The sequence below is a fragment of the Odocoileus virginianus genome, chromosome Y (assembly GCF_023699985.2).
Source record: "Odocoileus virginianus isolate 20LAN1187 ecotype Illinois chromosome Y, Ovbor_1.2, whole genome shotgun sequence".
NCBI classification, from domain to species: Eukaryota; Metazoa; Chordata; class Mammalia; order Artiodactyla; family Cervidae; genus Odocoileus; species Odocoileus virginianus.
Genome location: NC_069709.1, coordinates 257,788 through 401,966, shown reverse-complemented (window position 1 = coordinate 401,966; position 144,179 = coordinate 257,788). Strand labels below are relative to the sequence as shown.

The 144,179-nt window shown below is 38.5% G+C and overlaps 1 protein-coding gene across 4 annotated transcripts; it reads right to left on the bottom strand.

The window, feature by feature from the left end:
• Positions 1-34,607: 34,607 nt before the first annotated feature.
• On the bottom strand, positions 34,608-143,426 carry TXLNG (taxilin gamma). Of its 4 annotated transcripts, XM_070462128.1 has the most exons (10): positions 143,308-143,425; positions 131,101-131,405; positions 129,580-129,671; positions 49,514-49,684; positions 45,425-45,619; positions 42,814-42,933; positions 41,213-41,287; positions 38,543-38,635; positions 35,788-35,883; positions 34,608-35,281 (listed from the first exon to the last, which is right to left on the bottom strand). In XM_070462128.1, exons 2-10 carry the CDS (start codon positions 131,387-131,389, stop codon positions 34,961-34,963), a joined length of 1,452 nt encoding a protein of 483 aa, XP_070318229.1. In that variant the 5' UTR covers positions 131,390-131,405; positions 143,308-143,425; the 3' UTR covers positions 34,608-34,960. The 4 variants fall into 4 exon arrangements, with proteins under 4 accessions (XP_070318229.1, XP_070318230.1, XP_070318231.1 ...); XM_070462129.1 differs by lacking the exon at positions 41,213-41,287 and having other exon boundaries at positions 143,308-143,426; XM_070462130.1 differs by lacking the exon at positions 45,425-45,619.
• Positions 143,427-144,179: the final 753 nt, after the last annotated feature.

Genomic DNA, 144,179 nt, shown 5'->3' with positions numbered 1-144,179 from the left:
ATTAAAAAGATCATACATCTTGACCAAGAGGGCTTTATCCCAGGAATGCAAGGATTCTTCAATATTCACAAATCAATCAATGTGATACACCACATTAACAAATTTAAACCATATGATTATTTCAATAGATGCAGAGAAAGCCTTTGATAAAATTCAACATTCATTTATGATTAAAAAAAAAAACCTCCAGAAAGCAGGCATAGACAGAATACACCTCAATATAATAAAAGCCATATATAATAAACCCACAGAAAACTTTATCCTCAGAAGTGAAAAATTGAAAGCATTTCCCCTAAAGTCAGGAACAAGACAAGGTTGCTCACTCTCATCACTACTATTCAAAATAGTTTTGGAAGTTTTGGCCACAGCAATAAGAGCAGAAAAATAAATAAAAAGAATCCAGATTGGAAAAGAAGAAGTAAAAATCTCACTGTTTGCAAATGACATGATCCTCTACATAGAAAACCCTAAAGACGTCACCAGAAAATTACTAGCGTGAACTAATGAATACAGTAAGATTGCATCATATAAAATTAACACACAGAAATCCCTTGCATTCCTATACACTAACAATGAGAAAACAAAAGAGAAATTAAGGGAACAATTCCATTCCCCATTTCAATGAAAAGAATAAAATACTTAAGAATAAATCTACCTAAAGAAACAAAAGATCTATAAAACACTGATGAAAAAAATCAAAGATGACACAAATAAATGGAGAAATATACCATGTTCATGGATCAGAAACATCAATATAGTGAAAATGAGTATACCATCGAAAGCAATCTATAGATTCAATGCAATCCCTATCAAGCTCCCAGAGATATTTTTCAGAGAATTAGAACAAATAATTTCACAATTTGGATGGAATTACAAAAAACCTCAAATAGCCAAATCAACCTTGAGAAGGAAGAATAGAACTGGAGGAATCAACATGCCTGACTTCAGGCCGTACTGCATAGCAACAGTCATCCAGACAGTATGGTACTGCCACAGAGATAAAAACATAGATCAATGGAACAAATAGAAAGCCCAGAGATAAACACACACACCTATGACACCTTATCTTTGACAAAGGAGGCAAGAATATACAGTGAAGAATAGACAATATCTTTAACAGTGGTGCTGGGAAAACTGGTCAACCATTTATAAAAGAACGAAATTAGAATACTTTCTAACACCATACAAAAAAATAAACTTAAAATGGATTAAAGATCTAATTGTAAGACCAGAAACCATAAAACTCCTAGAGGAAAACATAGGCAAAACACTCTCTGACATAAACAACAGCAGGATCCTCTATGACCCACCGCCCAGAATAATGGGAAAATAAGCAAAAATAAGCAAATGGGATCTACTTAAACTTAAAAGCTTTTGTACAATGAAGGAAACTATAAGCAAGATGAAAAAGACAGCCTTCAGAATGGGAGAAAATAATAGCAAATGAAGCAACTGACAAAGGATTAATCTTAAAAATATTCAAGTAGCTTTTGCAGCTCAATTCCAGAAAAATAAGTGACCCAATTAAAAAATAATAATGGGCCAAAGAACTGAACAACTAATTCTCCAAAGAAGATATACAAATGGCTAACAAACACATGAAAAGATACTCAACATCACTCATTATCAGAGAAATGTAACCCAAAACTACAATGAGGTACCATCTCTCAGCAGTCTGAATGGCTGCTATTAAAAAGTCTACAAGTAACAAATGCTGGAGGGGGTGTGGAGGGAAAGGAACAATCTTACACTATTGGTGGGAATGCAAACTATACAGCCACTATGGAGAACAGTAAAGAGTTTCCTTTAAAAACTTGAAAAAGAACTGCTGTACTATCTAGCAATCTCACTGCTGGGCATACACAGCAAGGAAACCAGAATTGAAAAAGAGATGTGTATCTCAGTGTTCATCACAGCACTGTTTATGATATCCAGGCCAAGGAAACAACCTAGATGTCCATCAGCAGACGAATGAATAAGGAAACTGTGGTACAGATACAGAATGGAATATTACTTAGCTATTAAAAAGAGTACATTTGAGTCAGTTCTAATGAGGTGGATGAAACTGGAGTCTATTATACAGAGCAATGTAAGTCAGAAAGAAAAACACCAATACTGTATACTAACGCATATATATGGAATTTAAAATGATGGTAATGATGACCCTATATGCGAGACAGCAAAAGAGACACAGATGTAAAGAACAGACTGTTGGACTCTGTGGGAGAAGGCGAGGGTCGGATGATTTGAGAGAATAGTATTGAAATATGCATATTATCATATGTGAAATAGATCGCCCATCAGGTTTGATGCATGAGGCAGGGTCCTCAGAGCTGGTGCACTGGGATGACCCTGAGAGATGGGATGGAAAGGGAGGTGAAAAGGAGGGTCTGGATGGGGAACACATGTACACCCACTGCTAATTCACGTGAATGGACGGCAAAATCCACCACAATATTGTAAAGTAATTAGCCTCCAGTTAAAGTAAAATAAATAAAAATAAGTCATTTGAAAAAGCACTTCTAGAATTTTGGCATCGTAAGAAGCTCTTTTGGTCCCTTCTATCGACAAAACAATGGTAATTGGTATAATAAAAACAAACAAACATTTAGAATTTATAGAAATTGCTCTAGAGTCTACAGAAAATAGAGAGACATTTTAAAAACAATTAATTTATTTTTATTTAATTCCTTAATTTGGTTGCACTCTGTCTTCATTGCTACATCAGGGCTTTCTGTAGTTGTAACGAGAAGGGGCTACTCTTTGTTGAGATGCTTGTGCTTCTCACTGCAGTGGCTTCTCTTGTTCTGCAGCACTGGCTCTATAACTGCAGTCTCCAGTATCTGCTGTATGTGGACTCTAAAGCAGGGGCTCAGTAATTATGGTACATCATCTTAGTTGTTCTGTGGCATGTGGGTTCTTCCTAGACCAGAACGAGAGATCAAATATGTGTGCCATGCTTCAGTGGAAAGATTCCTATTCATGGCACCACCTGTGAAGGCCCTCAGGAAACATTTATTTAAAATATCTGATAAACTTTGGTAAGATCAACCAGAGTTTATGTCATTTGAATCATGACTTATTCCCCACCTCCCAGCTCAGTGCAATGAAAACGGTATTCAACGTGGGTATAGCTAGTTATATATATTTCCCCCCCACCCAGATTCTAAGACATTCATTATTCAAGGCAAAGATTTGTTTCCAGAAGGGTTTGGCTCCAGCAAGCTTTATTCTTCCCAGTTCTATTGCAGAAGTTCTAAATTTTTTAAAATTCATCTTTTTGTCACTTTTTAAAAATTTGTTTTATATTATGGTAGATATTGGCTATTTCCCAAAACTTTGGTACATACACAGTATCTTAAGCTACTGTCCCTTTCTTGGCCATCTCTTTTTTGCCATGTAAGTCTTCCCTAGCCTCTTAGTTTCAATTCCTTCTTTTGGACTCTCAGAGAAACTAAGGAGTGACAAAAAGAGTTCCCTTGGATCATACTATGGGCAAAAGTAAATGAGGATGGGCTTCAAGGGTATGTGTGTTGCACAATTACACAGGGTCCTGTTTGAGGATGCTTGGATGGATCTCAACCACAGTTTAATGATCTACTGTCATCATTTTAAAATTTTGAACCATTTTTGAAGCAGGGGACCCATATGTATCTTACTGTATTCTGTTTATTTTATAGCTATTCCTGAGATGTGGCATCAATTCCAATTATTCTACTCAGAATGTACTATTAAAATATTCTGAACATATTGAACATAACCCCTTGTTTTTAACGTTGGTAAATCAATAATTAGAACCTTAGAAATCACTCACCATCCATCCGTACATGCAGTCACCTACCCATCCTTCAATCCAATTCAACATTTTTTACACATAGGAACCATACTTTAGACACTGTGATAGTCACCAAAATAACTACCTGGTCTGAGACATTAATTTTGTTTGTTTGTTTTTGTTTTTTCTGTTTGTTTGTTTTTTGGGTTTTTTTTTTTGGTGGTATTTGTTTTATTTATTTTTTTTCCATTTATTTTTATTAGTTGGAGGCTAATTACTTTACAACATTGCAGTGGTTTTTGTCATACATTGAAATGAATTTGAAGGGGAGAATACTTACATTTATTAAGTGTTTACCATCAGATAACTTCTATGCTATGGTCTTTATACAGTACAATTTCAATAGTCTCAATTCTTACCAGAATCTGAGAGAAAGGTATAAAATGTGCCCATGTTATAAAGGAGGAAAGAAAACCTAAGGTTAAAACATGCATTTGAAGTGCCAAAACTAGAATTGGAACTCATTATTATTTTCATACTCAGAACAGTCCTAGGTTCCTTCACTCTAAAAATTATTTGAGAAAGCACTTCTAGATTGTGGCATCATGAGAAACTCCATTTTCACCTCTATCAACAAAAGAGACATAATTAGGGAAAGTGTTTAAAAAACAAATACTTAATATATCTAGAAATTGCTCTAAATTCTACAGAAAATGGAGAGACTTTAAGAAAATAATTTAGTTTTATTAAAATTTTTATTTTGACTGTGCTGGATCTTCTTTTATACACTGGGGCTTTGTGTAGTTGCAGAGGGTAGGGATACTATTTAAGTGCTTGGGTTTCACATTGTGGTAGCTTCTCTTGTTATGGAGCACAGACTCTAGGCCTGCAGGCTTCAGTAGTTGCAGTACAGAGGCTCTAGAGGAGGCCCTCAGTAGTGTTATCACACACTTAATTGCTTTGCAGCATTTGGGAATCTTCCTTGACAAATACCAGTAATAGAAACTCTGTCCCCTCCATTAGAAGGCAGATTCCTATCTGTGGCACCACCAGGGAAGTCCCTGCGGAAAATTTTCTTCAAGAAAATTCTAGTAAATCATGGTAAGATCAGCTTCAGCCTATGACACTTGAATCATGAGCTCTTCTCCACTTCCCACTAGTCTGAGTTTACTGCACCAGAGACTATTCAAGGTAGGCATAGTGAATTACACAGGATTTGCCTTTTCTTTTTTCTTTTCTTTTTTTTTTTTTTCAAATTTCAATTCAAGAAAACAGTTTATTCCAGGAGGGATTGGCTCAAGCATTTTCTATCTCTCCCAGATCTCTTGCAGAAGCTCCTTCCAGACAAGAGATATCCAAGACCCCTTTCCTACACCAGTTCACATCCATAGGGCAGAATCTCTAACCCAGGCATAATAGCCTGAGAATACTAGGCATCAATAACCTTAATGTCAGGATCACTGTAGGGCGGAGACTCAATACTCAGAAAGACACACCAGACCACCAGTGATGACCCATCCCCTCCTGCCATCCCAGCATAGATTCTTGGATATTTGAGAGTGGCACACCAAGAATAAAATTTCCTTACCCATCTCTGGAGCAGTAGCACAGAGATTCTACAAAGAGTAAGATTCAGACATTAAGAACAGAGCTGGTGTAGCTCTTCCAGAAGAGCCTAACTTTACTTGGAATAGAGACTGAGGAAGTTCAAGGTTAAGGGTGCTGTGAAGAAGAGCAGGTTGTGCTGGTGAGCAAAAGTATCATCAACAAGCAGGAGAGGTGATAGAGCTGTATAGGAATAGCCTTTCTATACAACACTGTCACTGCTGTTGTTTGGTTAGCCAGTTGTGTCCAATTCATTTGATCCCATGGACTGCAGCATACTGGTCTTCCATGTCCCTCACCATCTCCTGGAGTTTTCCCAAGTTCATGTCCATTGCACTGATTATATCATCCAGCCATTTCATGCTCTGATGCCCTAATCTCCTTCTCTCCTCTATCATTCCCAGTATCGGGGACTTTTCCAATGAATTTGCTGTTCATATCAGATAACCAGAATACTGGAACTTCAACTTTAGTATCAGTCCTTCTAATGAGTATTCACTGTTCTTCTCCTTTAAGACTGACTGGTTGGAACTTGCAACCCAGTGGACTTTCAAGGATCTTGTCCAGCATCACAATCCAAGAAATCAATTCTTTGGAGCTGTGTCTTTTTATGGCCCAGGTTTCACAATCATATGGGCATACTGGGAAGTCTATAGCCTTGAATATACAGACATTTGTCGACAGAATAATGTCTCTGCTTTTCAACACACTGTCTTGATTTATCATAGCTTACCTGTCAAGGAGCAAGCATCTTCTGATTTCATGGCTGCCGTCATTATCCGCAGTGATCTTAGAGCCCAGGAAGAGGAAATCTGTGACTGCTTCCACGTTTCCCACCTCTATTTTCCAAGAAGTAATGGAGACATGTGCCACAATCTTGTTTTTATATTTTTTAATATTTAGTTTAAACCAGCTCTTTCATTCTCCTCCTTGACTCTCATCAAGAGGTCCTTTAGTTCCTCTTTGCTTTCTGCCATTAGAATGGTATCATCTGCATATGTGAGGTTGTTGAGGTTCTACTGCCTATCTTGACTCCAGCTTAGAGTTGACTTCTAGCTGCCTATCTTGACTCCAGCTAGGAGCTGACTTGCGAAATGAAGGCAATTATAAGCAAGGTAAAAATACAGCCTTCAGAATGGGAGAGAATTATAGCAAATGAAGTAACTGACAAAGGATTAATCTCAAAAATATACAAGCAACTCCTGCAGCTCAATTCCAGGAAAATAAACGACCGAATAAAAAAATGGGCCAAAGAACTAAACAGACATTTCTCCAAAGACAACATACAGGTGGCTAGTAAACACATGAAAAGATGCTCAACATCACTCATTGTCAGAGAAATGTAAATCAAAACCACAATGAGGTACCATCTCACACTGGTCAGAATGGCTGCTATTCAAAAGTCTACAAACAATGCTGGAGATTAAAACTAGTACAGCCACTATGGAGAACAGTGTGGAGATTCCTTTAAAAACTTGAAATAGAACTGCCATGTGACCCAGCAATACCACTGCTGGGCATACATATAGAGGAAACCAGAATTGAAAAAGACACGTGTATCTCAGTGTTTATCACGGCACTGTTTATAATAGCCAGGCCAAGGAAACAACCTAGATGTTCACCAGCAGATGAATGGATAAGAAAGCTGTGGTACATATACACAATGGAATATTGCTCAGCAATTAAAAAGAGTACATTTGAGTCAGTTCTAATGAGATGGATGAAACTGGAGTCTATTACACAGAGTGAAGTAAGTGAGAAAGAAAAACACCAATATAGTATACTAATGCATATAAATGGAATTTAGAAAGATGGTAATGATAAACCTATATGGCGAGACAGCAAAAGAGAAATAGATGTATATAACAGTCTTTTGGGCTCTGTGGGAGAAGGTAAGGGTGGGATGATCTGAGAGAATAGCACTGAAACATGTATATTATCATATGTGAAAAAGATCACCAGTCCAGGCTTGATGCATGAGACAGTGTGCTCAGGGCTGGTGCACTAGGATGACCCAGAGTGATGGGATGGGGAAGGATGTAGGAGGGGGATTCAGGATGGGGAACACATGTACACCCATGGCTGATTCATGTCAATGTATGGCAAAAGCCACTACAATATTGTAAAGTAATTAGCCTCCAATTAAAATAAATTAAAAAATAAAATCATACAGCAAGTCATCTCTCATGAAGTGTTCAGCATACAGGTTAAACAAACTGGGTGGCAGCAAACAACCCTTTTTGTACACCTTTCTAAATCTTAAACCAATCAGTTTTTCCATTCAGGGTTCTTTCTACCTATTGCTTCTTGAGCCACATAGAGGTTTCTCACATGAAAATTAAGACAGTCAAGTATTCCCACTTCTTGAAAACCTTTCAACAGTTTGTCATGATCCACACAGTCAAAGGCTTTATCATAGTCTATGAAACAAAGAAAGATACATTTTTGGAATGCCTTTCCTTCCTCTATGATCCAGAAAATGTTGTCAATTTGATCTTTGGTGCCTCTTCCTTTTCTAAACACAGACTGGACATCTGGAAGTTCTTGGTTCACATAATTCTGAAGCATGAAATATAAGTTTTTCTGCATGAGCTTACTAGCATGGGAGATGAGTGCAACTCTTTACTGGTTAACACCTACTGTAGTACTATTCTTTCCTATGGTTAGCACATAGTTTAGTACTACCCTTCTTGTGAATTCATATTGTGTGGATCACAATAAACCGGGAAGTTCTGAAGGAAATGGGAATATCAAGCCACCTGACCTGCATCTTGAGAAATTTACATGCAGGTCAGGAAGCAATAGTTAGAAGTGGACAAGGAACAAGAGACTTCCAAATAGGAAAAGGAGTATCTCAAGGCTGTATATTGTCATCCTGCTTGTTTTAACATCATGAGAAATGCTGGGCTGGAGGAAACACAAGCTCAAATCAAGATTGCTGGGAGAAATATCAACAACCTTAGATATTCAGATTACAACATCTTATGGCAGAAAGTGAAGAACTAAAGAGCCTCTTGATGAAAGTGAAGGAGAGTGAAAAAGTGGCTTAAAGCTAAACATTCAGAAAACTAAGATCATGGCATCCGGTCCCATCACTTCATGGGCAATAGGTGGGGAAACTGTGGAAACAGTGCCTGACTTTATTTTGGGGTCTCTAAAATCACTGCAGATGGTGACTGCAGCCATGAAATTAAAAGTTGCTTACTCCTTGGAAGGAAAGTTGTGACCAACCTAGACAGCATATTAAAAAGCAGAGACATTACTTTGTCAACAAAGGTCTGTCTAATCAAGGCTATGGTTTTTCCAGAGGTCATGTATGGATGTGAGAGTTGGAGTATAAAGAAAGCCAAGCACAGAAGAATTGATGCTTTTAAACTGTGATGTTGGAGAAGACTCTTGAGAGTCCATTGGACTGCAAGGAGATCCAATCAGTCCATCCTGAAGATCAGTTCTGGGTGTTCATTGGAAGGACTGATATTGAAGCTGAAGCTCCAATATTTTGGCCAACTGATGTGAAGAGTTGACTCATTGGAAAAGACCCTGATGCTGGGAAAGATTGAAGGCAGAAGGAGAGGGGGACGGCAGAGGATAAGATAGTTGGATGACATCACCGACTCAATGGACATGGGTTTGGGTAGATTCCAGCAGTTGGTGATGGATAGGGAGGCTTGGTGTGCTGCGGTTCATGGGGGCACAAAGAGTCAGACATGACTGAGGAACTGAACTGAACTTCTTGGGAACTGGAATGAAGATTGACATTTTCCAGACCTGTGGCCACTGCTGTGTCTTCCAGATGTGCTGACATCTAGAAAAGAACACCAAAGAACACATCATCATCTAGTGTTTTACCATGAAGCAATCATCTTCTGATTTCATGACTACAGTCACCATTCACATTGATCTTGATAGCTTATGGTGAATGATGTCAAATTTGTGATTTCCAATAAGAAGATTTTTAGCTTCCAGGCCAGAGATCAGGCTTGATCGATTACTCAAGGGCTTTTGTGTAGCAGAGGTTTGTTAACATATTAATTGGCACAGAGAAAACTTCTGACATAAGACTTCAGATGTGGGACAGAGAGTGCCCCCTGGCTAGTCAAAGAGAGCTATATCCTTCTTCAATTGCTTATTACAATAACTCCGAAGAATGTCTGAAGTTTGTAAATTTCTTACCAGTGCTACTCCCACAATTTACATTCTATGATAACCGATTTAGAACTAACAATAGAAGTTTTCAGTTCAGTTGTTCTGTCTTTTCTGACTCTTTCTGACCCCATGGACTGCAGCATGCAAGGCTTCCCTGCCCATCACCAATTCCTGAAGATTGCTCAGACTCATATCCATCCAGTTGGTGATTCCATCCAACCATCTCTTCTTCTGTCATCCCATTCTTCTCCTACAATCTTTACCAGCATCAGGGTCTTTTCCAGTGAATAAGTTCTTTGCATCGGGTGGCCAAAGTATTGGAGATTAAGCTTCAACAACAGTCTTTTCAATGAAAAGTCAGGACTGACTTCCTTTAGGGTTGGTTGGATCTTCTTGCAGTTCAAGGGACTCTCAAGAGTCTTCTCCAACACCACAGTTTAAAAAAGCATCAATTCTTCAGTGCTTGGCTTTCTTCATGGTCTAACTCTCACATCCATACATGAGTAGTGGAAAAGTCTTAGCTTTAACTAGACAGAGCTTTGTCATCAAAATCATGTCTCTGCCTTTCAATATGCTGTTTAGTTTTGTCATAGCTTTTCTTCCAAGGACAAGCATCTTTTAATTTCATGGCTGTAGTCACCATCTGCAGTGATTTTTGGAGCCCAAGAAAATAAAGTCTGTCATGTTTTCCATTGTTTCTCCATTTATTTGCCATGAAATGATAGGACTGGATACCATGATCTTTGCCTTTTGCATTCAAAGTTTTAAGCTTTTTCACTCTCCTCTTTCACTTTCATCAAGGGGCTATTTAGTTCCTCTTCATTTTCTGCCATAAGGGTGATATTATCTGCATATCTGAGGTTACTGATACTTCTCCCAGCAATAGAAAGATCTTACCAGACCCACCCTCACAATACAATTCTAAGATAACAGGATTAGTCAGAAAGTTCTTAAGGAGGAGAAACAAGTGCTCAAGTAGGATAGATTGTTGTTATATGATACTTAGTACAAAGTTAAAGATGAATTGTTCTGTTGTGTAGTTATCAGCTCTGGGCTTAAAGGGGGAAAAAAGCATGTGACTAAGGCTAAGGAATGTGTAAAAAACATTTCTCTTTCTCCTCCTTGAAAACCTCAGATCCCTATCTCCTCCTTGTGGACCTCTTATCAATCTATCTAAGAATTAACTCTCTCACCCACCCCAGCCCACCCCACCTCCACCTTCTCTTTTAGGAGAATTATGTCAACAAGGGAATGGGCCTAGATTTCCATTCTGTAACTACTTTCTGCTGGGATGGAGCACTCTCCCTAAATTGTTGAGGCAACATATTCTCCTAACACTCATATTTAGGGTCTCTGATTCAGGTGACCCACGTAATAGTTGAAGGAGCTATGGGAATCATAGGAACATGGACAACCACTTGAAAATTAAAAACTTTCAGACACCTGGAAACAAGTCCAGATACACTGTTACAGGTGCAGTGTGTTAACAGTAAAAACAAAACAATTAGAATTATTACAATTAAGATAGTTTTCCACCATGGGGGGATAGTGGACAGTTCCCAAACTTAGGTGACTGAGGCTTCAGTAGTACCCATAGACTGAATCATCTTCATGTGCTTAGTAAAATGAGTAACAGTGCTCATATTTGGTATATATGTACCACATTAAGTATGAATAATAGCACAAGTTCCTCCTTTTGCAGCCATTAGAATATGTAAGGCTAATCTGTTTTGTAAAACCATCTTTCTAATTTGTACCTGTTCGCATTAAGGGCTGAAACAGCTTTTTGAGGATCCTGTAAAACCTGTTGAGTAAGGTTACTTAGAGAGCACATCTGTTGTTCCTGTAGAGAGAAGGAATGTTGCAGTCATATAATCATACCAGTGAAATACAAATCTTGCCCAACCTGTTTTAAGATGTAGCAGCTTAAGCAGGTTTCTCTAACCTCTGAAAATATGAAACCTTGAGTAAAAGCTAGGCCTAGGTGTATCTTCCTACCCAGCAAGGGGGAAGCCACACCCATAGATAAGAGCTACATGTTTAGTAGGTACAGTTTGGAGCAAGTCAGCATGACTGAGGGACCCAGTCCCAATCACTTCCTGGCCCAACTAAAGGAGGACATGAAAAAGTATTGGAAAACACAGGAATGATCACATTGCCTATTTCTTGAGGCAAAAATCACAACTGTTTCCAGTCATTATAATTAAGTTGTTGGCTACCTTGTGGGGATGGCTTTATTTACTCCCAGCATATGGACTCCCAGCATATGGTGATGTTAGACAGTAGGTGTCCCTTTTCAGTAGTTAGCCATATGACCTCATCCCATATTTGATAAAATCAGGTAAAAAACCATCAGACGTAGACTCATTTGTCTTATGTGTAGCAAAATATTTGTTAAACCAAGATAATGCATAATCAAAGGGAAAAATAACATTGTGTTTAAAGTTAAGATATAACCATCTTAGATGTCATCAGATTCACAGAGTTTAAGAAAGTGCTTTCCCTGGAGCAGAGAAACCCACCATGCTAAATCTTTCATTGATAAGGAGAGTAGTACTCTGCTTACCTAGCAATTAGACTGATTGTGGAATGCAGCACAAGAAGGATCCCTGGACAGAAAGGGGTTGTCTTGAGGGTCAAATGGCAGACAAAGGACTTTTGGATTCAGCAGAAGCAAGCTCATATAGGTTACCAGACCCATCTGAAAACTAAAAGGTGAAAGCATAGAGGAAAAAGACATAAAACGACATTGCTTAGTTAGTCAGGGTGTCACTTTTTAACTCTCGTGGTGCTCCCACGAATCAACTCCTGGCACCTTGACAGATGTGAGAGAGGAAATTATAACCTGTTAAGGGTTATACTTCCCAAATGGGCTCAAAGTAGTAGTGCCCCCCAGATCCCAATCTTTTTATCAGAACCTCGGTTCCTATTTGACTCAGAGGCTGGGTCAGGAATCACTTCCCAGAGTTTTTGTAATGTATGTCAAAAAGCTGAAAGTTGAGCCATGTAGCTAGTGAATTCTAAGGCTTCAGGATCTATGGCAGTATCTGTGCACAAATATGGTCTGCCAAAGAGACAGTCCCTGCTTCTTAGGGCAGGTTTGAGCACTCATTAAAACTATGGGTAAAACTAAGCCAAATGTTCTGTATTTCCTGAGTTAACTTACACAGCTATCCCTTAATGTCATTATCTTCTTCAGCTTTTCCTGAAGATTAGAATGCCCAGGAATACCTTAAGTGATAGTCTATTCCTAGAGTTTTTGACACTCCTTAAATCATACCCACTTTAAGGTTTGAACCATTGTCGCTCTAAACTTCATAGTTTAACATTACACCAGTATCAAGAGAGTACTGTGAGATTTCACCCATTAATAAACTTAGCAATAGAAGCTACAGGTCATTGGTGAAGTCCTCTCAGTAACAAACAGAATAAACTCTGATCCTATGGGCAGGCTTAAAGCAGGAGGCTGCAGGAGAGCAGTTTGAAGAGCCCTAAAAAATTTTGAGTCTCTGGGGACCAAACCGTCTTGTTGGTTTAGGCTTACTGAGCCTCACTTATAAGTTATAAAGGCCCTGTAAGTTCTTCACAACCTGGGATCTTGTGATGCCTAAGAATCCTCTCATTTGTCCTAAAGTCATAGGCAGGGGATGATTTAATAGATGTTTAACTCTAGAAAGCATCCTTCAAATCAAATGATTGAAATATTTGGGTCATTCAAGAATTTCACACAATAGAGCATAATTCAGCACCATGGGATGTAAAGAGCTGTAGTCTCATTTATAACTTGTAAACTCTGAACTAGTCTCCATTTATCATTTGACTTTCTTACACACAAAAGTGAATGTTCCATGGATTGTTACAGGCAATTAATAGCCCTTATTTCTTTAAATTTTCAATGATGAGTTTTAACACTTCTTTAAACTTGTGCTTTAGTGGGTACTGTTTTTTATATGGAAATAGGTGCGGGTCTTTGAACTTGATTAACAATCAAAACAGCATTTTGTGCTTGACCCACAATTTTTCCATCAACCCACATTCTAGAATGTACATTTTCGTTGACTTAATGGGTGAGAAAGAGAGGGCTTCAAATTCATGAAAACAGAAGTCTGGATCTTGCTCAATACATCCCTCCCCAAAGGGGTGAGAGAGACTCTGGTACAATCAGAAACTCGTGAGTAAACAGCAAAGACGCCATTGCGATTTAAACGATGACTGAAATAACAGGGCTATCTCATCCAGACAGCCCCATTAGAGTAGTGGGTCAGGAGGAAAGTGGGCCAGGGGCTTCAGTGAGCACAGAGAAAAATGCCCAGTGTCCAAAAGTAAATTGACAGATTGACTCCCTACAGTTATTAATACTCAGTGTTCCTCAGGTGTATTTAGGATGGGGGACTGTAAAGGGACCCCGGGAACCTACAGTTCTGATTGCCCAGGGAGTACAATCCCTGGGGCCTACAACTTGAAGGGCAGTCTATTCTCCAGTGTGGTCCTTTGCAGACAGACATGGAGTCAGGATGGCTTAGCTGCCTGAGGGCAATCAATCTTGAGGTGCCCCTCATTTCCACAGTAACAACAAGTCCACCCTTTCCACCTTGGGCCCACTGGGCATTTTTCCTCAGGCTGTTTCAGAGTGGATCTAACAGCCATTGTTGGGGCAACAGTCTTTTTCCTGGACCTTTTTTGCCTCCTACTTTCCTTCTTATATTCTCTGCCATAACAAACTCTCTGAGCTAGCTACAACAGTTCTTCCATAGACTGATTTGGACCGAAAGCCTCTTTTTGTAACTTACAGCAGATACCTGGCGCCTACTGATTGAGCAATCTAACTTTTAAATCCCTCCCTCTGTATTTTCAGCATCAATGTCAATAAATTTGCAGAGAGCTTCCCATATTCTACGTAGGAATTCCCTTCTCTCCCTGTTCTATATCAGCCAACTTATTGTTTAAAGTCTTAGCACATGCTTGCTTGAGTCCTTCAAGACTATCTCTGACAAGGTGACTTTGATCCTACCTCCCTTTAACTGAATTATAGCCCCAGTCTGGTTCTGTTTGGGGAATTGCTTGGCTCCCAGTAGGGAGGAGGGCTATTTTGTGTTTCCTCTTTCCCATTGTCTCACATTCAAACCATTCATCTCCAAAAGTAGTAACTTCCCCCAAAACTCGAGCTCTTGATCAGGAGTCAGTGTCTGTCCCAAGACCCACATTACATCTTTCCAGGCAAGGTCATAAAGCAAACTTAGTTGGTAAAGCCTTCTGTGTATTTTCTGGATCCTCTAGATGGTCTAAACTACAATTGGGAGTGTTTGAATTTCTACTGAGACTGAAGCAATCCCTCCTGGAAGGATGTCTTGACCCTTAGCTTGCTCAGTTGGGAATTCCATGTATAGGGGCAGAGTATGAGGATAGGATGGAGGTGAAAGCATTACACATAATCTGTACCTTTAGGGCATAAGTCTGGCATATCTAACAAAGAGATAAGCAGCAAGACCTATAGCATTTCTACCCATTTCTCTAGTTTTCTACAAAACTAATCTAATTGTAAAACAGCATAATTAAGAGACCCTCCAACTGGCCAGCATTCCCCATCTTCCAATGATTCTGTGGCCATTCTTTATCACAGAAGACAATCAGACATGTCTTTTTTAAACTCCTGGGTCAAACTTGTCTCAGTTTTTAAAAAGTAAAACAAAGGAGTGGTTTTGGAACCATTGGGTCTGTAAGACAGAAAAATAGGCATCTACAGCTGTGGCTTTTTTCTACAGGGGGCATCCATACCTGCACTAGATCAGGGTGGAGACAGACTTCTCTGAAGCTTTCCTTCTGTAGTGGAGACTTAATCTGTCCCTTAACAAGCAGGCAGCTTACTCATTCCCTTCAGCTCACTTGTTCTACCATGAGGCAGCATAGAGATGCACTGAGGTAGGCCTAATGACATCCAAAGTTGATTTATATTTCCTTACCACAAAGGCCTTTGTTTGATTTGATCTTTTTCTCCAATGCGACCCAGGGTGGTGCAGAGTAGTTTTTCAGAATGTTTCCCAATTGAGAACTAATAGGGAAATCATCCATCTTCCATTTTACCATACACATCCCTGAGTACATTCCTGACTGCAGTAGAAGCAGTCATCACCACATCAATAAGCTACTAGAGAGTTTTATCTGGCCTGCTAAGAGCTAACAGTACCAAAGGAAGACTAATACTTCCAATTTGCGGTTCCTGAGCTATTTATTAGAAACCTCATGCTCACTAGCAGCACTTCCCCCTATATGGTTTGGAGGCACAGCCATGGTAAGGGCTCACTTTTAGTACACTAGTCCCATATGGAAGCAACTGAGAGAGATGCTGCTGAAGCTAGTGTTCCACCTATTTCCCAAATGTGCTGCTGGAGCAAAATTTCCACCTAGTCCTTGGATGTGCTCCTAGAAAGTTTGGGTTCCCCATGACAACCAAGCTTGCAGTCTAAGTGAAAATACACAGTAACGACTTGAATCACAAGTCCTACAGAGTCTATGATCCAACAGACCAGGTTAGATATTCTAATTCCCCATGCAGTTACCAAATGGTCAAGGAGACCATGAAAAGTTAACAGAGAAAGGAAAATTCGGTCCATATGCTTCACCCATGTCTGGCTGCTCCCCTCAAAGAGACATTGGGTCCCTCTTGGCCTTGACAGGTCAGTATAAGCCCCCGACAAGGCTCCCCTTTTGAGGACTGCCTTCAGTCCTTATAAGGAAACTTCAAACCACAGAACAAGGGCACATCACTTGATTCAAGCAGGGCGTGTCTCAAACTTGCAACATTAATTCACACGAGCACAGTGTAGTGAGTAGAGTAAATGGAGAAATGTGTGTAGACTAAAAGAACAGGCAAGTTAGAGCTCTGTGCGTCCTTACCTTATGACAATACTGAACGAGCCCCCAAGGTGATAAGTTATGGTGAACAATCTTGGATTCGTGATCTCTGAAGAAGATTTAGCTGGGACCAGGGACCAGACTTGATAACTCAAGAACTATTGTATAGCAGAGTTTTATTAAACTATAAAAGAGACAAAGAATGCTTTTGACATAGACATCAGAACAGGGATGGAGAATGTCCACCCTGCTAGTCTTAGCAGGGGAACTGTGTATTTTCCAATTGATTATCACAATAAATTTTAAGTGTCAAGGTTTAAAAGGTCCTACCAGACCCACTCCCACAATACACATTTTAAGATAAAAGGATTGGTCAGAAGGTTCTTAAGAAGGAGAAATATCTCAAGCAGCATATGTTGTTTTTGTATAATCCATAGTAAAGTGTTCAAGATAAGCTGTTGTATGGTGTAATCACCAGCTCTGGGCTTAAAGAAAAAGAAAAAGGAAAAGAAAAAAATCTTAATGTGACAAAGACTAAGGAATGAAGGAAAAAAATGTTTGTCCTTTTCTGCTACTTGAGAACCCCAGACCTCTTTCTCCTCTTTTTGAACCCCAGACTTCTCATCAACCTACCTAAGAATTAACTCTCTCAATCTTAGAGCCCAAGAAGGGGAAGTCTGGAACTATTTCCAATTCCCCTCTATTTGCAAAGAAGTAATGAAACAAGATACCATAACTTTTTTTTCCCAATATTTAGTTTTAAGTTGATTCTTTCATTCTCCTTAGTCACCGTCTTCAAAAGGCTCTAGTTTCTTCTTCCCTTCTGGTGGCCATTAAAACAGAAACATCTGTATATCTGAGGTTGTTATAGTTTCTCTTGCCTAACTTGATTCCAGCTTGGAAATTATCCATCCCAGCATATCTCATGATGTGTTCAACATAGAGGTTAAGCACACAGTGTGACTGTACACAGCCCTGTCATATACCTTAATCTTGAACCAATCAGTTGCTCCATACAGGGTACTAATAGTTGCTTCTCGAGCCACAGAAAGATTTATCAGGGAACATGTAACATGGTCAGCTTTTTATATCTCCTGAAGAGCTTTCCACAGTTTGTTATGATGCACGCAGTCAAAGGTTTTAGTATAGTCATTGAAACAGGTACATTTCCTCTTGAATGCCCTTGCTTTATCTATGATGCAACAAAGGTTGTCAATTTTATCTCTGGTACCTCTTCCTTTTCTAAATTCAGCTTTGTCATATGGAAGTTCTCGGTTCAAATAATGCTGAGGCTTAGTATGTGAGTTTTTCCAGCATGGCCTTACTAGAATGAGAGATTAAAGCAATTGTCCAATGGTTAGCACATATTTTAGTACTACCCTTCATGGGAACTGGAGTAAGGATGGCTCTTTTCCAGTTCTGTGGCCACTGCTTTGACTTCCAGGTTTGCTGACATATTGAATGCAATGCCATGATGGCATCCTCCTCTCAGATTTTAAATAGCTTTACTGGAATTGCATCATATCCACTAGCTTTATTAAAAGCATGGCATCATCCTCTACTGTTTTGAATAGTGTAATTGAATTGCTTTGCATCCACTAGCTATGCTAACAACACTGCTTCCTAAAGCCCTCTTGACCTCACACTCCAGCTTGTCTGGCTCTGGGTGGCTGACCACATTATCATAATAATCTGGTTCATTAGGATCTTTTCATACAGTTCTTCCATATAGTCTTTCCTTCTCTTCTTTATTTCTTCAGCATCTACAGGATCTCTACTGTTGCTGTACTTTATTGTGCTTCTCTTTGGATGAAATGTTCCCCTGATATTTATGAAGAGATCTGTAGTCTTTTTCATTGTTGTTGTTGTTTTAAATGCCCTGATCTTTGAAGAAGGACTTCTTCTTTCTTCATGCTCTTCCTTGGAACTCTGCATTTAGTTTGATGTACCTTTCTCTTTTCCCCTTGCTTTCCACCTCTCCTTTCTTCAGCTACTTGTAAAGCCTCCTGACTTTTCTTTTCCTTTGGGATGGCTTTGTTCACTGCTCCCCCCCCTCCCAACCCCGCCCCGAGGAAGTATTACATACCTCTGCCCATAGTGCTTCAGGCACACTGTTAACTAAATCTTACCTCTTGAATCTGCTACCTCCACCTTATATTCTTATCAGATTTTATTTCAGCCTTACTCAGCTAGCCTAGGAATTTTCCCTGTTTTCTTTAGCTTAAACATGACTTTTCCTATGAGAAACTGATGATTTGAATCACAGTCATCTCCAGGTCTTTTTGTTGACTGTATCTTCAGCCAGAATACTGTTTCTTCTTTTTGCTCTCTCCATCTTCAGTTATAAAGAAGGTAATCAATTTGATTTTGGTATTAACTATTATGTGACATCCATGTGTAAGGTCATCTCTAGTGTTGTTGTAAAAGGGTATTTACTCTGAACAATATATTCTCTTGGCAAAATTCATGGCCATTGCTCTCTTTTTTGTTCTTGAAGGCCAACCATGCCTGCTACTCCAGTTATCTCTTTGCTTCCTACTTTTGGAAACCAATCCTAATAATGTGTATAACATCGGAATTTGATATAAGTTATAGGGGGTATTTTAGCTCTTCATAAAGCTGATCAACTTCAGCTTTTACAGCATTTGTAGCAGGGGTATAGATGGAATTACTATAATGTTGAATGGCTTGCATTGGCAATTAACTGAGATCATTTTGTCAATTTGGCAGTTGCAACGAAGTACTGCATTTCAGAATCCTTGTTGATTAGGAGGGATACTTCATTTATTTTCTTGGATTCTTTCATTCAGTAGTCGATGTAATGGTCATTTAAATTAAATTCACTCATTGCCATCACTTTAGTCCAGTGACTGCCAGGATCCCATTGCTTATTCTCACTGTCATTAAGTTAATATAAATCTGAATTAGAGCTAATAAGTTAAAATGTATACAGAATATCCTAGCATAGTCACTAAGAAAATAAAATTGAAAACATATCATTGAAGCAAACCAAATGGGACACCAAATACATTAATTTACAAGTGAAATCATTTAAGATAAAAAAAAATATTTAGGAAAAAAATACAAAAACTGGCAGGCAGCAATGTGATCATATTAATAATGATATAAAATATGAGTGAATTTTACAATCTAAGCAAAAGGAGACATTTTCAGATGAGGTAGGAAAAAAAAAATAAAGCTCCAAGTATATGTTATCAAAGGGAGATATAATTTAGTCAAAGATGGAGATTTTAGGTGAAGTGTCTAAAACCTCTATATAATGCAAACATAAACCAAAGACAGAAATGTCTATATTGTATTGAAATCAACCAAAAGAGATTTTTCTTAAGAACTGTTACTAGGAAGGATACTTACAATGATAAAAAGGGAACTCTATTAGGAAGACACAAAGAAATAGAGGAAAACAACAGAAGGGGAAAGACTAGAGATCTCTTCAAGAAAATTAGAGATACCAAAGGAACATTTCACGCAAAGATGGGTTCGATAATGGACAGAAATGGTATGGACCAAAGATGGGTTCGATAATGGACAGAAATGGTATGGACCTAACAGAAGCAGAAGATATTAAGAGGTGGCAAGAATACACAGAACTGTAAAAAAAAAGATCTTCATGGCCCAGATAATCACGATGGTGTGATCACTCACCTAGAGCCACACATCCTGGAATGTGAGGTCAAGTGGGCCTTAGAAAGCATCACTACGAACAAAGCTAGTGGAGGTGATGGAATTCCAGTTGAGCTATTTCAAATCCTGAAAGATGATGCTGTAAAAGTGCTGCACTCAATATGTCAGCAAATTTGGAAAACTCAGCAGTGGCTACAGGACTGGAAAAGGTCAATTTTTATTCCAACCCTAAAGAAAGGCAACCCCGAAGAATGCTCAAACTACCACACAATTGCACTCATTTCACATGCTAGCAAAGTAATGCTCAGAATTCTCCAAGCTAAGCTTCAGCAATACGTGAACCATGAATGTCCAGATGTTCAAGCTGGTTTTAGAAAAGGCAGGGAAACCAGAGATCAAATTGCCAACATCCACTAAATCATCGAAAAAGCAAGTGAGTTCCAGAAAAACATCTATTTATGCTTTTTGACTATGCCAAAGCCTTTGACTGTGTGGATCACAATAAAGTGTGGAAAACTGTGGAAAAGATGAGAATACCAGACCACCTGACCTTCCTCTTGAGAAACCTATATGCATGTCAGGAAACAACAGTTAGAAGTGGACATGGAACAACAGACTATTCCAAATAGGAAAAGGAGTACCTCAAGGTTGTACTTGTCACCCTACTTATTTAATGTGTATACAGAGTACATCATGAGAAACGCTGGGCTGGAAGAAGCACAAGCTGGAATCAAGATTCTGGGATAAATATAAATAATCTCAGATATGCAGATGATACCACCCTTATGGGAGAAAGGGAAGAGGAACTAAAAGGCCTTTTGATGAAAGTGAAGGAGGAGAGTGATAAAGTTGGCTTAAAGCTCAACATTCAGAAAACTAAGATCATGGCATCCGGTCCAATCACTTCATGGGAAATAGATGAGGAAACAGTGGAAACAGTGTCAGACTTTATTTTGTGGGGCTCCAAAATCACTGCAGATGGTGATTGCAGTAATGAAATTAAAAGATGCTCACTCCTTTCAAGGGAAGTTATGACCAAACTAGATAGCATATTAAAAAGCAGAGACATTACTTTGCGAACAAAGGTCCGTCTAGTCAAGGCTATGGTGTTTCCAGTGGTCATGTATGGATGTGAGCATTGGACTATGAAGAAGGCTGAGTGCTGAAGAATTGACGCTTTTGAACTGTGGTGTTGGAGAAGACTCTTGAGAGTCCCTTGAGCTTCAAGGAGATCCAACTAGTCCATCCTAAAAGACATCAGTCCTGGATGTTCATTGGAAGGATTGATGCTGAAGCTTAAACTCCAAAACTTTGGCCACCTGATGCGAAGAGTTGACTCACTGGAAAAGACCCTGATGCTGGGAGGGATTGGGGGCAGGAGTGGGGGACATCAGAGAATGAGATGGCTGGATTGCATCACTGACTCGATGGACATGAGTTTTAGTAAACTCCGGGAGTAGGTGATAGACAGGGAGGTCTGATGTGCTGTGATTCATGGGGTCGCAAAGAGTCGGACATGACTGACCGACTGGACTGAACTGAATCGGGCCAGACGCCATAAGCATATTTGTTTAATTTTTAATTTTAAGGCGACCCTTTCACTTTCACCCTTCACACTCATTAAGAGGCCCTAAGTTCCTCTTTAGTTTCTACCATTAGAATGTATTATCTGTATAGAGGAGGTTGCTGAAGTTTCTTCTGCCTATCTTGATTACAGGTTGTAAATCAGCCAGCTTGGCATTTCTCATGATGTGCTCAACATACAGGTTAAACAAATAGGGTTACTGCTGATGGCCCTGTCGTACATCTTCTAAAATCTTGAACCAAACAGTTGTTCCTTACAGGGTTCTTATTGTTGTTTCTTGAACCACATACAAGTTTCTTAGGGAAAGGTAAGATGGTCTGGTACTCCCGCCTCCTCAAGATTTTTTATAGTTTGTGATGATCCACACGGTCAAAGGATTTAATGCAGTTTATGTAACAGAGTTTAGGTATTATTTTGGAATGCATTTGCTTTCTTTGTAAAGCAGCAAAGGTGGTCAATTTGATCTCTGGCGCCTCTTCCTTTTCTAAACCCAGCCTGGACATCTTGAAGTTCTTAGTTTGCATAATGCTAAAGCCTAGCATGCAAGCTTTTTAGCACGACCTTACTATTATGGGAGAAAAGTCCAGTAGTCTGCAGTGTTTAGCAGATATATTTTACTGCCCTTCTTGTATGTCCAGTCCAGTCCTGTAGTCACTGCTGAGTCTTCCATATTTGCAGACATATTGAAGCAACACCATCTGATATCATCTTCTAGGGTTTTGAATAGTTCTACTGGAATTACATCACACCCACTAGCTTTATTAACAGCAGTGCTTCCTAAAGTACTCTTTCTTTTCACTCCAGAATGCCTGGTTCTGGGTGACTGACAACACCATCATAGCAACCTGGTTCATTTGGGTCTTTTGATGCAGTTGTTCATTTGGATCTTTTCGTACAGTTCTTCCATGTATTCATTCTATCTCTTCTTGATATCTTCAGGGTCTACTAGGTCTCCACCATTTCTTTCCTTTATTGTGTGTCTTTTATCTTGAGTGAAATGTTCCCTTGATAGTTCCAGTTTTTCTAAAGAGGTCTCCAGTTTTCCCCCAGTTTGTTTTATTTTAGTCTTATGCAATGCTCCTTGAAGACCCTCTACAAGACCTTCAAGAAGATCTTTTTGCCTCTGTGTGATCTTCTTTGGAACTTGGCATTTAGTTAGATGTACCTTGAACTTCCTAACTTTCTTTTGCTCTCCTCTTTCTTCAGCTATTTGTAAAGCTTCCCAAGATAACCAGTTTGCCTTCTTCTTCTTTGGGATGGCTTTGTTCACTGCCTCTTGTACATAGTATGGACCTTTATCCATCGTTCATCAGATACACTGTAAGCTAGATCCAATTACTGGAATCTGTTACCTTGACTGTTACCTATATTCATACAGATGTGATTTCAGTGGTATCTGTCTGGCCTGGTGGCTTTCCCTACTTTCTTTAGTTCAAGATTGAAATTTCCTGTGAAAACCTGATGATTTGAACCACAATCAGCTCAGGGTCTTATTTTTGCTGACTGTATACAACTGTATACAACTTTTATATTTGATTACAAAGAATAAAAGCCACTAAAGTAATTAGCCTCCAACTAACAAAATTAAATGGAAAAAAAAAATCAACGTAACTTCATGATGTTTATTTGGTGATGTTCCTGTATAAAGCTGTCTACTGAGCTGAGGAAAAAAGGTATTTGTTATGACCAGTGCATTCTCTTGGCAGAATTCCCTTAAGCTTTGCTCTGCTTCATTTGGTTCTCCAAGGCCAAACTTGCCTATCTCTTATCAACTGACTGCCTAATTTTGTATACCAATCCCCAATGATGAATAAAACATCTGCTTTTAGTGTTAATTCTAGGAGTTTTCTAGCTCTTCATAGAATTGATCAGCTTCACCTTCTTTGGCATCTGACAGAGGCATAGACTTGAATTACTGTGAGGCTGAATGGCTTGCCTTGGAAATGAACTGAGATCACTCTGTCATTTTGGAAGCTGCACCCAAGTACTGCATTTCAGAGTCTTTGTTGATTATGAGTGCTACTCCATTTCTTCTGTGACATTCTTACCTATGGTAGTTGATATAATCGCCACTGGCATTCAATTCACCAATTCACATCCATTTTAGCTCAGTGATTCCTAGGATCTTGCTGTTTTCTCACTGTCATTAAATTTGTATAAACTTAGAGCTAATAAGTTAACAGGTATACAGGAAGTCCTAGTGGAGTAACTAAAAAAATACAATTTAAAATATATCATGAAAGCAAAACAATTGCTACACTGAAATCAATCATTTATATATGAAGGCAATTAAAATGGCAAAACCATGAATTTTACAAAACAACAACAAGAATAACAACAAGGTACAAGTTTGATCATATTTACAATACAAAATGTGAATGCATTGAATAATCTAATCGAATAGTGGTCACTTGGAGACTAAATTAAAAAAAATCCAACTTTATGCTATTTGTGTAAGACAAAATTTAGAGTCAAAGATGTAGATTTTGAATGAAGTGACTAAAAATTTTATATCATGCAAATATCAACCAATGAAATAATTGGCCATACTATACTAATGTCAACTAAAAAAAGATTTTCATTAATAAATATTAGGAATAAAGAAGGACATTTTAGAATAAAAATGGGACCCTAATAGGAACACATAACAATTATATATGCACCTAACAAAACAACTCAAAACTGCATGGAGGAAAAAAAATATGATAGAATTGTGAAGGGAAATAGACCATTAAATAATAATTGTTAGATTTTCTAATCCAATTTCAATAAGAGATAGAAGACTAGGAAGAATGTCAACTATTAAATAAAGAAGTGAATAATAATATAAGCCAGCTGGTTCGAACAGACATCTGTAGAACAATCTATCTAATGCAGGCTATGCATTCTTCTTAAGAGTGCAAGAAACATTCTCAGGATAACCTACATGCTAGGACATAAGACAAACCTAAACAAATATGAAAGGATTGGAATCATATATATCTTGTGAATAAAATGAATTTAGAAAACTAAAAAAAAAGGGGGGGGGGAAACAGACCCATATTTGGAAATTATGAACATACTCTTAAATGATTAAAGGATGAAAGAAAGAATCACACGAAACAGAAGACAATACATTTGACCCTTAAGCAATGTGGGGTTTAAGACATCAACTATTTCTGAAGTCAACAATTTGTGTATAAATCATTGTGAGCACTCCATCTATGTGTTTCTTCCACATCCATGATTTCACCTTTGCTGATTCAACCAGCTGCAGATAGTGTACCACTCTACTATTAGAATCGTGGGGAAAAAAAAAAAAAAAAGGAAAGAAAAACACCTTTATATGTGGACCTGCACAGTTCACATTCCTATTGTTCAATAGTCAAATGCACTTTGAGAATAATGAAGACAAAAACACAGCACACCTAAGTTAGTGTATATAGCAAAGTAACTCAAGTGAAGCAGGCATAGTAAACAATAAATATAGGAGCAAAATAAATTAAATAAGAGAAAAGCCACAGACAGAATCAGCAAATCAAAAGCTGGTTATTTAGAAAGATGAATAAATCAACACAACTTAACATTATCAATCAAAGGGAGGAGTCAAATTACTAAGTTTAGGAATAAAATAGGAAAAATTACTGCCAACTTTAGGAAAATAAATATAATTTTAAGGTAATACCACGGCACAGATCACAAAAAATTAGATGAAACAGACAAATTTCTAGAAATACACAAATAACTGAAATTGACTGGAGAATAAAAATCTGAAAAGTAAAGACACAGACTTAAGTAATTTTAAAACTTCCCCCAATGAATTTCCAAATGCCCCCTTCCCTCCATACCTAGACCCAGAGAGACTAGGTAAATTCTACCAAATATTTAATTCAAAAGTCATACCAGTTCTCCATAAACACATTCGAAATGTATCAATGTAAATGGAAAGGAACATTTCCCAACTCATTCTATGAGGCCAGTATTACTTGGATGCCAAAAATTCGAGGCCAGTTATTTTGTAGAACTCTCTTCAGTTTTGGCTTATCCAGATTTTTCTCATGACAAAATTCATGTTTTGCATCTCTGACAGGAAAATAACAGAAATGGAACTGTCCTAGTATCATTCCATTCTATGGAGCAAGAGAATTTAGAGTAGGTCCTCAATGGGGTTGAGTGCAGAATGTAGTGGTACTGGGAAGCTGGCCAGAGTTCAGAGCAGATTCAGTCTGGTTCTTCTGCCTTGTTTCAAAACTTTTTCAGAGTTTGTCTCAGAACTTATATCAGCATTAGCTATGTCCCTTCTATGCCTACTTTCTGGAGAGCTATTTTTTTTTTTTTTTTTTTAAACCATAAATGCATAGTGAGTTTTGTCAAAGGTTTTCTCAGCATCTTTTGAGATAATCATATGTATGGCTTTTCTCTTCCAATTTGTTAATCTGGTGTATCATATTGATTGACTTCTGAATACTGAAAAATCAGAAATATACCATGTTCATGTACTAGAAAAATCAATGTAGTAAAAATGAGTATACTATCCAAAGCAATCTATAGATTCAACACAATGACTATGAAGCTACCAACGATATTTTGCATGGAAGCAGAACCAATAATTTCACCATTTTTATGGAAATACAACCTCAAATAGAAAGTCAATCTTGAGGAAGAAGGGAACTGGAGGAATCAACCTGCCTGACTTCGACCTATATTACAAAGATACATCCATCATCAAGACAGTATGGTACTGGCACAAAGAGAGAAATATAAATCAATGGAATAGAATAGAAAGCCCAGAGATAAACCCACGCACCCATGTACACCTTATCTTTGACAAAGGAGGCAAAAATATACGATGGAGAAAAGGTAACTTCTTTTAACAAACCATGAACTTCCAGATATTCAAGCTGGTTTTAAAAAAGGCAGAGGAACCAGAGATCAAATTGCCAACATCCGCTGGATCATTGAAAAAGCAAGAGAGTTCCAGGAGAACATCTATTTCTGCTTTATTGACTAAGTCAAAGCCTCCGACTGTGTGGATCACAATAAACGGTGGAAAATTCTGAAAGAGATGGGAATACCAGATCACCTGATCTGCCTCTTGAGAAGCCTGTATGCAGGTCAGGAAGCAAGAGATAGAACTGGACATGGAAAAACAGACTGGTTCCAAATAGGAAAAGGAGTACCTCAAGGCTGTCTAATGTCACCCTGCTTATTTAATTTATATGAATAATACATCATGAGAAACACTGGGCTGGAGGAAGCACAAGCTGGAATCAAGATACTGGGAGAAATATCAATAACCTCAGATATGCAGATGGCACCACCCTTATGGTAGAAAGTGAAGAAGACCTAAAGAGTTTCTTGATGAAAGTGAAGGAGGAGAGTGAAAAAGTTGGCATAAAGCCTCAACATTCACAAAACTAAGATCATGGCATCCGGTCCCATCACTCCATGGTAAATAGATGGGGAAACAGTGGCTGGTTTTATTTTTCTGGGCTCCAAAACCACTGCAGATGGTGACTGCAGCCATGAAATTAAGATACTCCTTGGAAGGAAAGTTATGACCAACCTTGGCAGCATATTAAAAAGCAGAGACATTATTTTGCCAACAAAGGTCGGTCTAGTCAAGGCTATGGTTCTTCCAGTGGTTATGTATGGATGTGAGAGGGGGACTATTAAGAAAGCTGAGCACTGGAGAATTGATGATTTTGAACTGTGATGTTGAAGAAGACTCTTGAGAGTCCTTGGACTACAAGGAGATCCAACCAATCCATCCTAAAGGGGATTAGTCCTGGGTGTTCATTGGAGGGATATTGATGTTGAAGCTGAAACTCCAATACTTTGCCCACCTAATGCAAAGAGCTGATTTATTTGAAAAGACCCTGATGCTGGGAAAGATTGGGGGCAGGAGGAAAAGGGGACAACAGAGGCTGAGATAGTTGGATGGCATCACCAACTCGATGGATGTGGGTTTGGGTGGACTCCGAGAGTTGCTGATGGACAGGGAGGTCTGGCGTGCTGGGATTGGGTTCTTGGGGTCACAGAGTCAGACATGACTGAGCAACTGAACAGAACTGAACTGAATATCTTTAACAAGTGGTGCTGGGAAAACTGGTCAGCCACCTGTAAAAGAATGAATCAAGAACATTTTCTAACACCATACACAAAAATAAAATAAAAATGGAGTACAGATTTAAATGTAAGACCAGAAACTATAAAACTCTTGGAGGAGAACAAAGGCAGAACATTCTCTTACATAAATCACAGAAGATACTTTATGATCCAACTCCCAAAGTAATAGAAACAAAAACAAAAATAAACAGACAGGACCTAGTTAAAGCTTTTGTACAATGAAGGAAACTATAAGCAAGGCGAAAAAGGAGCCTCCAGATTGGGAGAAAATAATAGCAAGTGAAGCAACTGATGAAGAATTAATCTCAAAAATATACAAGCAGCTCATACAACTCATACCAGAAAAATAAGCCACCCAATCAAAAAATGGGCCAAAGAACTAAACAAACATTTCTCCAAAGAAGAAACACAAATGGCTAACAAACATGAAAAGATGCTCAATATCACTCATTATCAGAGAAATGCAAATCGAAACCACAATGAGGTACCATCTCACACTGGTCAGAATGGCTGCCATCAAAAGTCTACAAACAATAAATCCTGGAGATGGTGTAGGGGAAAGGGGACCCTCCTGCACTGATAGTGGGCATGCAAACTAGTACAGCCTCTATTGAGAATAATGTGGAGATTCCTTAAAAAACTGGAAATAGAACTGCCATACAACCCACCCAATCCCACTGCTGAGCATACACACCAAGGAAGCCAGAACTGAAACACGTGTATCCCCATGTTCACTGCAGTGCTGTTTACAACTGCTAGGACATGGAAGAAACCTAGATGTTCATCAACAGACGAATGCAAAAGGAAATTGTGGTACATATATACAATGGGATATCACTCAAATATATAAAAAAGAACACATTTGAGTCCGTTTTAATGAGGTGAATGAAATTGTAGCCTATTATATAGAACGGAGTTAAGCCAGAAAGAGAAATATCAATACAGTAAATTAACAAATATATATGGAATTTAGAAAGATGGTAACGAGACCCTATATGCTCCCTATATGCAAGATAGCGCATAGGGTTCATAAAACCGTTATCTCCATAGCTAGGAAAGCACTAAGCACTAAACCCTTTCATGATGACATTGGTTACTCACTAGCAGAAAATCTTTGTAAAATAAGCTCCTGATTGCATCAAACTCCTCCTTCCCCAAAACCTTTATATTGGCCTTACCCTTGCCTCTTTGGAGCAGTCTCTATGATTGATTTAAGGTGCTGTCTCCTGGACTGCAGTCCTCATTTTATCCCAAATAAAACTTAACTCACAGCTCTCAAGTTATGCATCTTTTTAGTCAACAGAGGTAACTGCCCTATTTTTAAATCAGTTTTAATTCATAACGCTTCTGCTTTCCTCTAAGGCCAGTTTTATCATTTTCTGTCCTTTAAAAATAAAACTTTGGAAAAAAAATAAATAAATAAATAAAACTTTGAGATTTTCAAAGATCAAAGAGGCCTCCACACTGATATTAATTAATGTCTCACCCGTTATATGTGGGCCATTTTTCTAAAAAAATGTTTACTTTACCATGAGGCTGCATCTCTCTTTTAGCCCAAGAATCTACCAGGGCCTGGCTCACAAGTAATTTCTTTTCAGTCTTTCTCACCTCTTTCACAGATTTGAATACTTGAGTATTTATTTACAAATTATTTAAGACTTACCTTCAACTTTATCATCACAAAGTGGATTATTTCCTTTTGGTTCTCTTTCCTCATTCTCATTTTCCTTAACCTATAAATGTATTCTGAATTTTCCTGACATCTAATATTTATTTATTTATTATTATAAACAGCCCATAACTCTGTAGTAAGTGTTTCATCAACTTTCTATTTAGGGATTTTCTCTTTAATAAGAGATATGGACACATCCTTTCTAGATACTCTGTTATGACTTTTGTTCCATTTTCTGTCTTCCTTGCTTTCAAAACCCTATTATCTCAAATCTCCTAGTTGCTGGTCTTTATGAACAATTTCATTAATTCTGTTTTGTCTTATTTAACAAGAGTTAATATAACATATTTCCAACTTAGAGGAGTCATTTTTTAAAGCCTTGTTTTTCATCTGTACTTTGAAAGGCATCTTGCAACATCTCATCTGTATGTCCCACAAAAATGGCACTTTCCATGGCCTCCTCCTTCAATGTCTGAACATAGTCTTCTAAAGTACACCAAGACTGTTCCAGGACAGGTCAATTCTAAAGGATATTCTTTTTTTTTTTTTTTTAATTAGTTGGAGGCTAATTACTTTACAACATTGTAGTTGTTTTTGCCATACATTGACATGAATCAGCCATGTATTTACATGTGTTCCTCATTCCAATCCCCCCTCACACCTCCCTCCCCCATCCCATCCCTCTGGGTCTTCCCAGTGCATCAGCCCTGAGCACTTGTCTCATGCATCAAACCTGGGCTGGTGGCTGTTTCACCCTTGATAGTATGCTTGTTTCAATGCTATTCTCTCAAAACACCCCACCCTCGCCTTCTCCCACAGAGTCCAAAAGTCTGTTCTGTACCTCTGTCTCTTTTTCTGTTTTGCATATTGGGTTATCATTGCCATCTTTTTAAATTCCATATATATGTGTTAGTATACTGTATTGGTCTTTATCTTTCTGGATTACTTCACTCTGTATAGGGGGCTCCAGTTTCATCCATCTCATTAGAACTGATTCAAATGAACTCTTTTTAGTGGCTGAGTAATATTCCATTGTGTATATGAACCATGGGTTCCTTATCCATTCATCTGCTGATGGGCATCTAGGTTGTTCCATGTTCTCACAATTATAAACAATGCTGCGATGAGCATTGGGGCGCACGTGTCTCTTTCAGATCTAGTTTTCTTGGTGTGTATGCCCAGGAGTGGTATTGCTGGGTCATATGGCAGTTCTATTTCTAGTTTTTTTTTTTAAGGAATCTCCACACTGTTCTCCATAGTGGCTGTACTAGCTTGCATTCCCACCAACGGTGTAAGAGGGTTCCCTTTTCTCCACACCCTCTCCAGCATTTATTGCTTGTAGACTTTTGGATAGCAGCCATCCTGACTGGTGTGTAATGGTACCTCACTGAGGTTTTGATTTGCATTTCTCTGATAATGAGTGATGTTGAGCATCTTTTCACGTGTTTGTTAGCCATCTGTATGTCTTCTTTGGAGAAATGTCTGTTTAGTTCCTTGGCCCATTTTTTGATTGGGTCATTTATTTTACTGGAATTGAGCTGCAGGAGCTGCTTTTGTATTTTTGAGATTAGTCCTTTGTTGCTTCATTTGCTATTATTTTCTCCCATTCTGAGGGTAGTTGTCTTTTCACCTTGCTTACAGTTTCCTTTGTTGTGCAAAAGCTTTTAAGTTTAATAGGTCTCATTTGTTTATTTTTGCTTTTATTTCCAATATTCTGGGAGGTGGGTCATAGAGGATCCTGCTGTGATTTATGTCAGAGAGTGTTTTGCCTATGTTCTCCTCTAGGAGTTTTATAGTTTCTGGTCTTACATTTAGATCTTTAATCCATATTGAGTTTATTTTTGTGTATGGTGTTAGAAGGTGTTCCAGTTTCATTCTTTTATAAGTGGTTGACCAGTTTTCCCAGCACCACTTGTTAAAGAGGTTGTCTTCTTTCTTTTGTATATCCTTGCCTTCTTTGTTGAAGATAAGCTGTCCATAGGTATACCTCTGGGCTTTCAATTCTGTTCCATTGATCTATATTTCTGTCTTTTGCCAGTACCATACTGTCTTGATGACTGTGGCTTTGTAGTAGAGTCTGAAGTCAGACAAGTTGATTCCTCCAGTTCCATCCTTCTTTCTCAAGATAGCTTTGGCTATTTGAGGTTTTTCATATTTCTATACAAATTGTGAAATTTGTTCTAGTTCTGTGAAAAAAACCGTTGGTAGCTTGATAGGGATTGCATTGCATCTATAGATTGCTTTGGGTAGTACAGCCATTTTGACAATATTGATTCTTCCAATCCATGAACACGGTATATTTCTCCATCTATTTGTGTCCTCTTTGACTAAAGGATATTCTTAAGACACTCTTCAGTCACCACTCTGACAGATCTGAGCTTCAGATGGACCCTGGCTTTTGTATCTGAAAGCCTGTTACACAAAAGAATCACTGCTCAAAATGCCAAATTTATTTGAATCTGCCTCATCTAGGAGCATTCCAGCAGTTCCAGGGTCATATATGCACTATACCCAGGAAATAAGGTGTCCTCCAGGCCTCTGAGTAAATCTACTTAAAAATATAACTATTAATAATCCTCAAAAGTATCCTTCCTTATGGTATGCCCCCAGACATCAGTTTCCATTTTCCAATGCCATGCCAGCTGAGCACAAAAATTAAGAGGGTTTAGGTTTCTCCTTGGCGTGCAGAGCTGCATCATGCTCTCATTTTATAATTATTTTCATTTTCTAGAAAATGTCCTTTGTACAAATGTTTTACATAAACCATTTACAATTTTGGCTGTTTCCATAAAGTGGCATTTTCCAACACCATTTGCACAATAGTTGTCTTGATCTCTATTGCTTAATCAAGTGACTTATCTGGACACCCAAGGTTGTTCAAACAAAAACTAAAAATTTGCTTTCTTATATAAAAATTGGATAAGCTTAATTTTTGATTATCAAAAATACAATTCTATCAATAGAAGTCTCTAAAATTCCATATACAGACATTCCTTAATAAGGTCATCTAAACCTAGAGAAAATCAAAGTGTTGGCAGATGTCACACTATAGATACTTTCTAAATATCTACTCAAAAGATGTTTCCCTTTCTTTGATTTTTTTTAAAGTCTTTACTGAATTTGTTACAATATTGTTTCCCTAACGAGGGATTGAACTGGCACCAGCTGCACTGGAAGGCAAAGCCTTAACCACTAGTACAAGGGAAGTCCCCTAAAACACAAACTTTACAAGAAAAGAAACTAAGGTGCTAACAGAAGTTGGCTAAATAAACTGACTTCTGCTGGTCAATCAGGAAGTAGTCTCCTTCACCCCAACTTACTTAAAAGATGTAGTAATTACCTATGTTTCCAAGGGCAGAAAAATCATTTTACAGTTAGCTTTGCAGCTGATCACTGTCACGTGAAGTCACATCAAGTGTAAAGAATACACAGAGGCTGTTACATTAGTCATCACAGATTTACTCTACCTTTAACAGAGCAGGTAAAATTCACATTTGTGAAACAGCTACAAAATGTCTTTGAAAAGCAAAGTGACAGCCTCATTAATCTTTTATCCTCAGAAAAATGTATGTTATAAAAATAGGAGTGTATTTAGCATTTTCAGTAATTTTCTATTTATAGCTTGAAAGAGGTAGATATTTCTGCAGCACCTGAGAAATGTGACAGTCAAAAGAAAAAAAAAAAAATACTGGGCTCCTAACAAAATTTCATCCTACACAACTAAAAATATAATTTTCAATTAAGTTATTCTACACCCTCGTTTTTTGTGTACTTTGGTATCCACTGCCACTATAGATTTTACACTCTAGAAGATTCCCTAAAATGGTAAAGCAAGCACAATTTAATCATATGGCAACTTTTCATCAGCCAGTTGAAGTATTTACAAACAAGGGTTGAAGAATCAAAGGTGGTACAGTGACAGTCAGAGGCAAAACTGTGAAGAGAAACCAAATGCATCCCATAGAATTTACATATTTTTAATATCTATATTATTTCACACATTACCCAATATACCTAGTATCCCCAAAACTGAATTAACTCCTGTCAACCACACTGAATTCAGCCCAAGATTTACCTTACATAGAAATAAGTGCTACAAAGAAGTGTGGCAGGCAACACAGCTACCTCAACCTTAAATGTCAATATCTTATAAGCAGCAGGGTGCTACTGAAATACCATCAATCATATTATTTTTAAAAAAAATCTTAATTTCTAGCACATATCTATTTTCTCTCTCACAGAAGTGGGTCCAATATTTTCAGTTAGTAACCTAAGTGGTAATCATTCAGTTGTGTCCAGCTTTTTCAGATCCCGTGGACTGTAGGCCACCAGGCTCCTCTGTCCATGGAATTCTCCAGGCAAGAATACTGGAGTGGGTTGCCATGCCCTTCCCCAGGGAATCTTTCTGAACCAGGGACTAAACCTGCATCTCTTGCATCTCCTGCAATGGGAAGCAGGTTTTTTTTTTAACATCTAAGCCACCAGGGATACCCTGGAGAAGGAGAAGCCCTTTAGTAACTAAAGGAGGTACTATAAAAAAATCCGTTAAACTACTGTATTTGGCTTTGTTAATTTTTGCAGATTAATTAGTCAGTTTTCATATATGTTCTTTGCTTTACTGTCCATACCCTTGATCATCAAGGTCAGTGATGGAAATTTTTAACTATTTCACATTACGGGCTCTTTCCTATGAGACAATTCAATTTTTAAGCCCTTTTACATCACAATGTAACAGAAACATACAAGTAAGGTTATTTAGCTTTTCTATATCAAACTAATGAAGAACAAAATTCGAACTTCAGAAATTTTCCCACTGTAAATGCGAACACCTAAATACTGATTTTTTTTTCTTCAAGCATATGTTCCAATTTAAAACTGAAACAAATATTTTTAAGTCTCATAAACTTTCAGCCTTTGTCCAGTGACTTGCCAGAATATAATGCTTTCCAAACAAATGGTATTTCATACACATATTCTGCCACAATTTTGTAGGACTGAAAATTTGCAGTTATCTCAGTTTGTCAAGTGATGAAAATATTATCAAAAACTAATATGAATCAAACATGCTTTGCTTGTTTCATATCCCACACTGCACTTTTATTTTATTTTCACCTGACTTTTAAATGAGTTACTGGTCAAAAGTAATCAACTTTATTATTTTTTCTTTTATATTAATGAACTAGAGTTAAATTGGTATTAATTTCTACATAGAGGAGCCATTATCAGAATAATTCTCACTTTAATTGTGATAATTATATTCAAGAGGCAGGGATAAGGCAATGAGCAAATAAACAGAAGTAATTAAAAGGACAAGGTAATGAGTACATGCATTCCAATATAGGAAAAATAAGGCAAATGTATACAATAAAGGAGTAGAAAATGTATACATCAAACAATGAAGACAGTTAAGCAGTCTCCTGTATCATATAGTCCAACAGCTAAGAAAATAATATATGGTAAAAAAAAAACTTAGAAAATTTTCATCACAAAAGGAATAAGAGCTACTACATAAAAGTTATACTCAAAATATATCTCTTAATACTGTGATCATACTTCATCTTAGTCAACAGAATCAATGCCCAGAAGAGATCACATAAAAAGGGTCATTTAAACTGCATTTTGTTTCATTTGTTCCTTTGGATTCAACCCCCAGTTTGCCTCCTGGAGATCTTTTAGAGTGGGTGATCACTTCTTTCTGAGAATCAAGAGCACTGCAGGGCTGTATTATAGGCGTTGCTAAATCTACATCTGATGTTTTTACAGAGAGCTGCTCTCTCAGGACTTGCACCTTTTCAGTGAGCTCATTTCTTTCCATCTGAAGAGCTCTGTACAGCTTCTCTAGCCGTTCCAACTTTATCTGAAATAGCTTGTACTTTTTATCACAGACAGTTTTCTGGGAAAGAAACAGAAAATTTATGAAACCTTTATATGAAACACAAATTAGGTTAGGTTACTGTGCACAAAACTAAGTAATCTGAATCAACCTGTAAACTAATTTTTATCATGTCCTAAATGTCACTACATAGCACTATTTATTTATTTATTTTTCCATTTATTTTTATTAGTTGGAGGCTAATTACTTTAAACTATTGTAGTGGTTTTTGTCATACGTTGACATGAATCAGCCATGGATAGCACTATGTTAAATAGTTATACTTATTCTCAAATATACTACGGAACAAAGCAAGACTTAGATACTTTACAGCTGTCTACAACACAAAGTTGAGTTAACCAGTTAAGGCAAAAGTTTAAACACCTCTGTAAGACAACCTAAATTACTGCAAGAAAGAGAATGTATAAATCAAAACTGCTGTAACTTACCAAACTTACACAAGTTTTAACCTGCCTCAATACTGAAATAAGTGAGCATTTGCTATTCAGTCATGTAAACCTCCTCACCTCTTCAGCCATTTCCAGAAGTATTTTATTATTATTTTCCCATTTGGTACGCCACATTATCACTTCTTTTTCGAGTTTTTTCATTTTCTTTGTCATCTGTGAACCAACACAATTGCAAATTTAAATTCTAAACTGCCAGATTCACTACAAAACCATTTTATAATGTTCTTCTCATCATGCAACAGGGTACTTCCATCAAGTAATTGATAACTATTTATATCTTGATAAAAGTCACTTGTCTCATGCACCTAACCTGGGCTGGTGATCTGTTTCACCCTAGATAATATACATGTTTCAATGCTGTTCTCTTGAAACATTCCACCCTCGCCTTCTCCCACAGAGTCCACAAGTCTGTTCTATACATCTGAGTCTCTTTTTCTGTTTTGCATATAGGGTTATCGTTACCATCTTTCTAAAGTCCATATATATATGTTAGTATACTGTAATGGTCTTTATCTTTCTGACTTACTTCGCTCTGTATAATGGGCTCCAGTTTGTACTGGGAAGACCCAGAGGGATCGGGTGGAGAGGGAGGTGGGAGGGGGGACTGGGATGGGGAATACATGTAAATCCATGGCTAATTCATTTCAATGTATGACAAAAACTACTGTAATGATGTAAAGTAATTAGCCTCCAACTAATAAAAATAAATGGAAAAAAAAAAAAAAGTCACTGCAATAGTTTGTCACCAGCAGAACTAACAGAAGCCCCTTTGGTGGAACAATAAGAAACAAAGTTGAGAGTTGCACATTACAGGAAAAAGAAATTTGATTTTCTCAGTTTCGGAGAAGCAGCAGAATATGGAATCTTTTGATACAACACTCTCAACTCTCTCAGTTAGGATTGGAATGCAACTCATTCCTGTTGGAGGCAGCAAGAGATTCTCTCAAAGTTGTACAGGACTCTTAGAAGAACAGAGATTCTTTTTGTTGTGGTTGAGCCACTAAGTCGTGTCTGACTCTTTGTGATTCCAATATTTAAATTATTGATTCCTTAGCTGGAATCTCCTCACAAACTCACAAGACTTTTAAATTTTTTTAAAGATACAATGTTTCAAAACAATACTACAAAATCTTAGTTTTCAGGAGTTCAGAATAAAATTTACATATGCTAGTCATTCACCTTTGTTTCTAATATTATTTTACTATATCAGCTCTGTTCTAGATAGAGATACTGAGTCTGGCATTGTTGAGGGAAACAAGGGGTAAGATAGAGCTAATGCCCTTTGTCAAGTCATTTTAATTATCCACAAAATGAGAGAAAGATTATGTACATGGTTTGAATGTTGACCTCTACAGCCATTAGCAGATGAGGAATGTGTTCCAGTCCAGAGGATTCTTGAGAAGTTAACAAAATTACAGTCTCCGTCTTAAAATTGTCCTTCATGATGAGCACACACATGCTGAAGTTCACATAACACTTACACTGTGTCCCTTGATTACAGTCTTAACTGAGAGGTGTGTCAGGCACAACCAATCTACCACTCATTTAATTCTCCATATTACTCAGATTAAAACCACCTCAAGGTGGTAAACATAAAACTTAACATGGCCAAGTACTGTATAATATACAGCAGTCAAAAATTTTTGTTTTTAAGAATAAAAGAATAAAAACACATAGAAAGGTTAAATAACTTTTCTATGGTCTACCATAAATGACATGAGTTACTGATACAAGCAATCTGATTAACAGGCACGTGCTCCAAACCACCATGCCTATAAGATTTAGTAATAATCTTAGTAATAATAATCTTTAGTAATAGTCATGACTAATATATATCAAAAGTTTACAAAATGTCATGCCCTACTATTACTTATTCTCTATTTAAAAAAAAAAATCTCAATTTTTTTTCCATTTATTTTTATTAGTTGGAGGCTAATTACTTTACATCATTACAGTAGTTTTTGTCATACATTGAAATGAATTAGCCATGGATTTACATGTATTCCTCATCCCAGTCCCCCCTCCCACCTCCTTCTCCACCCGATCCCTCTGTGGACTCTGGGAGAAGGCGAGGGTGGGATGTTTCAAGAGAACAGCATTGAAACATGTATATTATCTAGGGTGAAACAGATCACCAGCCCAGGTTGGGTGCATGAGACAAGTGCTTGGGCCTGGTGCACTGGGAAAAAAATCTCAATTTTAAGAGGAAGTGGAAGACAGCTTGCTGCAATGAATTTTATACAATGCATCTAACAGATACCAGTAATTTGAGAAAAAGGCAGATATCTTATACATTTTAAGACTAGTCTTTAGCCATATCTTCAATTAGAATGACCCAAAACTTCTCTACATGACATTTTAATTATTTTCTAAATTTTGCAGAGATGTCCTTCTATATTATACATATAGTGATAAAATTTAAAAGACTAACAGCACTCTAGGTATTAGCTAGATCCTCATAAATAATCTGTTGCAAACACAATATATTACTGCTTTCCTTGGCTTAGATTTTAGAAAATAAGTTACAAACATTTTGTGAAAGAATTGGGTGATCATCTGAAGCAACTCTTTTTTAAAAATCTAGTTTTAATAACAATTTGTCCTTAGGATAAAAATTTAATTTTCAGATTATCAAGATCAGTAGCAATTTGAGGTAATTTCTGAGCAAAATTTCTAAGTAAGTCAGCAAAGGAACTAAAAAGATAAAATTAAAATCATAACCAGACCAATGTAAACTGTGACCAAACAGTAATTGCTTAAAATCATCTCTTAAAAATTCAGTAGTGATATTCTACAGAAAATAGGTAAATACCTTTTCCATTTCTTGCCTGAAGGTTGTAAACAGCTCATTGCTTTTTGCCATTGTAGTCTGGAATTCTTCAAACTTATCCATATAAAGAGAAAGCTACAGAAAAAAGTATCAAATATTCTTAGTTTCAGATATGTGATATAAAATCCCAATGACTATCAAAAGAATATAATGTGGATGAATATTAGTTACTTAATATAAGCAATAAAATGTGAGGACAAATGCACAATAAATTTTTGGGCAGACACAAAAGGCTAAAATTCTTGCAACTTACTGAAATGCATTGAGATGAAATTTTGTTGATTTAATCTAACTGTACATATTTAAAATGTACAAACATGTGGTAGCTCCATTCCATCAGTTATAAAATAAACTACAATGTTATCTCTATATACTTCATGTGACCATAACACATCATGCATTAGCCTTCTACTTGTTTTTGAAAAACTGTCCTTGGAAAAAGATGACTCTTTTAGAGGGCAACCTGTATAATTATTAGCTTGCTATCAACCTATGTCTTTGCTTATATTATGCAAGAAAATAAAACAGAAGTCAACGAATAGTCTGGATGAAACAAAAAAAAAATTAACGTGAGTATGGCTGAGAAAAATATAATTCAGAGGAGGCAGAGACATCAATTTCAAAAATCACCCTCAGCTAATTAAATCTAGCTGAGAAAATAATGGCTAAAGCATGTGTTTAATTATTTTCTGTGAATGAAGAGAAAACACTTCAGAGACCATGTAAATATATGTGTATTATATTCAGGAAGAGCAAACAGAAGTCCAGAAAATTGAATGTTCTGCTAAAGGAAAGTAGAAAATAGTAATAGACTGAGCCTAAGGATAGCATTAGTGATGCTTTTCAAATATAACAGGAAGGAGTCATGCAATGACACTTGACAGAGATTAGAAGTTATAGCAGTCTTAGCCATGATCCATTCTTATCAAAAATGGAACATCCAAGTACTTTGTCCTACTTGAGTTCAATGCCGGCCAGTTGTAAGTAGCTAGCAACTGCTAATTATCACACAGTTGAAATTATGTGCCTTGATTACAAAACAGTAAGGACAATGAAATCATCAACAACGGCTAAAAACTGACATAGTAAGAGCACACAGTGAACCCAACATTTGGGAAACAAAGCCACACTTAGGAAGAAGGTGACAATAAACAAAACAAACTAATGATTAGCTAAGACTAGCCAAAGGATATAAGTCTCAGATAATAGAAACTGCACTGATAATATTATACAAGAACCAGAGATGCCCTGGGAGGTTGGTAAACAGTTCCTCTTGGTGATTTAACCTGCAGAAATTATCAATAACATCCACATTCAAGATCATGTATTATACAGAGCGAAGTAAGCCAGAAAGATAAAGACCATTACAGTATACTAACACATATATATGGACTTTAGAAAGATGGTAACGATAACCCTATATGCAAAACAGAAAAAGAGACTCAGATGTATAGAACAAACTTGTGGACTCTGGGAGAAGGCGAGGGTGGGATGTTTCAAGAGAACAGCATTGAAACATGTATATTATCTAGGGTGAAACAGATAACCAGCCCAGGTTGGGTACATGAGACAAGTGCTCAGGCCTGGTGCACTGGGAAGACCCAGAGGGATTGGGTGGAGAGGGAGGTGGGAGGGGGGACTGGGATGGGGAATACATGTAAATCCATGGCTAATTTATTTCAATGTATAACAAAAACTACTGTAATGATGTAAAGTAATTAGCCTCCAACTAATAAAAATAAATGGAAAAAATAAATAAAGATCATGTATTAAAGTAAATACAAACTCTCCATACATTCTTTACATCTACTCTCTTCTCCATTTATGTGAACCATTGAGTATATATGGCTAATAAATAAGGCACTTAAATCTGACAATGGGAAATTCAACAGACCTCTAACATTTGAATTCTCTTCAATTTTCACTTTTTCATAACACCATTATAAAAATTCCCAGAGACTGCCCATGAAAATGTATACTATTCTTAATATATTAGCATATTTTAAAAGAGAGTGCTTAAACAGTACATAATGAAGTCTTAACAGGTAATGCATTTTTTCAATAGAATGTAAACAGTTTAACTTAAAAGAAAGTAAGTCATGCATATATCAAATAAATACCTAACTGCACCTCTCTATCAAAACTAGATAGGCACTGCTAAAACTCTCAGGGATGGAAGGCACAATATTTCCTGTATCTTTCCTTTAGCAAGATGCAGCATCTGCTCTCTTTATTCCATGAAAAGCAACCACCTTAAAGACACTAGAGGACAATAAAAAATAAGGAGAATCCCAATTCTTTTTTAAAAAGAATAAATGCACAACATCACCTGGATGTGAAATTAACTCTACATATTAAAAAAAAAAAGAAAAAAAATGTACACTCTGCCTGTGTTGAGGCAAGCTAAAAAGATACTGGTGAAAAATCTAGATAATAGATGGGGGACAATGAAAACAGTCTGATCGGACATACCAATTTGCCTAACTACAGGACTTACAGAGAAAAATTCTATTCAAAACATGATACGTTAGACACCTTAAGTGAAGAGGAAAATTTCAAGAGGACAAAAGACGTTTCTCAGTTCAGTTCTAGCTCTGGCTCTGGCTGGGAACCAGGAGACTCAAAAATTTTGCTAACCTCTATTGTCATTACCTGTTGTTTTAATTGTACTTCTTGCTGATTCATTTCTTCGTATTTGTGCCTTGATTCTGTGGCTTCTTTTAACAACTAGAAAAAAGAAACATTCTAGCAAAATACTAATCCTAGAAACACTAATGCTAGAAACATTCTAGCAAAATAGTAATTATACATATGCCTAAAATGTCAGAACATCAATACTGTAGCTTTTCCTTTCATTATTCTACCAAGAATCGTAGGTCAATCAGTCAAACATCCTAATATATTAATTGTCAATTACCTCTATCCCAGATCTGTTAAACCCTTACAGAAATTATCTATAAACCTCTTAAGGACAAAAAGCACCTGAGAGGCACACAAAGGTTTATAAAACTCTGGGTTAAATTGTTCTATTATAGGTGAAAATAATGAGATATCTACACCTTGAAGTGGGAAACAGAGTGAGAAATCTTGATCTTATCAAGTTCAGAAAGCTCATCTACAGCTTGATAGGTAAGAAGAGGCAGGTAGACAGGGTATCAGTGAAGCAATGCAAACAGACTGGGTTTCTTATCATCTTTTTTAAAAAGTGGGACAGAGGAGGACATAGTTAGTGCACTATTGTTTTTAAGTAAATTTGCATATTGGGCAATGTGAAATTCAATCCTTGAATTTCTGAATTAATGTCACACAAAATGCAAATAAACCTTAATAGAGCCTTAAACCAACCAGAGACCCAATTCACATATGTACACATGTTGTTTATGTGTGTGCAGACTTCTAATTTATACTCCAAACTGGAAAGAGCAACTGTTTTTTCAGCTGTGTAATAGATATTGTCTATGGATTTTATGGAAGGTCCATGGTGTAAAAAATACATCTCTGTAAACCCTACTCCCACTAAACATGCACTGTTCACATAAGGAGGAACACACAGGAATGTTCATATACATATGTCACACCATGTTTACTTTTAGGGCTCAGCCTACTTGAACAAAGTGCTAGATGAAACAGTTCACATTATTATAATTATTTCTCACTTTATTAATTGAACTTAAACTACATAATTTATGTATGATAAATATTAGACCTTCACTATGTTCACAATTAATGACAAGCAAAATCCAAACAGATTCAGGGAATAGTAGGTTATGATTAGGAAATAGACAATTCTGTTAAATTTCATCAGAAAGTTATATCAGAGTAATTAAACAAATATTTACCTATTTAGAAAAAATGGAACAGAATGTAGGAGAACCATTTTTGGTAAGGTTGATGTGAAATTTAATTGCTCCTAGCTTTCAGGCCCAAATTTGCTGATAACTTGCACAAATCTTGAACCTGTTTATCACTACTTAAAAACTGATATAATATTCTAGACAGAAAAATCAAATATGTTCAGTTCAGTCTATTCCCTGAACTTGGAACAATGGTTCATTTTTTTAAATATGAAAATTTCATCAGAAATAAAAAACAAAAATGTGTTCTAACATGTCTCAATATAAGGTGTAAAAAAGACAAATTACTTTTTTAGTAATTATCCCAGCATCAATGTAAAATGCTGAATGAGTTTCAGAGTTTTAAATGGCTTTGTTAACAGTTTTGAAGAGACAATTGTTTTAAGAAGTACAACTTACAAACTCTCTTTCTCTCTGATGTTTTTCATCAGCTTTCTTTATAAGTTGTGTTGTTTGCTGAAGTTTGGCATCCACAAGGTGCTGCTGCAATTCTTTGTGTTTGAACACTTTACCAACATGCTACAGAAAAAACAGAATTTCTTCTATCACTTAAGGAAAGGGAAAAACTAGTGAGGATATGCTAACACAAGATATGGTAACCTAGCTCTCTGTTGCTTCTACCAACATTATGATACATAGTAACACTGGGTCTTTCTGTGTATGCTTGAAGAAACATCTATTTACATCTCCTTGCAAATCATCCTAAGCTTCTAGGAAAGATCCCCTGTGACTACTTCTGCATGCTTATGTCTTTATTCAAGGTGAACTATTCACTAAATAGTCTGTATTTCATATTTCTGCTCTATATTGAAACCTGGCTCAAACTATCAAGAAAAAGACTGAAAAACACACGATTCGTAAACATTTTTCTTATTAAATTTTCCCAAGTTTCACAGTGTAGGTATTAGTATGCAGTAGCTTATCATAGTGGTAGGAATTCAAATGCTCAGTGGAAGATCTTTGGCAAATTTTTTCCCATTGATTAATCAGTTTTCTTACGTAAAAAGGTAGGTAACCACATCTACCTTGCAGAATTGCTGTAAAAATCAATGTAATGATTAAAGTGAAGGACTTGGTAACAGGCACATGAGTGGACACTGGTAAAAGGTCATTATCATTTTCAACTTAAACTGTTTAGTGGTATTTATGTACACAATCAGAACACCCTTCTCAGATAGAGAAATAGTAACTATCTTCATTATAAGATCCCAAGAAAGAAGAAAGTCAGATTTATAAAAGATAATTTAAAAAAAACTTTTCTTAAAGTTAAAAAAATCTGAGGACTGTACAAAATCTGTCTTGAATTGTAAATAGCTTACTTATTAAAAATTAAATCCTTCTTTATGCAAAGGAAAAGGAAATTCAGTGATATCTCAAATAAGACTTACAAGTAATATGACTTGAACACATATTTTTCAAATGGCAAACCACTCCAGTATTTTTGCCTGGAAAATCCCATGGACAGAGGAGCCTGATAGGCTACAGTCCATGGAGTTGCAAAGAGCTGGACACGACTGAGCGACTTCATATTCGCTCATTATTAGGAATGAAATTTAGAAAGACTCCTGCTAAAAATCTGACTTGATAAAAATAAATATTAAAAATAAAAAATGTATTGCATACACTTAAAAACTGCATCTCCAATAAACAATGACAAGAGGGGAAAAAAGAGAAGAAAACCTATCAATTATAAAGGTGTGAGATATCACAATCAATGAAATGTACAAACCTTATCTGGATCTGACTCAAACAATCTTATATTATAGTGGGAGATGGGAAAATGTGAAGCTTAAAATTTGATTAAGTTGTTACAAAATTTTTAGGTATGAAATGGCACTGCCTTTTGCTTAAAAAAAAATCTTGCCATTTCAAAATGTGTTTTTAAATAGTGGAGTAGAATAATATGACATCTTGGATTTGCTTCAAAGTAGATCTTAAAAGTTATTACATGCAATGTGAATAACTTGGTGAAGTTAACTGATCTATTCCACTTTTAATTTTCAAATTATGGACGTAAGAAAACTATTAAAAGAAAAAATGGTTGAAAGATATAAAAATCTTAAAAATGTTTCCAAGTTTTATACATAAAACTATAAACTGAGACAATCTGAAATTTGATTGAAAACCAGACAAATCTCTTTTTGGTAGTAAAATAAAATTACCATTTTAACTGGACATATTTGTTTTTAGTTATCAGTTTTAAGATGAAGCTTTTATAAGGTTCATAACACATAAAGAAGCAGGATTTTACTAGCTTAAAGCTCATTAAAGTCAGGGCATGCAGCCTTTGGAAAACTCAAAGCCTCTCATGATGCACATCTAACCTGTGAAAGTAACATAAGCAGGTTATCAGCAATTTGCTCTTTAATCTAGATAACACCCCACTTCCAGATTAGTTTGTAAAGTAATTAGAATGACCAGGTTCTACACATCATTTCTATGATTCCAAAGATCATTCCTATGAAGTTTATATTTCATTAGATGTGCCAACAACACTGGGTGATAGTTCTATTTTCTTCTCCTAAGTACAACATAGAAAGGGGAAAGTAATGGTATTGCACATGGTACAGATGACCACAGAAGTCTGAGCTATTAGGCATTTGGCTGACAAATGTTTGTGTGTGTGTGTGTGTGTGTGTGTGTGTGTGTGTGTGTGTGTACACACAAATGTTTATTTGTATATTTTGTATATACAAGTAAATATAACCTATATCATTAGGTTAGATATAGGAAAAACAACCTCTAATCACATTCTTCCAGTATCACATGAGAACAATTACTACTTAATATTGTCTCCTAGCAATTACCTCACATATCCAATCCATTACTTCTAGGATATCAGGGGATGATAATTCAGTTCACATGGTGCATTTTCCTAAGATATAACCCTGCCTTCCACTACACATGTGAAGAAGTTCTAAAATTGTCCTGTGACAGTTTTAGACTTGTATGAAGGGGGCAAAAACCTTTTGGTACTAACAAGGTATCTAAATACGAGAAACACCTTTACCTCTTCCCTCAGTGCATACTGTTCAATAAGCTTCTTAAGTTTCTCTCCCAGTTCAGTGTTTTCCTGGCGGAGTTTTACACTGTGTATGTCATGTTGTTTTAGTTGTGTCTGGATTTCATTCAAAGTAAACTCGAAATGTGCAGTTGCTTCTTTACGTCTTTCTTCGTCTTCTCTTGCATGCTGCATATTTTCTTCCTTATTGTCCAAAATAATTTTTGTTAATAGTGTAAAACTATACCTAAATTGCTAAAAATAAACAAATAAACAAAAAGAAGCTGCTGCTATGGACCTTCATATTATGCTGCCCCAAGTGATGCTTATGAACTAAAATTTCTTCTCCCTTTTGGTCTATAAGGACAAAGCTCTCGCTGGAAATCAAGCAAATTTCCCAAAGTAGAGAGAGTAATCAGAGAGATAGTTTTCAAACCAGACAGAGTAATCAGAGACACACAAACTGCCCTGTGATGAAAAGTGCCATCTGACCATCTAGATATTTATTAAACTATAAAAGTACAAGGAAAGTACAAGGACTCCCCTCATAGCTTAGTTGGTAAAGGATCTGCCTGCAATGCAGGACACCCAGGTTCAACTCCTGGGTCGGGAAGATCCCCTGGTGGAGGAAATGGCAATACATTCCAATATTCTTGCCTGGAAAATCCCACAGAGAAGCCTGGCGGGCTACAGTCCATGGGGTGGCAAGAGTCGGAAACAACTTAGCAACTAAACCACCACCAGCGTACAAGTAAGGAGCCTGTCCACACAGTCTACCTCTGTTTCATCAACTATGCTAAAGCCTCTGACTGTGTGAATCATAACAAACTGTGGAAATCTCTTAAAGAGACGGGAATACCAGGCCATCTAACCTGACTTCTGAGAAACCTGGTTGTGGGCCAAGAAGTAAACATTAGAACCCTGTATGGAACAACTGACTGCCTCAACACTGACACAAGAATGATAGGGCTGTCTACTATAACCCTATTTAATCTATACACTGAGCAAAACCTGAGAAACACTGAGCTGGATGAATTACCAGTTGGAATCAAGATAAGTGGGAAAAAATCAAGAACCTCAGGTATGCCAATGATATCACTGTAATGGCTGACAGGGAAGAGGAACTAGTCTCTTGACAAAAGCGAAGAGAAGAATGAAAGTGTCAGCTTAAAATTAAATACTAAAACAAACAAACAAACAAAAAAAAAAAAACCCTAAGATCATAGCATCCAGCACCATTACTTCATGCAAAAAGAAGGTGTAAAGGTGGAAGTAGTGACAGATTTCCTCTTCTTTGGCTCTAAAATCACTGTGGATGGTGACTGCAGCCATGAAATCAGAAGATGATTGCTTCTTGGAACATAAGCTATGACAAGCCTAGACATGTGATGAAAAGTATCAGACATTACTCTGCCAACAAAGGTCCCTACAGTGAAGGATATGGTCGCCCCAGAAGTCACGTTTGGTTGTGAAAGCCATGTGGACTGTGAAGAAGGCAGAAAGCCAAAGAATTGATGCTGTTGAACTGTAGTGCTGGAGAAGACTCCTGAGAGTCCTTTGGACGGCTAGGAGATGACATCAGTCAATCTTAAGTGAAGTCAACACTGCTATTTGTTGGAAGAACTGACAATTAAGCTGAAGCTCCAGTATTCTGGTCATCTGATGCAAATAGCTGACTAACTGGAAAAGTCCCTAATGCTGGGAAAGATTGAGGACAGAAGAAGAGGGAGTCAGAAGATGAGATGGCTGATAGCGTCACCAATGCAATGCATGTGAACATGGGCAAACTTCAGGAGATGGTGAGGGACAGGGAAGCCCAGTGTGCTGCAGTCCATAGGGTCATAGAATCGGACACGACTGGGCAACTAAAGAAGAAAACAAAAATTTTCATTTTATATTAAAAAAAAAAAGCAAAGCGGATTAAAAACACAGACACCACCACTTGATGATGATCACTTTAAAAGTTGTCCTATATTCTTCAGTTCAGTTCAGTTGCTCAGCCATGTCAAATTCTTTGCAAACCCATGGACTGCAGCATGCCAGGCCTCCCTGTCCATCACCAACTCCCATAGTTTACTCTAACTCATGTCCATTGAGTCAGTGATGCCATCCAAACATCTCTTCCTCTGTCGTCTCTTTTCCTCCCACCTTTAATCTCTCCTAACAATAGAGTCTTTTCAAATGAGTCAGTTCTTTGCATGAGGTGGCCAAAGTATTGGAGTTTCACCTTCAGCAAGTCTGTCCAGTGAATATTAAGGATATTCCAAATTTTTTCAGGATATCCCAATGAATATTCAATGATATTCAGAATATCTATATTCTAGATACTTGGAATTTTCAGAAACAGCAGTAATCATATGTCAATCATGCTTGATCAAAATAATACTCCAATTCTTTAATGACTGCTAAAGACAGACATGTTCCCATTATAGAGATAGATTCTTTCTAGAGCCTCTCTACTCTTTTTCCTTCCCCTGCTGACAAAAGTTTCGATACCTGGTTCCTCTTCCTTTACTACTTTCCTTAAATCAGCTAAGAGATAAGTACTGTTCTAAAGTATCTGGCAACTAAATAGTTGAAGATGTGGAGAGAATAGTAAAGGGGACTACCCAATTAACATCCACAGAAGATCTCTGCAACTGCTTTCCCTTTAAGCTCATTTTGACTGAAGTTTATAATTTACTTCATCCAAAATTTCACTCGTTATCCAAGGAGGATAATGATTAAAAGAATATATGGCAAACTTAAGCTTTCTAAACAGGGAAATTATTGACATAAGTATCAATACAGTCTAATTTCCCTATGATCAATTATGAATTATTATTAAGGAGCTCTTCTTTACATCTGAAAACAATGCTGGCTAGAAAGAATGAATCTTTGATATACAATGACAACACACAAAGCACTACCCTGAAGCAAAGTAAAAGGCAAGGCTAACTTGTCATTTAGAACTGGACATGGAAAAATGGACTAGTTCAAAACTGGGAAAGTACATTAAGGCTGTATATTGTCACCCTGCTTATTAAACTTATATTCAGAGTACATCATGTAAAATGCTAGACTACATGACTCACAGCTGGAATCAAGATCACCAGGAGAAATATCAACAGCTTCAGATATGCAGATGACACCACCTTTATGGCATAAAGCAAAGAGGAACTAAAGAGCTTCTTAATGTAGGTGTAAGAGGAGAATGGAAAAACTGGCTTCAAACTCAGCATTCAAAAAACTAAGATCATGGCATCCCATCCCATCACTTTGCAGCAAACAGACTGGGAAAAAATGGACACAGTGGCAGACTATTTTCTTGGGCTCCAAAGTCATTGCTGATGATGACTGCAGCCATGAAATTAAGATGCTCGTTCCTTGAAAGAAAAACTGATACACCTATATAGTGTATTAAAAAGCAAAGACATTACTTTACCATCAGAGGTCCATTTAGTCAAAGCTAAGGTTTTTCCAGTAGTCACATACAGATGTAAGAGTTGGACTACAAAGAAGGCTGAGTGCCAAAGAATTCATGCTTTCAAACCATGGTGTTGGAGAAGACTCTTGAGAGTCCCTTGGACTGTAAGGAGATCAAACCAGTCAATCCTAAAGACCAACCCTGAATATTCATTGCAAAGACTGATGCTGAAACTGAAACTCCAATTCTTTGGCTACCTGATATGAAGAGTCGAACCATAAGAAAAGACATTCATGCTGGGAACAACTGAGGCAGAAGGAGCTTTCTGCCACAGTTTTCTGCAACAGAGGATAAGATGGTTGGATGGCATCACCGACTCAATGGACATGAATTTGGGCAAACTACAGGAGACAGTGAAGGACAGGGAAGCCTGACATGCTGTAGTCTATGGTGTTTCAGAGTCAGACACAAGTGAGCAACTGAACAACTTGTCTTTGAGAACTGCCCAGACTACTCTGCTCAGGAACCTAATGTACCAGAGCAACTGAACCCAGAAGTTATCAACCAGCAGCCATTATTATAACTAACTCCCACTAAAGCAAATGATGCAAGGATTTACCTCAGATAGATTATAAAATCAATATAAGTATCTCCAAAAAAAAAAAAAAAACCAGTAAAAGGAACCAACTCACCTTTAATGTCTTACTGTGACGCTGGAGTTCCCTGCAAAGAGATTCAAGTTTGCTTCTTGCCAAGATAGCTTTGCTGTGCTCACGCTGCAAATGGACTTTCTCTTTCACAATCTGGGCTTGCTTCTTCTGCAAAATCTTCATTTGCTTCTGAACATTCCTGCTTTCTTCCAGCTAAAATTAATAAGCACTTTGGGTTTATAAAGCAGTAAGAATTTTTAAAACTGGAAAAGTACCAATTACAATCGTGGAACTTTCTCTACTTCTTTTAATTAGCAGTCATAAGAAAGTACACAAGTTACTTAATACTAGAAGAAACCCAATTTCATTGTTTAATATTTTATTAAAAAGAAAAGTAAATCTCTCAGGTAAACTTGTTACAAATCAACACCTGCCAGTTTTACTTTTCTATAAGAACATGGGAAGGATATTTTGTTGAAAAAAATAAGCAGCACTCAGAGGAGGCTTTTGTGAGTAAAGAAGGCAATTTTAGAGTAAGAGCAATTTCTTTTATTTACTATTAACAGATAAAAAGGTAGCCATGCTGACATTTGTTCAACCATCAAGTATTCCAAGTGCAAAAATGATATATACAGGAAAACTATGAAGTGTCCTTACAAGCAAAATATTTACAGCTATTACAAAGAGCTTCATTAAAATTCCAGAGGGGGGAGGAAAAAAAGCTTTTACTTTTATATCTTACTTTCTTTTATAACTTAAGCAAGAGAGTTCCACAAAAACATCTATCTCTGCTTTACTGACTATGCCAAACCCTTTGACTGGATCACAACAAACTGGAAAATTCTGAAAGAGATGGGAATACCATATCACCTGACCTGCCTTTTGAGAAACCTGTGTGCAGGTCAGGAAGCAACAGTTAGAACTGGACATGGAACAACAGACTGGTTCCAAATAGGAAAAGGAGTGCATCAAGGGTGTATATTGTCACCCTGCTTAACTTAAATGTAGAGTGCATCATGAGAAACACTGGGCTGGAGGAAGCACAAGCTGGAATCAAGACTGCTGGGAGAAATAACAATAACCTCAGATATGTAGATGACACACCACCCTTATGGCAAAAAAGTGAAGAAGACCTAAAGAGCCTCTTCATGAAAGTGAAAGAGGAGTGAAAAAGTTGGCTTAAAGCTCAACATTCAGAAAACTAAGATCATGGCATCCAGTCCCATCACTTCATGGCAAATAGACAGGGAAACAGTGGAAACAGTGGCTGACTTTATTTTTCTGGGCTCCAAAATCACTGCAGATGGTGATTGCAGCCATGAAATTAAAAGACACTTACACGTTGAAAGGAAAATTATGAACAACCTAGACAGCATATTAAAAAGCAAAGACATTACTTGGTCAATAAAGGTCCGTCTAGTCAAGGCTACGGTTTTTCCAGTGGTCATGTATGGATGTGAGAGTTGGACTATAAAGAAATCTGAGCACTGAAGAATTGAACTGTGGTGTTGGAGAAGACTCTTGAGAGTCCGTTGGACTGCAAGGAGATCCAACTAGTCCATCCTAAAGGAGATCTGTCCTGAATGTTCATTGGAAAGACTGATGTTGAAGCTGAAACTCTAATACTGTAGCCACCTGATGCGACGAGCTAACTCATTGGAAAAGACCCTGATGCTGGGAAAGATTGAGAGCAGGAGGAGAAGGGGACGGCAGAGGATGAGATGGCTGGATGGCATCACTCACTCAATGGACATGGGTTTGGGTGGACTTCAGGAGTTGGTGATAGACGAGGAGGCCTGGCGTGCTGTGGTTCATGGGGTCGCAAAGAATCGGACATGACTCAGCAACTGAACTGAACTGACAGACTATGAGAAGAGCTTTCTCAATTACGTCCAACTCTCTGTGACCCCATGGACTGTAGTCGTCCAGGTTCCTCTGTCCATGGAACTATCCAGGCAAGAATACTGGAATGGTTTGCCATTCCCTTCTCCAGGGGATCTTCTGATCTCCTGGGCCTTCTGCATTGCAGGAAGATTCTTTACTGCTGAAAAACCAGAGAAGCCCAATGAGAAGAGCACACAAATTAGTATAGACTATGCCCAAATTATCTGTAACTAAAACTCTTTCTCCGGTACTCCAGAGTGCTCATACACCACCAGATGATTAATAAATCATGCAGATTTTAATTTAATTTTCAATGGTAACAGTAATAGCAAAAATAATGGTATAGCAGATCAGAAGACTGACATTCCACTAATGGAGATATATACCACTGAAGAGACATTGAAACAAACATTAATGGTTAAAAAAACTAAATGACAGACTCTAGAAAAGAGATGTAAATGCAGTTAATCTGACATATCTGACATGGAGAGACTGACAAACTGACGGTTTCTGTGTGCTCTAAGGAATAAAAGGCACAGTCATATGCTGCAGAGGTAGAGAACAGTTGAGGGTTAATATTTAACAAAAATTGGTATCTCACTGTGGTATTTTTATAACTGGATAGTGACTTTTGAGAAAGAAGTATTAAAAAGACCACAGGATAATGAAGACTCAATTACATTATCATCTGCCTAGTTATATTTTTAGATACACAGGCAGAATGAATAAACAGGATATTTCCAAAGACAGTGATTTTTATAATGTATGAAACTTATGGGCAAAAACAAAGACAGTGATATTGGCAAAGAGAAAGTAGAGAGTGAATGTAGAAGTGGCTGCAGCAGTCACAGAAAACAAAGGCAGTGAGAATCCTTCGAAAAGCATGCTGAATCAATGGTGACAGTCTGAAGAGAGTATCTGTACTTGCCTTACAGTCCCTATGATACATGAGGTGACCAGAGCAAAGGATGGCCAGAAGGGCACAGTCAAGGATCAAGAAGCTGAAATGTCATCATGGAAGATAGCACAGTAAATAGGTCTATCTCCATACCCAGATAATTGCACTGACACAAACTGATATAATTATTTTCGACCTGTGAAGCCTAGACAAAGGCCTACAATTTCCAGAGAAATAAATGGTCAGTAAACTGTGATTAATTTTGGTTCATTTAACCAGTAGCTGTGTAGCAGCTTCTTATTTTTCCATTCCACAGCTCCACTGCAGGTGGTCATGTTAAGATCCCTGGAGTGGCTTACATAAGCCAAGATAAGCTGTAAAGACTCAGGCCTCCAAAATGTAAGAGAACTGTGTTCTGATTGTGGATTTATAACATTTGATCATAACAAGTCAGACGCAGACAAGGGTCACCACTACTGCAAACACCTCCATGTGAAGAGGCATGTGGGGGACTGAAGGAAATAGGATCCATTGTATCATTTTCCCCTTCATTTAACCTTTTTATTCCCTCTGAAGAGCCAGATATTTAAGCACTAAAACATTCAAAACCAATCCCACTTGGGAAATTTAGAAACTTACCAAACAAGCTCAGGATCAAAGATGATCTAAGACACCTTAGATTAGATTTTCATCTCAGACTGACTTCTAGCAAAGAGACATTTTAAAACAAACAAAACAACAAACATAACAAACCTTGGTAAAGGCAATCTCATATCTAGAAATACCACCCTGTAAGATTCAAATGTACAGTTAATAACAAAAATCATAAGGCATACAAAGAAATAAAGTATGGACCATTCAAAGACACAAGACCAATCAACCAAACTGTCCAAGAGGAAGACTAGATAGTAGACTCACAAAAGACTTTGAAATAACTGTAGCTAAAATGCATTAGAGGTTAAGGAATCAGATAAAGTCAAGAAACAATGCATGAGTAAAACAGAAAAACTCAACAACAGAAACCACAGAAAGGAAACAAAAGGAAAAAAAAAAAATCTAGAGCAGAAGAGTATAATAATTAAAACAAGAAATTCACTAGAGGGATTAAAAATCTGATTTGATCAAAGATAACAAAGAATCACTGTACTTGCAGAACAACAGAAATTATCAACTCCAGGGAAATGGAATTACTATAGACTGAGGAGCAAACTAAGAGCCAAGGAATCTGTGGGATACCATCAAATGGACCAATACATGCAGTGTGGACCAATACACAGAGAAAACAGACAGAAGTGGGCAGAAAGGTTATTTGAAGAAATAATGGTGAAAAATTTCTCAAATATCATTCCAAGATACAAACGTGCAAGCCTAACAAACTCCAAGGATGATGAATTCCTAGAGTCACACTGAAACAGTTGTAAAACTGTCCAATAACAAATCTACCAAATATAAAAGATCCTCATTAACATAATCAGAAAAGTCCTCAGCATGAATCTTAGGAGGCCAGAAGTCAGCAGCTTTTAAAAATGCTGGAAGGGGGAGATCCTCAACTGAGAACTCTACATCTAGCCAAAGTGTCCTTCAAAAATGAAATATTAATACACTCCATAGGGCTCCCATGGTGGCTCAGTGGTAAATAATCTGCCTGCTGATGCTGAAGATATGGCTTCAATCTCTGATCTGGGAAGATCCAACATACCATGAAACAACTAAGACAGAGCATCACAATTAAGCCTGTGCTCTACAGCCCAAGAGTTGCAATCACCGAATCCACACTGAAGTCTGAGTGCACTAGAGATGGTATTCCACAAGAAAAGCCACTGCAATAAGAACTCCACACACAACTCCACCGAACTTGCTACAACCAGAGAAAAGCTCACAGAGCAACAAAGATCCAGCAAACCAAAAGTAAAATAAATAAACAATAAATGAATTTTTTAAAAAGATAATAAAGAGATAATATATCTTAAAAAAATAATTAGGCTCTATTGGGCACATAATAAATAAACATTAAATTTCTGTGACATTAATAAGTGAAAGTTGCTAACAGAGCTACATACAAGAGGTTCTGTATACTTTTGAAATAAATGCTAAATAAACAGTGTTAGTAACTTCAGAATGTCATATGCAATCCTCATTATAACCACAAAAAATGGATACAGAACAGACTAAAAATGAATTAACTAAGGAACTTAAAATGATTTACTACAAAAAATTCAATTAACTACAAAAGAGCAGTGTAGAAAACAAAAAGTAAAATAGTAAAAGTCAATTTTTAGGAATAATTTCTTTAAATGTACAAGAATGAAACTTCAATGAAAAACAGAAATTGGCAGAATGGGTAAAAACTTGATTCAGTTGCATCTCAAGTTAAAAGCTGGTGGAAAACCCTCATTAGAATGAAGGCCTTATGGATGATGGTGTCAAGACTCCTGGTTCAAAGTGAAGGCAAAGAAGGATCCTACCTCTTCCTCCCAGGGACACAGTAAATCTACAATTACATACTGGAATCTTACATCAGGCACCTGAATAAAGACCTGTGTCTGAAAGACAAGATCTCAAAATATGTAGATGGGGAAGTAAACGGGGCTTGGATCCTGGAAAAACTCACAAAGCTATATGGAACTGAAAAACAGTTGTTACACACATATGGACTAACCAAGCCCGGATCCACCTAGCAGAGGGACAGCATAGAGAAAGGCCCAATCTGTGTTTGAAAGAGGCTTTTAAGATACTCATGGCTTTGGAGTGAGGGGCAGGCTTCTGGTTTAGCACACATGTAGAGACCTACTGAGGCGGCCTTGGGGAAGGAAGCTTGCACAAGGAACCTCTACCATGCACAAGATCACCAGTATCTCATCTCCCAGAAGAGAGTCTGTCTGGCCCTCTAATTTTTGTCACTATCACCCAGGGGATGCTCCTTAACTGCCTAGTTCTTATGACCACTGGGGTTTGCACTTGTGGGTCCTGTGGGTTTGTTACAAACCAAGAAATACTATCTGTTGGTTAACCTCTAACCTAAGCCACAACAAAGACACAGACACCTATATGTAACCCATCTACACATGAAACAAGATCTGGCTTGAAGGGGCAGATTTCTAAACACAATTAAGGATCAAACATAATCGCCCTTAAGAGACCGTAGAGAACCACCGGCACTACTTTTATGATCTTCCTCTACTACAGCCCAGAAAATGTCTCCGAGAGCTTGACTTCATGTCTGATGCACCAGCTTTTGTGGCTACCATGCTATATAGCATGGCCCTAGTGGCCAGCAGAATGTGTTCATAGGATGGTAGTAAAAAATAAACAGTTCCGATTTGCCTTTCTTTGATAATGAGTGATGTTGAGCATCTTTTCATGTGTTTGTTAGCCATCTGTATGTCTTCTTTGGAGAAATGTCTGTTTAGTTCTTTGGCCCATTTTTTGATTGGGTCATTTATTTTTCTGGAATTGAGCTGCAGGAGCTGCTTGTATATTTTTGAGATTAATCCTTTGTTTCTTCGTTTGCTATTATTTTCTCCCATTCTGAGGGTTGTCTTTTCACCTTACTTATAGTTTCCTTTGTTGTGCAAAAGCTTTTAAGTTTAATTAGGTCCCATTTGTTTATTTTTGCTTTTATTTCCAATATTCTGGGAGGTGGGTCATAGAGGATCCTGCTGTGATTTATGTGTTTTGCCTATATTCTGCTCTAGGAGTTTTATAGTTTCTGGTCTTACATTTAGATCTTTAATCCATTTTGAGTTTATTTTTGTGTATGGTGTTAGAAAGTGTTCTAGTTTCATTCTTTCACAAGTGGTTGACCACTTTTCCCAGAACCACTTGTTAAAGAGGTTGTCTTTTTTCTATTGTATATTCTTGCTTCCTTTGTCGAAGATAAGGTCCCAGGTTCGTGGACTTATCTCTGGGCTTTCTATTCTGTTCCATTGATCTATATTTCTGTCCTTCTGCCAGGACCATACTGTCTTGACGACTGTGGCTTTGTAGTAGCGTCTGAAGTCAGGCAGGTTGATTCCTCCAGTTGCATTCTTCTTTCTCAAGATTACTTGGGCTATTCGAGGTTTTCTGTATTTCCATACAAATTGTGAAATTGTTTGTTTTAGTTCTGTGAAAAATAGCTTTGGTAGCTTGATAGGAATTGCATTGAATCTATAGATTGCTTTGGGTAGTATAGCCATTTTGACAATATTGATTCTTCCTATCCATGAACATGGTATATTTCTCCATCTGTTTGTGTCCTCTTTGATTTCTTTCCTCAGTGTTTTACAGTTTTCTATGTATAGGTCTTTTGTTTCTTTAGGTAGATATACTCCTAAGTATTTTATTCGTTTTGTTGTAATGGTGAATGGTATTGTTTTCTTAATTTCTGTTTCTGTTTTCTCGTTGTTAGTGTATAGGAATGCAAGGAATTTCTGTGTGTTAATTTTATATCCTGCAACTTTACTCTATTCATTAATTAGCTTTAGTAATTTTCTGGTAGAGTCGAGTTTTCTATGTAGAGGATCATATCATCTGCAAACAGAGAGTTTCACTTCTTCTTTTTCTATCTGAATTCCTTTTACTTCTTTTTCTGCTCTGATTGCTGTGGCCAAAACTTCCAAAACTATGTTGAATAGTAATGGTGAGAGTGGGCACCCTTGTCTTGTTCCTGATTTTAGAGGAAATACTTTCAATTTTTCACCATTGAGGGTAATGCTTGCTGTGGGTTTGTCATATATAGCTTTTATTATGTTGAGGTATGTCCCTTCTATTCCTGCTTTCTGGAGAGTACCATTACACACCAGTCAGGATGGCTGCTATCCAAAAGTCTACAAGCAATAAATGCTGGAGAGTGTGTGGAAAAAAGGGAATCGTCTTACACTGTTGGTGGGAATGCAAATTAGTAGAGCCTCTATGGAGAACAGTGTGGAGATTTCTTAAAAAACTGGAAATAGAACTGCCATATGACCCAGCAATCCCACTTCTGGGCATACACACCAAGGAAACCAGATCTGAAAGAGAGACATGTACCCCAGTGATCATCACAGCACTGTTTGTAATAGCCAGGACATGGAAGTAACCTAGATGCCCATCAGCATATGTATGGATAAGGAAGCTGTGGTACATATACACCATGGAATACTACTCAGCCATTAAAAAGAATTTATTTGAATCAGTTCTAATGAGGTGGATGAAACTGGAGCCCACTATACAGAGTGAATTAAGCCAGAAAGATAAAGACCATTACAGTATACTAACACATATATATGGAATTTAGAAAGATGGTAATGATAACCCTATATTCAAAACAGAAAAAAAGACACAGATGTACAGAACAGACTTTTGGACTCTGCGGGAGAAGGTGGGGGTGGGATGTTTTGAGAGAACAGCATCAAAACATGTATATTATCAAGGGTGAAATAGATCACCAGCCCAGGTTGGATGCATGAGACAAGTGCTCAGGGCTGGTGCACTGGGAAGACCCAGAGGGATCAGGTGGAGAGAGATGTAGGAGGGGGGATTGGGACGGGGAATACATGTAAATCCATGGCTGATTCATGTCAATGTATGGCAAAAACCACTACAATATTGTAAAGTCATTAGCCTCCAACTAATAAAAATAAATGGGAAAATAATTTAAAAAATAAATGAAGTAAACAGTTCTGAGCTGGCATTCATCAAGCACTCAGTGTTCAAAAAGCAAAACCCATCTCCTATTCTTCCCATTAAAGAGGTATATTTGTATGTTTCCAAAGATGCTGCCCCAAGTGCCTGTCTATCAATCACGCTGAATCTAGCTGTAAATGAAATCTGCCATTTTCTGACACTGGCAGGTCTAGGCACACTTAAAATGACTTGAGACCCACTAAGAAGAAACTAGGCTACTTGGAAAATAAGAAACATTTGAGAGTCAAACAAGAATTGATGCAAAGTTCAATCTCAAGTTTTATCTCTGTGAAATGAAAAGTCTTACTCGCCATATCAGTAAACAAAGGGTGCTGTAGCCATCAAGCCATCAGTCACCACAGTCACCCAACAGAAAGCCCTGAGGGAACTATGGATGGAGACAAACAAGCCAAGCCCTCCATCAATGCCACCAACACTCAGGGTGAACCCTGAATAGATTCAGGATGGAGAAAAGTAGGACACTAGCCTTAAGTAGCTAACATGGATACCACACGAATGATTTCAACAAGCCCAGACTCTTGCAACCTCCAATACAGAAAAAAGTACTACATTCATTAAAACTTGGTATACCTGATTTTTTCTAAATAACAGTAATCATTTGATTTCCAACTACCTGGTCTCTGTTGCAAAAACTCCTACATATCTTCTCTTTGCCCTTACCTCTTAAGAGCGATATCCAAGATCTCCAGTTTTGTCCACTTAATAAAATATAATTCTCGACTTTTAGCCTACTCACTTATTCGGCTAACATCTCGAACATGAAGTCATACCTTCCAAATGGGAAGAATGGGAGAGAAGGCTGATTTATTGAAGAAACCAACACAGAGTCAAAGAAAAGAAAGAAACAGAGGACTATATTACAAATAGAAGAAAAGATAAAACTTCAGAAAAAAAATTACTGAAATAGATAATTAATTTACATGATAAAAAGTTTAAAGTAACAACCCCAAAATAGTCACTGAGCTCTGAAGAATAGAAAATTGAAGTGAAAGTTTTTAATGGAATATACAAGTTATACAAGTAACAAACAGAAACAACATAACTGAAGAATCAAATAACTAAACTGCAAAAACACAACAGAAATATCAGCAACAGATTCATGTCAATGTATGGCAAAAACCACTACAATATTGTAATTAGCCTCCAATTAAATACATTTAAAAAATCAGCAATAAATTATAGGAGGCATGAAAAGGGCCAGTGAACTCAAACATATGGCACTGGAATTCACCCAATCATAGCAAAAAAGGAATAAAAACAAGTAGAGACTGATTATAGTACATTTGAGACAACATCAAGGACACCAACATTCGCATTATAAACAGGTCCAGAAGAAAAAATGGTCAAAACCTATGGAAGGAAATAAGGGATGCAAATCCAGGAGGCCAAAAGGGTTTTAAATAAGAGAGACCCATAGACCCACACCAAGACATAAAACAATTAAAATGTCAAAAGTTAAAACATGAAGACAGAACCTAGAAGGTGCAAGAGGAAAACAACTTGTTATTTATATATGAGGGAAGCTCTACAAAATTATCAGGTTTTCAGTAGAAACTTTTTAGGCAGACAGGGAAAGACATAATACATTCAGTGATTAAAAAAAAAAAAAAATTGACAACCGTGACTATTTAACCATTTGCCTTTCAGAACTGAAGGAGACACAAAGAATTTTCCAGAAAGGCAAAAACTAAGTCAGTTTATCACCACCAGACTGCCCTTTTTAAAGAAATGTTGAATGGGTTTCTTTAAGGTGAAATGCAAAGTATCAAGTAACAGAAATATATGAAGTACAAATATTACAGCTAAAAGTAACTACGGAATAAATTAAAAAAACAAAAAGCCTTGAAATAGGAGCGAAATCAAAGCCCCAATTCAAGTAACAAACTTTTGTTTTCTCATTTTCTTTCTCTTCCGTTATCTTGTTTGAACAGATGCAGCTCATCAATCAGCGCTTTTGCCTCTGTGATCTTGCTTACTCCTTACATCCTTGGCAACTTGGGGACACCTGGGGAGGGGAGGGATCTGAGCTGTTTGAGCATTGTAAGTTTACCGTGTATTAAAGATACTGAGGACAAAGTTGGGGCACTCAGCCTTTGCAGGTGACTCCGCTGGGCCAGCACCCCATGCTAAATAACTTTTGTTGTTCTGCATCTTTGAGTGTGGGTTGTCACACTAATACTAGCTCTCCTAACCAACTTTACACTAGCCTCACTACTTGTCATTATCGCATTCTGACTCCCCCCAACTAAACGTCTATTCAGAAAAAACAAGTTGATACGAATGCGGATTTGACCCTATAGGATCAGCTCGCCTACCTTTCTCTATAAAATTTTTCTTAGTGGCCATTACATTTCTTCTCTTTGATCTAGAAATTGCACTCCTCCTACCACTACCATGAGCCTGCCAAACAAACAATCTAAGTACTATACTTACCATGGCCCTTTTCTTAATTTTATTACTAGCCACAAGTCTAGCTTACGAATGAACCCAAAAAGGATTAGAATGAACTGAATATGGTATTTAGTTTAAAATAAAATAAATGATTTCAACTCATTAGACTGTGATTAAACTCACAACTACCAAGCGTCTCTAGTATATATAAATATTATAACAGTATTCATAGTATCCCTCGCAGGACTATTAATATACCGATCCCACCTCATGTCCTCCCTCCTATGCCTAGAAGGGATAATGCTATCCCTATTCGTAATAGCCACTCTAACAATTTTAAACTTACACTCCACCTTAGCAAGCATGATGCTCATTATTCTACTAGTCTTTGCAGCCTGCGAAGCAGCACTAGGACTATCACTACTAGTAATAGTATCAAACACATACGGCACCGATTATGTTCAGAACTTAAATTTACTTCAATGCTAAAATACATTATTCCTACAGTAATACTTATGCCTCTGACCTGATTATCAAAAGGCAATATAATCTGAATTAACTCCACAACTCACAGCCTATTAATTAGTCTTACAAGTCTTCTTCTTATAAACCAATTTAGTGATAACAGCCTTAACTTCTCCTTAGTATTTTTCTCTGATTCCCTGTCAACACCACTACTAATTTTAACTATATGGCTTCTTCCTCTAATATTAATAGCTAGCCAACACCACTTATCAAAAGAAAACTTAACTCGAGAAAAACTGTATATTACTATATTAATTCTTCTACAACTATTTCTAATTATAACCTTCACTGCTATAGAATTGATTTTCTTTTATATTTATTTGAAGCAACATTAGTCCCAACACTTATTATTATCACTCGATGAGGCAATCAAACAGAACGCCTAAACGCAGGCCTTTACTTCCTATTTTATACACTAGCAGGTTCTCTTCCACTACTTGTTGCACTAGTTTATCTTCAAAATATTACTGGATCCTTAAACTTTTTAATTCTTCAATACTGAGTACAACCTCTATCAAACTCTTGATCAAACGTCTTTATATGACTAGCATGTATAATAGCCTTTATGGTAAAAATACCACTGTATGGCCTTCACCTCTGACTACCGAAAGCCCATGTAGAAGCCCCCATTGCAGGATCTATAGTTCTTGCAGCAATCCTATTAAAACTAGGAGGGTATGGAATACTACGAGTTACAATATTCCTAAATCCACTCACCGAGTTCATAGCATACCCCTTCATTATATTATCACTATGAGGCATAATCATAACCAGCTCAATCTGCCTCCGCCAAACAGATCTCAAATCACTAATTGCATATTCTTCTGTTAGCCACATAGCACTTGTCATCGTAGCCATTCTCATTCAAATACCTTGAAGCTATATAGGGGCCACAGCCTTAATAATTGCCCACGGCCTTACCTCATCTATATTATTTTGCCTAGCAAACTCCAACTACGAACGAATTCACAGTCGAACAATAATTTTAGCCCGAGGTTTACAGACTTTTCTTCCACTAATAGCTACCTGATGACTTCTAGCAAGCTTGACCAACCTGGCCCTCCCTCCAACAATTAATTTGATCGGGGAACTATTTGTAGTAATATCCACCTTCTCGTGATCTAATATTACAATTATTTTAATAGAGCTAAACATAGTAATTACTGCCTTATACTCCCTTTACATACTAATCACAACGCAACGAGGTAAATACACTCATCATATTAACAACATTTCACCCTCCTTTACACGAGAAAATGCTCTCATATCATTACACATCCTACCCCTACTACTACTATCACTAAACCCAAAAATTATTCTAGGACGCTTGTACTGTAAATATAGTTTAAAAAAAACATTAGATTGTGAATCTGATAATAGGAGCTTGTATCTCCTTATTTGCCGAAAAAGCACGCAAGAACTGCTAATTCTATGCTCCCATGTATAATAACATGGCTTTTTCGAACTTTTAGAGGATGACAGTAATCCATTGGTCTTAGGAGCCAAAAAATTGGTGCAACTCCAAATAAAAGTAATAAACCTATTCTCCTCCTTTTCACTAATTACTTTACTTTTATTAATTATCCCCATTATAACTACAAGCTCTAACAACTATAAAACCTATAACTACCCATTACATGTAAAAAAAACTATTTCATGTGCCTTTATCACCAGCATAATTCCCACGATAATATTTATTCACACAGGCCAAGAAATAATTATCTCAAACTGACACTGACTTACAATCCAAACAGTTAAACTATCACTAGGCTTTAAAATAGATTATTTCTCAATAATATTTGTTTCAGTAGCATTATTTGTCACGTGATCCATCATAGAATTTTCTATATGGTATATGCACTCAGACCCTAATATTAACCAATTTTTCAAGTATCTCCTCCTTCTTATTACCATACTAATTCTCGTTACAGCAAACAACCTATTCCAATTGTTTATTGGATGAGAAGGCGTAGGAATCATATCCTTTCTACTCATCGGATGATGATATGGACGAGCAGATGCAAACACAGCAGCCTTACAAGCAATTCTATATAACCGTATTGGTGACATCGGCTTCATTCTAGCAATAGCATGATTCCTAACTAATCTCAACGCCTGAGACTTTCAACAAATTTTCATACTAAACCCAAATAATTCTAATATACCCCTAATAGGCCTCGCATTAGCTGCAACTGGAAAATCCGCCCAATTTGGCCTACACCCATGACTACCTTCTGCAATAGAAGGCCCTACTCCTGTCTCAGCATTACTTCACTCAAGCACAATAGTAGTAGCAGGCATTTTCCTGCTAATCCGTTTCCACCCACTAACAGAAAATAACAAATTCGCACAATCTATCATACTATGTTTAGGAGCTATCACCACTCTATTTACAGCAATATGCGCTCTCACCCAGAACGATATCAAAAAAATTATCGCTTTCTCTACATCTAGCCAATTAGGCCTCATAATAGTAACAATTGGCATTAACCAACCCTACCTGGCATTTCTCCACATTTGCACCCACGCCTTTTTCAAAGCCATGTTATTTATATGCTCCGGCTCTATTATCCATAGCCTAAATGATGAACAAGACATCCGAAAAATAGGTGGCTTATTCAAAGCCATACCATTCACTACAACAGCCTTAATTATTGGCAGCCTAGAACTAACAAGAATGCCTTTTCTCACTGGATTCTATTCCAAAGACCTAATTATCGAAACCGCTAACACGTTGTATACCAACGCCTGAGCCCTCTTAATAACATTAACTGCCACTTCCTTCACAGCCATCTACAGCACTCGCATCATCTTCTTTGCACTCCTAGGACAACCCCGATTTCCAACCTTAATAAACATTAATGAAAATAACCCCTTTTTAATGAATTCTATTAAGCGCCTAATAATTGGAAGCCTTTTCGCAGGATTCATTATCTCTAACAACATTCCTCCAACAACAATCACCCAAATAACAATACCCCATTACCTAAAAATAACAGCCTTAGCAGTGACAATTTTAGGCTTCATTCTAGCACTAGAAGTTAGCAATATAACTCAAAATCTAAAGTTTAACTACTCATCAAACGCCTTCAAATTCTCTAACATATTAGGATATTTTCCCACAATCATACACCGCCTGACCCCCTACATAAATCTGACAATTAGCCAAAAATCAGCCTCCTCTCTCCTAGACTTAATCTGACTTGAAAGTATCTTACCAAAAACAACTTCACTCATACAAATGAAAATATCAGTAATAGTAACAAATCAAAAAGGCTTAATTAAACTATATTTCCTCTCTTTCTTGGTTACAATCATTATCAGCACCATCCTACTTAATTTCCACGAGTAATTTCCATAATAACTACCACACCAATCAATAAAGACCAACCAGTCACAACAACTAACCAAGTCCCATAACTGTATAGAGCTGCAATTCCTATAGCCTCCTCACTAAAAAAACCAGAATCCCCTGTATCATAAATGACTCAATCTCCTAAACCATTAAACTGAAATACAATTTCCACTTCTTCATCTTTCAACACATAACAAACCATCATAATCTCCATTAGTAAACCAGTCACAAATGCCCCTAAAACAGTTTTATTAGACACCCATATCTCGGAGATACTGCTCTGTAGCTATAGCTGTTGTATAACCAAAAACTACTATTATCCCCCCCAAATAAATTAAAAAACCATTAAACCCAAGAAAGACCCACCAAAATTTAATACAATACCACAACCAACCCCACCACTTACAATTAAACCTAATCCCCCATAAATAGGCGAAGGTTTTGAAGAAAATCCTACAAAACCAAGCACAAAAATAATACTTAAAATAAATACAATGTATGTTATCATTATTCTCGCATGGAATCTAACCACGACTAATGATATGAAAAACCATCGTTGTCATTCAACTACAAGAACACCAATGACCAACATCCGAAAAACCCACCCACTAATAAAAATTGTAAACAACGCATTCATTGATCTCCCAGCCCCATCAAACATTTCATCATGATGAAACTTCGGCTCTCTGCTAGGAATTTGCTTAATCCTACAAATCATCACTGGCCTGTTCCTAGCAATATGCTACACATCCGACACAATAACAGCATTTTCCTCTGTCACTCACATCTGCCGAGACGTTAACTATGGCTGAATCATTCGATACATACATGCCAATGGAGCATCCATATTCTTTATCTGTCTATTCATACACGTGGGACGAGGACTATACTACGGATCATATACTTTCTTAGAAACATGAAACATTGGAGTAATTCTCCTATTCACAGTTATAGCCACAGCATTCGTAGGGTATGTCCTACCATGAGGACAGATGTCATTCTGAGGGGCAACAGTCATTACAAATCTCCTCTCAGCAATTCCATATATCGGCACAAACTTGGAAGAATGAATTTGAGGAGGCTTTTCCGTAGACAAAGCAACCCTAACCCGATTCTTCGCCTTCCACTTTATCCTCCCATTTATCATCGCAGCACTTGCTATAGTCCATTTACTCTTTCTCCACGAAACAGGATCTAACAACCCAACAGGAATTCCATCAGACGCAGACAAAATTCCATTCCACCCCTACTACACCATTAAAGATATCCTAGGAGTACTACTTCTAGTCCTCTTCCTAATGCTATTAGTACTATTCGCACCAGACCTACTCGGAGACCCAGACAATTATACCCCAGCAAATCCACTCAATACCCCTCCCCATATTAAACCTGAATGATATTTCCTGTTTGCATACGCAATCTTACGATCAATTCCAAACAAACTAGGAGGAGTATTAGCCCTAGTCTCATCTATCTTAATCCTAATTCTCATACCCCTACTTCATACATCTAAACAACGCAGCATAATATTCCGACCATTCAGCCAATGCCTATTCTGAATTTTAGTAGCAGACTTGCTAACACTCACATGAATCGGAGGACAACCAACTGAACACCCCTTTATCACCATCGGACAACTGGCATCAGTCCTATATTTTCTTATTATCCTAGTACTCATGCCAGTTACCAGCACAATCGAAAACAACCTCTTAAAGTGAAGATAAGTCTTTGTAGTACATTTAATACACTGGTCTTGTAAGCCAGAAAAGGAGAACAATCAATCTCCCTAAGACTCAAGGAAGAAGCCATAGCCCCACTATCAACACCCAAAGCAGAAGTTCTATTTAAACTATTCCCTGATGCACTATTAATATAGCTCCACAAAATTCAAGAGCCTTGTCAGTATTAAATTTCCAAAAACCTTTAATAATTTAATACAGTTTTGCATTCAATAGCCATATTATATCTTAAATACCATTAACTACACAAGCCATACAACAATATATGTACAATACAACCTTACGCGGGTATAGTACATAAAATTAATGTACTAAGACATACTATGTATAATAGTACATTACATTATATACCCCATGCTTATAAGCAAGTACATGATATTGCTTATAGTACATAGTACATATCATTATTGATCGTACATAGCACATTAAGTTAAATCTGTCCTTGTCAACGTGCGTATCCCGTCCCCTAGATCGCGAGCTTAATCACCATGTCACGTGAAACCAGCAACCCGCTTGGTAGGGATCCCTCTTCTCGCTCCGGGCCCATATACTGTGGGGGTAGCTATTTAATGAACTTTATCAGACATCTGGTTCTTTCTTCAGGGCCATCTCACCTAAAATCGCCCACTCTTTCCTCTTAAATAAGACATCTCGATGGACTAATGACTAATCAGCCCATGCTCACACATAACTGTGGTGTCATACATTTGGTATTTTTAATTTTGGGGGGGATGCTTGGACTCAGCTATGGCCGTCTGAGGCCCCGACCTAGAGCATAAATTGTAGCTGGACTTAACTGCATCTTGAGCATCCCCATAATGGTAGGCACGAGCATTGCAGTCAATGGTAGCAGGACATAACTATTATTTCATGATTCAACCCTACAACTTTTTTCCCCCCCCCCGAAATCTCCCCCTTATATGGTTACCACAATTTTTAACACACTTCTCCCTAGATAGTATTTTAAATTTATCGCATTTTCAATACTCAATTAGTACTCCAGGACGAGGTAAGTATATAAGCGCCATTTTTTCTTCCCCAAATCATAGTTAATGTAGCTTAAACAACAAAGCAAGGCACTGAAAATGCCTAGATGAGTATATTTATTCCATAAACACACAGGTTTGGTCCCAGCCTTCCTATTAATCCCTAGTAGACTTACACATGCAAGTATCCTCATCCCAGTGAAAATGCCCTCCAAGTCAATAAAACTAAGAGGAGCTGGTATCAAGCTCACACCCGTAGCTCATGACGCCTTGCTCAGCCACACCCCCACGGGAGACAGCAGTGATAAAAATTAAGCTATAAACGAAAGTTTGACTAAGTCATGCTAATTAGGGTTGGTAAATTTCGTGCCAGCCACCGCGGTCATACGATTAACCCAAGTTAATAGGCACACGGCGTAAAGCGTGTTTAAGCACCATACCAAAGTTAAACTCCAATTAAGCTGTAAAAAGCCATAATCAAGACGAAAATAAATAACGAAAGTAACTTTACAACCGCTGAAACACGATAGCTAAGATCCAAACTGGGATTAGATACCCCACTATGCTTAGCCCTAAACATAAATAGTTATATAAACAAAACTATTCGCCAGAGTACTACCGGCAATAGCTTAAAACTCAAAGGACTTGGTGGTGCTTTATACCCTGCCTATGTATTCACCCTCCTAGTAAGCCTCTACCTGCATGACAACACATAATGACACACCAAACTCATGCTTACCATATAGTAAACCCAAGCCCCTGACCTCTAACAGGGGCCCTATCAGCCCTCTTAATAACTTCTGGTTTAATTATATGATTTCACTTCAACTCAACAACCCTACTTATACTTGGCCTAACAACAAATATACTTACAATATATCAATGATGACGAGATATTATCCGAGAAAGCACTTTCCAAGGACATCATACTCCAACCGTCCAAAAAGGCCTCCGCTATGGAATAATCCTTTTCATTATCTCTGAAGTCTTATTCTTTACTGGATTCTTTTGAGCGTTTTATCACTCAAGCCTCGCCCCAACCCCCGAACTAGGCGGTTGCTGACCTCCAACAGGCATCCATCCACTTAATCCTCTAGAAGTCCCCCTACTTAATACCTCTGTCTTACTAGCCTCAGGAGTCTCTATCACTTGAGCTCATCATAGCCTGATAGAAGGGAACCGCAATCCCATGCTCCAAGCCCTATTTATCACCATTGCACTAGGCGTCTATTTCACACTTACAAGCCTCAGAATACTATGAAGCACCTTTTACCATCTCGGACAGAGTATATGGCTCAACTTTCTTCGTAGCTACAGGTTTCCACGGCTTACATGTTATTATTGGATCTACTTTCCTAATCGTCTGCTTTTTCCGCCAATTAAAATATCACTTTACTTCTAATCACCATTTTGGATTTGAGGCCGCTGCCTGATACTGACACTTCGTGGATGTAGTATGACTATTCCTCTACGTATCTATCTATTGATGAGGCTCATATTCTTTTAGTATTAATAAGTACAACTGACTTCCAATCAGTTAGTCTCGGTATAATCCGAGAAAGAATAATAAATCTTCTCTAAATAAGGACTTGTATGAATGGCCAAATGAGGGTTTTACTGTCTCTTACTTCCAATCAGTGAAATTGACTTTCCCGTGAAGAGGCGGGAATATTCCAACAAGACGAGAAGACCCTATGGAGCTTTAACTACGTAGCCCAAAGAAACAAATTTAATAACCAAGGAAACAACAATACTCTTTATGGGCTAACAGCTTTGGTTGGGGTGATCTCAGAGAACAGAAAATCTTCCAAGCGATTTTAAAGACTAGACCCACAAGTCAAATCACATAATCGCTTATTGATCCAAAAAATTGATCAATGGAACAAGTTACCCTAGGGATAACAGCGCAATCCTATTCAAGAGTCCATATCGACAATAGGGTTTACGACCTCGATGTTGGATCAGGACACCCCGATGGTGCAACCGCTATCAAAGGTTTGTTTGTTCAACGATTAAAGTCCTACGTGATCTGAGTTCAGACCAGAGTAATCCAGGTCGGTTTCTATCTATTGTGTATTTCTCCCAGTACGAAAGGACCAGAGAAATAGGGCCAACTTCAAACAAGCGCCTTAAACTAACTAATGATTTCATCTCAATTAGATTCACAAACAAATCTCGCCCTAGAAAAGGGCTTTGTTAAGGTGGCAGACCCCGGTAATTGCGTAAAACTTAAACCTTTATAATCAGAGATTCAAATCCTCTCCTTAACAAAATGTTCATAATTAATACCCTATCCTCCTAGCCGTAGCATTCCTCACACTGGTAGAACGGAAAGTCCTAGGATATATGCAATTTCGAAAATGCCCAAACATTGTAGGTCCCTATGGCCTACTCCAACCTATTGCAGATGCTATTAAACTTTTTATTAAAGAACCATTACGACCTGCCACATCCTCAGTCTCAATATTCATTTTAGCCCCCATTTTAGCCCTAAGCCTAGCCCTAACTATGTGAATCCCCCTGCCCATACCATACCCCCTTATCAATATAAACTTAGGGGTGTTATTCATATTAGCAATATCAAGCCTAGCCGTATACTCTATTCTTTGGTCAGGCTGAGCTTCCAACTCAAAATATGCACTAATTGGAGCTCTTCGAGCAGTAGCACAAACAATTTCATATGAAGTAACACTAGCAATTATTTTATTATCTGTTCTCATAATAAATGGATCCTACACACTTTCTACCCTAATTATTACACAAGAACAAGTATGACTAATCTTTCCAGCAGGACCCTTAGCAATAATATGATTCATCTCGACACTAGCAGAAACAAATCGAGCCCCATTTGACCTCACTGAAGGTGAATCAGAACTAGTCTCAGGCTTTAACGTAGAATATGCAGCAGGACCATTCGCCCTATTTTTTATAGCAGAATATGCAAACATTATCATAATAAATATCTTTACGACAATTCTATTTCTAGGAGCATTCCATAATCCAATTCTACCAGAACTCTATACAATCAACTTCACTATTAAATCCTTACTGCTAACAATCTCTTTCTTATGAATCCGAGCATCCTATCCTCGATTCTGTTATGACCAGCTAATACATCTACTATGAAAAAATTTTTTACCTCTGACACTGGCCCTATGCATGTGACACGTATCACTACCCATCTTCCTATCAAGCATCCCCCCACAAACATAAGAAATATGTCTGATAAAAGAGTTACTTTGATAGAGTAAATTATAGAGGTTTAAGCCCTCTTATTTCTAGAACTATAGGAATTGAACCTACTCCTAAGAATCCAAAACTCTTCGTGCTCCCAATTACACCAAACTCTAATAGTAAGGTCAGCTAATTAAGCTATCGGGCCCATACCCCGAAAATGTTGGTTCATATCCTTCCCGTACTAATAAACCCAATTATCTTTATTCTCATTTTATCAACAATGATATTAGGAACTATCATTGTCATAATTAGTTCCCACTGACTACTTGTTTGAATTGGATTCAAAATAAATATGCTCGCCATTATTCCCATTATAATAAAAAAGCATAACCCGCGAGCTACAGAAGCATCAACCAAATATTTTTTAACCCAGTCAACAGCCTCAATACTACTAATAATGGCTGTCATTATTAACTTGATATTCTCAGGCCAATGAACCATAATAAAACTATTTAACCCAGTAGCATCCATACTCATAACAATAGCCCTTGCCATAAAACTAGGAATAGCCCCATTTCACTTCTGAGTCCCAGAAGTAACGCAAGGCATCCCCCTATCATCAGGCCTAATCTTGCTAACATGACAAAAACTAGCACCCATATCCGTACTCTACCAAATTTACCCATCCATTAACCTAAATATAATCTTAACCATTTCCATTTTATCAATTATAATTGGAGGTTGAGGAGGACTAAATCAGACTCAACTACGAAAAATTATAGCTTACTCATCAATTGCCATATAGGTTGAATAACAGCAGTTTTACCATATAACCCCACAATAACACTACTAAATCTAATTATTTAAATAATTATAACCTCCACCATATTCACACTATTTATAGCCAATTCAACCACCACCACCCTGTCACTCTCTCACACATGAAATAAAATACCCGTAATAGCTATCCTGATTCTCGTAACCCTCCTATCAATAGGAGGACTTCCCCCACTATCAGGATTTATGCCAAAATGAATAATTATTCAAGAAATAACAAAAAATGATAGCCTTATCTTACCCACCTTTATAGCAATCACAGCCCTACTAAACTTATATTTCTACATACGACTTACCTACTCCACAGCACTAACAATATTTCCCTCTATAAACAACATAAAAATAAAATGACAATTCTCCACTACAAAACAAATAACCCTTCTACCCACAATAGTTGTTTTATCCACTATATTATTGCCACTGACACCAATCCTATCAGTACTAGAATAGGAGTTTAGGTTAACCCAGACCAAGAGCCTTCAAAGCCCTAAGCAAGTAAAATATACTTAAGTCCTGATAAGGATTGCAAGACCACACCTTACATTAATTGAATGCAAATCAACAACTTTAATTAAGCTAAATCCTCACTAGATTGGTGGGCTCTACCCCCACAAAACTTTAGTTAACAGCTAAAACACCCTAGCTAACTGGCTTCAATCTACTTCTCCCTCTGCGGAAAAAAAAAAAAGGCGGGAGAAGCCCTGGCAGAATTGAAGCTGCTTCTTTGAATTTGCAATTCAATATGTAATTTCACCACAGGGCTTGGTAAAAAGAGGAGTATAGACCTCTGTCTTTAGATTTACAGTCTAATGCTTTACTCAGCCATCTTACCTATGTTCATTAACCGCTGATTATTTTCAACTAACCATAAAGATATTGGCACCCTATATTTACTATTTGGTGCTTGAGCAGGTATAGTAGGAACTGCCTTAAGCCTACTAATCCGTGCTGAACTGGGTCAACCTGGGACTCTACTCGGAGATGATCAAATTTATAACGTAATTGTTACCGCACATGCATTCGTAATAATCTTCTTTATAGTTATACCAATTATAATTGGAGGATTCGGCAATTGACTTGTTCCATTAATAATTGGTGCTCCAGATATAGCATTTCCCCGAATAAATAACATAAGCTTTTGACTTCTCCCTCCCTCTTTTTTATTACTTCTAGCATCATCTATAGTTGAAGCCGGAGCAGGGACAGGCTGAACTGTTTATCCCCCTCTAGCTGGCAATCTAGCTCACGCAGGAGCTTCAGTAGACCTAACTATTTTTTCTCTACACTTGGCGGGTGTCTCCTCGATTTTAGGAGCTATTAACTTTATTACAACAATTATCAACATAAAACCCCCTGCTATATCACAATATCAAACTCCTTTATTTGTATGATCTGTATTAATTACTGCTGTACTACTGCTTTCTCACACCCTGTACTAGCTAGCAGCCGGAATTACAATGCTATTAACAGACCGAAATTTAAATACAACCTTCTTCGATCCGGCAGGAGGCGGAGACCCTATTCTATATCAACACTTATTCTGATTCTTCGGACACCCTGAAGTATATATTCTTATCTTACCTGGGTTTGGTATAATTTCTCATATTGTAACCTATTACTCAGGAAAAAAAGAACTCAACTCAATTATATATATAATTTTCTGGTGTGTTGGCTGGAAAACCAACAACCAAGCTGGCACCTTGTACCAGGGAAGAGATAGGCGCCTCCTGGCCATATGCTGGATCCCAACTCTCACTTAGGCCAGTCTGGCCTCCCCCCACACCACTTCCTGAACAACTCAGAAAACCAGAAGCGGGTTTCAGGGTCTGTTCCCTTGGGTGGTCTGTCAATTCTGGTGTGTGTGAGAGAGTGATAAAGTGAGAGGCCAGTGCTCTACCATCTTCCAACTACGGAGCCTGAGAGGGTCCTAATCCACGGTTCCCTTATGACCTCTCAGGGCAGCCTTTGTAGGATTTAATCTCTCCCTGAGAGGCTGGTCCCTGTTGGGGGTCTATACTGACCTGCCAATGCTTAGAGATGTCTAAATCTCCATAAAGGGGAAAGAAGGTGAGTGCTTCCCGTTGTTTGTTGTGCAATACCACCTCAGGGTGGGAACCTTCACATAATGGGCAATTTGACTTTTAAACTCACTGTCTTAGAGTGTATGGTTAAGAATGTTAAAAAAAGATTCTCTGGGGATTACAGTGTAAAATTGAGTCCTGAAAAACTGCACACTCTTCGTATCCTGGAATGGCCCTCCCTTGGGTTCGGAGGGCCTCCAGAAAGGATGTTACATGTGCCACTGCCCAAGCAGGGCACAGAGTCATAAGGGAAGATCCCAGCCACCCAGACTGATTCCCATATATTGATCAATAATTGAAAACTGCTAGTTAAGGACCCCTGGGTTCAATTCTATGCCACAGGTCAAAGGTAGGGTAAGATCCAAGTAACTCAACCAAAGAAAAGGACCTCATACCAAGAGAAAGAACCACCTATTCTCCAGGGTGAGGTTGAAGTGCCCCCATCTTACATCCCCAAAGCTCCCCACCAAGAGTAGCAGATCCCATTTGCCAGACAGTCCACTACCTTCCATTTCACCTCCTCCTCCTGATGCTCCTGAAGCTGTTGTGCCACCACGGCCAGCCACCCGGGAACTTAAGGGTAGGTGCCACATGTCAGCTCAGGGAGCAGCTGCCTCAGCATTACAAATGCCCTTATGAGAGACTCAAGAACCACAGGACTCTGCCTCCAATGGGTCCCTACAAGAGGGGGGGAACCCATTTTTTACTCCCAGCCTTTTTCCATAACTCATCTCAGCTGGAAACATCATTCCTTCTCATACTCTGAAAAGCACCAAGAGCACATTGTTCTCTTAGAATCCATCTTCCAGACCCACTGTCCCACCTGGGAAGACTGCTGGGAGCTTGTCACCCTACTCAATACAGAGGAGCTCTAATAAGTTATGACAAAGGCCCAAAAATGGCTCCAGGTCTATGAAAGAGGGGCCAATTAGAGAACTGGGCTCTGGAGAACTTCCAGAGGAAAAGCCCCTCTGGAACCCCAACACCGAGGGTTAAGAAATAAACCAGCTGGAGTGGTATCAACAGGCCCAGGGCGTAAAAGCCAGGGCAAAGAAGCCTACTAACATGGTTAAGACTACTGAGATGCTACAAAAAGCAGATGAAAGCCTAGCCGATTTCTATGAAAGGTTCTGTGAGGCCTTTTGGGTCTACACGCTTTTTGATCCTGAAGACCTTGAAAATCAACAGACGATAAATGCAGCCTTTGTGAGACAGGTCCAATTGGACATCCAAAAAAATTACAGAAGTTGGAACGGCTTGCAGGTAAAAATGCCACAGAATTGCTACAAATAGCCAACAAAGTCTTTGTCAATTGTGACCAAACAACATGCCAAGAAGTGGAAAAGATGATGAAGCTTTGACAGCTGCCCTGTCAAAGCCTGCATCTCTGGCAGGACCACCCCAAAAGGCAAGGGCCCCAGATCTGAAAAGGAGAGTTCCATTCAGCCACGATCAGTGTGTGCCTAATGGGAAGAAAGGGGACGCTGGAAAAATGAATGCTCCAGCTGCCCTAGGAAGAAAACCAAGGCAGCAGGCCCCCCAAGCCAATATCAACCTGAGCTACCCAGCACTAATCTGATCAGGTTGGCTGGAGTAAAATCTGACTAGACCGGACCAGGATCTCTCCAACTGGGCCCCTGAGAGTCTAGAGTCAGAATTCAAGTAGGGGACCATCCAATGCATTTTATGGTGGATACAGGCAGTAAGCATTTAGTGGACACCCAGCAGATAGCCTCCTTTCTTGGAAAAGGAAACTACCATCATTGGGACCACAGATGCCCAGGCCCACAGGCTGCTTTGAGGACCTCAACGAAGCTGACTGGGGGGCCATGAGGTAGTGTATGAATTCCTCTACCTCCCCAATTGCCCTGTTCCTCTGATGAGAAGAGACCTGCTTGCTAAGATGGGGCCCAGATTTCCTTTAATGCTGATGGATCAGCTCAGCTAAAACTAGCAGGAATGCCTTCCTCCTCCTTCATTATTACTCGCTCTGTAAGGAGAGAAGAATGGTTGCTGTATTCCTCCCCTCCAGCAAAAAGGACCATTTCTCCTGAATTAGAGACTAAGCACCCACTAGTTTGGGCTAAGAAAAATACTCCAGGTCTGGCAAAACACCATGCTCCCATCCTGACTGATCTGAAACCAGGGAGGGGCTCAGACTGTAAAACTATGACAGTAACCAATTCCCCAGGAGACCTGACTGGGAATGCAGATTCATTTACAAAGACTACGCCAACATGGACTTCTGATAAAATGCCAGTCACCTTGGAACAACCCATTAATACCCGTGAAGAAGCCAGGACACATGATTACCATCAGATGATGACTTAAGAGCTGTAAACAAGGCAACAAATACTCTGCACCTGGCGGTGCCTAATACATACACTCTACTAGGACTTCTACTGTCAAATGGTTTACTTGCTTGTGCTTGAAAGATGCCTTCTTCTGCCTCCTGTCAGCCAACTACTATTTGCCTTTGAATGTAAAAACCCACATACAGGAAACAAGGAACAGCTCACTTGGACAAGACTTCCTTAGGGGTTCAAGAACTTCCTACTCTCTTTCGTGAGGTTTGGTCAGCGACTTGGCTAAATTTCCTGGACAGGAGTTAGACTGTGTCCTGCTGCAATATGTCAATGATCTTGTGCTGGCCAGCACAACAGAAGCTCGATGCCTAGAAGACACAAAGTCCCCTCAGCCCTGCACCTTTCCTTGTTAATGGAAGCTGGGTACCAGGTATCAAAGAAAAAGGCACAAATCTGTAGAAGGCTAGTCAAATATGTAAGTTTTAACATCACATGGGGCCAGTTTAAAGCAAACAAGCAGTTTGTATTACCCCTACCCTACCACTTGCCAGAAGTTCCATAAATTCCTGGTAGCAGTAAGATTCTGCAGTATATGATTCCCTGGATTTTCAAACCCACCCAGACCCCTATATGAGGTTCTGAAAGGAGAAGAGTCTCCCCCTGAATGGGGACCAAGCCAAGGAGTGACCTTTCAAACAATTAAGAGCAAACTGTCTGAGGCCCCAGACCTAGAACTTCCCTATGTAACCAAAGAGTTCAACCTCTTCGTCCATGAAAACAGTGGAAAGGCTTTGGGAGTCTTGACCCAAGAATTCGGACCTTGACAGAGGCCAGTGGCCTACTTGACTAAACAGGATGACTGAGTTGCAGCTGGATGGCCACCCTGCCTCCAAGCACCAGCAACCACTACAATGCTGGTGAGAGAGGCTAACATTGGGGCAAAAGTTAAAAGTCCTACATTCAGTTGTAACCCTGATGGACAGTAGACAGTAGAGGCCACCACTGTCTCACACATGCACAGATGACTCACAAGGAGGGTTACTATGTGAAAATCTTCGGGTAAAACTGGAAGATATATGGACTTTAAACCCAGCTACCTTTTTTTCATACAAAGTAGGGCTCTTGGACCATGACTGCTTGGAAATACTAGATGAAGTGCTTTCTAGTAGACTAGACCTGACTGACAAGCCACTCTGCAACTGAGACCTGGTCCTATATACTGATGGCAGCAACTTCATAGAAAAATGGAAAGAGTATGGCTGGGTATGCTGTGGTGTCTGACTCTGAAGTGGGAGAAGTAGAGGCATTTCCTCAAAAATTGTCAGTGCAAGGAAGTGGAGTTATAAGCATTATTCAGGGCACTGGGACTCAGTAGAGACCAGTGAGTCAACATCTTTACTGACTCTTTTTCCCCCCCTTTTTTTTTTATTAGTTAGACGCTAATTACTTTATAATATTGTAGGGGGTTTTGCCATACATTGACATGAATCAGCCATGGATTTACATCCTGAACCTCCCTCCGCTTCTGCTACTCTACATGTCCACAGAGGCTCACACAAGGAAAGAGGACTTCTTAGAGCAGAAGGGAAAGGAATTAAAAACCAACTCAAAATCCTGAAACTCCTGTAAATATTAAGGGAACCAAAGGACATGGCAGTTGTCTACTTTAAAGGCCACCAGAAGGCAGGTAAACCAGTGGTCAAAGGGAACCACCACACTGATGCAGCAGCACAAAGAGACTGCCCAGGGGCGGCCGCCAGATAAACTAAAACTCCTGTTAGCCCTGCAGATATCAGTTGCCCCAGGTAGTCTCCTCAGAAGGAAAAATGGATAAAAAAAGGAAGAGGAAACCAAGGCCAAGATGGGACGGTGGATCACACAAGACCAATGAGTCTATGTTCCAGAACAGTTAGCCTTCAAGCTGGATAACCAGCAACATGAAACTGACCTATATTGATAGCAGTAGAGACCTTGCTAGGCTGGTACTATCTCATTGCTCGCCTCCCCTACTCTGTTCTGTTTCCCAGTGATGTGCACCCTATTTACAAAATAATGCTCTCTAGGGGCCTAGTAGTCTTGCCAGGGGCCTAGCAGGCTGGCAGGGACACATCCTCAAAGTGGACTACCTGCTTTAAGGATATGGAAGTAGACTTCAATGAAATTACCCCAAGCTGGGGATTTAGATACCTCGAGTTTTATCTGCACCTTTTCAGTCTGGGTGAAAGCCTTTCCTACCTGAACTGAAAAAAGAAGAGAAGTAACCAAGGCACTCCTGAAAGATATTGTTCCCAGATACAGAACACCTCTGACCACAGGGGTGGACATTGACCAGCCTTTGTAGCCAAGACACTACAACAAGTGGCAAGGGTTTTAAACACCCAGTGGAAATTGCATACTACCTACCACCTTAGAGCTCAGGTAAAGTGGACACATGAATAGAACCCTCAAACAAACCCTAATAAAACTATGCCAGGAGACCAGCTGTGGCTCTCTTAAAGATGAGGTGTTCACTGCAGGCAGGGATAGGGTTTTCGGCATTTGAAGTCTTGTATGGATGACCAATCTCTCTAGTCAACTTAAAGAGAGACTGGGGAATGTGGGCTTACATAGCCAGCTACCAGGGTTAGGACACACACTCTCACAAATATACACAAGGACAACTGACAGAATACCCATATCCTTAGGTGTAATAGTACTTCCTGCAGGGAACCCAATATGGGTAAAGGATTGGGAAAAAAAGAGCTAACCCTGTGGATCAGAGCCCCTGTTTGAGTTTGGAGATGGGAGGGAAACTCAAAATGGAGGGCATACAATGACTGATTCATGTTGAGTTTTCACAGAAAACAGCAAAATTCTGTAAAGCACTTATCCTTCAATTTAAAACAAAACAAAAACAGTATTTGGTATGGGCCCTATTTGGTAATCTTAAGTACTAGCAAACCTCTCAAGGCAGCAAGAATCGACACCTGGATCCATTATTTCAGAGCCAAACCTGAAAGTCTGACAGAGAGCCATGAGAAGTAAAGAATGGTCCTCAGTCCAGAGGAACCCAGGTACCTGACCTTGCGAAGAAGGAAACAACCACCCCAAAGCTCTGCCTTGCCCACACAGAAAGCTGTTCAGTCAACACACGGCTGAAATTGGAAGAACCAACAGGACCAACAAGAGGCAGGAGCACTAATTATTAATTGCGCTGAGCCTCCCTCTATTATTTTGTTAGGAATAGGGCTTTACTCTGTGTCTCCCCCGAAGTGGACTTGGCTTCAAAAACTCTCCCTCTGCTCTGCCTACTTCTTCATCAGTTCAGTTCTGATTAGTCTCTCAGTCATGTCCATACTGCAACCTATGGATTGCAGTATGCTAGGTCTCCCTGTCCATCATCAACTCCCAGAGTTTACTCAAACTCATGTCCATTGAGTTGGTGATATCATCCAACCATCTCATCCTCTGCCATCCCCTTCTCTTCCCATCTTCAATCTTTCCCAGATCAGTTTTTTCAAATAAGACAGTTCTTCGCATGAGGTGGCCAAAGTCTGGAGTTTTAGCTTTAGCACCAGTCATTCCAATGAACATCCAGGACTGAGTCCCTTTAGGAGAGACTGGTTGGATCTCCTTGCAGTCCAAGGGACCCTCAAGAATCTTCTCCAACACAACAGGTCAAAAGTATCCTTCAGTGCTCTGCTTTCTTTATAACCCTACTCTTACATCCATATATGTCTACCTGAAAAAAAAAAAAAAAAAAAAAAAAAAAACAACATTCCTTTGACTAGATGTCCCTTTCTTGGCAAAATAATGTCTCTGCTTTTTAATATGCTATTTAGGTTTGTCATAACTTTTCTTCCAAGGAGAAAGCATCTTTTAATTTCATGGCTGCAATCACCATCTGCAGTGATTTTGGAGTTCCCCAAAATAAAGGCTGTCATAGTTTTCAGTGTTTCCCCAACTATTTGCCATGAAGTGCTAGGACTGGATGCCATGACCTTAGTTTTCTGAATGTTGAGCTTTAAGCCAACTATTTCACTTTCATCTTTCACTTTCATCAAGAGGCTCTTTAATTCTTCACTTTCTGCCATAAGGGTGGTGTCATCTGCATATCTAAGGTTATTGATATTTCTCTTGGCAATCTTGATTCCACTTTGTACTTCATCTAGCCCAGCATTTCTCATGATGTACCCTGCGTATAAGGTAAATAAGTAGGGTGACAACAGACAGCCATGACATACTTCTTTTCCTATCTAGAACCAGTCTATTGTTCCACATCCAGTTCTGACTGCTGCTTCCTGACCTGCATACAGGTTTCTCAAAAGGCAGGTCAGGTGGTCTCCTATTCCCATTGCTTGAAGAATTTTCCACAGCTTGTTGTGATCCACACAGTCAAAGGCTGTGGCGTAGTTAATAAAGCAGTAGTAGATGTTTGTCTGGGGCTCTCTTGCTTTTTTGATGATTCAACCATTTGGTGATGCCCTGTGTAGAGTCTTCTCTCTTGTGTTATTGTAAAAGCTGTGCTATGAACAGTGCATTCTCTTGGCAAAACTCTTAGCTTTTGACCTGCTTCGTTTGGCCAAGGCCAAATTTGCCTGTTACTTCAGGCATCTCTTGTCATCCTACTTTTGCATTCCAGCACCCTATAATGAAAACAACATCTTTTGGGGTATTAGTTCTAGAAGGTCTTGTATGTCTTCTCAGAACCGTTCAACTTCAGCTTCTTTGGCATTACTATCAGGGCATAGATTGGATTATGGTGGCATTGAATAGTTTCCCTTGGAAATGAACAGAGATCATTATCTCATTTTTGAGATTGCATCCAAGTACTGTATTCTGGACTCTTTTGTTGACTATGGTGGCTATTGCATTTCTTCTAAGGAATTCTTGCCCACAGTAGCAGATATAATGGTCATCTGAGTTAAATTCACCCCTTCCAGTCCATTTTAGTTCACTAATCCCTACAATGTCAATATTCACTCTTGCTATCTCCTGTTTGAGCACTTCCAATTTGCCTTGATTCAAGGACCTAAAATTCCAAGTTCCTATACAATATTGCCGTTTACAGCATCGGACTTTTCTTTCATCACCAGTGCACAATTAGGTGTCGGTTTTGCTTTGGTGCCATCTCTTCATTTTTTCTGGAGTTATTTCTCCACTGATCTCTAGTAGTGTATTGGGCACCTACTGACCTGGGGAGTTCAACTTTCAGTGTACTATCTTTTTACCTTTTCATAATGTTCATGGGGTTCACAAGGCAAGAACACTAAGTGGTTTGCCATTCACCTCTCCAGTGGGCCACATTTTGTCAGAACTCTCCACTATGACCTGCCTACTTCTCCACTATGATTAGTTTTTCATAGTTCACACTTTTTGGAGTCTCCCTCTACTGCAATCAGCTTAAGTATGAAGACAGAGTACTTTTGCCCTTTCTTGGTAGTTCAGTCAATCCTCTCCTCATCTGAGACCCAGGATGATTGTTCTCATTGTACGGAATCTGTCTACCATAGTGGGAAAACAGATCCAAGGATTCACTTACTATACATACCAACCAGTCACATATTATAGTTCAGCTTCCCCATGCACTAGGGAAGGGAAATATTAGAGTATGCAGTGTGAATGGCCTAATGTGCTATGGCCACCTCAAGACAGATGGCCTGTTGGACCCAACATACTCATTTTGGGATGTCAGATTGGGGTGAGGGGGGCGGGGCAGGGAAACATGACCAGTCTAGGAAAGAAGCAGTCCCAGAGGTGGTCAAATGGTTAAAGCCCCAAGTATCCAAGTGAGACCCACTGGCATCAGATCCAAAGCCAATGTCCAGCGGACCATACAATCAGCTTCTAGCCTCAATGAAAAATAAGTTTAACATGTCATACTATTGGAAATAACCTTTTGATCCATCTAACCAAGGAGGTAGCTCAGAAATTAAATGTCACTAGCTGCTGGCCTTGTGGAGGGGCCCTGACTGAATGAAACATGGCCCTGGAAGGGTATGGGATTGGATCACTTCCTGCTATTCAAATGGAATCAAACAGTGATTAGATGGGCAGGGGACCACATTGGACCCTGTCCACGGACACATTAAGCCAAGAATGCCTAAGCCTGGAAGGGATAAATTATACCTCAGTCAGAGAGACAAAATGCAGAAGAACACTGGTCTATAATGATACCAGTAAGAGCCTTTCATGGTGGCCAGGGGCCCCAACCTGGTATTGGGCTCCCCAAAGAGAAGGGAACGGAAGTCACACTTGCATTCCCTTCAACTCTACCTCCAGAAATCTAGTGTAAAGCTGTACGAGAAATCAACTTGATAATCCCTTTCTTACAATCCCAAGCATCAGCCCATTTTGAAAATATCTTAACTCCACAACCCCAGATTTATTGCAGGCCCCAGAGGGACTTTTTTGAATTTGTGAGAGAAGGGCTACTCACAACTCCCATCCAGATGGGGAGGAACATGCACCATAGGAATAACTCAGTCAGGTTTCTTCCTCTTACCCGACTCACAAGGGGACACACTGGGTGTCCCAATCTATGACAACCTGAGACAAAGAGAAAAACAAACCCTTGAGTTGGGAGGGCAACAAAACTGGGGCAAAGATGAGTGGCCACTCAAAATATAATACAATATTATTGTCCGGACACATGGGCACAGGATGAGAATTGGGACATAGAACCCCCATTTACAAGCTCAACCGAATAACCTGATTGCAGATGGTACCTGAGATTGTAACTGATCAAATCACAACTGCATTGGAACTGTTGTCATGGTAACAATTCCACATAATGACTGCCATCAATCAAAGAATAGCATTAGACTACCTCCTAGTTGAGGAAGGAAGAGCTTGCAGGAAATTCAACTAAACTGACTGGTGTATCCAAATAGATGACAATGGAAAAGTTATAATAGACATAGCTAAAAATATCAGGAAGATTTCTCATGTTCCAGTTTATACCTGGAAGGGATGGGATATAGATGGCCTCTTTGGAGGATGAGGCTCTCTTGGCTAGGACAGTCTGAAACAATGATGGGGATGGTCGAGGTCATACTCACTGGACACCTGCTTATTCCCCCCTCACACCCCTCTTAATCAGAACTGTAACAGGGTTCACAGAGGCAGTTGTCCAACTGAGGTCGGGGAATGAGACAGGAGTGAAATCAAAGCCCCCAGTTAAAGTAACAATCTTTTACTTTCCCTTTATTTTAACAGCTGCAGCTCATCAACCACTGCTTTTGCTTCTATGATCTTGCTTGCTCCTTATATCCCTGGCAAGTTAGGCTACTGGGGGAGGAGAGGAATCTAAGCTGTTTGAGTGGGGAAAGATGTAACATTAAAGATATAAAAGGTATCAAGAAAAAAGTCAGGGTGCTCCGGCTTCGGAGGTAACTTCACTGAATAAAACCCTGATCTTACGCATCTTTGAGTGCCACTTGTCGTCTTCTGCTGCAATGGGTTCTATAACAGTCTAATATAAAATTGGTGGGTCAATCACTTACACAGCTAATATAACAAAGAGGAGTACAAAAATAACTACAACTAAGATAATTTACTAATGAATATACAAGATAAAAAATGTAAATTCTGACATCAAAAAACAGAATGTGAGGAAGAATTAAATGTAGAGTTTTAAAATTAGCTCAAATTTAGGTTATTACTACTCTTTTCAATAAGTGGTGCTCTGAAAACTGGAGAGCTACATGCAAAATAATAAAATTAGAACACTTTCTAATGCCATACACAAAACCAAACTCAAGATGGATTGAAGATGTAAATATAAGACCAGAAAGTGTAAAACTCTTCAGAGGAAAACACAGGCATTACAGACATACATCACAGTAAGAACCTCTTAGGACCAGGACCTATCTCCTAAAGTAATGAAAATAAAAGCAAAAATAAACAAATGGGGCCTAATTAAACACTGCATTGCAGAGGAAACCATAAACAAGGAATCAACAACACTGAGGACAGGAGAAGCTAATAGCATATGGAACTGACAAAAGATACAAGCAGCTCATAAAAACTAGTAAGAGAAAACCAAACACCCCAACCAAAAAAGTGGGCAAAAAACCTAACAGACATTTCTCCAAAGGAGACATACAGAGGGTTAACAAATACACGAAAAGAAGCTCAACATGGATCATTACTAGAGAAATGCAAATCAAAAACACAACTGAGGTATCACCTCACACCAGTCAGAGTGGCCATTATCAAAAAATGAACAAACAATAATAAATGCTGGAGAGAATGTGGAGAAAAAGAAACCCTCTTATACTGTTGGGAAAGCAAACTGACACAGCCACTATGGAAGAATGCATGGAAGTTCCTTAAAAAAATAGCAACAAAGCTACAATAAAACAACCATCTCACTACTGGGCATATACTCTGAGAAAATAGTAACTGAAAAAGACGTATGTACCCCAGTGTTCACTGCAGCACTATTTGCAATAGCTAGGACATAGAAGCAACCCAGATGTGCATTGACAGAAGAATGGATAAAAAGATGCACATATGAATAATGCAATATCACTCAGCCATGAAAAGGAATGCACTTGAGTCACTTCTAATGAATTGAATGAGCCTAAAGCCTACTATACAGAGTGAAGTAAATCAGAAACAGAAGGATAAACATTTTATATTAGTACATATACATGCAATCTAGAAAGATGGTACTGGTAAACCTATTTGCACAGCAGAAATGGAGATGCAAACACAGAGAACAGATTTATGGACACGGTAGGGAAATAGAGGGTGGGATGATTTGAGAGAGTAGCATTAACATTTACATCACATGTAAAATAAACAGTCAATGGGAATTTGCTGTATGATGCAGGGAATCCAAAGCCAATGTGTTGTGACAACCTGTAAGGGATCAGATGGAGGAGGTAGGAGAGAGGTTCAAGAGGGAAGGAGCATATATATTTCTACAGCAGATACATGTTGATTCATGGCAGAAATCATCACAATATTGTAAAGAAATTATCCTCTAATCAAAATTTTTTTTAAAAATTAAGACATTTCTCCAAAGAAGACACACAGATGGCTAATAAATACATGAAAAAAAAAATGCTTAACACTGCTCATTATTATAGAAAAGGAAATCAAAACTACAATGTAGGAGAGAACAAGATTGTGGAGGAAAAGGTGTATATGGAGTACATCTCTCTACATGGATACATAAGTAATACACATTCTAGACACAGAGAAGATATTGCAGAACACCAGCTAAGAGGGGGCAGGAATAACTGATCACCAGGAAATAGTAGGTAGAACCACGGAAAACTGAGTGTCAGAACTGGACTGTTTGGAGTAGGAGCGCTGCTAACTCCAAGGCCTTAGACTACCAGAGAACTAACCACAGGGAGTATTAATTAGTGAGAACGCCCACAAAGGTAACCATCTGTCTACAAGACCCGGCGTCACCGAACTGCCAGCAGGACCCTGTGCAGGACACCTTATCCAAGCAAAAAACAAGACAAAAACAAAAACAAAAAAAACAAAAAAACCAAATCATAAGTAGACAGGATTACCACCTCATACAGCCCTGTCCATCACAGTGGGGAAAAAAAAAAAAAAAAAAACTCACCTCCTTCCACCAGAACACAAGAACAAGTCACACCCTACACTGTGCAAACCACTTGGACCAACCTTCCCAAAAAAGGGCAGAAACAAAAAGGAAGAACGAATACAACCTGGCAGCCGGGTATAGGGAAATTAACAAGTTGGTGTCAGGTTCTCTCGTCCCACAATCTCAAGCCCTCTTGCCCCGTCTTCTGTAAACAATGACTTTGCACAGTTATATAATAGCTGAACTCACTTATAGCACTGTACATGCATGTTACAAAGTAATCGTTTGGTCACAGACTACTATGTGTGGTCCACCTCTATGAGAATCACCACAAAAGCCTTGTCTGCTGCTCCATCAGTGCTACAATGGAACAACATCAGGGATACGTTATGACTATGTTATGGCTACCACTATGGCTACTTTGTCAGCCAGAAGAGAGGCCATGTTATGGCTGCTGTGCCAGCTGGGAGACAATAAACATGTCTGCAGTTCTTACGGCTCCTTAAGGCTCCTCTCCAGGTTCTGAGCTCACACCTTCCCTACCCTGCTTCAGTGAACAATGCAAACAGTGCAAACAGCAAGATAACTGGCTCTGTTAGCAGAATCAGCAAGACACCTGGGAACAAGAGACCTTAAACACAGTGAGTTAATTTAAAAAAAGAGAGAGAGAGAGAGAGAAGGCAGAGAAATACCACACAAATGAAGAAATAACTTAGAAACATACAGTCCAAATAAATGAAGCAGAAATAGGCGAACTACATGAAAAAAAAAATTCAGAGTAATGATTGTAAACATGATTCAAGACCTCAAATATAGAAGGGAAAAAATGTAAGAATCAATTAGTACATTTAACAAAGGCCTAAAAAATAAAGAATAAACAAAAGACAACACAATTAATGAAATTTAAAATACTCTACAAGAAATTAATAGCAGAATATCTATGGCAGAAGAACGGATAAGTGAGCTGGAAGACAGAATGGTGGAAATAACTGCTGAAGAGCAGAATAAGTTAAAAAGAATGAAAAGAACAAAGGATAGCCTCAGATATGTCTGGGACAATATAAAATGCACCAACATTCTAATTATAGGGGTCCGTAAAGAAGAAGTTTCCAGAATGGCTCAGAGAGTAAAGCATCTGCCTTCAATGCAGGAGGCCTGGGTTCAATTCCTGGGTTGCGAAGATCCTCTGGAAAAGGAAAAGGCAACCCACTCTAGTACTCTTGCCTGGAAAATCCCATGGACAGAGGAACGTGGAGGCTCACAAAGAGTTGCACATGACTGAACAACTTCCCTTTCATTTTTAAAAGAAGAGAAAAAGAAAGGCTCTGATAAAATTTTTGAAGAGATCATAGTCGAAAATCCCCCCAACGTGGAAAAGGAAATAGTCAATCAAGTCCAAGAAGGGCAGAGACCCATCTACAATAAACCTAAGGAGAAACACACTGAGAAAGGTACTAATCAAACTAACAAAGATTAAACACAAAGAAAGAATGTTAAAAGCACTGACGGAAAACAAGTAACATACAAAGGAAACTCCATACGTTTAACACCTAATTTTTCAGGAAAAACTGAAGGCTAGAAGGTAATGGCACAATTTATTTCAAGTACTGAAATGGAAAAATCTACAACCAAGATTACTCTAGCAGCAAGGATCTCATGCAAAATTGATGGGAGAAATCAAAAGTTTCACAGTAAAGAAAAACAGAATTGAGTACCACTAAATCAGCTTTACAGCAAATGTTAAAGAGGCTTTATATGGACAAGATACACAAAAAATGAAAAAGACCTATAAAAACAAACCCCAAAAAACTTAAAAAAAAAAAAAGGCAATCAATATCATTAACAATATATCAATAAATACCTTAAATGTAAATGGATTAAACGATTCAATGAAAAGACACAGAAGGACTGAATGGATACAAAAACAAACCCATACATATCCGGTCTACAAGAAACCCACTTCAGCCCTAGAAACACATAAAAACTGAAAGTGGGAGAATGCAAAAGCAACCAAAAAATAATCTGGAATAGCAATTCTCACATCAGACAAATACCTTAAAATAAAGAATACTACAACAGGTAAGGAAGAACACTATATAACAATCATGGATCAATCCAAGAGGAAGATGGAACAATTGTAAATATTTATGCATCCAACACAGCAACTCAATACACACGACAAACACTAATAGACATAAAAGGAGAAATTGACAGTAACACAATCACAGTAGAGGACATTAATATCACACTTATACTAATGGACAGATGCTCAAAACAGAAAATTAATAAGGAAATAAAAGCCTTAAATAACACATTAGACCAGATTTATATCACTGATATATTCATAACATTCCATGCGAGTACAGAACAACACAAGTCCTTCTCAAGTGCACATGGAACACTCTTGAGGACAGACCACATTGTGGGTCATAAATCAAACCTCAGTAAATTCAAGAAAACTGAAATATGTATCAATCATCTACTCTCACCACAATGCTATGAAAATAGGTATCAATTACAGGGGAAAAAAAAAAAAAAACCTGTAAAAAACCAGAACATATGCGAGACTAAACAACATGTTTCTAAATAACTAACACCTCACTGAAGAAATTTAAAGGGAAAGGAAAATTCTCCTAGAAACAGATGACAATGAAAACACAACTCAAAACCTATGGGATGCAGCAAAAGCAGTTATAAGAGGGAAGTTTACAGCAATACAATCCTACTTCAAGAAACAAGAAAATCCAAATAGACAGACAGTTCAGTCTCTCAGCTGTGTCCAATTTTTTACAACCCCGTGAAATGCAGCAAACGAGGCTTCCCTGTCCATCAGCAACTCCTAGAGCTTACACAAACTCATGACCATAGAGTTGGTGACATCTTCCAGCCATCTCATCCTCTTGTCACCCCTTCTCCTCCACCTTCAATCTTTCCCAGCATCTTTTCCAATGAATCAGTTCTTTGCATCAGATGGCCAAAGTATTCGAGTTTCAGCTTCAGTATCAGTCCTTCCAATGAATATTTAGGACTGATTTCCTTTAGGATGGACTGGTTGCATATGGTTGCATCTCCTTGATATCCAAGACCTCTCAAGAGTCTTCTTCAACACAACAGTTCAAAAGCATCAATTCTTTGGCACTCAGTTTTCTTTATAGTCGAATTCTCATATTCATACATGACTACTGGTAAAACCATAGCTTTGACTAGATGAACCTTTGTTGGCAAATAAATGTCTCTGCTTTTTAATATGCTGTCTAGGTTGTTCACAGCTTTCTTTCAGGGAGCAAGCATCTTTTAATTTCATGGCTGCAGTCACCAACTGCAGTGACTTTGGAGCCCCCCAAAATAAAGTTTCTCACTGATTTCATTGTTTCCCCATCTATTTGCCATGAAGTGATGGGACCAGATGCCATGATCTGAGCCTTTTGAATGTTCAGTCTTAAGCCAACTTTTTCTCTCCTATTTTACTTTTATCAAGAAACTCTTTAGTTCTTCACATTCTGCCATAAGGGTGGTGTCATCTGCATGTCTGAGGTTATTGATATTTCTCCCAGCAATCAATTCCAGCTTGTACTTCACCCAGTCTTGCATTTCTCATGATGTACTCTGCATATAAGTTAAATAAGCAGGATGATAATAAACAACCTTGTTGAACTCCTTTCCCAATTAGTAACCAGTCTGCTGCTTCAAGTTGTAACTGTTGCTTCTTGACCTGCAAACAGATTTCTCAGGAGGCAGGTCAAGTGGCCTGCTATTTCCATCTCTTGAAGAATTTCCCACAGTCTGTGGTAATCCACAAAGTCAAAGGCTTTGGCATAGTTAGTAAAGCAATAGTAGAGGTTTTTCTGGAGCTCTTCTGCTTTTCTGATGATTGAACCGATGTTGGCAGTTTGATATCTAGTTCCTCTGCCTTTTCTAAATACAGTTTGACCATCTGAAAGTTCACAATCACTTACTGTTAGAGCCTGGATTGGAGATTTTCAGCATTACTTTGCTGAAAGCATGTGAGATGAGAGCAATTGTGCAGCAGTTTGAACATTCTTTGGCATTGCCTTTCTTTGGGATTGGAATGAAAACTAACCTCTTCCAGTTCTATGGCCACAGCTGAGCTTTCCAAATTTGTTAGCATACTGAGTGCAGCACTTTCCTTCATAGCACCAACTTTTAGGATTTGAAGCAGTGCAACTGAAATTTCATCACCTCCACTAGTTTTGCTCATACTGATGGTTTCTATGGCCCACTAGACTTTGCATCCCAGGATGTCTGGCTCTAGGTGAGTGATCCTACTTCCATGGTTATGTGGGTCTTGAAGATCTTTTTTGTATATTTCTTCCGAATATTCTTGCCACCTCTTCTTAATATGCTCTGCCTCTGTTTACTAAGCATGACCCAAAACATCAGCGCAAGACCCAGTCTCCCCCTCAGTCAGCCTCTCCCATCAGGATGCTTTCATAATCCTAGTCTCCTTATGAATCAGAGGGTACACAGAATGAAAACCACAACACAGAAAACTAACCAATTTGATCATATGGACCACAGCCTTGTATAACTCAATGAAACTATGAGCAATGCCATATAGGGACACCAAAGGCAGACAGGTCATGGTGGAAAGTTCTAACAAAACATGGTGCACTGGAGAAGTGAATAGCAAACTAATTCAGTATTCTTGTCTTGAGAGCCCCATGAAAAGGCAAAAAGATAGGACACTGAAAGATGAACTCACCAGGTCAGTAGGTGCCCAACACTCTACTGGAGATCAACGGAGAAATAACTCCAGAAAGAAAGAAGAAACAGAGCCAAAGCAAAAACAACACCCAAGTGTGGAAGTGGCTGGTGATGGAAGTAAAGTCCAAAGCTGTAAAGGGCAATACTGCAAAGGAACCTGGAATGTTAGGTCCATGAATCAAGGCAAATTAGAAGTGGTCAAACAGGAGAGAGCAGGAGTGAACATCAACATATTAGGAATCAGTGAACCAAAATGGACTGGAACAGGTGAATTTAACTCAGATGACCATCATATCTGCTATTGTGGGCAAGAATCCCTTAGGAGAAATGGAGTAGCCATCACAGTCAACAAAAAGAGTCCAAAATACAGTACATGGACACAATCTCAAAAACAAGAGAATAATCACTGTTCATTTCCAAGGCAAACCACTCAAGCCACAGTAATCCAAGTCTATGACCCAAACAGTAATGCCAAAGAAGCTGAAGTTGAATGGTTCCATGAAGACCTACAAGACCTTCTAGAACACACGCCCAAAAAAGATGCTTTCATTATAGGCGACTGGAATGCAAAAGTAGGATGACAAGAGATACCTGAAGTAACTGGCAAATTTGGCCTTGGCAGTACAAAACGAAGCAGGTCAAAGGCTAATAGTGTTTTGCCAAGAGAATGCACTGTTCATAGCAAACACCCTCTTCCAACAACACAAGACCAGATGGTCAATACTGAAACTAGAACGATTATATTCTTTGCAGCCAAGATGGGAAAGCTCCACACAGTCAGCAAAATCAAGGCCAGGAGCTGACTATGGCTCAGATAATGAACATTTTATTGCCAAATTTGGACTTAAATTGAAGAAAGCAAGGAAAACCACTAGACTATTTGAACAGATAGCCTATCTTTATAGACTTAAACCACTAGACTATTTGAACAGATAGCCTATCTTTATAGACTTAAAAAAAAACCAACAACAAAAAATTAATGGAAAAGAAATCATAAAATATTTGGGCAGAAACACATGAAAAAGAAATGAAACTAACAAGAGTAAAGATTAATGAAACTAGAAGCTGGTTCTTTGAGACGGTAAACAAAATCAACCAACCTTTGGCCAGACTCATCAAGAAAAAGAGAAGAATCAGATGAACAAAATTAGTAATGAAAAAGGAAAGGTTATAACAGACAGTGAAGAAATACAAAGGATTACAAGAGACTACTCTAAGCATGTATATGATAATAAAATGGACAACCTGGATGAAATAGAAAGATTCTTAGAAAAGTTCAATATTCCAAGACTGAACCAAGAAATAGAAATATTGAACAATGCAATTACAAGCACTAAAGTTCAAAGTGTGAAGAAAAAAACTCCCCCAAAAATAAAAGCCCAAGGCTGATGCTTTCACAGGTAAATTTTGTCAAACATTTAAAGAAGAGCTAACATCTATCCTCCTAAAACTCTTTCATAAAACTGAAGAAGGAACAATTCCAAACTAGTTCTACAAAGACGGCACACAAAAAAGAAAATTTCAGGCCACTATCACTGATGAATGGGCTTCCTTGGTAGCTCAGCTGGTAAAGAATCCACCTGCAAGGTAGGAGACCCTGTTTCAAATCCAGGGTAAGACACATCCCCTAAAGGAGGGCACAACAACCCATTCCAGTATTCTTGCCTGGAGAATGCCCATGAACAGAGGAGCCTGGCAAGTCACAGTCCATGGGGCTATAAAGAGTCAGACACAGCTGAGCACCGAAGCACAGCAGCACATCACTGAAGAACATAGACAGGAAAATCACCAACAAAATTCTAGCAAAGAGAATTCAACAACACATTAAAAAGATCATACACATCATAATCAAGTGGGCTTTATTCCAAAGATACAATTCTTCTACAAAATTTGCAAATCAATCATGTGATACACCACATTAACAATTGAAAGACAAGAACCATATTGATAGTTTTAATACACAGAAAAATCTTTGACAAAATCTGCACTAATTTATGATTTAAAAAAACAAACAAAAAAAAATTTCCAAAATGGGCATAGAAAGCACCTACTGTAACCTAAATGCCACATATGATAAACCCACAGCAAACAATACTCTCAGAAGTAAAAAATTGAAAGCATTCTCTCTAAGATCAGGAACAAGAAAAGGCTTCCCATTTTGCTGCTATAATTCAACAGTTTTGGAAATCCTAGCAATGGCAATCAGAGAAGAAAAAGAATAAAAGGAGTCCAGATCAGAAATGAAGTAAAACTCTCTAGATGACATGACAGTATACACAGAAAATCCTAGAGATACTATCTAAAAGTTACTAGGCCTAATCTTTGATTTTATCAAAGTTACCAGATACAAAATCAACACCATATACAAAGATAAAGTCAAAATGGATTAAATATCTAAATATATGACCAGAAACTAAAAAACTTAGGGGGAAAACACAAGCAGAACACTCTATGACATAAATCATAACAAGAACCTGTATGATCCACCTCCTAGAGGAATGGAAACAAAAGCAAAAGTAAACGAGTGGGACTTAATTAAACTTAACAACTTTTGCACACAAAGGAGACTATAAACAAGGTAAAAATACAACCCACAAAGGGGAAAAATAATAGCAAATGAAAAAATCAAATAAGGATTAATTTCCAGAATATACAGCTCATCCAACTATCAGAAAAACAATCAAAAAATGGGAAAAAGACCTAAGCTGACATTTCTCCAAAGAAGACATACAGATGGCTAACAAACACATGAAAAGATGCTCGACATCACTCATTATTGGAAAAATGCAAATCAAAATTACGAGTTATCATCTTATACCAGTCAGAATGGTGATTATCAAAAAATCTATAGAATAAATGCTGGAGAGGCTGTGGAGAAAAGAGAATGCTCTTGCACTCTTGGTGGGAAAACAAACTGATACAGTCACTATGCATGACAGTATAGAAATTCCTTAAAAAAAACTAGGAATAAAACCCCCATATGACCCAACAATCCCATTACTAGGCATATACAGAGGAAACCAAAATTGAAAAAGACACGGGTAATTCAGTGTTCACTGCAGGTATATTATTGTAATAGCTAGAACATGGAAGCACCTCAGAATTCCATTGGCAGATGAATGAATCAAGAAGCAAATATAGAAATGGAATATTACTCAGCTATGTAAAGGAACCCATGAGTCAGCTGTAATGAGATGAATGAACACAGAGCCTATTATACAGAGTGAAGTCAGTCAGAAAGAGAAAAATATTTTATATTAATGCATATATGTGAAATCTAGATAGATAGTACTGATGAAATTATTTACCAGGCAGCGATGGGGACACAGACATAGACAACTGACTTACAAACACTGGATCTGGGGAAGGAAGGACAGGGTGGGATGCATGGAGAGAGTAACACAGAAACTTTTATTAGCATATGTAATATAGATAGCCAATGGGAATTTGTTGCTTGACTCAGGGAACTTAAACCAGTACTCTGCAACAGACTAATAGGCTGGGATGGGGAGGGAGGTAGGAAGGAGGTACAAGAGGGAGGGGACATATGTATACCTATGGCTGACTCCTGCTGGTATTTGATAGAAACCAACAGAATACTATAAAGCAATTATCCTTCAATTAAAAATTAATTAATTAAAAAAAAAAACTGCAATGGGGTATCACCACAGGAACAAACTTATTTCCCATTAGCCAAAATGTGTTGACATTTAGTGGTTCTTATTTTGATTAATAAAGATATGTTTGGACCAAATTAAAAAAGATTAAAAATTCACAGTATTACATAGCAATTATTCTTGCACCAACCTAGAAAACCTGAGCACTTGAACAAATGTTTGTACACTCATTTTCATAGCAACATTATTCAAAGCAGCCAAAAGGTATAAATGTTCCAAATATCCATCAAAGGATAAATATGATAGTATGATATGATAAATATGATTACTATGATAAACAAAATGTGATATATTTACATTATTCAGATAGAAATGAATGAAACTCTGATATCAATGTTGGAACATCTATGAATTTTAAGCACATTACATTAAATAAACTAAATGAGGCAGAAAGGGATAAATACTGAATGACTCCACTTACATGGGATACCAATCAAAACAATAGAGCTGGCAAGTACAATGACAGTAACCAATGAGGATTCTTTACTGTTTAGTAGGTACAGTGTTTGGTTTAGGATGATGAAAATTCCTGGAAAACCACAATGGTCAATAGTTGTACAAGCTCTGAACTACATGTTTTAAAATGGTTTCAATGAGAAATGTAATGATTTCAATGATAAATTGTGATGAAATATCACAATTCATATTTCTGTGAGAGGAGAAGGCGTAATTACCCAGGAAGTTTCAGTAAGTATGTAGAGAATCTGAAGCCCTTGTAATCTGCTGATGAGACTATAAAACAATGATGGACCTATGGAGATGACAATTCCCTAAAAAATTAAACATAAATTAGGAATACTTTTAAATGGTAATTTTATGTTATGTGCATGGTACACAGGACACAAACAAGAGGCCTGGGTCAGACTTTCATATGAATTGTGCAGAGTGAAGAAGAAATATAATTGATCTGCTGTCAATTTTTATGACAATACCAGCTTGATTGACTACTATAACTTTGTAATTTAGTTTCAAATCACAGAGCAAGACACCTCCAGCTTGTTTTTCATTTGTAACTTTGCTTTGACTATTCTGTCTTTTGTGGTTACTTAACAAAAATTCATCCTGTTCACAGGGTTCTCAAGGCAAGAATACTGAAGTGGTTTGTCATTACCTAGAAAAGCCAGAGAAATCCAGAGATCAAACTGTCAACATCCACTGGATCATCGAAAAATCAAGAGAGTTCAAAAAAACATTTATTTCCGCTTTACTGACTATGCCAAAGTCTTTAACTGTGTGGATCACAATAAATGGTCGAAAATTCTGAAAGAGATGGGAATACCAGATCACCTGACCTGCCTCTTGAGAAACCTGTATGCAGGTCAGGAATCAATACTCAGAACTGGACATGGAACAACAGACTGGTTCCAAATAGGAAAAGGAGTACCTCAAGGCTGTATATTGTCACCCTGCTTATTTAACTTATATGCAGGGTACATCATGAGAAACAATGGGCTAGATGAAGCACAAGCTGGAACTAAGACTGCTGAGAGTAATATCACTAACCTCTGATATGCAGATGACACCACCCATATGGCAGAAAGTGAAGAACTAAAGAGCCTCTTGATGAAAGCAAAAGAGGAGAGTGAACAATTGGCTTAAAGCTCAACATTCAGAAAACTGAATCATGGCATCCGGCCCCATTACTTAACGGCAAATAGATGGGGAAACAGTGGAAACAATGGCTGACTTTATTTTTCTGGGCTTCAAAATCACTGCAGATGGTGATTGCAGTCATGAAATTAAAAGATGCTTGCTCCTTGGAAGGAAATTTAAGACCAACTTAAAGAGCTATTAAAAAGCAGAGACATTACTTTGTCAACAAAGGTCCATCTACACAAGGCTGTGATTTTTCCAGTGGTCAGGTATGGATATGAGAGTTGGACTATAAAGAAAGCTGAGCTCTGAAAAATTGATGTTTTTGAACTGTGGAGTTGGAGAAGATTCTTGAGTGTCCCTTGGACTCCAAGGAGATCCAACCAGTCCATCTTAAGGAAGATCAGTCCTGGGTGTTGACTGGAAGGACTGATACTGAAGCTGAGAGTCTAATACTTTGACCACCTGATGCAAGTAGATGACTCATTTGAAAAGACCCTGATGCTGTGAAAGATTGAGGGCAGGAGGAGGGGACAACAAGAGGATGAGATGGGTGGATGACATTGCCAACTCAATGGACATAAGTTAGGTGAACTCCGGGAGTTGGTGATGGACAGCGAAGCCTTGTGTGCTGCAGTTCATGGGGTCGCAGAGTTGGACACAACTGAGCAACTGAGCTGAACTGAACAAAAATTGAGGTGGTACGTTATATTTCTGTTTTAAAAAATGATACTGATGGGCGGGCCAAAGATGGCAGAGGAATAGGACAGGGAGACCACTTTCTCCTCCCACAAATTCATCAAAAGATCATTTGAATGTTGAGCAACTTCCACAATTTCTGAATGCTGGTAGAGGACACCAGGCAGCCCGAAAGGCAGCCCGTTCTCAGAAAGGATTCAGGACAAAATATATAAGACAAAAAAACAGAGACCAAAGATTTAGGGACAGAGACCCATCCTAGTGAGGAAGTAGTGAGGGAGAAGTTTCCAAACAGGAGGAAACCCTCTCAGAGGTGAGTCTGTGGGAAGTTTTGGAATCTCAGAGGGCACATGACTGGGAGGAAAACACACACACACACACACACAATATGCACCTTACTGCAACTGCCTGCAGAGAAGTAGCCCAGGTGCCTGCATCTGCCACAAGCAAGGGGGGCTGGGCAGGGAGGCAGGGACTGCATCATTTGTCCCTACGGTAAATACCAGCACTGAATGTCCTGAGGACAATCTGAGGGAGCTAATGTAAGATAGCAATCCACACATGTGAGTTGCAAGAGAGACCCTAAAAAAGAAAAGACCTTTCCCCTGAAAGGCTCTAACACAGCACAGTGACCCATGATGCACTCAAAGAAAAAAGCACTGAGCGAATGCCAAAAGAGACCCTTTGAGGGACCATACAGGAAGGGCCATACAGACCCCTCTCTGACTGGAGGCAAAGAGGCAGGCATAGGACACACAGAGTCAAAAGGCAAGGGGCCACTGCAATCTCAACCCCAGAGATGGCATCTTTCAACAAACTGTGAACAGGCTTCCACTTGCTAACCACATCTTCCTGGGATCCTGGATAGTTGTCATCTGCGAGGAGTATCTCAGCATGAAATCAGCTTCCCAGAAGAGATACAGGCATCTGAGACCGTGCTTTCACAGCATACCAAGGAAACTTAGCAATGGGGGCCACGGAGGTGATTAAGATGCACGGCCTACTTGGGACACGGCGTTCAGCAAGCAACCAGTTGCCTGAGCTTCTCAGACTTGGGAAGGCCACAAAACACACAACTTATCCAGGCTTGAACCCTTAAAGAGTATCTGAGAACTTAAGTGGCTTAGACCTGGGAAGAGCACAGGTCCCTGAGAACAATCTGAGGAGGAAATGTGGGGCAGCAATACAAACACTGGAACTGGAGAAAGCCAGAAAAAGACCTTACCCCCAAAAGGCTCTAACACAGTATGGTGACCCTTGGTGCACTCACAGAAAAAAGGGCCCTGAGAAACACAGGGCCCAACTGGGACAGGGCCCTTACAGAGCACCCTAGAGTCTGGGAAGCACACACTGCCTTGGGCTGTGATAACCCAGTGAGATCCATCCACTCCAAACACTCCTCACACATGCCCATGGTACCTGTTTGCAGTGTCCACCCTCCCCTCAACACAACTAGTGAGCAAGTCTAAGTAAGTCGCCACTGTCACCACCTTGTGACAGGGTGGAAATTAGACACGAAGACAAAAGTAAACAGAGGAAGCCAAAATAAACAAAAGGGAACCACTCTAGAAGTGACCAGGGTAACAGATTAAAACCCTCCAAATAATACTGACTGTGCATTGGTGGGGGACCTTATAGACCTTGAGAACAAGCACAAGCTGGAACAAGAAACTATCTAAACTGAACTAAGCACACAATGCCCACAATAGCTCCAGATAAATCCCTAGATATATTTTTACTATTATCACTTCTTAATATTTTTTTGTTAATTTAAGTTCTTTATTACTTCTTTAATTTTCATTTTAGAATCTAAAATTACCTTGCCAAAAAAAAAAAAAACAGATACTATTTTTAAAGCTAATTTCCTATATACATTTATTTAATTTTTCTGACTGATTTTGTCCTTTTGGATTTTTGACAGTTTAACCTCTAGGCTAGATTTTTAATCTTTGCTTTTTTCCTATTTGTGATACCAATTTTCTACCTTTAAGGATTTAGTCTTGAGGGCAGTCCTAAGGATGGCGGAGGAATAGGACAGGGAGACCACTTTCTCCCCAATGAACTCATCAAAAGAACATTTGAACCCTGAGCAAATTCCACATAACAACTTCTGAATGCTGGCAGAGGACATTAGGCACCCAGAAAGATAAAAATAGATAAAAAGAGAGACAAAAGAAGTAGGAACGGAGATCCGTCCAGGGAAGGGAGTCTTAAACGGGGAGAAGTTTCCAAACACCAGGAAACACTCTCACCAGCGGGTCTGTGGGGAATCTTGTAATTTCAGAGGGCAACATAACCGAGAGTAAAAATAAATAAATAATTAAAACTCACAAATTACATGTCTAACGAAAACCTCCAGCATTCGAAGCGGCCAGCAGCAAGTGGGGGCTTAACAGGGAGGCTCTGGCTGCACTGTTTAGGGTAGTTAGCACCAACTACATTGGAAGAGGCTTATATATCTTGAGAAGTATAAGCTGGATCAAGGAACTCTCTGAAACTGAACTGACTCCACACGGTCCGCAACAGCTCCAGAGAAATCCCTAGATATATTTCTACTATTATCATTCTTAAATTTTTTTTAAAAATTAATTTTTAAGTCCTCTAGTACTCCTTTAATTTTCATTTTTATAATATACTATTACCTTGCCAAAAAAAAAAAAAGACCCTGTTTTGAAAGAAAGCTTCGTAAATATATTTTAAAATTTTTGTGACTTTGTTTTTTTAAATACTGTGTTTTTGAGAGTCTAACCTCTACTCTACAATACTTTGCCTACCTCATGCGAAGAGTTGACTCACTGGAAAACACCCTGAGGCTGGGAGGGATTGGGGGCAGGAGGAGAAGGGAATGACAGAGGATGAGATGGCAGGATGGCATCACCGACTCGATAGGCACGAGTTTGAGTAAACTCCAGGAGCTGGTGATGGACAGGGAGGTCTGGCATGCTGCGATTCATGGGGTTGCAGAGTTGGACACGACTGAGCGACTGAACTGAACTGAACTGAACCTCTACTCTAGATTTGTAATCTTTGCCTTTTAGTATTTGTTATCAATTTTGTACCTTTAAGGACCCAATCTTCAGTACCCTAACTCAAGACTATGATTACTCGCTTGACTGCTCTCCCCCACTTTTGACTTGCCTTTTTCTCTAGCACGTCACCTCTATCACCTCCCTCTGCCTTTTCTTCTCTAACCAGCTCTTGACTCTCTTTGTGTGTTCTGGGCTGTGGAGAACACTTATGGAACTGATTACTGGCTGGATTTGTCTCTCTCATATTGACTCCTCATTTTCTCCTCCTGGTCACCTCTGTCTCCTTCCTCTTCTCTTCTCTGTGTAACTCCATGAACATCTCTGACAGGTCCAGACAGTGGAGGGCACACAGGCAACTGATTACCAGAAAGATTGCTCTCTCCCCTTTTGATTCCCCTTCCTCTTCTCCTGGTCACTTCTATCTTCCTCCCTCTTTTCTTCTCTATGTAACTTATGAACCTCTCCAGGTGTTCCTCACTGTGGAGAAACTTTTCATCTTTTATCAAGATGCTTTATTGTTGGTGCTCTACAGATGGAGAAGTCTTGAGGCTACTGTAAGAATAAGACTGAAAACCAGAGGCAGCAGGCTAAAGTCCAAATCCTGAGAACACCAGAGAACTCCTGACTCCAGGGAACATTAATCGATAGGACCTCATCAAAAGCTTCCATACCTACAATGAAACCACACACAACCCAAGGGCCAAGGGCCAACAAGTTCCAGGGCAAGATATACCATGCAGTTCTCCAGCAACACAGGAACACAGCCCTGAGCTTCAGTATACAGGTTGCCCAGTCACACCAAACCCACTGACATCTCAAAACACACTGCTGGACATTTCATTGCACTCCAAACAGAGGAAATCCAGCTCCACCCACCAGAACACCAACAAAAGCTTCTCTAACCAGGAAACCTTGACAAGCCATTAGTCCAATCCCACCACCCGGACCAACAACTTCCACAATAAAAGAAACCACAAACTGCCAGGATACAGAAAGGCGTCCCCAACACAGCAATATAAACAAGATGAAAAGGCAGAGAAATACTCAGCAGGTAAAGGAAAAGGATAAATGCCCACCAAAACAAAAAAAGAGGAAGAGGTAGGGAATCTACCTGAAAGAGAAATCAAAATAATCATAGTGAAAATGATCCAAAATCTTGAAAACAACATGGAGTTACAGATAAACAGCCTGGGGACAAGGATTGAGAAGATGCAAGAAATGTTTAACAAGGACCTAGAAGAAATAAAAAAGAGTCAATATATAATGAATGATGCAATAAATGAGATAAAAAATACTCTGGAGGAAAGCAACAGTAGAATAATGGAGGCAGACGATAGGATGAGGTAGAAAATAGAATGGTAGAAATAAATGAAGAAGAGAGGAAAAAAGAAAAAAGAATTAAAAGAAATGAGGACAACCTCAGAGACCTCTGGGACAATGTTAAACATCCCAACATTAGAATCATAGGAGTCCCAGAAGAAGACAAGAAAGACCATGAGAAAATACTTGAGGAGATAATAGTTGAAAACTTCCCTAAAATGGGGAAAGAAATAGTCACCCAAGTCCAGGAAACCCAGAGAGTCCCAAACAGACTAAACACAAGGCAAAACAATGCAAGACACATATTAATCAAATTAACAAAGATCAAACACAAAGAACAAACATTAAAAGCAGCAAGGGAAAAAGAAAAAATAACACACAAGGGGACTCCCATAAAGATAACAGCTGATCTTTCAAGGCAAAAAGGGAATGGCAGGACATACTTAAAAGTGATGAAAGAGAAAAACCTACAACCCAGATTACTACCCAGTAAGGATCTCATTCAAATACGAAGGAGAAATCAAAAGCTTTACAGACAAGCAAAATCTCAGAGAATTCAGCACCACCAAACCAGCACTTCAACAAATGCTAAAGATCTTCTCTAGACAGGAAAAACAGAAAAGGATTATAAACACAAACTCAAAACAACAAAGTAAATGGCAACGGGACCATACCTATCAGCAATTACCTTAAATGTAAATGGGTTGAATGCCCCAAACAAAAGACAAAGACTGGCTGAATGGATACAAAAACAAGACCTCTATATATGCTGTCTACAAGAGACACACCTCAAATCAGGGACACATACAGACTAAAAGTGAAGAAATGGAGTAAGATATTCCACGCAAATTGAGACCAAAAGAAAGCAGGAGTAGTAATACTCGTATCAGATAAAATAGAATTTAAAATAAAGGCTGTGAAAGGAGACAAGAAGGACACTATATAAAGATCAAAGGATCAATCCAAGAAGAAGATATAACAAGTATATATATATATATATATGCGCCCAACATAAGAGCACCACAGTATGTAAGACAAATGCTAGCAAGTATGAAAGGGGAAATTAACAATAACACAATAACAGGGGGAGACTTTAATACCCTACTCCCATCTATGGATAGATACATTAAACAGAAAATTAACAAGGAAACACAAAGTTTAAATGATACAATGGACCAATTCGACCTAATTGATACCTACAGGACATTTCATCCCCAAAACAATCAATTTCACCTTTTTCTCAAGTGCACATGGAATCTTCTCCAGGATAGATCACATCCTGGGCCATAAATCTAGCCTGGGTAAATTCAAAAAAATTGAAATCATTCCAAGCAACTTTTCTGACCACAACACAGTAAGATCAGATGTCAATTAGAGGAAAAAAACTATCAAAAATTCCAAGATATGGAAGCTGAACAACACACTGCTGAATAACCAACAAATCACAGAAGAAATCAAAAAAGAAACCAAAATTTGCATAGAAATGAATGAAAATGAAAACAACACAACCCAAAATCTACGGGACACTGTAAAATCAGTGCTAAGGGGAAGGTTCTAAGCGATACAGGCTTACCTCAAGAAAGAAAAAAAAAGCCAAATAAATAACCTAACTCTATACCTAAAGCAACTAGAAAAGGAAGAAATGAAGACCCCCAAGATTAGTAGAAGAAAAGAAATCTTAAAGATTAGGGCAGAAATAAATACAAAAGAAGAAAAGAAACCATAGCAAAAATCAAAAAAAGCTAAAAGATGGTTATTTGAGAAGATAAATAAAATTGACAAACCATTAACCAGACTCATCAAGAAACAAAGGGAGAAGAAAATCAACAAAATGAGAAATGAAAATGGAGAAAACACAACAGACAACAAAAAAAATACAAAAGATCATAAGAGACTGCTATCAGCAACTATATGCCAATAAAATGGACAACTTGGAAGAAATGAACAAATTCTTAGAAAAGTACAACTTTCCAAAACTGAACCAGGAAGAAATAGAAAATTTTAACAGACCAATCACAAGCACAGAAATTGAAAGTGTAATCAGAAATCTTCCAGCAAACAAAAGCCCAGGACCAGATGGCTTCAAAACTGAAATCTACCAAAAATTTAGAGAACAGTTAACATCTATCTTACTCAATTTCTTCCAGAAAATTGCAGAGGAAGATAAACTTCCAAACTCATTCTATGAGGTTTAATACCAAAACCCGAATACCAAAACCAGACAAAGATGTCACAAAAAAAACCCACAGGCCAATATCGCTGATGAACAGAGAGGCAAAAATCCTTAACAAAATTCTAGCAAACAGAATCCAACAACATATGAAAAAGATCATACATCATGACCAAGTGGGTTTTATCCCAGGAATGCAAGGATTCTTTAATATCTGCAAATCAATCAATGTAATACACCACATTAACAAACTGAAAGATAAAAACCATATGATTATCTCACTAGATCCCAAGAAAGATTTTGACAAAATTCAGCATCCATTTATGATAAAAAGCTTACAGTAGGTAGGCATAGAAAGAACATACTTTAACATAACAAAAGGTATATATGAAAAACTCACATCAAACATTATCCTCAATGGTAAAAAATTGAAAGCATTTCCCCTGAAATCAGGAACAAGACAAGGGTGCCCATTCTCACCACTACTATTCAACATAGTTTTGGAAGTTTTGGCCATAGCAATCAGAAGAAAAAAGAAGTAAGAGGAATCCAGAATGGAAAAGAAGAAGTAAAACTCTCACTATTTTCAGATGACATGATCCTCTACATAGAAAACCATAAAGACTCTACCAGAAAATTACTAAAGCCAATCAATGAATATAGAAAAGTTGCAAGATATAAAAGTAACACACAGAAATCCCTTGCATTCCTATACAGGAACAATGAGAAAACAGAAAGAGAAATTGAGGAAACAATTATATTCACCATTGCAACAAAAATAATAAAATACTTAGGAATGTATCTACCTAAAGAAACAGAATACCTATATGTAGAAAACTATAAAACACCGATGAAAGAAAGCAAAGAGGACACAAATAGATGGAGAAAACTAAAACACTAATGAAAGACATCAAAGAGGACACAAATAGATGGAGAAAACTGTAAAACACTGATGAAAGAAATCAAAGAAGACACAAAGAGATGGAGAAATATATACCATTTCATGGACTGGAAAAATCAACATAGTGAAAATCTGTAAACTACTCAAAGCATCTACAGATTCAATGAAATCCCTATTAAGCTACCAATGGTATTTTTCACAGAACTAGAACAAATAATTTCTCAATTTGTATGGAAATACAAAAAACCTCGAATAGCCAAAGTAATCTTGAGAAAGAAGAATGGAACTGGAGGAATCAACCTGCCTGACTTCAGGCTCTACTACAGAGCTAGTCATCAAGTTAGTATGGTACTGGCACAAAGACAGAAACATAGATCAATGGAACAAAACAGAAAGCCTGGCACCTATGGACACCTTATCTTTGACAAAGGAGGTGAGAATATACAATAGAGAAAAGACAATCTCTTTAACAAGTGGTGCTGGGAAAACTGGTCAACCACTTGTCAAAGAGTGAAACTAGAACCATACACAAAAATAAATTCAAAATGGATTAAAGATCTAAACCTAAGACTGGGAACTATAAAACTATAAAACTCCTAGAGGAAAACATAGGCAAGACACTCTCTGAGAAGTCTTGAAGCTACTGTAAGAGAAGGACTAAAAGCCAGAGGCAGCAGGCTTAACTCTAAAACTTGAAAATATCAGTGAATTGCTGATTCTAGGGAACATTAATAAACAACAGCTCACACAAGACTACATACCTACACTGAAACAAAGCTCCACCCAAAAGCTAAGAAGTTCCAGTGAAAGACGCATGAAACTAATTCTCCAGCAAAACAGGAACACAACTCTGAGCAAAACAGGAACACAACACAAAGACAGGTTGCCCAAAGCCATGCGAAACCCCAAAACCTACTACTTGACACTTCACTGCACTTCAGAGAGAAGAGATCCAACTCCATACACCAGAACACAGAAGCAAGCTGACATAAGTCGAAAGCCCTGACAAGCCACTAGTCCAACCCAAATCACAGGAAGCAGACTCCACAAAAAAGAGGAACCACAAACTTGCAGCACACAGAAAGGGCACCCCAAACATATCAATCTAAACAAAATGAAAATGCAGAGAACTTTTCAGCAGGTAAGGGAACATGAAAAAACCCACAAACCAAACAAAAGAGGAGAAGATAGAGAGTCTACCTGAAAAAGACATCAGAAAATGATAGTAATGATGATCCAAAATCTCAGAAATAAAATGGAGTTACAGGGAAGTAAGACTAGAGACAAGCATTGAGAAGATATAAGAAATGTTTAACAAAGACCTAGAAGAAATAAAGAAGCATCAATCAATAATGAGTTGAGAAGATACAAGAAATATTTAACAAAGACCTAGAAGAAATGAAGCGTCAATCAATAATGAATAATGCAATAAACGAGATTACTCCATAGGGAACCAACAGTAGCATAACTGAGGCAGGAGATAGGATGAGGTGGAAGAGAGGTGGAAATAAATGAAGCAGAGGGGGAAAAAAAGGAGAAATAATTAAAAGAAACGAGTACAACCTCAGAGACCTCTAGAACAATCTGAAAAGCCCCAACGTACAAATAATAGGTGTCTCAGAAGACCAAATAAATAAATAAATAAATAAATAAAGGTCATGAGAAAAAACTTGAGGAGAGAATAGTCAAAAACTTCCCTAAAATGGAGAAGGAAACAGCTCCAAATCCAAGAAACCCAGAAAGTCCCAAACAGGATAAACCCAAGGCAAAACACCCAAAGATATAACATTAACTAAGGAAGGTCAGATACAAAGAACAAATATTAAAAGCAGCAAGATAAGAAGCAACAAATAACACACAAGGGGAGCCCCATAAGGATAACAGCTGATGTTTCAATACAAACTCTTAAGGCCAGAAAGAAATAGCAGGACACACTTAAAGAGATAAAAGAGAAAAACCTACAACCCAGATTACTATATCCACAGGATCTCATTCAAATATAAAAACCAAAGCTTTACAGACAAGCAAAAGCTAAGCAAATTCAGCACCAGGAAACCACATCTTCAACAAATGCCTAAATTTATTATCTAGACAGGAAACACAGAAAAGGTTTACAAAATCAAACCCAAGACAACTAAGTAAATGGTAGCGAGTTCATACTTATCAATAATTACCTCAAAAGTAAACGGCTTAAATGGCCCAAATAAAAGACAAAGACTGGCCAAATGGATACAAAAACAAGACCACTATATATATTGCCTTCAAGAGACTCACTTCAAACCAAGGGACACAGAGGCTGAAGTGAGAGGCAGGAAAAAATATTCCATGCAAATGAAGACAAAAAGAATGCACAGGTAGCAATACTCATCTTAGATCAAACAGACTTTGAAATAAAGACAACGAAAAGATACAAAGACACAACATAATGATCAAAGGATCAATCAAGAAGAAGATAAAACTTATACATGCATGCAACATAGGAACACCTCAATAAGTAAGGTATATACTAACAAGTGTATGCGAGAGGAAATTAATAGTAATACAACAGTAGGAGAAATTAATACGCCATTCACACCTAAGGAACTATCAATCAGAAACTTAGCAAGGATATACAAGTTTTAAATGATACAATGAACCAGACTTAATTTACATCTGTACAGCATTTTACCCCCAAAAATGAATTTCATCAATTTTCACATGCACACAAAATATTCTCCAGGACAGATCACATCCTGGGTAACAAATATACACTTGGTAAATTTAAGTGTTGAAATCATTTCAAGCATACTTTCTGATCACAATGCGGTAAGATTAGACGTCAGCTACAGGGGGAAAAAAAAAAAAAAAAACCTTAAAAAAACAAACATATGGAGACTAAACAATAGGATTCTGAGTAACCAACAGATCATGGAAAAATTAAAAGGGAAATTAAATTATGCATAGAAATAAAGAAAAACACACTCAAAACCTGTCAGCTCAGTTCAGTGGCTCACTCGCATCTGACTCTTTGTGACCCCATGGACCGCAGGACACCAGGCTTCCCTGTCCACCAACACTTCCGCAGTCCACCCAAACTCATGTCCATTGTGTCAGTGATGCGATCCAACCATCTCATCCTCTGTCATCCCCTCCTCCTTCCTGCCCTCGATCTTTCCCAATATCAGGGTCTTTTCAAATGAGTCAGCTCTTCACATCAGGTGGCCAAAGTATTGGAGTTTCAGCTTCAACATCAGTCCTTCCAAAAAACACCCAGGACTGATCTCCTTTAGGATGGACTGGGTGGACCTCCTTGCAGTCCAAAGGACTCTCAAGAGTCTTCTCCAACACCACAGTTCAAAACCATCAATTCTTCAGCACTCAGCTTTCTTTATAGTTCAACTCTCACACTCATACATGACTACTAGAAAAATTGTACCCTTAACTAGATGGATGTTTGTTGGCAAAGTAATATCTCTGCTTTTTAATATGCTGTGTAGCTTGGTCATAACTTTCCTTCCAAGGAGCAAGCACCTTTTAATTTCATGGCTTCAATCACCATCCACAGTGATTGTGGAGCCCAGAAAAATAAAGTCAGCCACTCTTTCCACTCTTTTCCATCTATTTGCCATGAAGTGATGGGACCGGATGCCATGATCTTAGTTTTCTGAATGTTGAGCTTTAAGCCAAATTTTTCACTCTTTTTTCACTTTCATCAAGAGGCCCTTTAGTTCTTCTTCACTTAGGACAGAGTGCCAGAGAACTATGGACGGAGGTTTGTGACATTGTACAGGAGACAGGGAGCAAGACCATCCCCAAGAAAAAGAAATGCCAAACAGCAAAATGACAGTCTGAGGAGGCCTTACCAATAGCTGTGAAAAGAAGAGAAGTGAAAAGCAAAGGAGAAAAGGAAAGATAGTCCAATCTGAATCCAGAGTTCCAAAGAATAGCAAGGAGAGATAAAAAGGCCTCCCTCAGTGATCAATGCAAAGAAACAGAGGAAAATGATAGAATGGGAGAGACTAGAGATCTCTTCAAGAAAGTCAGAGATACCAAGGGAACATTAGATGCAAAGATGGGCTCAATAAAAGACAGAAATGGTATAGACCTAACAGAAGCAGAAGATATTAAGAAGAGGTGGCAAGAATCCACAGAAGTGTACAAAAAAGATCTTCACTACCCAGATAATCACGAAGGTGTGATTATTCAATCACCTAGGGCCGGACATCCTGGAATGTGAAGTCAGGTGGGCATTAGGAAGCATCACTATGAACAAAGCTAGTGGAGGTGAAAGAATTCCAGTTGAGCTATTTCAAATTCTAAAATATGATGCTGTGAAAGTGCTGTACTCAATAACTTCAGATATGCAGATGACACCACCCAAAATCTATGGGATTCAGTAAAAGCAGTGTGAGGGGAAGGTTCGTAGCAATATAAGCATACTAAAAAAAAAAAGAAATGAAACATTAGATAAATAACCTAACTTTACATCAAAGCAACTAAAAAAAGAAACTCGGAATAAGCCCAAAGTTAGAAGGAAAGAAATAATAAAAATCAGAGGAAAAACTGAAAAACAAATGAATAAGACTACAGAAAAATCTACAAAATAAAAGTTGGTTCTTTCAGAAGATAAACAAAATAGACAAACCATTAGATTAAAGTGAGAAGAATCAAATCAATAAAATAAAAATAGTAAAAATCACAACAGACAACACAGAAATACAAAGGATCATAAGAGACTACTGTCAGCAACTATATGCCAATAAAAAGGATAACCAGAGAAATGGGACAGATTCTGACAAAAGTATGAACTTCCAAAACTGAACCAGGGAAAAAAAGAAAACATAAAACAGACCCATCACAAGCACAGAAATCAAAACTGTAATAAAAAAATTTTTCAACGAACAAAAAAGTTCAGGGCCAGATGGCTTCACAGGTGAATTCTACCTAAGATTGAAAGCAGAGCTAACACCAATCCTTCTCAAACTCTTCCAGAAAATTACAGAGGAAGGTAAGCTGCCAAACTCATTCTGAGGCCACCGTCATCCTAATACCAAAACCAGACTAAGATGCCACAAAAAAGAAGACTACAGGCTAATATCAATGACAGACATAGATGTAAAAATCCTCAACAAAATTCTAGTAAACAGAATTCAACAACATATTATAAAAATTAAACATCATGACCAAGTGAGTTTTATTCCAGGGATGCAAGGATTCTTCAATATTCACAAATCAATCAATGTGATACATTGTATTAACAAATTGAAAAGTAAAAACCACGTGAAAAATAAAAAATATCTCAATAGATGCAGATTAGGCCTTTGAGAAAATTCAACACCCTTTGATGATAAAAATTCTCCAGAAAGCAGGCACAGAATAAACATGACTCAACATAATCAAACCCATCTAAGATAAACCCACTGCAAACACTGTCCTCAATGGTGAAAAACAGAAAGCATTTCCTCTAATTAGGAAGAAGACAAGGGTACCCACTCTCACCTCTACTATTCAACACAATTTTGGAAGTTGTAGCCACAGCAATCAGAGAAGAAAAAGAAATAAAAGGAGTCCAGAAGGGAAAAGAAGTAAAACTCTCAGTTTGCAGATGACAAGACCCTCTACATAGCAAACCCTAAAGACACTACCAGAAAATTACTAGATCTAATCAATGAACATAGTAATGTTGCAGGATATAAAATTAATACACTGGGGGGATGGTCCTAAGATGGCAGATGAACAGGATGGGGAGACCATTTTCTCCCCCACAAATTCATCAAAAGATCATCTGAATGCTGAGAAATGTCCACAAAACAAGTTCTAAATACTGGTGGTGGACATCAGGCACCCAGAAAGGCAGCCCATTCTCTTTGAAAGGATGCAGGAGAAAATAGACCAAAAGTGAGACAAAAGAGTTAGGGACAGACCCTCATCCTGGGGAGGGAGTAATAAAGGAGAACTTTCCAAACAGCTGGAAACCCTTTCAGCAGCAGGTCTGTGGGGAGTTTTGGAATCTCAGAAGGGAACATAACCTAGAGAAAAAATTTAAAAAGACCCACAGAACATGGGCCTAACCGCAACACCCAGTGGAACAGTTGTCCAGATGCTGGTGTCGGCCACCAAGGAGCAGGGACTAGTCAGGGAGGTGCTGGTTGCATGCTTAGGGTAAGGACTAGGCCTGAATGCCCTGAGGACAACTGGAGGGAATTAAAATGAGATAGCAACACAAAGTATGAGACAGCCAGAGAGAGAGAAAAGAAAAGAGAACTTTCCCAAGAAAAGCTCTAACCTAAGGTGTTTAAGTTCTTTAATACTTTTCATTTTTATAACCTAGTATTACCTTGCAAAAAAAAAAAAAACACCTACTTTTAAAGCAAAATTCATATTTTCTAGTTTTTCTGACTTTGTTTTCTATTTTTAACATTGTATTTCTGAGAGTCCAACCTCTATTCTAGGTTTTAATCTTTGCTTTTTTGCTATTTGTTATCAAGTTTGTACCCTTAAGAATCTTATTTTCAGCACCTATTTTCACTTAGGGGTGTGATTACTGACTGGCTGGATTGCTCTCTCCCTTCTGATGCTCCCTTTTCTCCTCCAGATCACCTCTATCTCCTCCCTCACCTTTCCCTGCTCTACTTAACTCTGTGAATTTCACTGGGTGTCCCAAGCTGTGGAAAAACTTAGTTAACTGTTAACTGTCTAGATTCCCGTCTCCCATTTTGACTTTCCCTCTTCTTCTCTTTGTCACCTCTATCTCCCTCCTAAGTCTTCTCTGCTCTATATAAATCTGAGAACCTCTCTGAATGTTTCACACTGTGAAGAATCTATGCATCATTAATCTAGATGTTTTATCATCAGTGCTGTATGGATGCAGAAGTGTTAAGGCTATTGTAAGAATAAGATGAAAGCCACAGGCAGGAGGCTTAAATCCAAAACTTCAGAACACCGGAATACTCTTGACTCCAAGGAACAGAGCTTATCCAAAAGCCTCCAGATATACACTGAAACCAAGCACCACCCAAGAGCCAAGAAGTTCCAGAGCAAGACATACCATGCTAATTCTCTAGCAATGCAGGAACATAGCCCTGAGCATTAAAATACAGGCGGCCAAAAGTAACACCAAACCACAGACACCCCCAAACTCACTACTGGACATGTCATTGAAATCAAGAGAGAAGAGATTCAGCTCCACACACCAGAAGACAGACACAAACTTCCCTAACCAGGAAACCTTGACAAGCTGCTAGTCCAACCCCACTGTATGAGCAACCTCCACAATAAAGACCAACTGCAAACTTCCAGCTTACAGAAAGGGCACCCCAAACACAGCAAACTAAACAAAAGGAAAACGCAAAGTAATATTCAGCAGGTAAGGAACATGACAAATGCCCACCAAACCAAACAAAAGAGGAGGAGATAGGGAGTCTAACTGAAAAAGAAATCAGAAGAATGATAGTAAAGATGATCCAATATCTTGAAAACAAATGAGCTACAGATAAATAGTCTGGAGACAAGCATTGAGAAGATGCAAGAAATGTTTAACAAGGACCTAGAAGAAATAAAAAAGAGTCAATATATAATGAATAATGCAATAACTAAGATCAAAAGCCCTCTGGAGGGAATCAAAAGCAGAATAACTGAGGCAGAAGATAGGATAAGTGAGGTGGAAGACAGAATGGTGGAAATAAATGAAGCAGAGAGGAAAAAGTGGAAAAGAACTAAAAGAAATAATGACAACCTCAGAGACCTCTGGGACAATGTTAAACACCCCAACATTCAAATCACAGGAGTCCCAGAAGAAGAAGAAGAAAGGGCATGAGAAAATACTTGGACATAATAGTTGAAAACTTTCCTAAAATGGGGAAGAAAACAGCCATTCAAGTCCAAGAAACCCAGAGAGTCCCAAAAAGGATAAACTCAAGGGAAAACACCCCAAGACACATATTAATCAAATTGATGAAGATAAAACACAAAGAGCAAATATTAAAGTAACAAATAACACACAGGGGGATTCCCATAAGGATAGCAGCTGATGTTTCAACAAAAACTCTTCAGGCCAGAAGTGAAGGGCAGGACTTTAAAGTGATGAAACAGAAAAACCTACAAACCAGATTTCTATACCCACAGGATCTCATACAAGTATGAAGGAGAAATCAAAAGCTTGAAACACAAGCAAACTGACAATCCAGCACCACCAAACCAGCTCTTCAACAAATGCTAAAGAATCTTTAGACAGTAAACATAGAAAAGGTATATAAACTTGAACCCAAAACAACAATAATTACCCAAAATATAAATGGGTTGAATGTCCCAAACAAAAGACAAAGACTGGCTGAATGGATACAAAAACAAGATCCCTATATATGCTATCTACAAGAGACCCACCTCAAACAAGGGACACATATAGACTGAAAAGAGACAAAGAAGGACACTAAATAATGATCAAAGGATCAATCCAAGAAGATATAATAACTAAAATATATATGCACCCAAATATATATGCATTCAACATCACAGTAATCCAAGTCTATGCCCCAAACAATAATGCTGAAGAGCTAAAATTGAATGGTTCTGTGAAGACCTACAAGACCTTCTAGAACTAACACTGCCAAAAGATGTCCTTTTCATTTAGGGGACTGGAATGCAAAAGTAGGAAGTTAAGAAACGCCTGGAGTAACAGGCAAATTTGGCCTTGAAGTACAGAATGAAGCAGGGCAAAGGCAAGTAGAGGTCTGCCAACAGAATGCACTTGGTCACAGAAACACCCTCTTCCAACAAGACAAGAGAAGATGATACAAAGGTGTCCCTTTGTATCACAAGATGGTCAACACCAAAATCAGATTTATTATATTCTTTGCAGCCAAAGATAGAGAAGTTCTACACAATCAGCAAAAGCAAGACTGGGAGCTGACTGTGGCTCATATCACGAACTCCTTATTGCCATGTTCAGACTGAAATTGAAGCAAGCAGGAAAACCACTAGATCAATCAGATATGACCTAAATCAAAGCCATTATGACTATGGAGTGGAATTGAAAAATAGATTTAAGGGACTAGATCTAATAGACACAGTGCCTGATGAACTATAAATGAAGAGCTGTGACACTGTACAGGAGACAGAAATCAAGAACATCCCCCAAAAAAAGAAATGCAAAAAAGCAAAATGGTGGTCTGAGGAGGACTTACAAAAGAGATGTGAAGAGAAGAGAAGCCAAAAGCAAAGGAGAAAAGGAATATTTGAAAGCAGAGTTCCAAAGAATAGCAAGGAGAGATAAGAACGCCTTCCTCTATGACCAATGCAAAGAAATAGAGGAAAACAATAGAATAGGAAAAACTAGAGCCCTCTTCAGAAAATTAGAGATACCGAGGGAACATTTCATGCAAAGATGGGCTCAGTACAGAAATGGTATGGACCTAACAGAAGCAGGATATATTCAAAGGGAAGAATACACAGAAGAATTATACAAAACAGCTCTTCCACAACACAGATAATCATGATGGTGTAATCACTCACACTTTCCTAGAGTCAGACATCCTGGAATATGAAGTCAAGTGGGCTTTGGGAAGCATCACTACAGACAAAGCTTGAGGTGATGGAATTCCAGTTGGGCTTTTTCAAATCCTAGCAGATGATGCTGTGAAAGTGCTACACTAAATATGTCTACAAATTTAGAAAACTCAGCAGTGGCCACAAGACTGGAAATGGTCAGTTTTAATTCCAATCCCAAAGAAAGGCAATGCCAAAGAAAGCTCAAACTACCGCACAATTGCACTCATCTTACATGCTAGTAAAGTAATGCTCAAAATTCTGAAAGCCAGGCTTCAGCAATATGTGACTGTAAACTTCCAATGTTCAAGCTGGTTTTAGAAAGGGCAGAGGAACCAGAAATCAAATTGCCAACATATGTTGTATCATCAAAAAAACAAGAAGAGTTTCAGAAAATATCTATTTCTGCTTTATTAATGATGCCAAAGCCCCTGACTGTGAGGATCACAATAAACTATGGAAAATTCTGAAAGAGATGGCAATACCAGACCACCTGATCTGCTTCTTGAGAAATCTTACACAGATCAGGAAGCAAAAGTTAGAAGCAGACATGGAACAACAGACTGGTTCCAAATAGGAAAAGGAGTATGTCAAGGCTGTATATTGTCACCCTGCTTATTTAACTTATATGCAGAGTACATCATGAGAAATGCTGGGCTGGAGGAAGCAAAACTAGAATCAAGATTGCCAGGAGAAATATCAATAACCTCAGATATGTAGATGACACTAACCTCATGGCAGAAAGTGAAGAAGAATTAAAGAACCTCTTGATGAAAGTGAAAGAGGAGAGTAAAAAGTTGGCTTAAAGCTCAACATTCAGAAAACTAAGATCATGGCATCTGGTCCCATCACTTCATGGGACCACTTCATGGGGAACAGTGGAAACAGTGGCTGACTTTATTTTTCTGGGTTCCACAACCCCTGCAGATGGTGACTGCAGCCATGAAATTAAAAGATGCTTACTCCTTGGAAGGAAGGTTATGACCAACCTAGACAGCATATTAAAAAGCAGAGACATTACTTTGTCAACAAACGTCCATCTAGTCAAGGGTACCATTTTTCCAGTAGTCATGTATGGATGTGAGAGTTGGACTATAAAGAAAGCTGAGTGCTGAAGAATTGATGTTTTTGAACCGTGGTGTTGGAGAAGCCTCTTGAGAGTCCGTTGGACTGCAAGGAGATCCAACCAGTCCATTCTAAAGGAGATTAGTCCTGGGTGTTCATTGAAGGGACTGATGTGGAAGCTGAAACTCCAATACTTTGGCCACCTGATGCGAAGAGCTGACTCATTTGAAAAGACCCGGATGTTGGGAAAGATCGAGGGCAGGAGGAGAAGGGGAGGACAGAGGATGAGATGGTTGGATGGCATCACCAACTCAATGGACTTGGGTTTGGGTAGACTCCAGCAGTTGGTGACGGATAGGGAGGCCTGGTGTGCTATAGTTCATGGGGTCGCAAAGAGTCAGACGCGACTGGGAGACTGAACAGACTGATGCACCCAACATAGGAATACTGCACTATGAAAGGCAAATGCTAACAAGTATGAAAGGGGAAATTAACAGTAACATAATAATAGTGGGAGACTTTAACATCCCACTCACACCTGTGGATAGATCAACCAAGTACTAAATTAGCAAAGAAACAAAAACGTTAAATGATGCAATGGACTAGTTAGACTTAACTGATATCCATAGGATATTTCACCACAAAGCAATGAAGCTCACTTTTTCCTCAAGTGCACACAGAACATTCTCCAGGACAGATCATATACTGGGCCATAAACCTGGCTGTGGTAAATTAAAAAAAAATTGAAATCATGTCATGCATCATTTCTGATCTCAATGCGCTAAGAGCAGAAGTCAACTAGAGGAAAATATCTATTAAAAACACAAACATATGGAGGCCAAACAATACACTTCTGAATAACCACCATGTCACAGAAGAAACCAAAAAAGAAATGAAAATGCATAGAAACAAATGAAAATGAAAACAAGACAAGCCAAAACCTATGAGATTCAATAAAAGTAGTGCTTAGGAAAAGGTTCATAGCAATACAAGCTTACCTCAAGAAACAAGACAAAAGGGGGGACCGGGATGGGGAATACATGTAAATCCATGGCTAATTCATTTCAATGTATGACAAAAACTACTGTAATGATGTAAAGTAATTAGACTCCAACTAATAAAAATAAATGGGAAAAAAAAAGAGATAAAGAAAAAAAAATAATAAAGTTCCAGTTATAAGAAAAAAAAAAAAAAGACAAAAGTTTAAAAAATTTAAAAAAAATAACCTAACTTTACACCTAAAACAACTAGAAAAAGAAGGAAGAACTTAAGGGTTAGAAGAAAATAAATCATAAAAATTAGCACAGAAATAAATGACAAAGAAACAAAGGAAACTATAGCAAAAATCAACAAAACTAAAAGCTTGTTTTTTGAGATAATAAACAAAGTAGACAAACCATCAGCCAGAATTATCAAGAAACTAAAGGAGAAGAATCAAATCAACAAAAGTAGAAATGAACATGAAGAAATCACTACAGACAACACAGAAATACAAAGGATTGTAAGATACAACTATCAGCAACTGTATGACAATGAAATGGACAACTTGGAAGAAATGGAAAAATTCTTAGAAAAGTGTAATTGTCCAAACCTGAACCAGGTAAAGAAACAGAAAATCTTCACAGATGCATCACAAGCAGAGAAAGCGACACTATAATCCAAAAAATTCCAACAAACAAAAGCTCAGGACCAGATGGCTTCACACGTGAATTCTACCAAAAATTGAGAAAACTAATACCTACACTACTCAAACTCTTCCAGAAAATGGCAGAGGAAGGTAAACTCCCCAAATCATTCCATCAGGCACAATCACCCTAACAGCAAAACCAGACAAAGATGCCAGAAAAAAAAGAGAAAACTACAGGCCAATATCACTGATGCACATAGATGTAAACTCCTCAACAGAATTTGAGCACACAGAATCCAACAACATATTAAAAAGATCATATATCATGACCAAGTAGGCTTTATCCCAGGGATGCAAGGATTCTTAAATATCTGCAAATCAATCAATGTGGTACACCATATAAACAAACTGAAAGGTAAAAACTATAATTATCTCATTAGATGCAGAGAAAGCCTTTGACAAAATTCAACACCTATTTATGATAAAAAGTCTCCAGAAAGCAGGTATAGAAGGAACATACTGCAACACAATAAAAGCCATATATGATAATCCCACAAGCAAACACTGTCCTCAATGGTGAAAAACTGAGAGAATTTCCCCTAAAGTCAGGAACAAGACAAAGGTACTTACTCTCACCACTACTACTCAATACAGTTTCAGAGGTTTTAGCCACAGTAATCAGAGAAGAAAAAGAAATAAAGGAATCCAAATTGGAAAAAAAGAAGTAAACCTCTCACTATTTGCAGATGACATGATCCTCTACATACAGAACCCTAAAGACTCTGCCAGAAAAGTACTAGACCTAATCAATGAATACAGTAAAGTTTCAGGATATAAAATTAACATACAGAAATCCCTTGCATTCCTATACACAATGAGAGAACAGAAAGAGAAGCTAAGGAAACAATCCCATTCACCACTGTAATGGAAAGAATAAAATACTTAGGAATATATCTACCTAAAAAAACAAAAGACCTATATGTAGAAAACTATAAAAATGCTGATGAAAGAAATCAAAGAGGGCACAAATAGATGGAGAAATCAATATATTGAAAATGAGTATACTACCCAAAGCAAACTATAGATTCAATGCAATCCCTATCAAGCTACCAATGGTATTTTTCAGAGAACCAGAACAAATAATTTCACAATTTGTATGAAGATACAAAAATCCTTGAATAGCCAAAGCAATCCTGAGAAAGAAGAATGGAACTATAGGATCAACCTGCCTGACTCCAGTCTATACTACAGAGAAACAGTCATCCAGACAATATGGTACTGGAACAAAGACAGAAATATGGATCAATGAAGCAAAGTACAAAGCCCAGAGATAAATCCACACACTCATGGACACATTATCTTTGACAAAGGAGGCAAGAAAATAAAATGAAGAAAAGACAATCTTTAACAAGTGGTCCTGGGAAAACTGGTCAAACACTTGTAAAAGAATGAAACTAGAACACTAATACCACAGACAAAAATTAAATCAAAATGGATTAAGATGTCAATGTAAGACCAGAAACTATAAAACTCCTAGAGAAAAGCATAGGCAAAACACTCTCTGACATAAATCACAGCAGGATCCTCTATGACACCCCTCCCAGAGTAATCAAAATGAAAGCAAAATAAACAAATGGGACCTAATTAAACTTAAAAGCTTTTGAACAATGAAGGAAACTATAAGCAAGGTGAAAAGACAGCCTTCAGAATGGGAGAAAATAATAGTAAATGAAGCAACTGACAAAGAAATAATCTCAAAAATATACAAGCAGTTCATGAAGCTCAATACCAGAAAAATAAACCACCCAATAAAAAACTGGGCCAAAGAACTAAACAAACGTTTCTCCAAAGAAGACATACACATAGCTAACAAAGATATGATGAGATGCTCAACATCACTCATTATCAGAGAAATGCAAATCAAAACCACAATGAGGTACCATCTCACACCAGTCAGACTGTCTGCCATCAAAAAGTCTACAAACAATAAATTCTGGAGAGGGTGTGGAGAAAAGGGAACTCTCTTACACTGTTGGTGGAAATGCACATTAGTAAAGCTACTATGGAGAACAGTGTGGAGATTCCTTATAAAACTGGAAAGAGAACTGCCATATGACCCCGCAATTCCACTGCTGTGCATACACACCAAGGAAAGCAGAACAGAAAGAGACATGTGTACCCCAATGTTCATCACAGCACCGTTTATGATAGCCAGGACATGAAAGCAAACTTCAGGTGCATCGGCAGACAAATGGATAAGAAAGCTGTGGTACATATACACAATGGAATATTACTGAGCTATTAAAAAGAACACATTTGAATCAGTTCTAATGAGGTGGATGAAACTGGACCCTATTATACAGAGTGAAGCAAGTCAGAAAGAAAAACATTAATACAGTATATTAATGCATATCTAAGGAATTTATAAAGATGGTAACAACGACCCTGTATGAGAGACAACAAAAGAGACACAGAGATGAAGAACAGTCTTTTGCACTCTGTGGGAGAAGGCGAGGGTGGAATGATTTGAGAGAATTGCACTGAAACATATATATGTATGTGTATATGTGAATTAGATGACTAGTTCAAGTTTGACACATGAAGCACAGCAAAGTCAATGTGTTTGGACAACCCAGAGGGATGAAGGGAGGTAGAATGGGGGTTCAGGACATGGGAACATATGTACACCCATGACTGATTCATGTCAGTGTATGGCAAAAATCACAATACTGTAGTTAGCCTGCAATTAAAATAATTAATTTTTTAAAATGCTATTGATACTTTCATAGAGATTTTCAAGAGTCTGTAAACTGCTTTAGGTAGTATCCCTATTTTATTAATTCTTCTAATACAACAGCATGAAACAACTATCTCCATTTATGAGCATCTTCTTGAATTTTTTTTTTGTCAGTTAACTTACAATTTCCAGTGTACAAATTATAACTTCCTAGATTACATTAATTCCGAGATCTTTTATTTTTCCTGATGTAACTTTAAATGGGATTACTTTCTTAAGAGCTCTTACTGATTGTTTATCACTGTATAGAAGTTCAGCTCATTTTCATAAGTTGATTTTTTTTTCTAGCACCTTACTAAACTGGTCTGTTGGTTTTTAAGAGGTTTCCTTTTTTGTTTTATGGTAGTGGATTTTAGTGGATTCTGTACAATCTGATTATGATGTCATTTGCAAATAGTGAGTTTTACCTGGGTTATTTTAAAATTTTTCTGCATTCTGTTTCTCTTTCTTGCCTAACAGCCCGGACTAGGACTCCCAGTACTATTCTGAGTAAATGATGAGAATGAGCATCCTCATCTATTCCTACTCTACAGGAAAAGTTTCTAAATTTACAACTTAATCAAGATGAAGAAGAGGAGGAAGATGAGGATTAAAACTCAAATGGGAATATTTGTATAAGCTCTTAAATAAAATTTATCAACCAAAAAAAATAAATAAATTTACAACTTGTAGTTTTGTTTTTCTTGTGGTGTTCTTGTGAGACTTGGGCAACAAAGCAGTGCTGCTTGCTCTTCAGTCAACAAGCTGTGTGTGACTCTTTGCAAACCCATGGGTTGGTGCACAGCAGGCTTCCCTGGCCTTCACCAGTTCCAATAATTTGCTCTAACTTGTATCCACTGTGGTGGTGATGCCATTCAATCATCTCATCTTCTGCCACTCCCTACTCCTCCTGCTTTCAATATTTCCCAGCATCAGGGTCTTTTCCAGTGGGCCAGCTCTTTGCCTCAGATGGCTTAAGCACTGCAGCTTCAGTTTCAGCATCACTGTTTCCCATGAATATTCAGGAATGATTTCATTTACGACTGATTGGTTAAGTCTCCGTGCTATTTAAGTGACTCTCAAGAGTCTTCTCCAACACCACAGTTCACCAGCATAAATTGTTCAGTCTTCTTTATGGTCCACTCTCACATCCATACATGACTACTGGAAAAACCATAGCTTTGAGTAGATGGACCTTTTTTGGCAAAGTAATGTGTCAGCTTTTCAATATGCTGTCTAGATGTGTCACAGCTTTCTTCCCAGAAGGAAGCATCTTTTAATTTCACAGTTTTAGTTGCCAACCGCAGTGATTTTGAAACCCAAGAAAATAGTCTATCACTGTTTCCACTTTTTCCCCATCATATTTGCCATAAATCAGTTTTGTTTTTTTGAATGTTGGGTTTTAGCCAGCTTTTTCACTGTCCTCTTTCACCTTCATCAAGAGGCACTTTAGTTCCTCTTTGCTTTCTGAAATTAGGGTGATGTCATCTGCATATCTGAGCTTGTTTCTTTCTTTTTTTTTTTTTTTTTTGATTTTTAAATTAGATATATTTTACCTGTTTTCCATTGAGTTCATTTTCCCCAAACTTCAGGAATCTGTGTTTTGTTTTTTTTTTTCTTGTTGGAGGCTAATTACTTTACATCATTACAGTAGTTTTTGTTATACATTGAAATGAATTAGCCATGGATTTACATGTATTCCCCATCCCAGTCCCCCCCTCCCACCTCCCTCTCCACCCGATCCCTCTGGGTCTTCCCAGTGCACCAGGCCCGAGCACTTGTCTCATGTACCCAACCTGGGCTGGTTATCTGTTTCACCCTAGATAATATACATGTTTCAATGCTGTTCTCTTGAAACATCCCACCCTCGCCTTCTCCCAGAGTCCACTAGTCTGTTCTATACATCTGAGTCTCTTTTTCTGTTTTGCATATAGGGTTATCGTTACCATCCTTCTAAAGTCCATATATATGTGTTAGTATACTGTAATGGTCTTTATCTTTCTGGGTTACTTCGCTCTGTATAATGGGCTCCAGTTTCATCCATCTCATTAGAACTGATTCAAATGAGTTCTTTTTAATGGCTGAGTAATAATCCATGGTGTATATGTACCACAGCTTTCTTATCCATTTATCTGCCGATGGACATCTGGGTTGCTTTCATGTCCTGGCTATTATAAACAGTGCTGCGATGAACATTGGGGTGCACGTGTCTCTTTCAGATCTGGTTTCCTTGGTGTGTATGCCCAGAAGTGGGATTGCTGGGTCATATGGCAGTTCTATTTCCAGCTTTTTAAGAAATCTCCACACTGTTTTCCATAGTGGATGTACTAATTTGCATTCCCACCAACAGTGTAAGAGGGTTCCCTTTTCTCCACACCCTCTCCAGCATTTATTGCTTGTAGACTTTTGGATAGCAGCCATCCTGACTGGCGTATAATGCTACCTCATTGTGGTTTTGATTTGCATTTCTCTGATAATGAGTGATGTTGAGCACCTTTTCATGTGTTTGTTAGCCATCTGTATGTCTTCCTTGGAGAAATGTCTGTTTAGTTCTTTGGCCCATTTTTTGATTGGGCCATTTATTTTTCTGGAGTTGAGCTGGAGGAGTTGCTTGTATATTTTTGAGATTAATCCTTTGTCTGTTGTTTCATTTGCTATTATTTTCTCCCAATCTGAGGGCTGTCTTTTCACCTTGCTTATAGTTTCCTTTGTTGTGCAAAAGCTTTTAAGTTTCATTAGGTCCCATTTGTTTATTTTTGCTTTTATTTCTGAAATTCTGGGAGGTGGGTCATAGAGGATCCTGCTGTGATTTATGTCGGAGAGTGTTTTGCCTATGTTCTCCTCTCGGAGTTTGATAGTTTCTGGTCTTACATTTAGATCTTTAATCCATTTTGAGTTTATTTTTGTGTATGGTGTTAGAAAGTGTTCTAGTTTCATTCTTTTACAGGTGGTTGACCAGTTTTCCCAGCACCACTTGTTAAAGAGGTTATCTTTTTTCCATTGTATATCCTTGCCTCCTTTGTCGAAGATAAGGTGACCATAGGTTCGTGGATTTATCTCTGGGCTTTCTATTCTGTTCCATTGATCTATATTTCTGTCTTTGTGCCAGTACCATACTGTCTTGATGACCGTATGGATGACAAAGGTTGGCTGAATGGATACAAAAGCAAGACCCATATATATGCTGTCTACAGGAGACCCACCTCAAAGCAAGGGACACATACAGACTAAAAGTGAAGGGCTAGAAAAAAATATTCCACGCAAACAGAGACCAAAAGAAAGCAGGAGTCGCAATACTCATATCAGAGAAAATAGACTTTCAAATTAAGTCTGTGAAAAGAGACAAAGATGGACACTACATAATGATCAAAGGATCAATCCAAGAAGAAGATATAACAATTATAAATATATATGCACCCAACATAGGAGCACCGCAATATGTAAGGCAAACGCTAACAAGTAAGAAAGAGGAAATTAATAGCAACACAATAATAGTAGGAGACTTTAATACCCCACTCACAACTATGGATAGATCAACTAAACAGAAAATGAACAAGAAAACACAAACTTTAACGGACACAATGGACCAGCTAGACCTAAGTGACATCTATAGGACGTTTCACCCCAAAACAATCAACTTCACCTTTTTCTCAACTGCACACGGAACCTTCTCCAGAATAGATCACATCCTGGGCTATAAATCTAGTCTTGGTAAATTCAAAAAGGTTGAAATCATTCCAGTCATCTTTTCTGACCACAGTGCAGTAAGATTAGATCTCAATTACAGGAAAAAAATTATTAAAAATTCAAACATATGGAGCCTAAACAACACGCTTCTGAATAACCAACAAATCATAGAAGAAATCAAAAAAGAAATCAAAATATGCATAGAAATGAATGAAAATGAAAACACAACAACCCAAAACCTATGGGACACTGTAAAAGCAGTGCTAAGGGGAAGATTCATAGCATTACAGGCCTACCTCAAGAAACAACAAAAAAGTCAAATAAATAACCTAACTCTACACCTAAAGCAACTAGAGGAAGAAGAAATGAAGAACCGCAGGGTTAGTAGAAGGAAAGAAATCTTAAAAATTAGGGCAGAAATAAATGCAAAAGAAACTAAAGAGATCATAGCAAAAATTAACAAAGCTAAAAGCTGGTTTCTTGAAAAAATAAACAAAATTGACAAACCATTAGCAAGACTCATTAAGAAACAAAGGGAGAAGAACCAAATTAACAAAATTAGAAATGAAAATGGAGAGATCACAACAGACAACACTGAAATACAAAGGATCATAAGAGACTACTACCAGTAGCTCTATGCCAATAAAATGGACAACTTGGAAGAAATGGACAAGTTCTTAGAGAAGTATAACTTTCCAAAACTGAACCAGGAAGAAATAGAAGATCTTAACAAAACCATCACAAGCAAGGAAATCGAAACTGTAATCAGAAATCTTCCAGCAAACAAAAGCCCAGGACCAGATGGCTTCACAGCTGAATTCTACCAAAAATTTAGAGAAGAGCTAACACCTATCTTACTCAAACTCTTCCAGAAAATTGCAGAAGGTGGTAAACTTCCAAACTCATTCTATGAGGCCACCATCACCCTAATTCCAAAACCAGACAAAGATGCCACAAAAAAAGAAAACTACAGGCCAATATCACTGATGAACATAGATGCAAAAATCCTTAACAAAATTCTAGCAAACAGAATCCAACAACATATTAAAAAAATCATTCATCATGACCAAGCGGGTTTTATCCCAGGAATGCAAGGATTCTTTAATATCCGCAAGTCAATCAGTGTAATACACCACATTAACAAATTGAAAGATAAAAACCATATGATTATTTCAATAGATGCAGAAAAAGCCTTTGACAAAATTCAACATCCATTTATGATTAAAACTTTCCAGAAAGCAGGAATAGAAGGAACATACCTCAACATAATAAAAGCTATATATGACAAACCCACAGCAAGCATCACCCTCAATGGTGAAAAATTGAAAGCATTTCCCCTGAAATCAGGAACAAGACAAGGGTGCCCACTCTCACCACTACTATTCAACATAGTTTTGGAAGTGTTGGCCACAGCAATCAGGGCAGAAAAAGAAGTAAAAGGAATCCAGATACGAAAAGAAGAAGTGAAACTCTCTCTGTTTGCAGATGACATGATTCTCTACATAGAAAACCCTAAAGACTCTACCAGAAAATTACTAGAGCTAATCAATGAATACAGTAAAGTTGCAGGATATAAAATTAACACACAGAAATCTCTTGCATTCCTATACACTAACAATGAGAAAACAGAAAGAGAAATTGAGGAAAAAATACCATTCCCCATTGCAACAAAAAGAATAAAATACTTAGGAGTATATCTACCTAAAGAAACAAAAGACCTATACATAGAAAACTATAAAACACTGATGAAAGAAATCAAAGAGGACACAAACAGATGGAGAAATATACCGTGTTCATGGATTGGAAGAATTAATATTGTCAAAATGGCTATACTACCCAAAGTAATCAATAGATTCAATGCAATCCCTATCAAACTACCAACGGTATTTTTCACAGAACTGAGCTTGTTTCTATCTTCATTACAGCTTGGGATTCATCCAGCCTGGTATTTCATGATATATTATGCATAAAGTTAAGAAAATTAGTTATGAAGTGTTCCATCCATTGGATGTCCCTGGTGCTCCAGTTATTAAGAATCTACCTGCCAATGTAGGGCAAACAGGTTCCATCCCTTGTCCAGGAGGAATCCACATGCCTCGGGGCAACTAAGCCCATGCTCCACAACAGCAGTGAGCCCACATGTGGCTGTTACTGTAGCTCTTTTGCCCCGGAGTTTCTATTCTGCAACACAGGAAGCCACTGAAACAAGAAGGTTGTGCAGGGCAACTAGAGAGTATGCGGAAGCTAGAGAAAATCCATATGCAGCAAGGAAGACCAAGTCAAAAATAAAATAAACAAAACAACTAAAAAAATATATACCAAAAAACATCAGTAACTACAGACCTGACTTTAAAAAAAAAGTTCCATCCTTTACAAATTTTTTGAAGTTTGAAAAAGACAGGCATTAAATCTTCTCTGGCTGGTAGAAATGACAAATGAAGCTATTTCATTCTTGACTTTTGTTTGTAGGAAGGTATTCTGATTACTGATTTAATCTTCTTACTAGTTATTGGTATGTTCAGTTTTCTGTTCCCTCATGATCCTATTCTGTTTGCTGGTACATTTCTAGGAATTTATCCATTTCCTCTAAACTACATAATTTACAAACACGTAACTGGTTATAATGGTATGGACTAAGAATGCTGCCAGCCATATCAGTAAACAAAAGCCATCAAGTCATAAGCCACTGCAGCTATTTCTGAAAATGAACCCTGAGAGGACTGTGAAAATAGATCACAGAATAGTGATCCTAGATACCTAAGGTACCTAACAAAAGAATGATTTCAATCAGCCCAGGCTCGTATCTATTCCCAAAGACAGAAAAGTGCTAAATTCATTCACTTGAGATGCATGATTTTGTTTAACTAACTGAAATCTTATTATATTTTAACTACCTGGGTTTTTTGCTATAAAACTCCTATACATCCTGGTTCCACCTGTACAGCTCTTAGAAGCAGTCCCTCAGCAGCATCTGAGAGACAATCCTGCAGGGTATCTTCCTCAGAAAACCAACCAAATTCAACATAGTTCTCAACTTTTAGTTTCAGCATTTTTGTTTTCAGAAGACAACAGTCTCTTAAAATCTTTTGTATGTCTGTAATGTCAGTGGCAACATCTCCATTTTCACTGATTTTATTTAAGTCCTCTCCTTTTATTGATGAATCTAGCCAAAGATTTGTCAACTTGCTCATCTTTTTTTTTTTTTTAATAAACACTTAATTCTATTTCAGTGAACTGAAATAGTGAACTTCTGTGAACGTTCTAGTTTTCTCATAACTGATTTCTACTTTTATACCTGAAACCTGATTAATACAACTGAATTGTCTACATTCATCAAGACTTGCTTTGTGACCTAAAAACAAACCTGTCTTCTCCAGAATGTTCCATGCATTCTTCAGAAGAATGTTGTTTCTTTCATGGAATGTTCTGTATAATTGTGATAAATCTATTAAGTTGGATATATTGCTGAAGGCTATTTTCTTACTGGTTTTTGGTCTCAAATGGTTGAATATAATTAATTTCATATGTGTTCCTGTTTATAATAATTAGTGCCCTTTCTTTTTGACCTAAAGAAATCCCTCTAACATTTCTATTAAGACTGGCTTAGTGGTACTGAACTTCTGTAGAATTGTTTGCATGCAAAATTCTTACTCTGTCTTTTACTACCAGATAGAGATTTCTTGGTTGGAATTTTTTTCTTTCAGCACCTTGATTATATTGCATCATTCTCTTCTTAGCTGCAATTTCTGCTGAAACATCTGCTGATTGCCTACTGGTTATTTTTCTCTTGCTGCCCTAAGTCTTTAACTTCTGCTCTGTCTCTAACTTTTGACATTTTAATTACATTGTGTCTTGCTGCGGGTTCCTTTGAGTACATCTTATTTGGAATTCTGTGGGTTTTTTGAAGTATGATGTATTTCCTTACTTAGGTTTAAGAAAATTACAATTATTCTTTCTCAAAGTGTTCTGTCTTTGGGTCCCTGACAAGGAGACCATTAGTCTACTTGATATTGTCCCACATATCCCTAAAGCTGCCTTCACTTTTTCAATTTTTTTTTTTTTTTCTCCTTTGATTTTCTACTTGGGTGAATTCCAGAGCCCTTGCTTAAAATTCACTGGCCTTTCTTTCATACCATCTATTGTGCCACTGAACTGCTCTAGTGTGATTTCAGTGTTTTAGGTTTTCAGTTCTGTGATTCTGATCTCTCCAGTCTTTGCTGAAGTTCTTCTCACTGTGTTCACACACCTGTTTCTGAGCTCAGTGGGCATCTCTCCCATGATTACTTTGAACCCTTTATCAGGAAGATTACCTATCTCCATTCTCCATTGATTATCATTATGTTTTTCTCCAAGGTTTTATTTTACTGTTTCACTCACATTTCTCTTTTACTCATGTTTCTTGAGTCTCTTATGTTTGCTTATATACATACATTAACATACTCATGAACATACACACACATGTACACACAAAATAGCCAACACTCCCCACTTGGAGGAGTGGCCTCCTTTAGGAGATGAATCTTATACTTCAGGCTGGCCAAACTTTGACCACTGCTGTCCAAGAAGATTATTTTAAATTGTTACCAGTCATTGAGTGTGTTCCAAGACCAGTCAGTGTCCCAAAGAGGGTAGGCAGAGATCTCACCATCACCTACATTCAAGCTGATTGGAAGCCTGACCCTGAAAGGCAGCAGCTTTCAAAGAATGCAAATATGCATGGTCCTGTAAACTTATGAGCAAGCTGTGCTGGCCACTCAGACAGGCCATCTGCTGGTGTCCCCCTGGTAACAGTTGTAAAACTTAGGCCTCCATAAGAGTGGATAAGCAACTTCCTCAAGATACTGGAAAGATGTTGAGAGGCACTGCCAAGAGGGAAATGATGGCATCCTTCAGCATGTTTTCCCAAGGAACAATTCTTTAAGCCTCTAGAAGTAGGCAAAACCAAAAGCCCGACCTTGGACCAAAGTTCTAAGCAAGCAAACAACATCTTTCACAGGAAGAGGAGGCTATCTCAGTGTGCTGTTTGTGTGGCAGCCAGCTGTCTCTTTGACTCCTGGTGTCCCATGGGGCCCAGGTACACTAGCCTCCCTGGGAAAGAGCCAGGACTTCACAGGGGAGGTTCACATGCAGCAGTCAAAAAGAGCAGTGTACCAGACACATGTAAGAACGCTCCCCTCTCAGAATCTAGCATTTTGGAGCATCAGAGGGAAAGCGCAAAGAAAAGACCTGCCTTCCAAGGTCTCTGAAAGGTTTTAGTTAGCCTTTGATGTGTATCTATTCCGATGCCTGCCCTCAGGCCACAGCTATGAACATAAGCTAATAAGCCTCTTTCACAGAAAGACCTAACTCTGTTTCACTGCCAGTTGTGCTCTGGGACACTAGCTGTTAAAGAACTTTTTGGTGATTATTACAGTCCTGTGTGACCCACTGGCCACCATTGTGGTCCCCAGAACCAAGCAATGTAGATGCATCCCGGCAGCAGATAAAAATACTGAGGCACCAGATCTAGACCTTTGTGGGAGACAGTAGCATGCTAATGCAAAGCAGAGGGAGCTTGCAAAGTTCCTGTCTTCTAGTTTCTGTTCCCTGAGAGCAACATCATAGGTGTGCTACAACAAAAGCCTGGCCCTCAAGCTAAAAAATGTATGTATATCAATGTATGTATGGACAATCAAAGACAGGACTTTCCAAGAATATCTGCTCAGAATCCCCTGAGTGGCAGTTGCAAAACCAGAACACCAGCCATGTAAAACATTTCCCTCGGGAGGTACTATAGGTACTAGTACTGGTATAGGTACTACAGGTACTGGTACTATAGGATGTGACAGAAGGAAAGTGTGAAAATGCCTCCCGCTGGCTTTAGCAAGATTTATAGAGTACAAAAATGGCACCCTCTCTTGGAGAAGAAAAATGTCCAGAGATTTAAAAAATAACAAAACTATCCATCAAAACCAGCATACTCTTCAGGTTCACCTTCTAAGATTGGCAAACGAATGGCTTTCACATAAAGTCAGGGTGCTTTTTAAACACCTACCTCTGACCTCAGCCACGGTGAGAGTGAATCGGCGCAGGAGCCTTTTAAAAGGCATTTCTCGGTTTACAACAGCCCTTCGGGTCACATGAGTGCAATCCCCCTGTTGTTTTTCAAACTCAGATTTTGGGGGTATTCTCTCAGGTACAGGCCTTAAAGGCTGGGTTCTGATGATGTTGGGTTCAAACTCTAGACCCAGGTTTTCTAGTTCCCTTTTGCTTGTAGTTCACCACTGTGGGGCGGAGTTTGACTCAGCCTCTCCTATCCCTCAATGTGACAGTGATGTTATATTCTGAAGGTGGTTCAACTACTTAGAAAATAAGTTTTTTAAGAAGCAGTTTTTTTTTAAACATATTTTAAACCTAAAATATACTACTTTTTACTATTCATGAGAACTACTGACCTCCACAAGGATAAAACATCATAGAGAAGACACTCCTTGGACAAGTCTCCAATGTATCACTTCTGCAAATAAATGCAGTAACTCTTACTTGCCATATCCTTCCACCTCCAGAAAGTATCTAAATAAATAAATAACTCGATTTCTATTTCTCAAAGTTTAGTCCCTGGACTGGTAGTTTTGACCACCAACTAGGAACCTGTTAGAATGCAACCTACCTTAACGATCTTCTCCATCTCCACTTAAAATCTACTGTAAAATGTCTCAGCATTGACAATTTGACAAGATCTCTGGGTGACATGTAATGAGGTTAAGAAAAACTGGCCTAGCTCACTATGCTACTCAATTTGCTCTTTCTTCCCTAATCCTTTCATGGCTGGCTGCTGCTGTCCCAATAGAAAGTCAACCTAAACTATTCCTGCTGCTTTTCTTCTCTAAATTTCTTTCTCCATGTTTCTTTCTTTTTTTGTCCCTGCCTTAGTTTTCTAATACTTCTTTCTTGATTTTTATCATTCACTGTACCATAAGATTTTGATATCCAATGCAAACTTTCCTTCTTAGGTCAGCAATGCAACAACAGTGACAGCTGGAATCTCTGGTTTGAACGGAACTTCATTTTCTGCGATTCTTGGACATTTCCACTTCTCACACTGTCGCAGGGTGCCAGAGCGCTAAATCAGATATAGATGTGCCACTTGAATAAACAGTAACAAGATTTGTTGCAGTTCTGTCCTTACTGACAAGACACAGGAATGATAAAGAATAGTCGCTTTTAACGACAGATGAAAATGCAGTTTGTCAGTGATAATTCACTAAGTACTTCACAAAATCCAATGTTTTGGCATTTACATTAGAACCAACTATTCAAAAAATTTCCCACAACAATTCTTCAAAGGTTCTATGCCTTTTCCATTCTTGAATTTTAAGATTCTACCAAGGATTCCATGTTGAAGAGTGCTTCCATAATTCCAGGAAAAGAGTGCTGGTTGAAAACACATAATTAGAACAAACACGCCATGAGTGAACTTTGGAAGAAGGAAAAAGGAACACAACCTAGCAAACAGTAGATTCTCAGTAAATATTTCTTAAAATGTATTACTGTCATGTAACTAAAAAATTCAATCAAAATGGCAAAAGCCTTTATCTCTAACATTCCTTTCATGTCTAGAATTCCTGAATTTAGCCAAAAAAGCCAGTCTCTTTCAACTGAGAGGCATTACACATATAAACAAAAAAAGTGAGTCTGGAAATGCCAAGGCTGACTGACTTTCAGGGTACATCTCAAAAAGCATTATAATGTTCTAAACTGTGTATCACAATACTAAGTCAAACAATCAGCATAACTCCCGAGAAATTTGATTCTTCCCCTCAATTCTCTAATATGATTTTAAACATAAAACTGTATCAAAACCACATTTTCAAAGTTTATCAAGCACATACACACAGTTTGCTATGCTATACATGGGCCTCACTCCCTTAATACTCACAAGATCAGCGTATTTCTTACACAGAGCTGCCAGCTTCTCCTCTGGAGTTGAAAGAGTGTTTAAGGCTTGCATCAATAATAATACTTCTTTTCCTAATGATTTATAAAAGAAAAAAGGTAGCAGAAGGATGACATTAATTCAGTCTGTAAATTCTACATAAAACATATATTTCTAACTTAAGGCTATAAATAGAGACAGAGATTCACCTACTAAATTAAAGAAGCTATTTTCAAATTGATCTATTTAGCCTCACCATCATCCACATTTCTATACTTACCAACACTGCTACCTCTTAGATACTAATCACTTAAACAGCAAAAACAAGAGTTCTTCAAGAGTGCCTTAACAACTTTAGCAGAGGAAACAGGTTACTAAGATAGGTGGAGGTAAATGATGCTATAAAGTTAAAAATAATATTCTATTTCTTACCCTGAGGATAAGGGTTTATTTTCTAAACTGTTCAGCCTTGTATGTAGAGTATTTCATCAAAGAGAATGGTATTCATCTAATTCTTTAGCATTTAATCTAAAGTTGATATTTCATATACTTTACAGACTGTTATGGAGGTGCAAGAGAGGAAGAACAGTCCAACTTCAAAAAGCTGACCACCTTATTCAGATAAGATTTTAGTACTGAAAACTTTTTCCCTTCAGTTCAAAATAAAATTAAAAAAGGAACCATGTTTCAATGTGCAGACATAACAGTAACCTATACTTTAACTTTATGAATAGTTTAAACTCTATCTTAAACCATTTAAATGATTTCTAACTAAAGTTGTATTTTATGCACAAGTGTTAGGGTCACTGATATTACAGGTATCTGTCTTGTTTGCAAGGAATTATAAATACTTCACATATTCATATAAATTTTAAAGTCTTTAAAAACTAGCAGAAGGTGTATTAGGAAAGAGAATTTCAAGTTATGTTTTGCACAAATCACTAATTAAACAAGGTAAATATTAGGTACAACAGGAATGAAAAATTGAGGAGAAATCATTAAGACGAAGTAAGGGCTTCAGATTTCATTCATGAAATTTACTGTATCACACTGTTAATCCTAACTGTCAAATTAAGCAGCTATAGGACAGATTCTAAAACTAGTCTTACTAACGCACTTTCTAAGCTGCAAAATAACATATCATTTCCAAATTTTAGTGGATATTCTCTAATAAGCTGAGCAAATATATAGCTTTCATAGTAATTATTAGATTACTTTGAATGATCAAGCAACAAGGCAAATCAAATACTACTTCTGTCAAACTGGCCACATATATTTTTCTGGAAAACAATCCTTAGTCAGAGAGAAGGAACAAAAGCATCCAGAACTGCTTTCTACTCTGTTATTTTCACCTCCTGCATGTAATTGCTGGAGTGAAGCATACTGACCTGACCAAAAAAACTCGGTGAATTAGCTAAACATCTATCTCAAAACTAGTCATGTTCCACCATTACCAGTGCTGCAGATATATAAGTTTAACAAGAACCATGTGAAAATGTTCAACTCCTGAGCAGAGATCATTACCTAAGTTTTTTTCTTTGTTTCTGCGGCACTCTGAATCTTGTTGACCACCAGAGGGATCTGCTCCAGCTCCTGGCCCTGGAGGTTCCTCTCTTGACTCTTGTGTGCAGTACACTGGGCTCAGTAAATCCCTGCTCTTTGCTGTAATGTTACTGCTTTCATCCTCTTCCACTGAATGCTTGTTAGATGTGCTACCATAATTTGAGTCATTACACTGAGGAATATCATTTGATTGACAGTGATGCAACATATCTGGTTTTACTCCTACTCGGCAAATTCTAGATTCTTCCATTGTGATTCTCCATAAGCTAGAGGAAAAGAGCAGAAAAAAAAAATATAGAGGAAGGAGTTAAAAAAATGTAATCAAGGGAGGAAAACAAGGCTGTACAACACTGTTTTCCACCCCACTTTGCTCATTTTCTTAAGAGTGGACTCAAACATGGTTTCCCTCTCTCTCTCTCTTTTTTTTTTTTTTTTTTGGCTGCACCAAGTGTTATGCTGTATCTTAGCTTCCCAATGGATCAAGGATCAAAGCCCCCTGCAGTGGAAGTGTGGAGTTTCTAACCACTGGACCACCAGGGAACTCCCAGCCTTGCTCATGTTTAAATGTAGTTTAAAAAAAAAAAAATGTAGTTTTTACTTTGTGTACATGGTACAATCAACTGGCAGATGATCATGACAGTCTTTTACCACCTTTCACAGTGGTTTACAAAAAGACAGTGCTTGTTAGAATCAAAGGAGAAAAGGAGAGAGGAAGGGACTACTCTAATCATGGAACTGAAAAAAATCCTAGGCTCTGATCTTCTAATAAGTAATAAATATGCTGGCAGAATCTATCAGAATCAACTTCTACAGAACTCTGGAATCTCTAAAAGCCTACAGAAGAAAATTAAAATTAACAACCCAAATGGAAGGCTTAGCAAATAAAAGAGAAGTTGGAGATCACCATATGATTTTAATCTTCTGTCTGTCATTCTCCATACTCCTGGTCAGCAATGACTGTAAGAATAACAGCCCACACTCTCAATGATGCTACCAGTGCCAGTGGGAACAATGAAGACATTATTTTCATAGGACTGTGGTCTCTTTTAACCTTTCAGGCAGTTCCCCAAGAAACCTGTATAGGAGTCTGCCTCTGTTTATCCCTTGGAAGCATTATCTCAATGTTGGGAGATGCACACTGACTGAAACCTCCCATCCTGGCCAGGGTCCCTACTAACTATTTGCATGAGCTATTTTATGACAGATTGTCCTGGTAAAGAACACCAAACTAATAAGCCACCACCAACCAGAAGAGTTCAGAAAAGATTAAAAGAGAACACCATGTATCCAACCAACTCCCAGAATCCTTCTGGTTGGTATCCATCTTGGCTGAGCAATGCATGTGCCACCAGGAAGGACTCTAAGTCAGAATGGTTGGCCAAAAAAATAAAATGATTTGCCAAAGACAACCCAGAAACTAATCCCATCACCATAAAACCTGAGACTGCAGGCCACAAGCCACATGGCACAACAGTTCTCCTGGGTTCCCTTACCCTGCTGCTCTCTGCCCCAGTGCGCTTTTCCAATAGTCTCTTGCTTTGTCAGCACACGTCTCCTCAGACAATTCTTTCCCAAGTATTTAAAAAAGAGTCCACTCTTGGGGCCCTCCAGGGGGACCCCGCTTCTTACAATATTAACACTAGGGAAGCACTGTGGATGTCTTTAGATACAAGTATAAAAGGCTCAATACTGACCTCAGCAGCCTGAGATATGGGACAAAGACCATGAAAAAGCAACAACGCAGGAAAATCTTTACAGAGAAAGGCTGGGAAAGGAGATGAATATACGCATTTTAAAAGTCCCATGTTAAGAGTTATCTTACTATCTCTGCTTAGCCTTCAGTCTGACCTTCAAGCAGAAGCAAAGGCTAAGGCCAAGTTGTAAAGACCCTGACTAAGTACTCCAAGCTGCACAAAAGTACAAGAGAAAGCATGTGTTTGTGTACTGATGTGAAACTAACTTTCTTCAAATGCACTGATTTCTCCCTGGGTACCTGGGTATCCCCTTGATAAGGAAAGCACACTTACTGAAACCACCCACCCTGGTCAGGTACCACAGTAACCACTTACAATTAGTTATTTTATGACAGGACGTTCTGGTAAGGAACATGGAAAAATAAGCCATCACAAACCAGGAGAATTTGAGAAAGATCAAAAGGAGACATCACGTTTCCTACCACATCCCAGATTCCCAGCTGGCATTTATTTTGGCTGAGTAATGTGTGCGCCATGAGGAAGGATTCTGAGTCAGAATGACTGGCCAAAGACAAACTGGTAACTAACCCCATCACTGTAAAACCTGAGACTGCAACCCACATGGCACTCCTGGGTTCCCTTACCATATTGCTCTCCATCTGGTTGCCCCAAACCAATAAAGTCTCTTACTTTGTCAGCAAGAGTGTCTCCTCAGACAATACATTTCTGGGTATCAGACAAGAGCCCACACTGAGGCCCTAAAAACAGGTCCCTCTTCCTGCAATACTGTGACTTTAGCTATCTTGCACAGAAAGGTGCCTTGGGTTGGGGACAAATTCTCTCCAACCCCCACATGAAACCCATCCAAGTAAGCTGGGGCACTGTGGAGAAAAGAGCAACCCAACACAAATTTTTATGGCTCTTTGGAAATAGCTACTCAAATCACTCACTGCACCATCTAGTTATGTAGGAATAAGAGGTCTCTGAATTCAACTGAAGAGGTTTGGGGCAGGATTCACAGTCCATCAAGGAAGCTCAACAAATCAGCTTCAAGCTGACAAGGTGTTGCTTACACATCTAAACCCAGTGCAAATGCCTATACCTATATCCATTACAAATGAACTATCTTACAAACAGCAGGGGTCCACAGCCAGACAAAAGCAAGAATGTCCAGACTGACAGGAAACCATACAGTTTAGATGTTAAGTGTCCCAAAGGCAAAGAAAGGTTGGGAAATGGCAAGAATCTCCTGCATTCAAATGTAATGTGTTGCTCATAAGGCTTTCACTACAATAAAAAATCAGCCTTGCAGAAAAGAAACACTCATCACACATCAACTCCATGACACTTCTGATATAAGGTAAATACAGACAACAATCCCTCCTCCCCCTCGGGAAATTAGAGCTGGGATGAAAATCAGGGAATATGGACCCTCAAGCTCCTCCTTCCCCTGTGAATATTCTGCCCCTTCATCTGTATGCTCCTCACATCTGACTTGCGAAAGAAACCCAGAGTAGCACTTCCTAATTTATCTGCCTGGTCTCCCTCCAAGAGCATGACTTCTAAGCTGCTGCAGTCATATTAAACTCTTCGCAACGCTATGGACTATAGCCCACCAGGCTCCTCCATCCCTGAGATTCTTTAGGCAAGAATACTGGAGTGGGTTGCCATGTCCACCTCCTGGGGATCTTCCCAACCCAGGGATTGAACCTGAATCTCTTAAGTCTCCTGCATTGGCAGGTGGATTCTTTACCTGCTGAGTTAGTGGAAAAGTCCTCTGAGAGCAAACTTCTGCTTAAATAAATTCTCATTTTACTTTTTTAATCTCCCTATCTTGTCTCCAAATTCTTTTTGCAATGAGGCAAGAACCTTAAATTCACTGGGAATACCTGAGCAGGCATATAAAAGAACTCCATTTTTGGTTACCACAAATTGGAGTAATAAATCACAGCTACTAAAAGAATCATGTGGATTACTAACATAGATGTTTATGCTGAGTAAAATCAAGCTACTGATCAAGACTGCACTGCCCAGATGGCGATGACTGCTGGCTGGACTGCACTCTGTACTGAGTATGGCTATGTGCCCATATTCACAAAAATGGTACCACGTAAAGGATTCTTTCCTAATGCAAAGGCTGCCCCTGCCTGTTAGACTTGTGATACACACAAAAAGCTGACCCACTTGTCTCCAGACTGGGAAGGCCACGATACACAGGGCCTTGATTCCCTTCATTCTAAAAGTCTTAAATGCATCCAACCTTTAAGTCTCCTTAGATCTACTGGTCATGGGTGACCCATAGTTAACAACCTTTTCAGGTCATGGGATTGATGTGCCATACCAATCACTTGACTTTGGCTACATCACTACAGCCTTTGAAATGATCTGTCATGTGGTCAGTCCAGTCGTGTCAACTCTGTGACCCCACGGACTGCTCCATGCCAGGATTCCCCATCCATCACCAACTCCCAAGCCTGTTCAAACTAATGTCCATCAAGTTGGTGATGCCATCCAGCCATCTTATCCTCTGCTGTCCCCTTCTCCTCCTGCCGTCTATCTTTCCCAACATCAGGTCTTTTCCAATCAGTCAGTTCTTTGCATCAGGTGGCCAAAGTATTGACAACCCCATGAAGAGCTATGTGGTCAGACTCCTACCTAATCTGCAGTCTGAAACTGTTAAAGAGAAGCACACCGACTGAAACTGCCCATCCTGGCCAGGCACCAGGGTAATCATTTGCATGAGTTATTTTACAACAGGAGGTCCTGGTAATGAACATGGAACTATAAACTACCACCAATGGAAGAATTTGACAAAAGGTCAAAGGGAGACCCTACATGTCTGACCACCTCCCAGAGTCTTGTTGCTGGTTTCCATTTTTGATGAGCAAGACATGCATCACCAGGAAAAACTCTGAGTCAGAATGACTGGCCAAAGACAACCCAAAAACTAATCCCATTACCATAAAATCAGACACTGCAAGCCATGTGGCAGAGCAGTTCTCCTGGGTTCTCTTACCCTACTGCTTTCTGCCCAGGCTCCCCTTCCCAGTAAAATCTCTTGTTTTGTCAGAATATGTGTCTCCTTTGACAACTCATTTCTGAGCATTAGACAAGAGTACACTTGCAGGCTCTGGAAGGAGTCCCCATTCCTGCAACAAAACTGGTACACATTTCAGCACAAAAGCCACAAACACAGGGTGATAATAAGGTACCCCTGACATTTTATCCACATTCCCTGTCATCCACAGGCATCTGGAATTACTGAGCATTAGGCCTGCTTCTCAAAAATTGATGCAGAAATGAATTCTGATGTTAACTCCCTCAAATTTATCTTATCTACACACTGTGGAAAGCAAGCTGAGGCACTGATCAGGACAAAAGAGATGCTAGGTTACATACATCTGCTTTTAAAAAATTAGCACTGAGTGTGAAAGAAATTCAAAGAATCTTTGTCACTTTTAGGCTGCTGTTTTTTTCTTTCTCGCAACAGCATAAAACCGTGAGCTCAAGTGGCATACTCTACCTAAACTGGTGTCTAAAAGAGTCATACTTGATTTCAGCTACCTGGACTGTCTTGTGAGACTAAAATGGTTGTGCACCTGTGAACGAAGTGGATAATGACCACTATCAAGTATACCTAAGAAATCTCCCTCTGATGACTTATGCAAGTCAAAGAGGAGGACAAAATGGATCTCTGCAAGGTTTATAATAGCCCTCTCCTCTAGTACCTAGCCTTTGTGGGAAAAGGGACTGTCATGAGTAGGTTAAAAAAAGGACAAAAACTGAAATTATAGCTACTGGAAATATAGACTGTGTTAACAAATCTAACATTAGCCATCCAATGCATTTTAAAACTGCCCCAAAGTCTTCATCACAGAAAGATGTACCCTTATGTAACTCTCCTAAATTTTGGAATTAAGAGTGGTGATTCTCCCTTCCAGCCAGACTGCTCAGATGACAATCTATCACTCAAATGGAAACAGCAGTGAAAGTCCCAGCTCCTTCATTTCCTAAGCAAAATGCTTATCATCATCACCTTTTATCTCCCTTACCCTCACTTTTCTAGATACTTCTAAGTCATTTCAAGTATAGACAAATACCATCCAGCTGGTGTCAGACAGAGACAGGATAAACTGGACTACGTGGCCTTAGGTAGGTCTTTAAAGGAGAAGTATGTGAATCAGTTATTCACCTGCAAACCCTAGGGTTATCAGTTGGCTAGGGAGCCATACTGCAAATCACTTTAAATCTGTGCCCACTGGAAAACACAAATGTAAGTTTCACTTTAGGAATCTCAACAATCATAATTCATACATATGTGTGTCCCTTCTTAGATGGAAGCCAAGAATAAACTTACATTCCTGTAGAAAAAGTCTCCCACATTAGGACAGATCATAAGAGATTATCAACTGTTTCATCAGGAAGTCAAGGGACTATCAGAAAAATACAAAATGCTCTCCAAATTGATGTTACTTTGGTTTCCTGAAGAAACTCATGGCAGGAGCAGTTGATTCTTGGCTGATGGCTACATTACAGGTAGTTATCACCCTAATGAGAGTCATTCACAAATAAAAGACAGACGGAAATCTCTTCACAAGTTCAGCTGAAATGATCAACGGAATGTATTCAGGAGAGTCTCAACCAACTGGCCACACTTATTAGTTATAGTAAAACAACCTAGCAAACAGATGGCCAGAAGACATGAATATACAATTTCCCAACGATGGCCAACAGATACATGAAAAGATGCTGAGCAGCACTGAAAAGGCAATGAAAATCAAAACCACAATGTAATATTCCCTCACATCTGCCAGAACACTACCATCAAAAAGATCACATATTGTGAAAATGAAGTTATTCATTATTTAACTCATGGGATGTGTAGCCAAATATTCCAGAATATAGGGTTCATATTTGCACACTTCTTACACACTGGTTTGTCTAAACTGAAATTCTATCTCCAGGGTCAGGGTTCTTCTTCTCACACCTTTAGATACTGGCTTATCCAAGATTAAGAAAGAAAAATGAAAAGCATATCTATTAATAACTCATCCAAAGAATCTAATAATCAGCTGAGGTGCAACTCTCATCAACCATGCCAATTAAGAAAATGACTATACTACCCAAAGCAATCTATAGATTCAATGCAATTCCTATCAAGCTACAAACTGCATTTTTCACAGAAATAGAACAAATAATTTCACAATTTGTATGGGAATACAAATAACCTCAAGTAGCCGAAGCAATCTTGAGAAAGAAGAATGGAACTGGAGGAATCAACCTGCCTTACTTCAGGCTCTACTACAAAGCCACAGTCATCAAGACAGTATGGTATTGGCACAAAGACAGAAATATAGATCAAGGGAACAGAATAGTAAGTCCAGAGATAAATCCACGTACCTATGGACAGCTTATCTTCAACAGAGGAGGCAAGGATATACAATGGAAAAAAAGACAAACTCTTTAACAAGTGGTGCTTGGGAAACTGGTCAACCACTTGTAAAAGAATGAAACTAGAACACTTTCTAACACCATACACAAAAATAAACTCAAAATGGATTACAGATCTAAATGTAAGACCAGAAACTATAAAACTCCTAGAGGAGAACATAGGCAAAACACTCTCCAACATAAATCACAGCAGGATCCTCTATGACCCACCTCCCAGAATATTAGAAATAAAAGCAAAAGTAAAAAATGGGACCTAATGAAACTTAAAAGCTTTTGCACAACAAAGGCAACTATAAGCAAGGTGAAAAGACAGCCTTCAGAATGGGAGAAAATAATAGCAAATAAAGCAACAGTGAAAGATCAATCTCAAAAATATACAAGCAACTCCTGCAGCTCAATTCCAGAAAAATAAATGACCCAATCAAAAAATGGGCTGAAGAATTAAACAGACATTTCTCCAAAGAAGACATACAGATAGCTAACAAACACATGAAAAGATGCTCAACATCACTCATTATCAGAGAAATGCAAGTCAAAACCTCAATAAGGTATCATTACATGCCAGTCAGAATGGCTGCTATCCAAAAGTCTACAAGCAATAAATGCTGAACAGGGTGTGGAGAAAAGGGAATCCTGTTACCCTGTTGGTGGGAATGCAAACTAGTATAGCCGCTATGGAGAACAGTGTGGAGATTTCTTTAAAAACTGGAAACAGAACTGCCATGACCCAGCAATCCCACTCCTGGGCATACACACCAAGGAAACCAGATCTGAAAGAGACATGTGCACCCCAATGTTCATTGCAGCACTGTTTATAATTGCCAGGACATGGAAGCAACCTAGATGTCCATCAGCAGACGAATGGATAAGGAAGCTGTGGTACATATACACCATGGAATATTACTCAGCCATTAAAAAGAATACACTTGAATCAGTTCTAATGAGATGGATGAAACTGGAGCCCATTATACAGAGTGAAGTAAGCCAGAAAGATAAAGACCAATACAGTATACTAACGCATATGTATGGAATTTAAAAAGATGGTAACAATAACCCAATATGCAAAACAGAAAAGAGACACAGATGTACAGAACAGATTTTTGGACTCTGTGGGAGAGCTGAGGATGGGATGTTCTGAGAGAATAGCATTGAAACAAGTATACTATCAAGGGTGAAACAGATCACCAGCCCAGGTTGGATGCATGAGACAAGTGTTCAGGACTGGTGCACAGGGAAGACCCAGAGGGATGGAATGGAGAGAGAGGTGGGAGGGGGGATCAGGATGGGGAACATGTGTAAATCCATGGCTGATTCATGTCAATGTATGGCAAAAACCACTACAATATTGTAAAGTAATTAGCCTCCAACTAATAAAAATAAATAAATAAAATAAAACTTGAAACAAATTTATGAGATAGTAAATTAACACAATGTGCTAATTATCTATGACAATAAGGAAGTCGGCACAACTATAGGAACAGACTATACTACTGAAGGTACACTGATAGTAATATAAAATAGTTGTCATTTTTTTATCCCCAGGGAACCAAAATGTAAAAAACTAAGTAGCATACATAAGAAGAAATGAGAATTTAAATGCTACACTACCAAAAATTCAAACAAAAAAGCAGTAGTATAGGAAATGAGAAGGAAAAAAAAAAATACAGCAAACAAACAACAGAATGGCAAAAGCAAACTCCTCCCTATCAAAAATTACCTTAAACAGAAAAAATTCCGCAATAAAAAGGCAAAATGACAAATTTTTAAAAACTAGTATCCCAGGACATGCTATGACTCACTTTCCTTTTCTCAAAACTTTCATTTATTGAAGTACACAGGCATCTACTATTGTTGAAGAAATCATTTGACTTCCCAGATTTATGCATGATTAAACATATTAACACCTCCCCTTAGACTTTTGGTGACCCCCGTGGACTATACAGTCCATGGAATTCTCCAGGCCAGAATACTGGAAAGGGTAGCCTTTCCCTTCTCCAGGGTATCTTACCAACCCAGGGATCAAACCAAGGTCTCCTGCATTGCAGGCAGATTCTTTACCAGCTGAACCACAGGGAAGCCCAAGAATACTGGCATGGGTAGCCTATCCCTTCTCCAGAGGATCTTCCTGACCCAGAATTAAACCAGGGTTACAGTTACTGCATTGCAGGTAGATTTTTTTACCAACTGAGTTATCAGGGATGCCCTAAAATTGCCTACACTATCTCAATATCTATGACCAAAATGCCCATAAATTATTTACAAGTTACAAGCTCTCCTGAAAATGATCCTCAAACCTTTATTTTTAATTTGAAATGTATTTTTCATTGCAATAACAATAAAATATTATGTGAATTTCACTGTAAGCCTTATATTTCAGCTTTTGTATACCCTACGCCATGTGTAGGTGCTCAGTCCTGTCCAACTCTGCATCACCATGGACTGCAAGGAAATACAATCACTCCATCCTAAAATCAGTCCTGAACAGTCATTGGAAGGACTGATGCTGAAGCTGAAGCTCCAATATTCTGGCCACCTGATGTGAAGACTGACTCATCTGAAAAGACCCTGATGCTACGAAAGAGTAAAGGAGAGAGGAGAAGGGGATAACAGAGGATGAGATCATTGGATGGCATCACAGACTCAATGGAGAGGAGTTTGAGTAAACTCCGGGAGTTGGTGATGGACAGGGAGTGCTGTAGTCCATGGGATCACAAAGAGTCAGATATGACTGAGTGACTGAACTAAACTGGAATGTAGCTGGCTAGGCTCTTCTGTCCCTGGGATTCTCCAAGCCATTCCTTTCTCCAGGGGATATGCCTGACCCAGAGACTGAATCTGAGTCTCCTGAATTGGCAGGCAGATTCTTTACCACTGAGCCAGCTTGAAGTCCCATACTCTACACAATCAAAAATATGATTTCCATGCATTATCATATACTTGATAAACTTTACCCATTTTGCCCTCCCCTATAACCTCTTACCCTTTAGCAACCACTACTCTGTTAGAGGACTCACTTAAATAACAAATATACAAAGTATAGAAATGTATATTCCTATGAATACTAAAAGAAATCTCATCAAAATGGAGCCCAGGGGCCCATAGTTTTCAGCCAGTACCACTGCACTTATAGGAGGAGTTAAGAATTACAGAACCTAACACTACAATAGGAAAAAAAAAAAAATCTTCCAACTACAAATGTTAAAAGGAAAACACAGACACTGTATTCCCTAGAAGAAATGGACCACTTACCTCTGCGAGTGAGAAATTATCATGCTGAACTCTCACTTTTCTCCTAAAGACTTTCATTCAAAAATTGTCCCTAATTTCTCCTTTTTCTATGTAAAATAATATTTCTCTTATTAGAATGTCCTAAACTGCGGAGTTACCCCTTTTTTAAAAATCATATTTGTCTTTGGAGGAAGTACCCTCTGTGAAATTCCAAATTCTTAAGAGTGCTATGCATCCAGTTTTTTTGTTTTTTTTTCACAATCCTGCAAGAACTTAATCTGTTTTGCAGAATACAAGGAGAGAGAGAGAAAAGCCAAGTGTGAAGTATTCACACCTTCATATAGAGACAAAAGAATCTCACTTCAGACACAGGTGGAATAAATTCTTCGCACTTTGTTCAAATGTAAAGTTCATGAAACTTTGAAGTTCACAGAAGATACTACAAAAATTTTAGTTTATGGGCTCAAAGAGAAACAAACGCTTCAAGTTTAAATTAACAGAGAAAGAAAAAGTGTTGCGTTATACGGCTCTTTCCCTGCAATTCTCAACTCCAGGGTTCCGAAAACCATATAACTGTATGTAGCACAGTCGTTGTGAAAAACTTTCTCAAACTCATCCCAGAAGGATTTTTCCATCCTAATAGAGATTGAGATTTTCCTTTCACCAGATAAACAACGTAATGCTCCACTATCATTTCTATACCAAGACCTGTGTATGGAGAGCCGCTCAGTCGTGTCGACTCTTTGCAACCTTATGGCTCCTCTGTCCACGGAATTCTCCAGGCAAGACTACTGGAGTCGGTTGCAATTTCCTCCTCCAGGGGATCTTCCAGACCCAGGGGTCTCCTGCTTTGCAGCCAAATTATTTAGCTCTGAGCCAGAAGGGAAGCCCTCCAAGCCGCAAGTTGTCGTCCACATCACTGATGCCAGACAGCCCAGGCCGAGAAACCGAGCAACTCTAATAGGTAGCCACCGATGCCTGCTATCCGCTTAGTGGCAGAAAGCAACGGAGGACCGGAAAACACACACCACCCAACGCAGCCCCGACCTCGGCGCCATTAAGTACGCAACAGCCTTGCCAAGCTGCCGCAACACACCCTGAAGAGCGACCCGCCCACTAGCAGTCCTTGTTCCCAGTCCACCGAGGCTGGCGGCCAACGATGGGAATACAGGGAAATCAGTGGGCAAGAGGACGTACGACTCACCGGACCCAAAGGACCCCGAGGCACCCGCCGCAGGCAGCGGTCACAGGTGGCAACTGCTGCTGTTGCTGCTGCTAAGTCGCGTCAGTCGTGTCCGACTCTGTGCGACCCCACAGACGGCAGCCCACCAGGCTCCTCTGTCCCTGGGATTCTCCAAGCAAGAATACGGAGTGAGCTGCCATTTCCTTCCCCAGTGCATGAAAGTGGAAAGTGAAAGTGAAGTCGCTCAGTCGTGTCCGACTCTTCGAGACCCCACAGACTGTAACCTACCAGGCTCTTCCGTCCATGGGATTTCCCAAGCAAGAGTACTGGAGTGGGTTGTCCCGCACTCTTTCCCCACAAACAAGACAGTTCTGAACCGCCTCCTCTAATTAACCGGCGCACACCGCCCGAAGGCCCAGCGGTCCCTCGACCCCATTTATTAAAGTTGAACTTCTTCCCCCGACTACCCCAACACATACATCCTCCTCCTATCTTCACCCTCTGAAGGAAAAGTTAACTAAAATAACCAAATATAGTGAATAGGAAAACGTGCAAAACGTAAAATTCTCTCTCACACTCCACCCCCGTCACCCGGTGGCAACCAAAACTGACCGGCTTCGGACTTCTGGCTATGCAGTCAACTGCCCGGAATGGCCTCAACCGTCTCAGCCTCGGTGCCAACGCCTCTGCCGCGCGCTGCCTAGCCTACGCGCGTCGCGGAAAACTGACGCAAGGATCTAAACCCGCACATTGCCGGAAGCTCGCAGGACCTAACAACTAACTCCAAGCCCCAGCAGCCAATCGCTGACCCGGCGCTCTCCACGTGACAAGTGAAAGGTTTGCTTCTACTGGATAAACCTGGATGAGGGGTTGGGGATTATCTGAGGCTAAACTCGGCTTCAGGGTCAAACTGAGAACCGAAAGGCCGGGTGACGTTGCCTGGAAGAGAATAGACACTGTGGAAAGAACTGCTGGTGCTAGCAAACTGATCCGCCAAACTTTGCACTCCCTGTTTGGGTTTAGGGCGGAACTGGGCGCACTACAAGAAGGGCAGAGTATTCACTGTGCTGTGCATGCAGCTTAATGGGAATTGTGGTTTTCTAGGGGCAATATCACAATAAAGTACTCTGGCAACTTTGAAAATATTCCGCTATTTCAAAAGACGAGTTCAAGGTCAGGTGAAAGTAGTAAAAACTCCTTTTTTGTTCTTGTTACCTTATATTTGCTAGGGACCTCGGTGTTATTATCCTGAAATGATTGAGAGTAACGGTCAGTACAGGCATACGTTGTTCATTGCATTTCACAGCTATTGCATCTTTTTGCAGATTGAAGAGTTGTGGCAGTTTACTCTGCAAGTTCATTATTAACATCTTTGAACGTCATTTCATCCCTTCTTGTCTCCTGTACAAAAAAATAAACAAACAAAAACCTCAGTTAAATAGGTTTGGGCTATCAGAAGGGACCTCACATCCTGAGACCATGGC

Excerpts from the sequence above, each read along its gene's own strand:
- TXLNG (XM_070462128.1), bottom strand. The coding sequence starts at position 131,389 with ATGGAAGAATCTAGAATTTGCCGAGTAGGAGTAAAACCAGATATGTTG. Across the intron at positions 35,884-38,542 it reads TCAGGCAAGAAATGGAAAAG|ATGACAAAGAAAATGAAAAA; the intron begins GTATTTACCTAT and ends GTTGGTTCACAG. Across the intron at positions 35,282-35,787 it reads TTCTGGAAATGGCTGAAGAG|AAAACTGTCTGTGATAAAAA; the intron begins GTGAGGAGGTTT and ends TTTCTTTCCCAG.